At 42.2% G+C, this 122421-nt stretch overlaps 4 protein-coding genes across 10 annotated transcripts; all 4 read right to left on the bottom strand.

The window, feature by feature from the left end:
- Positions 1–2592: 2592 nt before the first annotated feature.
- Positions 2593–21409, bottom strand: LOC106565630 (ETS domain-containing protein Elk-4). 4 transcript variants are annotated; one of them, XR_001319697.2, is made up of 7 exons: positions 16709–17215; positions 6809–7023; positions 5005–5739; positions 4580–4828; positions 4130–4238; positions 3783–3908; positions 2593–3562 (listed from the first exon to the last, which is right to left on the bottom strand). XR_001319697.2 is itself a non-coding variant. In XM_014132947.2 (6 exons), exons 2-6 carry the CDS (start codon positions 7013–7015, stop codon positions 3464–3466), a joined length of 1410 nt encoding a protein of 469 aa, XP_013988422.2. In that variant the 5' UTR covers positions 7016–7023; positions 16709–17215; the 3' UTR covers positions 2597–3463. The 4 variants fall into 4 exon arrangements, 3 of the variants coding, with proteins under 3 accessions (XP_013988422.2, XP_013988421.2, XP_013988420.2); XM_014132947.2 differs by lacking the exon at positions 4130–4238 and having other exon boundaries at positions 2597–3562; positions 4580–4822; XM_014132946.2 differs by lacking the exons at positions 4130–4238; positions 16709–17215 and adding an exon at positions 21247–21409 and having other exon boundaries at positions 2601–3562.
- Positions 21410–29173: 7764 nt separating this feature from the next.
- On the bottom strand, positions 29174–39525 carry LOC106565633 (Krueppel-like factor 15). The gene is made up of 3 exons (XM_014132950.2): positions 39142–39525; positions 34552–35631; positions 29174–32007 (listed from the first exon to the last, which is right to left on the bottom strand). The coding sequence occupies exons 2-3, from the start codon at positions 35574–35576 to the stop codon at positions 31722–31724; spliced, it is 1311 nt and encodes a 436-aa protein (XP_013988425.1). The 5' UTR covers positions 35577–35631; positions 39142–39525; the 3' UTR covers positions 29174–31721.
- A 429-nt stretch (positions 39526–39954) lies between these two features.
- On the bottom strand, positions 39955–60503 carry slc45a3 (solute carrier family 45 member 3). 3 transcript variants are annotated; one of them, XM_014132948.2, is made up of 9 exons: positions 52269–52354; positions 48237–48589; positions 44946–45633; positions 44577–44818; positions 44327–44439; positions 43712–44196; positions 43275–43540; positions 42850–43077; positions 39955–41165 (listed from the first exon to the last, which is right to left on the bottom strand). In XM_014132948.2, the coding sequence occupies exons 3-9, from the start codon at positions 45085–45087 to the stop codon at positions 41013–41015; spliced, it is 1629 nt and encodes a 542-aa protein (XP_013988423.1). In that variant the 5' UTR covers positions 45088–45633; positions 48237–48589; positions 52269–52354; the 3' UTR covers positions 39955–41012. The 3 variants fall into 3 exon arrangements, with proteins under 3 accessions (XP_013988423.1, XP_045547635.1, XP_013988424.1); XM_045691679.1 differs by lacking the exons at positions 48237–48589; positions 52269–52354 and adding an exon at positions 59620–60503; XM_014132949.2 differs by lacking the exon at positions 48237–48589 and having other exon boundaries at positions 52269–52355.
- Positions 60504–62493: 1990 nt separating this feature from the next.
- nucks1a (nuclear casein kinase and cyclin-dependent kinase substrate 1a) lies at positions 62494–89106 on the bottom strand. 2 transcript variants are annotated; one of them, XM_014132953.2, is made up of 8 exons: positions 88809–89106; positions 82038–82087; positions 81846–81942; positions 81606–81652; positions 76587–76736; positions 76354–76500; positions 67287–67445; positions 62494–67127 (listed from the first exon to the last, which is right to left on the bottom strand). In XM_014132953.2, exons 1-8 carry the CDS (start codon positions 88823–88825, stop codon positions 66844–66846), a joined length of 951 nt encoding a protein of 316 aa, XP_013988428.1. In that variant the 5' UTR covers positions 88826–89106; the 3' UTR covers positions 62494–66843. The 2 variants fall into 2 exon arrangements, with proteins under 2 accessions (XP_013988428.1, XP_013988429.1); XM_014132954.2 differs by lacking the exon at positions 67287–67445.
- Between the last annotated feature and the right edge of the window lie 33315 nt (positions 89107–122421).

Genomic DNA, 122421 nt, shown 5'->3' with positions numbered 1-122421 from the left:
TTTAAGGCAACTGTCATTAAAATCAAAATAACTATACAAACCTGTTCTAAAACATGAATCATACAAGGAAAATGTGTTAAGTCACATTACATCATAAGAATAAGTAACAAACCATATTGTGACAGGCTTTGTGTCATCTTTGTGAACACCCTGTGTGGGTTCTCACACAGCCTGGGTACCGGACTGGTTATGCCTTCAACCATGCCACATCATTGCCCTTCCCAAAGTCTTGGCAAGGTGACATGTTGGCAAAGCAGAAACAGACCGACCAGGCTATTCACGGGCCATGTCATGGGAATGGCTGTTTTACCCCCACCTGTTCACTGGGAGAGGAAACATACTGTACATAGGACAGCAGACATTAGACAAGTAAAGGACTGGTAGAAATCTAGAATACTTACACTATGTATTCTAGTACTTCATCAAATTACTTTATAAACCAAATACTGTTGTAGTGCTCTGTTGAAGTTGAGGTTTGTGCCCAGGGAGACCAGGGCAGTAGGGAGGAGGGTAGAGAGTGGACAGGAGGGGATGGCTGTTCCCATACTCCTCAGGTTTGGGTTTAGGGGTTTAAGGCACCACGTTAACATGGCTGATTCTTATGGAGCAACGTTACAGGTTATTGACAAACTCCTCTGCCATCCAACAATTCAATTCTATCAGAGTCCAGATGTGATTTCCCTTCACGCATTTCATGTTTTCCTTATAGCTTCACAACAGAAAAGCACAGCCTTAGGGCTAGTTTATAGTGAGGATCCTTATTTGCTCAATCTCCACAAGGTTAGTAGTTATTTGGCAAAGGAGGTGATATGAATCTGTCCTATCTGAGGCGGCAGGGTTGTTTATAGGTTAGGAATGTGGTTAAGGCTAGGTTTTAGGTTGGGGTTACAGTAAGGGTTATGGCTTCTCATAAATTGACCTACAGGCATAGGGCCTTTTTGCATACATAAATTCAATATCTTCCAAGCATCACACATGCATAAGTCCCATAAATATGCATGTTTCTCTCTGGTAGAGACTGAGGTGGTTTGGTTCTGTTCTGATATGGCTGCCTGTATACTGGTCTGAGAGAATTACAGTAAGGACTTCATTAAATAACACATTTTGTTATGGCAAAAGACCATTACACACCGCAGAGAGCAGAGTCACGACCTCACACTGCTTCACTTATACTGGCAGACCTCACACTACTTCATACAGTTGAAGTCGGAAGTTTACATACACTTAGGTTGGAGTCATTAAAACTCGTTTTTCAACCACTCCACAAATTTCTTGTTAACAAACTATAGTTTTGGCAAGTCGGTTAGGACATCTACTTTGTGCATGACACAAGTAATTTTCCCAGCAATTGTTTACAGACAGATTATTTCACTTATACTTCACTGTATCACAATTCCAGTGGGTCAGAAGTTTACATACACTAAGTTGACTGTGCCTTTAAACAGCTTGGAAATTTCCTGAAAATGATGTCATGGCTTTAGAAGCTTCTGATATGCTAATTGACATCATTTGAGTCAATTGGAGGTGTACCTGTGGATGTATTTCCAGGCCTACTGTCAAACTCAGTGCCTCTTTGCTTGACATCATGGGAAAATCAAAAGAAATCAGCCTAGACCTCAGAAAAAATTATTGTAGACCTCCACAAGTCTGGTTCATCCTTGGGAGCAATTTCCAAACGCCTGAAGGTACTACGTTCATCTGTACAAACAATAGTACGCAAGTATAAACACCATGGGACCACGCGGCCATCATACCGTTCAGGATGGAGACGCGTTCTGTCTCCTAGAGATGAACGTACTTTGGTGCGAAAAGTGCAAATCAATCCCAGAACAGCAGCAAAGGACCTTGTGAAGATGCTGGAGGAAACAGGTACTGTGGATAAAGTATCTATATCCACAGTAAAACGAGTCCAATATCGACATAACCTGAAAGGCCGCTCTGCAAGGAAAAAGCCACTGCTCCAAAACCACCATAAAAAAGCCAGACAACGGTTTGCAACTGCACATGGGGACAAATATCGTATTTTTTGGACAAATGTACTCTGGTCTGATGAAACAAAAATAGACCTGTTGGCCATAATGACCATCATTATGTTTGGAGGAAAAAGAGGGATGCTTGCAAGCCGAAGAACACCATCCCAACCGTGAAGCACGGGGATGGCAACATCATGTTGTGGTGGTGCTTTACTGCAGGAGGGACTGGTGCACTTCAAAATAGATGGCATCATGAGGTAGGAAAATTATGTGGTTATATTGAAGCAACATCTCAAGACATCAGTCAGGAAGTTAAAGCTTGGTTGCAAATGGGTCTTCCAAATGGACAAAGACCCCAAGCATACTTCCAAAGTCGTGGCAAAATGGCTTAAGGACAACAAAGTCAAGGTATTGGAGTGGCCATCAAAGACCTGACCTCAATTCTATAGAAAGATTGTGGGTAGAACTGAAAAAGCATATACGAGCAAGGAGGCCTACAAACCTGACTCAGTTACACCAGCTGTCAGGAGTAATGGGCCAAAATTCACCCAACTTATTGTGGTAAGCTTGTGGAAGGCTACCCGAAACGTTTGCCCCAAGTTAAACAATTTAAAGGCAATGCTACCAAATACTAAGTGAGTGTATGTAAACTTCTGACCCACTGGGAGTGTGATGAAATAAATAAACCTCTACTATTATTCTGACATTTCACATTCTTACAATAAAGTGGTGATCCTAACTGACCTAAGACAGGGAATTTTTACTAGGATTAAATGTCAGAAATTGTGAGACTTAGTTCAAATGTATTTGGCTAAGGTGTATGTAAACTTCTGACTTCAACTGTATATACTGACATGTAGATGAGGGGATTGACAGTTAAGGTAAAAAAGTTGGTGTTGGCAAGCGTTTTCCATCTAAGAGAGCCGGTTAGGAGAAACACTAAGGTTAGCTGGTTAAAACACGTTACAAATACCAGGAAAATGATCCATTAAAAAACATCTAAAAACTGAGTTGGGAATTGACAACACACCATCAAACAGTTTGTTGTGAAAGTGTGAAGTTCCACAAAAAGAATAGAAGGAAACTCTATGAAGGTTCAGATAGAAAGAAAATGGTCTGTAATCCCTTTGGTCTCAGAGTAGAGACACAATTGGCTGTTCAGGTCAAGTGATGCACACTTCTGACTGGTCAGCATCAAATCACTTTGCAGCACCTGTTACCATGGCAATTCCTAAAACGTTTTCTTTAGGAGAGGTGTCAATGGAGACCTGAAGATGGCAAGTTAAAAGAACAGGAAGTGTTCAAGGAATCAAAGATGTGTGCGTGTTGGAAACCTCTAACCGCCTCAGTCCCCTCCTGGCAGTGGGTGGTCCTCATTTATCCAAATCATCAACCCCCCATGTCTCCTGTGTCTGTTTGGGAGTGTGTGGGTAGAGCAGAAGTAGGGCCTCAGCGTCTGGGGGCTCCACAGGTTCCAAGGGTAAGGTCCCTTATGTCTTATGGGAGTCTGGAGTGAGGGGACCGGGGGTGTTGGTCCCATCCAGGCTGTGTGTGGGGATATGGAAATGAGGGGTGAGCACCGAGGGGAACTGGAAGAGAACACAAGAGAACACAGAACAACTTCAATGGGTCATAAAAAGCAGAATTTGGGTCAAAAACAGAAGATACAGTATAGAGCAGACACACAGAGACAGAACAAGCTCGAGCAGGAACCAACGAGGACAGAAAGCGGGATGAGAGAAAGACACTGACGTGTCGAGAGGGATGAGAGAGGATTGCGATGAGAGAGAGGGGGGGATGTGGTCTGACCTGGAACAGGGTGTGTGCTCCCTGCTGGCGGCGGGTGGCAGGGCTGAGGGGAGCCACCGGACTGAGCGTGCTCCAGAAGTGGATGTTAGACAGCAGGGGACTGGGGGTCAGCAACAGAGTGGGCGTCTGTAAACACACACACTAGTAGTTAGGAGAAAGACAGAAACCATGTCAAAGAAGAAAAAAAGACTTAAAACATACTCAAATTGCCATTTGGGAATATCTCAGATATATCACCAATTGGCACAAAAATATTCTCAATGCTGAAATTAGAGCTCTAAGTGCTAGTATTTGAATTGAAAACAACATTCTCTTTTGTATCCATAATGGAGGTTTGGATTGTTTACCAGCAGCCCAAGGCAAAGCCAACCCAGATGAGAAGCTGGCCAGGGGCTGGCTCCAACGGAGCCGTCTCATGACCGCAGTAGCATAGATGTTAACCCACAGAGGGAAAATCTGAGAGAATAATGAGACCATTGTCAGGTCCTGCTGATATAATCTAATATTCTGATCACAACAGGAACATGTGGTCAAACGGTCAACATCCCATTGACAGGCCAAAGGAATGACAACAGTCGTTGTCGTGGTAACTCAGTTTAGACAGAGAGAACGGGTGTTCAATAAAACTACAACACTGCTGCCATCTGCTGGGGAAAAACTATCAATGAAGTTTGTTTACATTTCACCTCATCCCTAATCGTAAATGTATCTTCTCCTAAAAAAGAATACATCTTAAACAATACTGTGAGTGTGGAGTGTAAAGATTGTGTAAAAATGTGTGTGTGTGTGTCTCTCACCTGTAGCAGTGCTGGTGTGAGAGAGGCGGTGGGTAGTGAGGGGCTGTAGAGGTTCATAGGAGAGAGGTCAGAGGCAGTGACCACCAGTGTAGGAGTGGAAAGCTCCAGGACTTTAGGAGGCTTGCGGGCCTTGCCCCCTGTGATATGGCCACTCACACACACCGGAGACAAACTCATCTCCCTATTCACTCCCTTGTCCCCGTTTCCTCCACATACCTCACCACTTGACACATGGCCAGAACTCTGCACCTGACAAAGAAAGGGAGAGAGAAGGAGGAAGCACAGTCAGTTGAATCACAGAAAGAAAAAACATGAATGCTAAATCCATCTTCGTGTTGAGTAATCTGCATCTCAGTGGATTGGACGAAGATGGACTCCATGTCACAGAAGGTGTGTGTTTGCGCGCGTGTGCACATTATCCTTACCGCCTGTATCTGCGTCTCTGTCGGTTGGGAGGAGATGGACTCAATGTCACTGTCAATCACCAGCTCCTGGGTGGAATCCGGCATCGTGCTGGGGGAGGGACTCCGAGAAGACAACTCTGATAAGCTGAAACTATGCATGATTCGAGGGTTCGAGGATTCCAAGGTCTTGGCTTGCTCAAACGCGTACACAGCCTGAGGTTGGAGGGTGGAGTGTGTCCTCACTACATCATCTATGGGAGGCGGGACTTGGAGAGGGTACAATGGCGGATTGGATGTTTCTATAGTAACCTGAGGTGGTGGAGGGCTTCTCTTGGGAGGGGTGGTCCCAAACTTAATGACTGACGGTGATGGCATTGGCTGAGAGGGTGTGTCTTGGGCCCGGGTATTGGACTTCCTGTCGGCCATCTTGTCTCCGGGGTTCTCCATCTTGATGGACTTGAAGAGCTGCCGTCCATTTTGCAGCGAGGTGAGGGTGAACGAGGTGTACAGGCCAGAGTGGATGTAGTCATTACGGTTGGACGGCTTAGTACTGGACCCCCGTGTCGCTGTCACACCTTCACTCCTGTCCCCACCCTCATCATCTCTGGATGTGTTGTCCCCCCTCTCTGAGAGGGGCAGGCCACCCCCTGCACCCCCCTCCCCATCAGGCCGAACAGAGGCATCCCCTTTCAGAATGTCTGGGTATGAGACAAAGCGGTACACAAACTTCTGCCCGTTCACCTTCTTAATGATGTTCTATAGGAGAAAACAAGGAGAGAGGGATGTTACATTGTGGAGAAAAAGTAGACAGCTGTACGAAAGACAGACACTCTACTCCCTTGCCTGTCTTTTCTCCCTCTCTAACAAAAACAGCCCACAAAGTAACTTCTGCGTGGGAATGTTCCATCCTTCCTGTCTGTGCCAAACAAACAGCCAATCAGGCCTGTCGTGCTCAGTCTTCAGCTAAACACAACTCACCACCCCACCCACTGACAGATGCAGGCTGTCTTTAGGCCAAACCACAGAGAGAGTAGGCAAGATACACAGCAACCGAGCAGTACTCTGAAGGACTGGGTGGTGACATGTCACAGGAGTGCTTAACCACAGAGAATTCCTTGCCCACAGCTCTACCCAGCCTAGCACTAAACTAAACCTGGGGCCCTATAAAATCTGCAATGCTGAGAACGAGGACGGAATCACGGAATCCAGACACTAAAATAGAATTCAACAATATTCAAAAATGTATTAACTTACAAGGAAATCAACTAAAATGTATTGAACTTGTAACTTCTTGAAGAGGCAACGCGGGAATGCCCGTCTGTGTGCGTGTTTGTCTAGCACTGTGTAGCCCTTAGCAATGATGCTAATGATAAGTCTTCTGGTAGATGGAAAGGCTTTCCCAAAAACCTTCTCTATTAAATGTTAACTACAAAGTAACCTATGCCTACATAGCAGAATTATTATTTGCATCAATCCAGTTGCGATTTATTTAGCAAACATATGCGCTACAGAAACACTGCCAACCAAACAAGTCTCTTACTGGTGTGTACTTGAATTAAAGGGTATCTACGCCCAAAATGAAAATGTCTTAGTGGTCTCCTGATGTGGTTTAAGCATTGTTGTAGACTTAAAACACCCAACTTTTTTGTTTTTCTATTTAAAAAGTGTGATTGAGAAGTCAGAAACCTGGACAAATCTGAAACTAAATGGAATTAGGCTAAAAAACAAAACAGATTTTATAGGGCTCTATGAACCCTGGACTCATTTTCTCAACTTGTCTCATCGATGGGCCCCTTGTCTATGCTAATGTGAGGTGTGTGTGTACCTTGTCATAGTAGTATCTCAGGGCTCTGCTAAGCTTGTCGTAGTTCATGTTGGGTTTGTTCTTCCTGGCGCCCCACAGCTTGGCCACCTCCTCCGCCTGCAGCAGCTTGAACTCGCCCTCCTCATTGGTCCAGCAGATCAGCTGATCATTGGTGGGGTCCAATAGGAGCTGGAGCAAGAACTGCCACAGGGTCACAGAGCTGTCCATGCTCCCCGCTACAGAGAAAGAGAGGGGATTTAGAAGACAGATCAGACATGCAGTGTCACCAACAGACAGTTATCAAACTGTTGAACTGCGACTACTCATAGCCTGACAGAGACCCCCATTCAGGATCTACAGCCTCAGTCAACAAGCCTAAGCCTTTTTCTGCACTCAACAACGCGAAAGCAAAACATTTGAATTGGCACCAATGCTATCAGACATCAATATAAGTTCCAGCATTTTCTAATCACCTAATAAGTTACTGTTTGGAATTCAAGGTGATTTGAAGATCAGTGATTCTGCACAGACTAGTGCCTTGGTCAGGCCTATCATCTCAAACGTTCTTAAAACAGCGTTTTTTAATTCAATCAGTCCTGACGACGACAAGCTGTTTTCTAAAAAACGTTTGGAGAAATGCTGTCAACAATCACGGTTGACAACTCCACGATGTCCCCCTCCTAGAGTGCAAAGAACCTTGGCGTGACCCTGGACAACACCCTGTCGTTCTCTGCAAACATCAATGCAGTGACTCACTCCTGCAGGTTCATGCCCTACAACGTAGAGTTAGACCCTACCTCATACGAGGAGCAGAGCAGGTCCATTTCCAGGCTCTTTTCATCTCCCTGCAACTCGCTGTTGGCTGGGCTCCCTGCTTGTGCCATTAAATCCCTGCAACTTATCCAGAACACTGCAGCCCGCCTGGTGTTCCACCTTCACAAGTTCTCCCATGTCAACCCGCTCCTCCACTGGCATCCAGTCGAAGCTCGCATCCACTACAAGACCTTGAACACTTGACGCCCCCCTCCCCGAAACATTTCTGACTTGTAGAGGTGCAGAAGACACTTGGAGGACAACAAAGGAGCAGGGAGCTTTGTGCTGTAGTCCTCAGCTGTGAACTTGGCAGTGAGAGAACACAGGCTTTGAGAGGAGAGCTCTGCTGTATAAAAATGTCACATATAGAAAGTAAGGGTGATGCTACTCCAGTCCAGGCCCATTAAATGGCAAGGTGGAGCCCACACCTATCCTGTCCCTTAAGATACCACAGGGATATGGACAGGACTAGCGTTGTTTTCAAACTCAGGAACAACATTAGTTTTTCAAATGAAAAGGTAATTGACAAGGAAAGCTCAAAACTGATTTCAATTGATTGATTGGGCCTATAAATGCTAAACAAGAAAATGATACTACATTAATCATAAATAGCCTTAAAGAGTGACTGCATTTAAAAAACAACGAATCCATTTGTAACCGGCCTATGTGGCATCAATAAGAGTCAGAAACAGTTATTCTTGTCATAATTGACTACAAAAAGTCAGTCTTGCCTAAAACAGAGCTTGGGAACATCCGTGCGTCACAACGGGTAAATGAAGGTTGGGTTTTGATTTGAGGATGTACACTTGCTCACTAACATGGGGTGAGCAGTTGTGGTGATGGTGCTCGATCTAATAGCATAGACAGACAGGTCTACCCAGCAGAACCACTTTGTTTACATAAGACAACACACATTAAATTGTTTTACTTCAGAAATACTGCACAAAACTGCGCAACCAAAACATACTCTGCAAAAATGTTAAAATTACAGACTTCAGTTATCATTCTGGGAATTTTGAGGAAGTGAAATGTGCTTCTGCATAATCAGTCAGGAAACACACCTCCAAGACTGAAATCTTGTTTTTCTAATGAGCAACAAAAAAAAATAAACATGCCAATCAGTGGGTTGATTGGTTTTTTTAACATCAAAATAAGCTACAGTGCATTCGGAAAGTATTCAGACCCCTTAACTTTTCCCACATTTTGTTACGTTACAGCCTTATTCTAAAATTGATTAAAGAATTGTTTTAACTCAATCTACACACAATAATGAAAGTGAACAGGTTTTTTTTTTTTTTTTGCAAATTTATAAAATAAAAAACTGATACCTTATTTATAAGTATTCAGACCCTACGAGACTCGAAATTGAACTTAGGTGCATCCTGTCTCCATTGTTCACCCTTGATGTTTCTAAAACTTGATTGAATTTAACACAGGGGGACATTGATTGGACATGATTTGGAAAGGCACATCTGTCTATATAAAGGTCCCACAGTTGATAGTAGAGGTCGACCGATTATGATTTTTCAACGCAGGATTATTGGAGGCCCCCAAAAAAGCCGATACCGATTAATCGGTCAATTATATATATTTGTAATAATGACATTTACAACAATACTGAATGAACAATGAACACTTATTTTAACTTAATACACTGCTCAAAAAAATAAAGGGAACACTAAAATAACATCCTAGATCTGAACGAATGAAATAATCTTATTAACTACTTTTATCTTTACATAGTTGAATGTGCTGACAACAAAATCACACAAAAATAATCAATGGAAATCCAATTTATCAACCCATGGAGGTCTGGATTTGGAGTCACACTCAAAATTAAAGTGGAAAACCACACTACAGGCTGATCCAACTTTGATGTAATGTCCTTAAAGCAAGTCAAAATGAGGCTCAATACTGTGTGTGGCCTCCACGTGCCTGTATGACCTCCCTACAACGCCTGGGCATGCTCCTGATGAGGTGGCGGATGGTCTCCTGAGGGATCTCCTCCCAGACCTGGACTAAAGCATCCGCCAACTCCTGGACAGTCTGTGGTGCAACGTGGCGTTGGTGGATGGAGCGAGACATGATGTCCCAGATGTGCTCAATTGGATTCAGGTCTGGGGAACGGGCGGGCCAGTCCATAGCATCAATGCCTTCCTCTTGCAGGAACTGCTGACACACTCCAGCCACATGAGGTCTAGCATTGTCTTGCATTAGGAGGAACCCAGGGCCAACCGCACCAGCATATGGTCTCACAAGGGGTCTGAGAATCTCATCTCGGTAGCTAATGGCAGTCAGGCTACCTCTGGTGAGCACATGGAGGGCTGTGCGGCCCCGCAAAGAAATGCCACCCCACACCATGACTGACCCACCGCCAAACCGGTCATGCTGGAGGATGTTGCAGGCAGCAGAATGTTCTCCACGGCGTCTCCAGACTCTGTCACGTCTGTCACGTGCTCAGTGTGAACCTGCTTTCATCTGTGAAGAGCACAGGGCGCCAGTGGCGAATTTGCCAATCTTGATGTTCTCTGGCAAATGCCAAACGTCCTGCACGGTGTTGGGCTGTAAGCACAACCCCCACCTGTGGACGTCGGGCCCTCATACCACCCTCATGGAGTCTGTTTCTGACCGTTTGAGCAGACACATGCTCATTTGTGGCCTGCTGGAGGTCATGTTGCAGGGCTCTGGCAGTGCTCCTCCTGCTCCTCCTTGCACAAAGGCGGAGGTAGCGGTCCTGCTGCTGGGTTGTTGCCCTCCTACGGCCTCCTCCATGTCTGCTGATGTACTGGCCTGTCTCCTGGTAGCGCCTTCATGCTCTGGACACTACGCTGACAGACACAGCAAACCTTCTTGCCACAGCTCACATTGATGTGCCATCCTGGATGAGCTGCACTACCTGAGCCACTTGTGTGGGTTGTAGACTCCGTCTCATGCTACCACTAGAGTGAAAGCACCGCCAGCATTCCAAAGTGACCAAAACATCAGCCAGGAAGCATAGAAACTGAGAAGTGGTCTGTGGTCACCACCTGCAGAACCTCTCCTTTATTGGGGGTGTCTTGCTAATTGCCTATAATTTCCACCTGTTGTCTATTCCATTTGCACAACAGCATGTGAAATTTTTTGTCAATCAGTGTTGCTTCCTAAGTGGACAGTTTGATTTCACAGAAGTGTGATTGACTTGAAGTTACATTGTGTTGTTTAAGTGTTCCCTTTATTTTTTTGAGCAGTGTATAATACATCAATAAAATCCATTTAGTCTCAAATAAATAATGAAACATGTTCAATTTGGTTTAAATAATGCAAAAACAAAGTGTTGGAGAAGAAAGTAAAAGTGCAATATGTGCCATGTAAAAAAAGCTAACGTTTAAGTTCCTTGCTCAGAACATGAGAACATATGAAAGCTGGTGGTTCCTTTTAACATGAGTCTTCAATATTCCCAGGTAAGACGTTTTAGGTTGTAGTTATTATAGGACTACTAATCTCTATATCATCTGTAATTCATATACCTTTGACTATTGGATGTTCTAATAGGTACTTTAGTATTGCCAGCCTAATCTCGGGAGTTGATTGACTTCAAGCCTAACAGTGCAATGCTTCAAGCTGCTGGCAAATGCAGTAAAGTGCTGTTTGAATGAATGCTTACGAGCCTGCTGCTGCCTACCACCGCTCAGTCAGACTGCTCTATCAAATCATAGACTTAATTATAATATAATAACACAGAAATACGAGCCTTAGGTCAAATATGATATGGTCAAATCTGGAAACGATCATTTCGAAAACAAAACATTTATTCTTTCAGTGAAATACAGAACCGTTCTGTATTTTATCTAACGGGTGGCATCCATAAGTCTAAATATTCCTGTTACATTGCACAACCTTCAATGTAATGTCATAATTACATGCAATTCTAGTAAATTAGTTCGCAACGAGCCAGGTGGACCAAACTGTGGCATATACCCTGACTCTGCGTCGCAATGAATGCAAGAGAAGTGACAATTTTCCCTACTTAAAAGAAATTCATGTTAGCAGGCAATATTAACTAAATATGCAGGTTTAAAAATATACACTTGTGTATTGATTTTAAGAAAGGCGTTGATGTTTATGGTTAGGTACTAGAGGTCAACCGATTAATCGGAATGGCCGATTAATTGGGGCCGATTTCAGGTTTTCATAACAATCGGTAATCGGTATTTTTGGCCACCGATTTGTCGATAAAAAAAAAAACATTTACACCTTTATTTAACTAGGCAAGTCAGATTAAAAACCTGTTAGGGCTAGGGGGCAGCATTGACACGGCTGGATAAAAAACATACCCGATTTAATCTGGTTACCACTCCTACTCAGTAACTAGAATATGCATATACTTATTACATATGGATAGAAAACACCCTAAATTTTCTAAAACTGTTTGAATGGTGTCTGTGAGTATAACAGAACTCAAATGGCAGGTCAAAACCTGAGAGATTCCTTTACAGGAAGTGGCCTGTCTGACCATTTGTTGAACTTCTTTTCCATCTCTATCATTTACTAAGGATCTCTGCTCTAACGTGACACTTCCCACGTCGTCCATAGGCGCTCAGAGCCCGGGAAAAAACAGAATGTCGTCATTCCAGCCCCAGGCTGAAACACATTATCGCCTTTCTCAAGTGGCCCATCAAGAGACACTAGCTTATGCGCGTGACCCCGACCGCCCCCGCCTTTGGGATTTTTTCCTCTGTTTGCCGAAAAGGAGATTCCCTGTCGGAATATTATCGCTTTTCTACGAGAAAAATGTCGTAAAAATTGATTTTAAACAGCGGTTGACATGCTTCGAAGTACGGTAATGGAATACTTAGAATTTTATTGTCACGAATTGCGCCAAGCGCGTGACACTTCTTTACTATTTCGGATAGTGTCTGGAACGCATCGAACAAAACGCCGCTATTCGGATATAACGATGGATTATTTTGGACCAAACCAACATTTGTTATTGAAGTAGCTGTCCTGGGTGTGTATTCTGACGAAGACAACAAAAGGTAATGAAATTTTTATAATAGTAAATATGATTATGGTGAGTGCTAAACTTGCCGGGTGTCTAAATAAGCGAGCCCGTGATGCCTGGGCTATGTACTTAGAATATTGCAAAATGTGCTTTCACCAAAAAGCTATTTTAAAATCGGACATATCGAGTGCATAGAGGAGGTCTGTATCTATAATTCTTTAAATAATTGTTATGCTTTTTGTGAACGTTTATCGTCAGTAATTTAGTAAAATGTTAGCGAATTCCCCGGAAGTTTGCGGGGGGTATGCTAGTTCTGAACGTCACATGCTAATGTAAAAAGCTGTTTTTTGATATAAATATGAACTTGATTGAACAAAACATGCATGTATTGTATAACATAATGTCCTAGGGTTGTCATCTGATGAAGATCATCAAAGGTTAGTGCTACATTTAGCTGTTGTTTGGGTTTTGGTGACATTATATGCTAGCTTGAAAAATGGGTGTCTGATTATTTCTGGCTGGGTACTCTGCTGACATAATCTAATGTTTTGCTTTCGTTGTAAAGCCTTTTTGAAATCGGACAGTGTGGTTAGATTAACGAGAGTCTTGTCTTTAAAATGGTGTAAAATAGTCATATGTTTGAAAAATTGAAGTTTTTGCATTTTTGAGGTTTTTGAATAACGAGCCACGGGATTCCACTGGCTGTTACGTAGGTGGGACGATTTCGTCCCACATACCCTAGAGAGGTTAACAATACTTGTTCCACCAGTTTCTCCCTCACCTCAAACTTTCCAAAAATGGCAGTTATTTTTCGGTTACAGCTCATGAAGTACGCTTCATCACCTTCTCACCCCCGTCTCTGTGGTCAGGCTTCTCACATACCTCTTCGTTATCGTTCAAGGGACACGCTGCTGTAAGTTAACTGGCAAACTTCCTTTCCACTCTCCTGCTGTCTTTACAGAGCGTGCGCTGATGCAGTAACTAGCAAATTGGTTGTCTCTCTCTTCAGTCACATGCTGCATTCTGTTGTGTGAACAATTGGCTGAACCGTGGATACAGCCAGTATTGCTCCAAATGCGCATCACTTGTTCGCATACAGCCCCCAACCGCGCCCAAACTTTTCTCATCGAATCTACACGAATCCCGAAGGTCACCTATTTTGGATTCAAAATGGCGAATTTCGTCGAAAGGTGACTAGTTTGTATCCCTGCAAAATGCTATGCCATTAAAGCTCAAATTACGCTAAACAGCACCATCACAATAACCATGCGTACTTGGCGGCATAAAAGTGGACATTATGGGCATAGTCATAGTTTGACTGTTTATTGGCCTAACATGCTGACCACACCGCTCACGTTGCAAAATATAATGTACACATACATGTTATTCAATCATTGCCCCCACACTCCTCGCGAGCATCTGCGTGGCCAGGCCCTAAAACAGAAATTGGTTATATTTGTGACGCTCATCGTGCTGCATATCCGGCCTCTCCCATCTCCTCATTGGTTTTTAGGAGCATATACCCACGTGGGTGATTGAAAGATGAACTTAGGTCCACGCTCTGTTAGGTTGTAGTAATGCTGTAAAGTTGGTTGCCAACCGCCTTATAAAGTCCAAAGAACAAAAAGACTCCTTAAGGAAGGAGGAGAGATGACGAGAAACAAATTTAGATATAACTATGGATTATTTGGAACCAAAACAACATTTGTTGTTGAAGTAGAAGTCCTGGGAGTGCATTCTGACGAAGAACAGCAAAGGTAATCCAATTTTTCTTATAGTAAATCTGAGTTTGGTGAGGGCCAAACTTGGTGGGTGTCAAATTAGCTAGCCGTGATGGCCGGGCTATGTACTCAGAATATTGCAAAATGTGCTTTCGCCGAAAAGCTATTTTAAAATCTGACACCGCGATTGCATAAAAGAGTTCTGTATCTATAATTCTTTAAATAATTATGTATTCTGTCAACGTTTATCGTGAATAATTTAGTAAATTCACCGGAAGTTTTCGGTGGGTATGCTAGTTCTGAACATCACATGCTAATGTAAAAAGCTGTTTTTTGATATAAATATGAACTTGATTGAACAAAAAATGCATGTATTGTATAACATAATGTCCTAGGAGTGTCATCTGATGAAGATCAAAGGTTAGTGCTGCATTTAGCTGTGGTTTGGGTTTATGTGACATATATGCTTGCTTGGAAAATGGCTGTGTGATTATTTGTGTCTATGTACTCCTAACATAATCTAATGTTTTGCTTTCGCTGTAAAGCCTTTTGGAAATCGGACAACATGGTTCGATTCAGGAGAAGTCTATCTATAAAATGGTGTAAAATAGTCCTATGTTTGAGAACTTTGAATTATGACATTTTGTGGTTTTAAATTTGGCGCTCTGATTTGTCACTGGCTGTTGAATAGTCGTCCACCTCCTCTAGAGAGGTTAAGGACCTTGTGCATTTCAGGTAAAATAACAACACAATGTTTACTTGGGCTCCAGAGTGGCGCAGCGATCTAATGCACTGCATCTCAGTGCAAGAGGCATCACTACAGTCCCTGGTTCGAATCCAGGCTGAATCACATCTGGCCGTGATTGGAGGCAGCACACAATTGGCCCAGCATCATCCGGGTTTGGCCGTCATTGTAAATAAGAATTTGTTCTTAAACTGACTTGGCTAGTTAAATAAAAATAAAATAAAAAGATATACCAGGACAAATTAGCTAGCAACAGCAAGCTAGCTAAATTGCCACACATGTGTAATGCTTTTTGACCTGTCCCCAAATTAATATAATTGGTTCTGAGTTTGTTTTGATATTTCTACCTGTGTCATGATTGCTTCTGGTGTGGGTGAACAAAATGAACGTTCACGTGCGTCCAGTTCGGTCAGCATGTGGAACGAACTGCAAAAAACACTGAAGCTGGAGACTCATCACCCCCTCACTAGCTATAAGCACCAGCTGTCAGAGCAGCTCACAGATCCCTGCACCTGTACATAACCCATCTGTAAACACCCCATCTATCTACCTCACCCCCATACTGTGTTTATTTATTCATTTTGCTCCTTTGCACCCCAGTATCTCTACTTGCACATTCATCTTCTGCACATCTACCATTCCAGTATTTAATTGCTATATTGTAATTACTTCACCACCATGGCCTATTTATTGCCTTAACTCCCTTATCTTACCTCATTTGCACTCACTGTATATAGACTTTTTGTTTTCTTTTTTTCAACTGTATGTTTTGTTTATTCCATGTGTAACTCTGTGTTGTATGTGTCGAATTGCTATGCTTTATCTTGGCCAGGTCGCAGTTGCAAATGAGAACTTGTTGTCAACTAACCTACCTGGTTAAATAAAGGTGAAATAAAAAATTTAAAAATGTAAGTGTCATAAATACCAGAAATGCCTCTTACATCAGAACTGACCTGATAAAGGAGTATACATTTGTTGCACTCTGCATATTGTTTTTATATACAAGCAAGCAGGCCAGATCAGGTTGTGTAATGAACACTACCTACAGTGTGTGTGTGTGTGTGTGTAAGAGGATTAGATGAAAAGTAAATCTGCCCTGACTCATCTATCCCTGACACACCCCCACTCACAATCCGTCTCATTCTCATGGTGTAAAACGGTACAGACTGGCTCACAGTGAGGCCACCAAGGGACACAAGATTATAGACATGATTAGAGCGTTTCTGGTTATGTAACGAGGACGAAACAGCACTCAGCTAGGACCCACAGAGCAAAGAGCACAGACAGTGATGTCACTTGTAATACATGTTGCAGTTAAGTTGTTGTTTGGCCACCCAAACAATATCATATAACAAAAATCACTAAGATATGGTGTAAAAATGTGATGCATAGTTAGCAGTTAGAAAAAAGTAATGTCAACAACTAACAGTTAGCTAGCTTGAAATCACAGACTCTGTGAAATGGCCATGTTGTAGCTAACAGTTAACGCTAGCTGCACGAAATCAACCACTTGTTAGCTTGCCAAATGCTGATATTTTGGCTAGCTATGCATTTACCTAGATTGCAGCTAGTGCAATTACTTATATCATAAATTTCCCTACGTTGTCACATATCTTACAGTTTAGAGTAACTAGCTATCTAGGTTAACTACAGTAGCTTACCTTCCTAGTCGAGCTCGTTGAAAATTTGAGCCACCCAGAAGTGTCGATACAACTCCCAAAACATGACAGAAAATGAGCTTGCTAGCTGAGTAGCAAATGGCTATGTAGTTACGCCCTTTAAGTGAAAACTATAAAATTGCCATATACATTTTTGGAAGGAAAAAAATGTGTGCTAATCTTTAAGAACAGGAAATTAAACGCATTCTGAGATCACTTCCCCTTGTTTGCGTTCCATATGCGGGTTGTTTTCTGTCCCCGCCGTGGTTTTGAAGTGTTGTCGCGCCAACCACTTTTACTTTCAGCTACATTTGTCTCGACAAAAATGTTTTCAACGATGCTTCACTTTCGCTGTTGACCGAAAAACACGTTACATGTTACATTATAATCTAATTTCACAAGTTACATTGTAACAGGCAAGTTTGCAAAGACTTGACTGTTGTTGTCATGCCTCTGCTATGCTCGTCGCGAGAAGCATTCGCGCGTGGGAGGCGTGGTGAGAAATATTGCGGCAACAGCTTCTTCTTCTTCTTTGTGTGAATTTCCGGCATACTAGATGCTGTGTCGCTTATTGTTGCCTTCGCAGGTCGGAGTGCCGATTGCACGTTTTGGTCCCCCCCAAAAAGGGAATGGGAAAATCTTTAAATTGCACCTCCATCTAACCCTGCACCATCTAACCCCTACAAGCATTTCCTAGATCCTCAAGGTTCTCACCAAACTGCAGATGTCACAAACAACAGGAATATTATTTTTCATTTGATCTACCTCTACACTACCCCAGTGATCACCCTGTTGAACAGCGCCCTGTTCCAGTGAGCAAGCACGCCACAGTTTGATCCCCGAGCTCAACAAGACAGACAGGGTATTCTCAGTCTCGCAATTGCCACTGGGTCTACGTCTCACCAAACTGCAGTTGTCACAAACACCAGAAATAGTCTTCTTCATTTGATCTACCTCTACACTCAACACTACTGATCACCCCGTTGAACGGCACCCAGTTTCAGTGAGCAAAGCACGCCACAAGTTGAGCCCCGAGCCAAGTGACGTGAAGCGCTCGCTTCCTCTGGGCAGAGGATGCCCAAAATAATCTAAACAATTCCACTTCTTAAAACTCTCACAGATTTAACAATTCCCAGTTTGTCCTTTACCCAGCTTGACACAACATGCGGGTTGGCCAAAAAGCAGGAATCCACTCTTTCCAAAAATCTCACTTCCACTGGTCCAAAATCTTCTCTGGTAGGATTCACAGGGCAAATATTGGAAGTCTCTACCACACTTGTCGCCACAAGTAGGCCCACTTCATCCTGGTCTGGCTCAACCTCAGAGCGCTCACCACTGCCGACCGACTCCATTTCGAGATCCTCAAGAGAGCATGAAGAACTAAAGGTAAGTTTACATGGTTTGTATTCAGGAGACAATAGTCTACATAGTACATACTCAGGAGTCAAAGGTGTGTACTCAGCAGACCAAGGTCTGAACTTAGCCCCATTCTTACGCTTTTGTGTCATCGCACCTCTTCCATAAAAACCGTTACATTTTCTAGCTAGCTAGTTATGGTTCCATCCATTTTATTTCTTCAGATGTTCTACATATCTAGCTAACTATCTGTTTGTCGTCAGAGAAAGCTACGAACGAGACTACAGATCCAAACTCACTTCCCTTGCGGCAACCGGGTGTGCACAAATAAGCGCTGAAGGCTATTCGTTTTTAGTGTTTTTTTTCTAGTTGTAAATTTGTGTTATGTCATTTATTGAATAATTGTGTTCACAACATCTAGTAATTTTGTAAATACCAGCATACGACTGGGTAAAATACAAATTGTTGATACAAAATATATTCCTTTTGATTTAGAAAGTGAAAGCAGCTCTGGATATTCTTTTATGGACAAAAAAAGAGCAAAACAATCACAAGCCTTCCAGTGACCTCCGTTTGATGGTATTTCCCAGTTCAAAACATGAATGCACCCAACAACTTAACAACTGGTAATTACCACTTTCCCACTTGGTTATGAACAAAGCATAAGCTATTTTATTTCCGCCTTTCAGGTGTCCTCGTGATCCTGAAACACGAATCCAGGTAGGTGCCACATATTCTGTTATAAAATAATAGGTTATAATAGGCTCTTTTCTGTTTGATATCCTTCCTTTCAATGCATTTTAAGTGAATCCGACATGTAAAATGTATTTATGCTTTTGACAGTGCAATGTTCAGAGCAGTACTAAAAGGTCAGATGTCAAAATAAACTCAGGACAACCTGCTCAACAAATACCCCATCTGACCATAGTGTGGCAGCCTGGCAACAAATATTGATTTTATTGATCATCAGGTTTTCAAATGGGGAAAGAATGTACCCAATGTACTCAGTGGCTACTGTCCAAAGATGGATTGTATGCTGCCCCGGGAAAATAACAGGCTTTTTCTGTACCGTGGAGGCATCTGGGGTGTGGTATTGGAGTGTCTAACTCATACCTCTATTGATCAGATGCTTCAGTGGCGAACTTAAAATCAGCTACTTCCATGTCGTGGATATGTTTCATTATCACGAACTAGCCCCAAACAAAGTATATGGTCAGCTCATAACAAGCATAATGTATTTAAAGGGAACTTGTATGAGACACAGTAATATAGGCTAGTAGGTATATTATACCAAACCTGTGTAAGTAATGTAATACTTTAGTAATGTTATGTTAGTTTAGCTAAGTCTGCAAGCGTGTTTTACCTGTGCTGTTCACAGTATTGAGGGCACTAGATGAATAATTATTAAATAGAATAATCATGCCAGATTGGAATTGCAGCATGACTGTACATACAGATATTTACCAGATCAAAAAAAAAAAATACTACAGTTTACTATAGAATACTACAGTACTTAATGTAGAATTCTTTAGTAAACTGTAGTATACTGTAGAATCCTGTACTCCACACTGTAGTATTCCTCGATCGTGTAGTGCTTACTGTCGGCTTTTGTAGTATATTGTAGAAAACTTTACTACACACTATACTATCCCTTGATCAAGTGTAATACTTACTTGAGAATTTTCTAGTATACTATACTACACACTGTACTATCCCTCGATCATGTAGTGCTTATTTTAGAGTTTTGTACTACACTGGAGAAAACTATACTACACACTTTAGTATCCCTCAATTGTGTAGTGCTTACTGTATATACTTTTTTTTAATATACTGGAGAATACTATACACTGTAGTATCCCCCTAGATCGTGTAGTGCTTAGGCCTACTATAGAATTGTGTAGTATACTGGATAATTCTATAGTATAGTATCCATCGTTCGTGTAGTGCTTACTATAGAGTTTTGAAGTATACTGTAGAATACTATATTACACACTGTAGTACCCCTTGATCACGTACTGCTTACATTAGAATGTTGTAGTATACTGTGTAGAAAACTATACTGCACACTTGAGTATCCCTCAATCATGTAGTGCTTACTTTAGAACTTTTTAGATCATTGGACTATTAGCAAGCTTTACTGCTATCTGATAGCTTTGTCAATGCAGTTTTGATTTGAGGAGCTCAGCCGGGGGATTTCCTCTGAGGTTCCCCCTCGATTGTGTAGCGCTTACTATTTAATTTTGTAGTATATTGTAGAATACTATACTCCACACTGTATTATCCATTGATTGATTGATTGATTTTATTTTACTATTTAAAAACACAATACAACCACAAATGTGGATACAATGTATTAAGACATTCGTGGAGAATGTTTGTCAATTTATTTCCATTGTGTTCCTAGTTCAAACATCAACCATGTTACACATGTACAGCTAACCCACACGACAAAATACTATAGTATACTAAGGTCTAAATTCTGTAGTATTACTATATTTATGTACTATAGTCAGGGCCATCCCCCCATTACGCAGGATTAGGCTGCTTCCTAGAGCAGCAGATTGACGACGGTGGCATTTTCCAAACTAAACTGACCAACAACACCGCACATAATTCTGCCCCAAAACAATGAAAACGTCTCTCACAAAGTGGAATATGGGCTATCAAGGCGAGCGCTGATGCCGCCCCATGATAAGCAGTGCCCACTTTGCCAAAGGCAGGGGCGCAAAATATGTATTTTGTCCATGCCCAGTGCACCTCTCCATGGTGCTGTTGGAGAGACGCAGAGCTGCAGCAATACTCCGTCAAAGTAATCTAACATAAAACATGTAGCAGATATAGCCTATGGTAGAACAAATATACCTATTGTGGCTTTATTATGTCATGAGACATTTTACATCATGTGTGTTTCCGATCAAATAGCCTAAAATGGCGCCATAACAAATACAAATTGCTTCGATGTAAATATAAATTAAAATGTTAACAAACACACCATATCTCTCAGTTCTATTACATATTAGAGTCATTAGACGAAGGAGTCTTCTGTATGGGGGAGTTTTGTTAAGCCTCTGAAGCTCGGTCTGAACATTAACACGCATTGCTTCCGCCACGGTTTGGAAGCAGAAGCACCTTATCTTTCATATCAGTGAGAAACAATAATAAATACACTTTCAATTGATACTCACCTTTAAAAGATTAGTGTTAGTGTTCCCACACACCCATTTCTCCATGTTACAGAAGGTGTTTAGGGAAGACAGAGTGACTCCCTGTGCTAATTAGTTATCTAGCATGCTCTTGTAACCGGTGTGAAATGGCTAGCTAGTTAGCCGGGTGAGTGCTAATAGCGTTTTCATACGGTGACGTCACTCGCTCTGAGACTTGAAGTAGTTGCTTTTGGGGAGCGACAGGTAGCGATGCTTCGTGGGGGGCAGATGTTGATGTGTGCGGATGATCTCTGGTTCGAGCCCAGGTAGGGGCGAGGAGATGAACGGAAGCAACACTGTTACACTCTGAACGCCTGTGTGTAACGGAATAAGACCACCAGAAACGCGTTGTCACTGAAAAATACTATCAGCTGTAACTGTGATAAAGCTTGTTAAAACAGTAAGTTTGCATTTTGGAAATTATTTTTGATGTAATATGAAACTAAAGGGCTATTTGTGTTGTTAAACCATATCGCCATTGAGAATCAATTCACATTTAGATGAAGTATTTGGGTGTCTGGTTAGACTGTAAGCTCTCCTTCCAGACTCGCATCAAACATCTCCAATCCAAAGTTAAATCAATAATTGGCATCCTATTTCGCAACAAAGCATCCTTCACTCATGCTGCCAATCATACCCTCTCTGGTCACCCCCAAAGCCAATTCCTCCTTTGGCCGTCTCTCCTTCCAGTTCTCTGCTGCCAATGACTGGAACGAACTACAAAAATCTCTGAAACTGGAAACACTTATCTCCCTCACTAGCTTTAAGCACCAGCTGTCAGAGCAGCTCACAGATCACTGCACCTGTACATAGCCCATCTATAATTTAGCCCATACAACTACCTCTTCCCCTACTGTATTTATATATTTATTTATTTAGCTCCTTTGCACCCCATTATTTCTATTTCTACATTGCACTTTCTTCCACTACAAATCTACCATTCCAGTGTTTTACTTGCTATATTGTATTTACTTTGCCACCATGGCCTTTTTTGCCTTTACCTCCCTTATCTCACCTCATTTGCTCACATTGTATATAGACTTATTTTTCTACTGTATTATTGACTGTATGTTTGTTTTACTCCATGTGTAACTCTGTGTTGTTGTATGTGTCGAACTGCTTTGCTTTATCTTGGCCAGGTCGCAATTGTAAATGAGAACTTGTTCTCAACTTGCCTACCTGGTTAAATAAAGGTGAAATAAAAAAATACAAAATGTGGCTGTTTTTGCTGCCAGAGCCAGTCTACCCCTGAAAATAACATACACTACATAACCAAAAGTATGTGGACACCTGCTTCTCATTCCAAAATCATGTACACAAATTTGGAGTTGGTCTGCCCATTGCTGCTATAACTGCCTCCAGTCAAGTTCTTCCACACCGATCTCGACAAACCATCGCTGTATGGACCTCGCCTTGTGCACAGGGTCATTGTCATGCTGAAACAGGAAAGGGCCTTCCCCAAACTGTTGCCACAAAGTTGGAAGGACAGAATCGTCTAGAATGTAATTTTATGCTGTAGTGTTAAGATTTCTCTTCACTGGAACGAAGGGGCCTGAATCATGAAAAACAGCCCCAGACCATTATTCCTCCTCCACCAAACTTTACAGTTGGCACTATGCATTTGGACAGGTAGCGTTCTCCTGGCATCCGCCAAACCCAGATTCGTTTGTCAGACTGCCAGATGGCAAAGTGTGATTCATCACTCCAGGGAACTCGTTTCCACTGAGTCCAATGGCAGCGAGCTTTACACCACTCCAGCCAAACGCTTGGCATTGCGCATGGTGATCTTAGGCTTGTGTGCGGCTGCTAGGTCATGGAAACCCATTTCAAGAAGCTCCCAACAAACAGTTCTTGTGCTGACATTGCTTCCAGAGACAGTTTGGAACTCGGTAGTGAGTGTTGCAACCATGGACAGACAATTTTTACACGCTACGCACTTCTGCACTTTGCGGTCCCTTTCTGTGAGCTTGTGTGGCCTACCACTTTGCGGCTGGGCTGTTGTTGCTCCTAGATGTTTCCACTTCACCGAAACATGACCCGCCAAACCGCACTTCTTAACACCCGCCTGCACCAATGTGTCAAAGGAAACACCATTCAACTGACGACAGCCTGACTTTGGCCTGCCACAATTACTTTTTTTATTTAACCGTTATTTTACCAGGTAAATTGACTGAGAACACATTCTCATTTACAGCAACAACCTGGGGAATAGTTACAGGGGAAAGGAGGGGGGATGAAAGAGCCAATTGTAAGCTAATCACAAGAAGTCGCTAGAGCCCGATGAGCCAAGTAAAGACTCCCCGGCCAAACCCTCCACTAACCCGGACGACGCTGGGCCAATTGTGCACTGCCCTACGGGACTCCCGATCACGGATGGTTGTGATACAGTCTGGGATCAAACCCAGGTCTGTACTGACGCCTCTAGCACTGCGATGCAGTGCATTAGACGGCTGCGCCACTCGGGAGGCCCCACAGCATAATTATTAACTTGACCATGCTTAAAGAGATATTCAATGTCTGATTTGATATTGTTACAGATCTACTAATCACTGGGCTTTTTTTTGAAGCTTTCAAAAGGCTCCCTGGTCTTTGTAATTTAATATGTGCTTGAAATTCAATACTTAACTGAGGGACCTGACACAGAGGAAGTGTTAGTCATAAAAAAATCCTGTCAACCCCTATTATTTCACACAGAGTCCATGCAACATATTCTGTGAATTGTTAAGCCAAATTTTACTCCTGAACTAATTTAAGCTTGCCTAAACAGAGGCTAAATACTTATGCAGTGACTATATTTTAATTATCACATTTTTTTTCTTCCTACTTTGACATTACAGAGTATTTTGACTTCAGTGTTGACCACAAATGACAATTAAATACATTTTAATACCACTTTTTAACACAATAAAATGTGAAGAAATCCAAGGGGTATGAAGAATTTTGCAAGGTGCTGTATACTTATAGTGTGGCATAATGAAAAACTGAAAAACGATGAATTTAAAGTACACTTTTAATGAGTGTTTTGAAGGTTGATGATAGTATATTTCTGGTATACTAAAATACTGAAAAAACGACTAATTTTAAGTACACTTTTAATAAGTGTATGGAAGTGTAATGATAGCATATTTATAGTATACTTAAACACTGAAAAAATTATGTGCATTCGGAAAGTATTCAGACCCATTAACATTTTCCGAATTTTGTTAAATTACAGCCTTGTTCTAAAATGTATTAAATTGTTATTTTCCCTCATCAATCTACACACAATACCCCATAATGACAAATCAAAAACAGTTTGACATTTTTGCATAATATGTATAATAAATAAAAAACGAAAATATCACATTTACATAAGTATTCAGACCCTTTACTCAGTACTTTGTTGAGGCACCTTTGGCAGCAATTACAGCCTTGAGTCTTCTTGGGTATGATGCTAAAAGCTTGGCACACCTGTATTTGGGGAGTTTCTCCCATTCTCCTCTGCAGATCCTCTCAAGCTCTGTCAGGTTGGATGGGGAGCGTCGCTGCACAGCTATTATCAGGTCTCTCCAGAGATGTTCAATCGGGTTCAAGTCCGGGCTCTGGCTGGGCCACTCAAGGACATTCAGAGACTTGTCCCGAAGCCACTCCTGCATTGCAATGGTGGAAAAAGTACCCAATTATCATACCTGGGTAAAAGTAAAGATATCTTAATAGAAAATGACTCAAGTGAAAGTCACCCAGCAAAATTTTACTTGAGTAAAAGTCTAAAAGTATTTGGTTTTAAATATACTAAAGTAACAAAAGTAAATGTAATTGCTAAAATATAGTAAATTATCAAAAGTATAAATCATTTCAAATTCCTTATAATAAGCAATCCAGATGGCACCATTTTTATCATTTTATTTACTGATAGCCAGTGGCATGCTCCAACACTTAGACATAATTTACAAACTAAGCATGTGTTTAGTGAGTCCGCTAGATCAGAGGCAGTAGGGATGACCGGGGATGTTCTCTTGATTAAGTGTGTGAATTAGACAATTTTCCTGTCCTGCTAAGCATTCAAAATGTAAAGAGTACTTTTGCGTATCAGGGAAAATGTATGGAGTAAAAGTACATAATTTTGTTTAGGAATGTAGTGAAGTAAAAGTAAAAGTTGTCAAAAATATAAAAAGTAAAGTACAGATACCCCCAAAAACTAAGTAAGTAGTTGTCACATCCTGACCAGTAAAAGGGGTTATTTGTCATTGTAGTTTGGTCAGGGCGTGGCAGGGGGTGTTTGTTTTGTGTGTTTCGGTGTTTTTGGTTTAGGTTCTATGTTTTCTATTTCTATGTTGGGGTTTTTGGCAATGACCTCCAATTAGAGGCAGCTGGTTGTCGTTATCTCTAATTGGAGGCCATATTTAGTTGTGTTTGTTTCACTTGTGTTTTGTGGGTGGTTGTTTTCCTGTATAGCCTGTGTTGCCTTACGGAACTGTTTAGTCGTTTTTGTTTATTTTTGTTTAAGTGTTATCTTTAAATAAATTAAGAAGAATAGCACTATACCCGCTGCGCCTTGGTCCAATCCTTACGACGCCAATGACAGTAGTACTTTCAAATATTTTTACTCAAGTACTTTATACCACTGCTACATTGTCTTGCAGGTTTTCATCAAGGATCTCTCTGTACTTTGGTCCGTTCATCTTTCTCTCGATCCTGACTAGTCTCCCAGTCCCTGCTGCTGAAAAACATCCCCACAGCATGATGCTGCCACCCCAATGCTTCACTATAGGGATGGTATTGGCCAGGTGATGAGCTGGTTTCTTCCAGATGTGATGCTTGGCATTCAAGCCAAAGAGTTCAATCTTGGTTTCATCAGACAAGAGACTCTTGTTTCTCATGGTCTGAGAGTCCATTAGGTGCCTTTTGGCAAACTCCAAGTGGACTGTCATGTGCCTTTTACTGAGATGTGGCTTCCGTCTAGCCACTCTACCATAAAGGCCTGATTGCTGCAGAGATGGTTCTCCTTCTGGAATGTTCTCCCATCTCCACAGAGGAACTCTGGAGCTCAGTCAGAGTGGCCATCGGGTTCTTGGTCACCTCCCTGACCAAAGCACTTTCCCCATTACAAGGAGGAGTTAGCCCCCAGGGGGCTAATGACACATGTTCATAATTGTTGCACTTTTATTTTGCAGATGCTCTTATCCAGAGCATCTTACAATAGTGAGTGCATACATTTTCATATTTGTTCATACTGGTCCCCCATGGGAATCATTGGAGTCAACATGGGCAAACATCCCTGTGAAACGCTTGACACCTTCTAGAGTCCATGCCCCGACGAATTGAGGCTGTTCTGGGGGCAATATTAGGAGGTGTTTTTAATGTTTTGTACACTCAGTGTATAGTATTCACTGTAGTGTTTTTGCAGACAGGACTGTAGTATTTACTGTAGTGTTTTTGCAGATATGACTGTAGTAACACCTGCCAACTAGGGTTAGCTAAAATGGCACAACTACCAGACTACACTGTTAATGTTTTAGTATACTAGTCATGTTTGCAAAAACTCAACAGTAAATACTACAGAATACTATAGTCATGTCTACAAAAACACTACAGTGAATACCAAGGGTTGGAACCGGTTCAGGGAACAGAACCTAAAACCATAAAATAACACAATTATTTGAGGAATAGAACCCGAACCGAAAGCAAAAGTTATCTATACTGTTCCGGAACAGAACCGTTATTTTAAAAGCATGGGAACCGGTTAGTAACGTTATTTTACTTTCCGGGGATTTTTTTCCATTGCCACAAAAACCCTAACAAAGCTCCTATGCAAAGCCCTGACTCTGTCGCTCAGAAACCAGCATCTGCCTGCTAGCTGGAAATCTTTGCCAGTGGGTGTGCTTGTGTGTAGGCTACCTGCCCCACTCCTCTGAAGCATAGGTTACTATTGTCTACTGACAACTTTACAAGCATGATTCAGAAATTAGGGATAAATGTTTAAAATAATGGATTAACTTTTTCAATGCTAGTTAAAGATACTATAGTTATCACGTTTCACATTGGATTTATTAACTACAAAAAGGTAAGACATGTTTTTAATTCTACTTCTGCTTTGCACACACAAGCTTGTTAGCTAGCTAGCCAGCTAACTAACTAACGTTTTCTCTGGTCCAATGTTAAACCAACTTGGATGTTCAAAGATATTCAAAGTTCCTCCATAGAAGCCACTCCTCCGTAGGTATAATTCTGTGAGCCTAATTCAGATAATTCATGTCATGACAAGATGCCCAGCGCTTCAAGGCAAGCTTCCTCCATCCTCTCTTGCTCTCTCCTCACCCACAAAATGTCAGTTGCATTGCACACCCTACACTGTGACTGGCAGCACAGTGTGTGTTTGTCTTTCATTTTGATTAAACCATGCTGTTACCGCAAAATGCAATTTACTCTTAACGACTTTACTATACAGATTAAATCGCTTACCCGCTGCATAGCAAGCTGCTCTATCCACACTGATTGGTGAAGTAATTTAACGTTGAGCTAAATGTAAAAAAATATATATATCTATTTCAGAGGTTTAAATAGGAACAGAAACAATCTATATAAACCTGTCATTTATTTTGGTTTCCAATGGAACAATGGAACGGAACAAAAAAGATATATATTCTGTTCATAATGAAACGATAGGAAAATAATTACAACCCCTGATAAATACTATAGTAATCTACAGTCATGTCTGCAAAAACACTACAGTGAATACTATAGTATACAGTATAAATATAGTAATACTACAGTATTTATACCATAGTAGACTAGTGTATTTTTTAATGTGGGTCTGCAAAGTACACTGAGGTTTTCAATTAAAGAGAAAATGTATGCTATTAACATCACACTGGTTCAAGCGCTGGACAGAAAACACAGTAAACTAATGTTAAAGATTTGTCAAACCATTTAATCACTGTTGGAGTATATAAAAATTGTGGACAAATTATTCACCTTTTCAAATTCTGTGAGGGTTTAAGGAGATGGACTGTAATGTATTTTTTACTGAGATGGGCCTAGTACCTGCACATAGTAGAAGTAGCCCCTCGGCACAGATCTAGGATCAGTTGGGATACCCTCCCTCCCCAATCTAAACCTCAACCACTAACCTGTGAAGCGTGGTCACCTGTGGCTCTCATTGGAATGCATCCACAGCTATAGGGCCAAGAATGAGGTATGTTTATTCTAGAACGGCAGTAACCCCTGGGCCTGGGCAGTATGGATGGAGCTTATTTGCAGCCTCACAGTTCTTCTAGCGATCTCAAGACTGCACTTCATTCCAAAAAGATGTCTCCTTCCCTCTGCTCTCGTTCACTTCCTTTCACAGATCTGGATAGGTGAGAACAACACACCGGGAACTAGGGTGAGTGATGGAGGCTTACACCTACCCAGTCGTCTCAGGTTTGTGAACGGGAGAGTCAAGTGAACAAGGGCAGAGGGGAGGAGATGCTATTTTTTTGAAAGAAATGCAGCCCAACCTTCTTCCAGACACACCTTCAGTCCCAGAGCGACTCAGCTCCACACAGTGCCAGACATTCCAGTCTTACAGGCAGGTTGGCTTCTGAAGCACACTGGGAGAATTTCTCTCTCTCTCTCTCCAGCATTGTAAACCCACATTTCTTCACTCTGTAACAGCGGAATCAATGTTAGAAATATGCCAGGGTTCAGAGTACTGAAGCCTACGGCATTCTCTTCCGAGGTAGAAACTTGTAGGAACAGCCTCCCACTGTGCCACAATCAACACCGTTATTTGGTGCAGAGACAAAGCAATAGTTTTACAATCTTTGAATGTCACTCCAATGAAAGAATAGATGGACTTAATGACTTCCTAATGAAAGCATGGATAATTTTGTTTCTTGAAATACACACACAAAAAAAAGCCATGACTCAAATAATGACGAGGATCGTGTTTACATTTTCTTATCCTTTATTCTCATACATAGGAAAATAGCATTTCTGGTATTCAATTTTTTTTTTACGTGTAATTAAGCAGAACTTAATTATTACAGTAGTTAGATAGAGTTACTGGGAGAGAGCGACCTATGGTTGAAAGTAAGGCAGAAAGGGGAATATTTACAATAGGACTGAATCAGAGGGACCAGACCAGCCATGGACACACAGCTGGGTCAGACGTCTGTCTAGGTGGGTTGATGTGGTTGTCATCTAATCAAACGAGTCATGTCCAAAGAAAGAAATACACAAACAATCTTAAAAAACAACAAACTGTTTCTGTAATGGCAAGATACCATTTAATGATGATGATTGCCAGTGATACTGATGATATGGTGGTCCATTCTGAGTTACCCATCCAAATTTAACACGCCAGAAAATGTGTTTAAAAAAAAGTTTGGCTCATCATAAGTTCTGAATCACTGTGATGGATGGCAAATGTGAGTGATGGATTGCAAATTTTAGTACAATATAAGTGGGTTTAAAGTGCATGTACCCACTGGTTTCTCTCAAGGAATATGGGCCAAAACTGCTACCCTGAAAAGTCCATTGTTTTCTCTATATGGTTTCCTAAGTGCAGTAGCCTGTTGAAAAAGCACCTTTTACACTCAAATCCAGAGATACAGCTTACATACTCGTAGCAGAGCCCTCCAGTCCTTGGCATAGAATTTAGAAAACAACTTTATTGTCCATGTCTTACAGCACACATCACACACAGTTGAGACAAGCACAGGGTCAAGCTGAGTGCAGGGCCCCTGGATGGAGAGCATGCTGTGGGGTTAAGGGCCTTGCTTAAGGGCCCAACAGTAGAAGAACATCTTTAGGATGTGAATCCAGCAGCCCTTCAGTTACCAGATCAATTCACACCTATTTTTCCAGTGCCCGCCCCAGGATTTGAACCAGAAACCTTTCAGCAACAGGTCCAATTCCTTAGCCGTTGGGCTACCTATAACTTTTCTCCATGCTTAACCCTCTCCTGCTAGACCTGCTAACATAAGTGCACTTGAGAACAGAGGGCTCATCTTGATGAGGTGTGATGGGTTAACTCATTAATGGAAGAGTAGGTCTCATAATTAACTCCCGTCTGGCTGATCTGATGACCCCTCAATAACATTCCACAGTTTCACCAAGCACAGACACCACTGGATAGCTTAATGCACTGACTACGGGTTTCTCTGGATAGGAGCTTCTACATGTTCTGTACATGTAAATGTTATATTTCACAGATACAGATTGGACAACGATCAGCTGCCCTTTTCAGGTACAGTACTGTACACTATAAATGACTAGCTTTGCTAACTAACCTTTACTACTGTAAATGACTAAGCAGTTCTTCATATTGGATTGCTTTACATTGAAAAGCCAATGTATAAAACATACAGTATACACATAAGTAGCTTTCGCCGAGTCTCTTTTGTCAGTTTAACATTGATTTCAAAGACATATAAAGAAAGTAAAAGAGCTTATAGGTTCAAGAGCATGGACCAGGTGGGCCGCGGTGTCTGCTGGTTTTCACTCAGTTACTTGCCTTCAATCAGCATCTGATGCAAACCTGGGAAACCAGGTGGGTGTGATTGGACTCTTAACTAACCAGTTATTACATAATGGACCAGTAAAGCACCACGGTGAAAACCAGCAGCCACTAGTCTGCAGCCCTGAGGTCTTTTAGGGAGTGGGAAGAGGCACGAGGTCAGGGAAGTGGAGATAACAGTACTGGATTGGCCGTTAGGGTCAAGGATGGATGTGATTGGGCCAGAGGTTTGGCACTATGGGGAGCAGGAGGGGATATGTAAGAGAAATAGACTCGAACCTGTTCTCTGAGAGAATCTGGCAGCTCACATATCAACACAGTACTTTCACATTTCAACTGGGCTAATAGCACAGATTATGGGCTAGAATGAGCTGGGTCAGTGCATTTACCTCTAAAACTGTCTTGAGGATCTAACTCCTGAAGCAGATTCACAGAGCAATATAATATGTAGAATAGAATGTGTGACAGTGTAGTCTTTTAAACACAATCTAATGACATATACAACATTATCTTCTGAGAGTTAGACCTTGCGCAGCTGCCTGTCACACTTGTCATCTGCTAAGGGTAACAAGGTGTGTGTGTGGCAGGGGGATGTGATTTAACCTAAAGGCCTGAAATCCGCTTTAAGCTGAACAATCACATCCCTGAGATGGCCGTTACCTGTTAGTTCACTGTCTAGCACCAGGACAAGCCCTCATCTGCTTTGCTGCAGTAGGGAGGAGAGGAGGGGGTAAAGAGGGCAGAGGCCAGCAGGGTCTGAATCAGATTCAGAACCCTACTCTGTTCTGGCCCAGGTCTGCTCCTGTAGCACCAGTGTCCCGATGAGGACTCAGACTCCCTAACGGGGCCTTCCCGGAGAAGGGCTGGGTGGATGAGTCTGATTAGTCTGTCAGCCTGTGGTCGGGTTGAGGTTGGACTGGGCTGGGTTGGGCAGGCACAGCCAGGGTATAGGTGTGGGACCAAGCTGCTCTGAATTCTAGAGGCAGGTACTAATAATTCTGCCGTCCAGGTCAAGTGCTGCAACGGGGTTAAGGGTGGCATCAGGGTCACGATTGGGCTGAGCTGGGTTTGCTGTGTCGAGATGCTGGCTGGGTCTGATGGTAGTTCTGACGATTCTGCCAGGCCGGGGGCTGCGGTGCACCTTGGTGTGTTTGGAGAGGTGGTCACTGCGGGCAAACTTCTTCTCACACAGAGAGCACTCGTAGGGCTTGACCCCAGAGTGGGAGCGCCGATGACGAGACAGCTCATCAGAACGAGAGAACCTACAGAGACAGAGGTGCTTTAATAATTTCTCTGAATTCTAATTGTTTCTATGCTAAACACTTAGCTCAGTTGGTTCCAGCTAAGTGTGTCAGGAGGCCTGTTATTCCCACTGTTTGATTGCCCCCAAATTAGAGCTCAGACCCAGCTCTGAGGGAAATAGGAACACTAAATGGTGGGTCAAACAGTATTTACAATATACAGTGCCTTCAGAGAGTATTCATACCCCTTGACTTATTCCACATTTGGTTGTGTTACAGCCTGAATTCAAAATGGATTAAATATGTTTTATTCTCACACATCTACACACAATACCCCATAATGACAAAGTAGAAATGTGAACACATTTATTGAAGATGAAATACAGAAATCTAATTTGCATAAGTATTCACACCCTTGAGTCACTAATTTGTAGAAGCACCTTTGGCAGCGATTACAGCTATGAATCTTTCTGGGTAAGTCTCTACGAGCTTTCCACACCAGGATTGTGTAACTTTTGCCCATTATTCTTTTCAAAATTCTTCAAGCTGTCAAATTGGTTGTTGATCATTGCTAGATACCTATTTTCAGTTCTTGCCTTAGATTTTCAAGTAGATTTAAGTCAAAACTGTAACTCGGCCACTCAGGAACATTCACTGTACTCTTCTTTGCGAGGCATTGGTAAAACTCCCTGGACTTTGTGATTGAATCTGTGTTTGAAATTCACTGGGCGACTGAGGAACCTTACAGATAATTGTATGTGTGGGGTACAGAGATGAGGTAGTCATTCAGAAATCATATTAAACACTATTATTCCACACAGAGTGAATCCATGCAACTTATTATGCACATGTTAGGCTTATTTAGGCTTGCCATAACAAAGGGGTTGAATATTTATTGACTCAAGACATTTCAGCTTTTCATTTTTAAATAATTTGCAAAACATTCTAAAAACATCATTCCACTTTGATATTATGGGGCAATATGTGTAGGCCAGAAAAAAAAGGAATCTCAATTTTATCAATTTTAAATTTGTGCTGTAATACAACACAACGTGGAAAAAAGTCAAGGGTGGTGATACTTATGAAGGCACTGTACAAACATTATAAACATATCCTTTCACATCTTCTAACTACCTTAATAACCCTAAGCCCAATCCTTTTCTTACAGAGCTCACTGCAGTTGCATATTGGGAAACTGTAACTGTTAGCAACAGTGAGTGTGTTGTAATATCTAATATTTGCTGAGCTTCTATATTGTTACCGTTTCATACCAGCTCTACTCCCTACCTCTGCAGAGACAGAACAATATTTTCTTTATGCTCAGCTTTACAAAATAATTACAGTGAAATACTGTATTTCAATATTCCAACAAAAATAACAACTGTGATAGAGCATCTGTTTGTCACTGTCATCCTCATACCCACTTCATTTAAACCATCATCCTCATACCCACTTCATTTAAACCATCATCCTCATACCCACTTCATTTAAACCATCATCCTCATACCCACTTCATTTAAACCATCATCCTCATACCCACTTCATTTAAACCATCATCCTCATACCCACTTCATTTAAACCATCATCCTCATACCCACTTCATTTAAACCATCATCCTCATACCCACTTCATTTAAACCATCATCCTCATACCCACTTCATTTAAACCATCATCCTCATACCCACTTCATTTAAACCATCATCCTCATACCCACTTCATTTAAACCATCATCCTCATACCCACTTCATTTAAACCATCATCCTCATACCCTCTTCATTTAAACCATCATCCTCATACCCACTTCATTTAAACCATCATCCTCATACCCACTTCATTTAAACCATCATCCTCATACCCACTTCATTTAAACCATCATCCTCATACCCACTTCATTTAAACCATCATCCTCATACCCACTTCATTTAAACCATCATCCTCATACCCACTTCATTTAAACCATCATCCTCATACCCTCTTCATTTAAACCATCATCCTCATACCCACTTCATTTAAACCATCATCCTCATACCCACTTCATTTAAACCATCATCCTCATACCCACTTCATTTAAACCATCATCCTCATACCCACTTCATTTAAACCATCATCCTCATACCCACTTCATTTAAACCATCATCCTCATACCCACTTCATTTAAACCATCATCCTCATACCCACTTCATTTAAACCATCATCCTCATACCCACTTCATTTAAACCATCATCCTCATACCCACTTCATTTAAACCATCATCCTCATACCCACTTCATTTAAACCATCATCCTCATACCCACTTCATTTAAACCATCATCCTTATACCCACTTCATTTAAACCATCATCCTCATACCCACTTCATTTAAACCATCATCCTCATACCCACTTCATTTAAACCATCATCCTCATACCCACTTCATTTAAACCATCATTACAGGCTCTTCTCCCTCCATTTTATTATCCTATCACATGTTAATGACTAGCCTACATGGTAATAAACTACATTTAACAAACCCAAGGTTGCTGTTTTTTCTCTGCATGTTGACTAGCATTGTTAGGATTTAACCCACCTCCAGACACAGTCAGGCCAGCTGCAGGTGTAGGGCTTCTCTCCGGTGTGTCTGCGGAAGTGAGCCTTCAGATGGCTGCTCTTGGTGTACATCTTCTCACAGCCCGGGTGAGAACATTTGTGTACCCTCAGCATCTCTTTAGGAGAGGGTCTGTTCCCCATAGGGGGGGGCACAGCTTTGACCACAACCCCTCCACTGTGACCCCCAACGACTGTTGCCCCAACAAGCCCCCCGGCAACCCTCACAGTGATCGGTAGAGGGGCAATCTTCACGTACTTCTGGTCTGGAGCGTCCGTGCTGGCTATGCTGAGAAGAGTGGCTGAGGTGGAGGGCACCTGTGAGGCCAGCAGGGTAACGTTCTGCCCTCCATGGAGTCCTAGAACCAGGTGGGCCAATCTCAGCCCACTGGATGCACCAGGAGGAGAGCCTGTCTGGGGGTGAGGCTGGGCCAGAGGCAAGGACTGGACCTGGAAAATCAGGGGTGCTCCCAGGAGCACTGAGGGGGTGAGGGGGGATGGGCTTGGGGTGTGAGGGGTGTTGGGGGTTTGTGGGGTGGGGGGTGACAGGGCATTGCTGGTCCCTGGCTCACTGTGTCCCCCTGAGGAGGAGAGGAGTTGTTCCATGGAGCTGGAAGGGGAGGGAGCTGGCTCCTCTATGGGTTCACTAGAGAAGAGAACCCCCTCTCTCACCAGCTCCATCTTCTCCCTGAGGAACTCATCGATGTCCTCCATGGTGGGAGAGAAGGGTGAGGGCAGGCGGGGGCTGAAGTCAGGCAGACCCTCTGTGGGGGTCAGATAGAGTCGGAGCAGGCCCCCTTCCTCTTCGTCATCCTCCTCCTTTCCAGGGCTGAAGCTGAGTCGAGCCCCCATGTCCCCGGCCTCGGGGCTGTAACAGGAAGTAAAGCTACCCCCCTCGCTCCCCCCCTCGCTGCCCTCTCCCTCTACAAGCCCCAGGGAGACCAGGCTAACACTGTCCCTATAGAGGTCATTATCAGAGACCAGCGCTCTGCTGCTTAACGACACCATTGATACAGTCCAGATACAGTCCAGATACACAGGAGAACCACGCTTCTCACTACACCTGCATAGAAAACGTTGGGGATACCGCAGTTAAAAACGTAAATGCTGAATCATGAATGAGAATATAATATTTAACACCGATTTAATTAAGTACCTAATTATAGGGCAAAATAAATATCATGGGGAATGTATAGAAAGGGTAGTTGAAAGCATTCATTCTCGTAAGAAAGTCAAAATCATTCAATTGAATGCGTTTCATTTGCAAGATCTCTTGAGTTATTACCATTTCACAACCTGGTAATAATAACTGAAACCTGACAATCTACAAATGACTAGGCCAAACATCCAATCCAAATGGGATCAAGGCCTACACGCATGTACTGAAACACAGCAAATCTATCACCAAATGAAAAATAATGAACACATTAGTGCTTTTTAATGTCGTTCATACCAATGTAGCAAAACTCGGGACAATTAAATGGGTACATTGTGCATAATGATGTGCCCAGTGTAAACAGTAGCAGGGTTGCCATGTCGGCGGTTTTCCTTTGAAAACCATATCGTGGGTGAAAATGGCATTTTTCTTTTATTTATTTTTATTACATTTCACTGTGGCCTACTACTACTGATTATCAGGGAGTGATGCAGGCTGTTGCTGAGTGAGTAAGTCAGTGGCCGTGTTCGAGGGGATCATAACCACAATATCAAGGGTAAATTGTGACTGACCGATCTACAAATAATAATGAGTTGTTATTCATGATGCAATGTTATCAGTCAGTCGGCAGTCACCTGCAGTCGTTTTGATGTTCTCGAACACTGCCAATGAGTGGTGGGGAGGGAGCGCCGGAGGGGTGTGTGTGTGTGTGTCACGTCCTGACCAGTAAAGGGGTCATTTTGTTATTGTAGTTGGTCAGGACGTGGCAGGGGTGTGTTTGTTTTGTGTTGTTGGGTTTTTTGGGTTAGTTCTATGTTATGTATTTCTATGTTTGATTTTCTAGCATTTCTATTTCTATGTGGTATTGTTTAGGATTGTACTCTAATTGGAGGCAGCTGTTTCTCGTTGCCTCTGATTAGAGGCCATATTTAAGTAGGGGTTTTTGTCTTGTGTTTTGTGGGTGGTTGTTCCATGTATAGTCAGAGTACCTTACAGGACTGTTTTTCGTCGTTCAGTGTTCATTTCTTTAATAAATCAAGAAGATGTTTCACATACCCGCTGCAGTTTGGTCCGATCATTACGACGCTTATGACAGTGTGTGTGTGTTGAGCACAGTCATTGGTGTTGACAGAGCACTGCAGAAGCCAGTCATGACACGCGATGTGAGAACAACAAACTAATAAACTACAACTAGCTAGCTACATACTTCTCCCTCATAATTCTTTTTTGCCTCGTTCGCTGTATCCTGACCACCCCCAGTCCTACCAACACTGCAAGGGAGAGAAACGGAAAAATAATCATCCAACAGTTTCAGCAAGAGGATTGAACTATGTGCTTTCTCTCTGGGTAAACTACGTAGCCAGGGCTCGAAATTAAGGGCCCCCCGTCGTCCCGGGACGATAAATAAAAATGTATGGGACGGTTTAAACAGACTGAGACAGTTCTAGGGCGATAGATTCTAAATCATACAACTACTGTACATCAACAACAAAAAAGTAAGGCAATGAGGCTAATGGAACAGATCAGAACATTTAGCTTAAAATGTTGATAAACTATTTCTTTACATTAGTACAGCAATGTGCACACAGCAGTACCCTACACGCAAATGTTCCAAAATGCAATTAGTGGGAACACACCTTTCTAAAAAGGCACCACACATGTGAGCGGTTTCATGTGACAGAAATGAAAAGAGGGGAGATCTAAAGATGCAACAACTAGCATGGGTTGCTAATATGACTAAGTTTGAGTCTTTGCCTGCTGGACAATAAAAAAGTTGATTTGAAAATCAATAGAAAAATAGAAAATGTTGGTTTCAATGGCATAAGGAATTGTTTAAAAAAATCATTCCCTCAATATATGGTCTGATTTTGGCTAAGCTACCTTGAAACAAGGTAAGACATGCCTCATGAATAAAATGTTAAATGTTATGGCTAAATAGTTTCAAAATGCTGACTGCCTCCACTCAGATTTCAAAGTGGGTGATGTGTGCGGTGCGCAACAGGAACTGGCCTTTCCCCCCTGCTGTTGTGACCATTTCATCTGAACGAACTGTGCTTGGAGTATGTCAACAGAATCAAACCTTTAGATGTTAATGTTAATTATAAACTGTCTGGTTCCGGCCCTGAATGTTGATTGGCTGACAGCCGTGGTATATCAGACCGTATACCACGGGTATGATATTTTATTTTTACTGCTCTAATTACGTTGGTAACCAGTTTATAATAATAGCATTAAGGCACCTGGGGGGGTTGTGGTGTATGGACAATATACCACAGCTAAGGGCTGTGTCCAGGCACTCCATGATGCGTCGTACATAAGAATAGCACTTAGCTGTGGTATATTGGCCTTATTCCACACCCCCCGTGCCTTATTGCTTAATTATTTTTATTTTATTGAACCTTTTATTTAACTAGGTAAATTATAGTACATTAACTAGGAAAATTATACTACATTATAATTGTCAAACATGACTGGCGTTTAGCCTATATTTAAGTAATTAAAAGTATCTTTAAAATGTGGCTTTGGTATCGGTGTGGATGAGAGGCTGTAACCAATATGCATACTACCTAGTCTACATTTCCATGTAGCCTAATTATTTATGTTGGTCAGAAAGTTGAAGTCAGAGGAGAGAGAGCGGCACGCTGCGGCAAAGCGCGGAACCGATTAACTCCATTACTATCAAATTATAAAAGCAGTGATTGATTAATAGTACAATAAACTCTGTTGATGTACTGGACTCATGATGGATGGCTTCTCTCCGTTTCCCTTTCCATCTTGCTCCAGAGGGATGGATGACTAGGACATCAGACTGCAGCCACACATTAATTTACTTTTTTCATTAAATAAAAGCCAAAAAGCAAACTGTTTGAGCTTTTCGATTTATAGTTACAATTTAATCATTTGGTGTGATAAACCAATAACAAAGGGAGAAATGTAGAGAACAAGGTAAAGCAATTTTACCAGCTGTATTTAGATTGTCATTATGGAGACACCTATTGAATAAATGTGGCAACTCCTTACTTGCTGCGAAAAACATTTGTTGGCCTAGTTCAGGCCTTGTGGGTGGGTTTTGAGCAATTATTGGCTCAACATTTAAGCTAGACCTGGCAACCCTGAACATTGGCCACATGACGCGCATATATGTATCGGGCGCAAAACAACATGGAGCAGGACTGTAATAAGTGCGTATTACACCAAAGTGAAAACTGTAATAGGCCTACAATCGATGAACTATCTTCGAAATCAGCAAACAGTATTATTTACAACTTCAACTGCTTTTAAATGCAGCGTATGGGCAGGCGAGATGCATGGCAAAAGGGACCTGACTACAACAGCCAGACAGGAATTCACAAGTCTCAAGTTCGGAGTGTAGGGTCAACCGAAAACAGCAAATACCACCAGTGAGGGTGAACTTACCGTCGATAATCATTAACTATATTAAAACCTTTCGAAATGCACCGTCCTCGAAGTTTTTCACCGTCGTCTTATTTTGCAGAAAGGGATCCCGTCCTTGCCACAGTTCCATGTTGGCATTCTTTCTGTGGCCATCACATGACTGCATTGCTGTACACTAGGAGGCACGGATCCAATTCCGCCGTTCTGATTGGCTAAGCGTACGGAGGCTCGCCCTAAAACAAGGGATTTATTGGTTTCCGCTCGATGGGCGCGGTTTGCCATAATTTTGGGAAATGTCACTGATGTCGGTACCTGTCCAAGTAGCCTACTGTCCAGAGCGCCGCATTCAAGTGCTAATCGGAACTAGGAAACTGACATTTCCGACTTGCTAACTGGTCTGCTTGTAGTTATACACGTGTCGCATTCAAAACAGTTAAGTCGAACATTTCCAAGTTTACTAGTTCCGTGAACGTGTAAAATGTATCCAGTGTTTTCAAAATGATGTCATATACAACGTGGCTCATTCAGAAACTATGTCAGTCATGAACTGAACAAGATGGTAGAGCTTTGAACTGCAGGTACGGTACAATGGACCTTTTGTTCAACTGTAGCCTACTCATTGCTTAATTCGTATTAACAATGACAGCCTTCTTCATGCTTAACCAAATGTTGGTGTCACTCAGCCCCGTGGAGAGCACATGTATGAACATGAAACTAGAGACCTCCATTCTGATGTTTGGGAGAGAGTGCAGCAATACAACTTTTGTATTGAACACGAAGGACTGTTAAGGTCATATCATTTAGATTAAATATGGAAAATGTTTTGTTTAAAAAAATTTATTCATAAAACCAAAGGAGAAAGAATGCTTGCATATAACTGCTTAACGTGTGTAACTAACCCTTCCATTACCCTGTGTAATAACTTAACCTTCAATTATTTTTAAAACACTGGATACATGCAGTGAAATGTGTTGTTTTACAGGGTCAGCCATAGTAGTACAGCACCCCTGGAGCAAATGCGCTATTACCCTGTGTAATAACTAATCCTTTCCCTTGATACAATTACAAACAGTTAAAACCATGAAAAACAAACCAATATATTATGTTTAAAAAAAAACCACATTTTTGCATTAGGCGAAACATGTCCGAGGACACCATGCCAGGAAAACATGGAATAACTGTACATTTCCCACCTGATGACAATGTATGACATTCAAGTACATGGTTTAAAGATAATGCATTTAGCTAGCAGCCTACAACACATTTACCTCCACTGAGTTCCCTGAGGAATAAAATGCCACACTTCATTTCCAATACATACACAATCATATGTTATCAATACATACCATTTCACTCTTTAAGTAATTATCATAGCATATCGAAAACAGAAGATTTACATGTTGGGTTAAGGGATAGACTCTTGATGTATTATCCAAAACACAATTGGCACTGTTCATATGACTACCTAGTTCTTTATGTCAACATAAGAAACTAAGGTTTGTAAGTTCATTACAATTCCAGATAAAGAAATGCCATAGAAGAATGAGACACAACCAACAGATAAATACATCTACAAAACTAAATGAAATGTGCCCAGAAGTAACCACACACAATGAGATTCTGTGGCTGGAAGAAAAAAGTATGTGCAGAAAGAATGATCTGTCTCTTAAATTGTGTTGTTAATCTCTACCTGTGTCAACACAGCACCTGTCTGTCTCAGAGGTGCTGATGTCAGAGCTGCAATCCCCAACCCTTGGAGTCATAGGGCATATTTCTCATGCTACATGATTCTATAACAAACTGCCAAAATCCAGTACAAATCTGCAGTAGAACACAGATACCAACTAGAATCCACAATGGATTAATCATTTAGCCCCCTCAGCGTTGGAGTGTCACCCTTTGACCCTGTGGAGGTCGCTGCGTGTGAAGACAACCCCGGTGGAGCAGAGCAGGGACAGGAGGCTGAGGAAGCAAGCTGAGGCCATATAGGCACTGACGCTGTGGGATTGCTGCACTATGGAGCCCAGACACAGAGCAGGCAGCACCTGCAGGGGAGAGAAGAGAACACAATAGAACAGTACAGTGAGGGAAAAAAAGTATTTGATCCCCTGCTGATTTTGTATGTTTGCCCACTGACAAAGAAATGATGGGTCTATAATTTTAATGGTAGGTTTATATGAACAGTGAGAGACAGAACAAAAAAAATCCAGAAAAACGCATGTCAAAAATTGATTTCCATTTTAATGAGGGAAATAAGTATTTGACCCCTCTGCAAAACATGACTTAGTACTTGGTGGCAAAACCCTTGTTGGAAATTAGAGCGGTCAGACGTTTCTTGTAGTTGGCCACCAGGTTTGCACACATCTCAGGAGGGATTTTCAGGCTGACGTTTGGCAACTCGAACCTTCAGCTCCCTCCACAGATTTTCTATGGGATTAAGGTCTGGAGACTGGCTAGGCCACTCCAGGACCTTAATGTGCTTCTTCTTGAGCCACTCCTTTGTTGACTTGGCCGTGTGTTTTGGGTCATTGTCATGCTGGAATACACATCCACAACCCATTTTCAATGCCCTGGCTGAGAGGTTGGTCTCACCCAAGATTTGACGTTACATGGCCCCGTCCATCATCCCTTTGATGCGGTGAAGTTGTCCTGTCCCCTTAGCAGAAAAACACCCCCAAAGCATAATGTTTCCAGCTCCATGTTTGACGGTGGGGATGGTGTTCTTGGGGTCATAAGCAGCATTCCTCCTCCAAACACAGCGAGTTGAGTTGATGCCAAAGAGTTCCATTTTGGTCTCATCTGACCACAACACCTTCACCAGTTGTCCTCTGAGTCATTCAGATGTTCATTGTCAAACTTCAGACGGCATGTATGTGCTTTCTTGAGCAGGGGAACCTTGCGGGCGCTGCAGGATTTCAGTCCTTCATGGCGTAGTGTGTTACCAATTGTTTTCTTGGTGACTATGGTCCCAGCTGCCTTGAGATCATTGACAAGATCCTCACGTGTAGTTCTGGGCTGATTCCTCACCGTTCTCATGATCATTGCAACTCCACGAGGTGAGATCTTGCATGGAGCCCCAGGCCGAGGGATATTGACAGTTGTTTTGTGTTTCTTCCATTTGAGAATAATCGCACCAACTGTTGTCACCTTCTCACCAAGCTGCTTGGCGATGGTCTTGTAGCCCATTCCAGCCTTGTGTAGGTCTACAATCTTGTCCCTGACATCCTTGGAGAGCTCTTTGGTCTTGGCCATGGTGGAGAGTTTGGAATCTGATTGATTGATTGCTTCTGTGGACAGGTGTCTTTTATACAGGTAACAAACTGAGATTAGGAGCACACTCTTAAAGGGAGTGCTACTAATCTCAGCTTGTTACCTGTATAAAAGACACCTGGGAGCCAGAAATCTTTCTGATTGAGAGGGGGTCAAATACTTATTTCCCTCATTAAAATGCAAATCAATTGATAACATTTTTGACATGCGTTTTTCTGGATATTTTTGTTGTTATTCTGTCTCTCACTGTTCAAATAAACCTACCATTAAAATTATAGACTGATCATTTCTTTGTCAGTGGGCAAACGTACAAAATCAGCAGGGGATCAAGTACTTTTTTCCCCCTCACTGTACATTATTAGCCATAATTGTTGAGACAAATATTTGTCCCTAGCAACACATACAAGCATGCACAGGTCAACCGGTCTAACTTGTAGAGAGACTAGAAGCTGTCCTTACCTGGGAGAGCAGGTAGGCACTGTCCAGGATAGCCATGTCCAGACACATCCCTCTTTGAGGCAGGGGTACGGCCTCTCCCTCTCTCTCCAGGGGCAGAGACACATGGGGGGAGGCAGAGGTGAGAAGCGGGGTCTTGCCATGGTCGGGGGGAAGGAGGGGCTTTGAGTGGGTGTGGTCATCACTTTCTCCTTGGTGAGAAGGTCTGGATTTGGAGCTGGAGAAAAAGACCTGAGAGAGAAACAGATGGGTTTATCTACTGTGATTACTTCTCTGTCAGAACGTGACAGACGTTTCGGTCGGCGCCAGCCATTCATCTGGCTCCCGTGTGTGGGGGTTCTGCAGGTCTTGTCCCAGGCCTCTCACCCATCTGCCCTGCCCTACCCACAGCGCCCCTGCTGGCTGGAGTGGTATTATGTGTGTCTTACCCGTTTGTCAGAGTGGTACAGACACAGCAGGGTGTAGGGCAGGACCTGCAGCACACAGAAGGTATATCCAGTAGCTGCGGCCATGACGGTGACCATCACTACACTCTTTGAGAAGCTCATCACAGCTGTAGCTAACGCTAGCAGGATCACACTGCTAACGTAAACAGCCCGGGCGCCTAGCAACACCATCCAGCGCTCCATCAGGATGGAGCAGACCACTGAGATCAGGCACTGCAGAAACAGACCCACACTCGCCATGCGTACACCTGGTAGATACGAGGGGAGAGGAGATCTATGGCTGCATTGAAATGGGTGAAATGAAAATCTTTTATAAAAATGATACAGAGTAAGGAGGAGTGGAAAAGAAAGTCAAATTCGCTGCAAAAAGTTGCTGTAAATGAAAAGATAAGGATCAAGTAAATGTCTGCCCATCCTACCTTCATCGTATCGTAGTCTCTCCTGTGTTCCAGGTGTAGCGTTGGGTACACCACGGTACAGCCCCACTCCCATAAAGTCTGTGTAGAACAGCATGAAGCTCATCAGAGCCATCCAGCTGAACAGCTCAGCTACAAACAGTCGCCGTATCACTGCCGGCAAGCTCATACACACACCATACGCACGTGGCAGTGCCGACACGCACAGCGACACACACCACCCCACAGCCATCCGTACACACTGGGTCCGCGACAGCAAGGGGTGTGCACAGTATCGGCTCCTCCAATGGGAAGGGCTCAGGGTGGAACTAACGCTAACGCCCTTCCTGGTTCTCTCTCCTCCAGTCCATCTGTCCTCTGAGATGAAGACTGTGCTGAGGAGGCAGGTGAGGAAGATGAGGGTGATCAACGCGTAGATAAAGGCCTCCTGGCCACCTAGGTAGGCTGCTGTGGGGGCATGGCTCCAGTCCAGGGCTGGGAGCAGGTACCTAGGATGAGAGAGGGATCACAGAGGTGTCTTTTCTGACTTGATCTCTGTCCTATCCACTTTATCTCAGCTTGAGATGTAACCTGCCCCAGGCAGCTCCTGAGGCTGATCTTGAGAGAGAGGTCCCTTACCCAAGGCATCCTCCCAGGCTGATCATCAGTGAGTAGACAGAAAAGGCTCTTCTGCTCTCCTCCTCTCCAGGGAACTGGTCTGAGATCAGCGCTTCCAACGGTGTGAAACAGGCCTGTCGAGAACAGTCATTTAGGTGCTATAAACTCCATAAACACAGTAAGGAGCACTCGAATAAAGATTTCAAATAAAGTCATAAACATCTACATCACAATGTTATTGATTTAACAATATTGAGATTTTCTGCTCCACCTGTCCTGAGAACTCCAGCAGACAGGCTGCCACCGCCAGCAGTACCCCCTCCATCCATCGGGGGTGCTGTGGATAGAGCAGGGCAGCTAGGTGAGAAGCCTGGGGCAAGACCTGCAGGCCCAGCAGAACCCCCACACATAGGAGCCAGATGAATGGCCGGCGCCGACCAAAACGACCACGCCACGAGTCACTATACGAACCGATCATGGGCACGAAGATCAAACCCAGAACCGGCCCGACTCCTGAGAGCGAGGAAGAGAGGGACGATCTACTTCCAAGCTCAAAAACAAATCACTTATTTCAACTATGGTCATAGTGTTTACACCCAGGTCACTCATCCAGAACTACGGTCATAGAGTGTTGACTCACCCAGCACCATGGTCATGTAGCGTTCCTCCATGCCAGCCTGCAGTAGTAGAGGGGGGATGTAGAAGGTGCCTGCAGCCATACACACCTCCAAACCACAGGTTAAAGCATTCACCAGAAACAGCTGACACACACGGCCCTGCATGACTCAAATGCTTCCTCTGTCTATACCTCTATAGCTATACTTATAACATCCACGCTATATCTCAAGCTCTGGTCTCTCCCACACAGTTTGAGACACAGGAGTTTATAGTGACTGTGTGGACAGGACAGAATGCTCTTCTCTATGCATGTGTTCTAAGGGTTACTCTTCCAGAGGGAAGTCCTTGGGATACCTGCACATGTAAACGAGTGGGTGGTGCGGAGGAAAAGGTGGCAGGGTTCTGGCTGGTGTTTGTGTCCCATGCTTCTGTGAGGAGGTTCCAGTGTCTCTTTACTCAAGATAGTGGAAAACAGACAATATAGCTGACCGGGCAGCTTCCACATGTATACAGTTGTCTGAGCTCACATTGTACTTCTGGCAGACAGAGGTAGAGTTGTCTTTCTTGCTCCATCCATTTCTGTATTACGCAGGTAGAGCAGCAGGGTCGATGGAGGTAAAAGAGTCCAGTCCTGTGGTCATGTTGAGGCCTGATGTAGTTTACTCAAGTCTGCCAATCGCCAGAGAAATCCACACACGGAAACATGGGCCCTGAGAGAAGTGAGGGAGAACAGGCTGACATGAAGAGGCACAACGTGATAAAGGATACTATATCATATCTTCAGTCATTACAGGACACAAGCTTCCTAATTCTTCTATAGTAATTTTGTCAAAATTGAGTTGACATATCATTGAACAGAACAAAGCTCTCTACCTATATAGTACTCTAAATATCCCAATTCATGTCGTTAGGATCAAAAGAACACTAGGTTCATACAGAACGCCGCAGCCCGTCTGGTGTTCAACCTTCCCAAGTTCTCTCACGTCACCCCGCTCCTCCGCCCTCTCCACTGGCTTCCAGTCGAAGCTCGCATCCGCTACAAGACCATGGTGATTGCCTACGGAGCTGTGAGGGGAACGGCACCTCCGTACCTTCAGGCTCTGATCAGGCCCTACACCCAAACAAGGGCACTGCGTTCATCCACCTCTGGCCTGCTCGCCTCCCTACCTCTGAGGAAGCACAGTTCCCGCTCAGCCCAGTCAAAACTGTTCGCTGCTCTGGCACCCCAAAGGTGGAACAAGCTCCCTCACGACGCCATGACAGCGGAGTCAATCACCGCCTTCCGGAGACACCTGAAACCCCACCTCTAAGGAATACCTGGGATAGGATAAAGTAATCCTTCTAACCCCCCCTTAAAAGATTTAGATGCACTATTGTAAAGTGGTTGTTCCACTGGATATTATAAGGTGAATGCACCAATTTGTAACTCGCTCTGGATAAGAGCGTCTGCTAAATGACTTAAATGTAAATGTAGGTAAAAATTGCTGACACTATTCAAACCAATGAGGGGTCAGAACTTAAGCCAGTTCTCAGAATCATATTTTTTGCAGATACAGTAGAACCTTAGTTAAGCTTTCAATATATAATTGCCCTAATATTGGGTCTGGACTCAGGACTCATTGGTGGGCTTTAGAGATGGGTCACAACGCTTAAATAGCAACTACCTTTAAAAAGCAATGAATCCATTTGAAAAAGGTCTGTGGCATCGATATGAGTCAGTTATTTAGTGTGAAAATTGACTACAAAGTGTAAAATAGGAACATTTGTCATAAAGTCAGTCTCATCTAAAAAATAAAAATAAACTGTTCGTCATAACGGGTAAATGAAGGTTGGGTTTTGATTTGACAATGTCCATTTGCCCACTAACATGGGCTGAAGAGCTGCAGTGATTGCTCTCTATCCAACAGCATAGACAGTGCGACAGACCTGCCCAGCAGTTCCGAATGTGTTTATAAGACAACTTGACTTGAGAAATACCTCACTAAACACCCGTTGGATGTTTTAGTTCTGGAATTTTACATCTTTGGCAAAAAAAACGACAAAATCAATTACAGATTGAGTTCTGATTCATTCTGGGGATTTTGAGGAGGCGAAAAAGGCTTCTGCATCTACAGTGTCTCATGGGGGACAAACATCATTAACCAAATGCAGAATCAGTCAGGAAACACCTCAAAGACTAGCCAATTTGTTTTCATAGACAGGTGAACTTTAAAGCTTAACACAGGGGAAAGAGGGGGGGGGGGGCGCGCAAGGTTCTATTGTTAGCTTCCTCATCCTGTAACTTGCAGGGAAAACAGGATGGAAAACCAGTTGATTAAGATTAAGATGTGATGAACTCTGAGTCACTGTGTACATACACCATGTCGTGGTGTATGTAGTGGTTGATTCTCTGGAAGGGAAAAAGTCCAGCCCCCCCCCACCAAGTTGAGTTCAGCCCAGCCTGACTTGCAGTGTGTACACTGAGGTGTGTCCTATTCTTTCAGTCAAGCACACAATCAAACCCTGACAATACTTTAATACCTAGAATCAAAACATGTGTACCGTGCCTAGATAAAGGTGTGACTTGCATCAGGAAGAAACTGACTGCTAAAGACTTGGCTTCACAGTTGAGGCAACTTGACAGATGAGAGGAATTTGCACATGACTAGTTTGTTCTTTTTTAATGTTAGTTTGTTAGTGACAGTTCGATTGAGGACGAGTCAGGAACAGTAGATCTCAGAAAGCAGCTCTGAGCTTGAAATTAGGATTTCACAGTGAGCTCTGTTGATCATTTCACTATTATGTACAATACATCAATTATTAATTACAAAACATCTTATTCTCTCACCTCAATGAATAAGGACATTTTAAAGCCTACACTTCTTGAATTATGTTGAACATTAACCTTATACTGCAGTGGGCTAAGTCAGGGTCACAGTGTGTTTCGTCATAGTATTGCACAAATCTGCTTTAAATCAAAAGTATACACTTCATATGGTTATGGAATTAGAAAAAACAAGACACCTGTACCATGTCAGAGAGCTGAAATGTATTCCATTGAGTTTGCATCCCAATATTACACATCACAGAAGACTGAAATGTAACAAAGCCATTTGACATAGAAACACCAGAATTTTGGCATAAAAAAAGAAAAGTTTAATTATGAAAAATATTAATAACATTCCACTCATGAGGCCACTAGAGGGTGATTGTCATTTGACTGCAAGAAAGTATATACTACGTAGGGCCTAACATACTGTTACACCACTTTGAATAATTACACTCTTCCTTGCATCAAAGAAAGGTTGTAAAGTCAATAAAATTAAAAACTCACAGTCCAACCATAAAATAATCCTCTGTGTCTCTCGTAGAGCTGTGTCTGTGTCCACTCATGTGCCCATGTCCGTCAACTGTCAGGAGGAAGTCAGTTGTGTGTGTGTGTGTCCTTTTCCATCAGCCAGGCAATGCTAGGATAAACCATATTCCTAGGTAACACACCTGTTGTGATGCGTGTTGCACCTGTCGTGAGGTAACACACCTATTGTCAGCTGAGATGGGAGCTGTCGGGAGTGCCAGGCTCAGGTTGGGAAATGGAATATCAATATTCCCATCACGTCCTGGAGAAATGAGTCGCATCAGCGGGGCAAACAGTGTCCCTGCCAGCCAATAGCATCAGAAGGGTGTGGCCTAAGAACAATGGTCACAACTGATTATAGAAAACCATCTCCTCAGGACACTCCTGACAACAAACCCCTTAGAACAATGGTTTCTAACCCTAGTCCTGAGAGCTTTAGGGTGTGGCGACTTCTGTTCCAGCCCAATAGAACTGACTCAACAAATCAAGGTTGTAATGATTGGTTGACTAGTGCTGTAACAAAAGCCTACACATCGTGTAACTCTCCAGGACCAGGGTTGGTGACCACTGCTGAAAAATAGAGACACTCTCTGACTCTAAAGATCTAATGATATCCCAGCAGAGGTAAAGAAGCTATCAGTCAGTCACTACCCAGCATGGATGTTTACTGAGGCCGCAATAAAGCTGAGAATCACATCCTGGTCCAACAGACCCACACCTGCCAGGGGAGCGTATCCGTGACAACAGGTAGGTAACCTAAACCACCAGGACAGTGAAAGAACACTGCTTCAATAAATCCAAATGAGAGGGCATTGAATGGTCATCATGTTACCAAAGAAACCCAGCTCTGAGCAGTAGCTACCTTTTCACTGGCACAGAAATTCCAGATGGGCATGAATAATGTTCTAGTCAGGAGAATCAAGTGTTGCTTAACATGAGCAGAGAAATGAGTCATGTAGTAGAGCAAATCCGCTCAATGCCGAAACAAGCACTTTGAAGGCGAACAACACCAAAGTGTTCATGCGGCAGTTATTAAAAGTGCTGAATTAAGGGAAAACGGCACCCGCGGTCACACAGTCAGTTAACAGGAACTATCAGCGTAGCAACAAAGGATCCTTCGTGTGTTTATGTTTATCCTCCAAAAAAAGGAACGCGAGAGCACCCTGAGATCATATCTGAACAATCCCCCACACACTGGCCACACTACGTCATTTCAATGTGGATAATATTTGTCAGTTCAAAAGACAGTTTACTTTCCAATGTGTTATCATTATGCTTCAACCATACGGAAAAACAACGTCTGATTTTTGGTTTAGTTGTCACCCAAATGTCTATCACTGTGCTTTCAACCATTTAAAAGCACAGCAAGTTTCAAATGGGAATACAATGTCAGATACTTTATTTATACAATAGATTGTGTTATCACTGTTAGCAGAACCAATGGACCTGGAATGCACCAAGGCACTCTTCATTTAATTAATAAAAAAAATATATATATTTTTTTTTAACTCTGATGCATTTTGGCTGCTTGGCCTTTGTCATGGAGTACAAAGATTTTTTGGAACAAAGCATTTTCCAATCAACCCTGATTTGAAGAGGGAGTAGTTACAGAATAGTCAATATTAACAACATCTAGTAAACAACACTATCAAATCAAAGCACCGAATACAACAGGTCTAGACCTTACCGTGAAATGTTTACTTAAAAGCCCTTAACCAATAATGCAGTTCAAGAAATAGAGTTAAGAATATTTACTAAATAAACTAAAGTATAAAATGTAATAAAAAGTAACGAGGCTATATTCAGGGGTACCGGTACCAAGTCAATGTGCGGGGGTACAGGTTAGTTGACGTAATTTGTTCATGTAGGTAGGGGTAAAGTGACTATGCATAGATACTAAACAATGAGTAGCAGCAGTGTAAATGTAAATAGTCCAAGTGTCCATTTGATTAATTGTTCAGCAGTCTTACGGCTTGGGGTTAGAAGCTGTTAAGGAGCCTTTTGGACCTAGTCTTGGCACTCCGGTACCGCTTACCGTGCAGTAGAAGAGAGAACAGTCTATGACTTGGGTGACTGGAGTTTTTGACATTTACATTCAAAAGTTAGAGATGATATCAAAATGCATGTTAGGTTAAAAGTATTAAAACATACTAGCAAAGCCAAAGTAGTTCTAGCCTTGAATAGGAGTGGGCAAATGGAGAGAGTAGGAGAGCCATACATTTTATAGTACACTAAATCACAGCAAACATGGACCACAGCAGTCCAAACATAGCAGAGGGCAATAGGACAATGTGTCCACTAGATGACAGCTAAGAGACCACTAAGACCCTACAGGAATAGTGAGCAATCCATATCACTTTTACCAGAGAGCACCTTCGTTCAACAAAAACCTAGTATTGTATCCTAGCAGTGCGCCATTCTTTTTTGACCTGGATTGCAGTTGAGTTTACATTAAAAGTATATAGTGCAAGTGACCAATGCTATTTGAGATTCTGTGCAGCTCCCGAGTGGCGCAGCGGTCTAAGGCACTGCATCTCAGTGCAAGCAGCGTCACTACAGTCCTTGGTTCGAATCCAGGCTGTATCACATTCGGCCGTGTTTGGGAGTCACAATTGGCCCAGTGTCTCCAGGGTAGGCTGTCATTGTAAATAACAATTTGTTTTTAACTGACTTTCCTAGTTAAATAAAGGTAAAATATTACAGCAATCGTGAAAGATCTTTATACGGCCTATGCATGCCATCTTGAACATGTACGCTTTATATGACTACATAATGTAATGAATTGAAAGAGCAAGGAGCATGTCTCGAACCCTCTAGTCCAAAGTCCAGCGCGCTATCGACTGTGCCCCAAAAGCATGCTCAAGCAGCGGTGTCGATATCCGCGCTAAAAACCCACTACTCCCTCCTTTCAAATAGTGCTAGCCTGCGACTCAACGGCTTATAGGAACGCGCTCACCGGCCAAGCACACGCAATGTCGTGGATGCAAGGTCCGATCACTTCTGACACCAATGTAATGAAACAGCAAGGAGCATGTCTCGAATCCTCAACCATCTAATCCGAAGTCCAGCGAGCTATCGACGGTTCCCCAAAAGCATGCTCAAGCTGCAGAGTCGATATCCGCGCTTATAAACCCAGGGTCGTTACAATAATAAATGTACAGTTACAGTAACTTCAAATTTAAAGGAGATGTATCTACTGCTTGGATAGTTCCATCTGAGCCACTGGCTTAATCACATTCTTTAACTGCATTTTTGGAGACATGAACCCAACATATCATTTGTTAACTTGTCGACATGTTAAAAGGGTGTTTATTGTACTTCAAAAGTGATATTGAATTGTGTTTGGTTGTCAAAGCAACCAAATATCAAAAAGTTCACTTGGATAGGTCCATCTGTGCACTTATTAATATGGCTTTAATTCAAGTTTGTCTACAAATTAATAATTTGTTGGATTCACGTCTCCATCTCAACCAAAAATCTTAATTTAGAACAAATCAAACTCTAAATGCACTTGAAATAAAGTTGGAATTGATTTAGTCCTTTTAACTTTGGTTGAGATGGAGACGTTACTCCAACATATCAATTATTAATTTGCAGACAAACTGAAATTAAAGCCAGACTAATTAGTGGCACAGACAGAACTATCCAAGCAGAAGAAATCTCCTTCAAATGTTGATATTTGGTTGCATTGACAACCAAACAATTCAAAAACATCATTACATTTTAAAATCAACCAGAGCTTAAAACCCCAGGCCTATTTTGTCTATTTTTAGTTGAACTCTAGGTTAAATTGAAACAATAGCTGTTGATGACTTTGCAAATGCTATAGGCTGAAATAGCTTAATTGATGATATGAATGATAAAAGTATGGTCACATTAAATGTACTCTGTTAAACCTACCCTTTGGAATGACTTTGATAGCAACATTAAATCAATTTTGTTTAAGTGGAGATCTCTCAAGAACCTGTCTCACTATAGCACATTGGTAATAGTCAGTGACAAATATCATACCTGGGCTGGGCTTGGTTAAAACCTTGGTTGGAAGACCAAAGGGTAGATTCTCCAGGAGGAGATCTGCCCAGCCTATTGTTTTATTGCTGATAGTGGATATAATGCTGAAAATCTGCCGTTGCTTTAAAGCAGGGGTGGGCAATTCCAGTCTTGATTCGTGTCAAAGTTTTGCCCCAGCTAACACACCTGACTCCAATAATCACCTAATCATGATCTTCAGTTTACAATTCCAATTTGATTAATCAGCTGTGTTTGACTAGGGATGGAGAAAAAGTGTGACACCAATCAGGCCCTGGAGGACTGGAGTTCCCCACCCCTACTTTAAAAGTTACAAATTAAACATATTTTATACAAGGTTTGTCCATGTTAAAATGTGGTTACTATGATGACCTAATCCTGTTGTTGAAATGTTACCCTCAACAACAGTTAATTACTTTTTGAAATCCAATGTTTTTTCCACGTAGATTAGATGTCACAATACGTTGACAAATGACATTGAAACAATGTTGATTCAATCAGTTTGTACCCAGTGGGCAGTGAAGTGTTTAGATACCCCCAAAGTCGTGACTTTCTGGCCATACTAGAAAGGACAGAGGTCTGGCACTTCCTATCTACAAATCCCATTAAATTAGTCTGTTCTCATAGGCTCATAGTACATTTAAATCTGGGACACAAATTAGTATGACATTAGGTTTGGTATGGTTACATAAGAAACAAGGTTACATAAGGCAAAAAAGCATTTACTTACTACTTTTTAGCTACTTTGCAACTACTTAGCAACTACTTAGCATGTTAGCTAACCCTTCCCCTGACCCTACCCATAACCCTTTAACCTAACTCCTGACCCTAACCTTAAACCTAACCCCTAGCCTAGCTAATATTATCCACCTATCTAAATTGGAATTTGTAACATATCATACATTTTCTTAATATTAACACATTGTACGAATTGCAATTTAACATATCATACGGATTATAATTCGTAGCATATGATCCAAAATTGATGATGGACATCCACAAATGAATACATACCATACGAAATGTAACATCATATCGGCATGTACTGGATTTACATTTACTATGTTACGTCTACCCAAGTCCAGGAGGATTAAATTAAGACAGATTGATAAAGCAGAGAGAGTTTGCTAAAGCATAGATTAGTTTTACTCAGGGAAGATGGCGGGAAATGGATGTTCTGTTTGAAACTGATGACGGGTTGGGTGAAGATGAGAGTGAGAACAAGTGGGTTACAGTCGTGATGGAAACTAAGAAATCCCTAGATTTGTTTATAGTCAGAGTGAAGGTTTTGGATCAATGTTACCTGGGGGATCTGTTTGAAGTCACGAGGAGTATCATGCTGTGTTGGGTGAGGTGGCATTGGTGAGAGTCACAACAGCTGGTATTCTGATTCTGTCCGCGGAACAGAAGAAGCGTGCTTTGCGCCTCAAAAATATTTTTTCATATAATGTTGTGTATGGATTTCCAAAGCAGGGCGCCTGTCAAGGGGGTTATCTCTGGGGTTGTGAATTAAGTGAATGCAGATGATATACCTGAGGAAGTAGGTGAAGTGATTGGTGCATGTCGACTGACCTGTATGGTGGATGGAGTAAGTAAACCCACGTTGTCCATATTATTGTTTTTTGACGAGTCTCTCCCTTCTTATGTAAAGCTAGGCTTTATGAGATACCCTGTAAGAGCTTTTGTGCACAAGCCCCTCCAGTGTCATGAAGGCAAAAGATTTGGGCATGTATCAAGTGTATGCTGACGGAAAGAATATTGTATGCCAGCTGAGGTTATATGTTGCAACTGTGGTGGCGAACATGAGCCCGAATCCCCAGATTGCCCTGTTAGGTTGAAGGAGACTAAGGGATTTCCAGCATGTCTCCTATCTGGAGTCGGTGAAAAGAGTGGAAGGAGCAAGTGGCGTTGAAGACGCAATGGTAAATGAGACTGCACCAGTGAATGTTTCTTGGCAATCAAGGGATCCTGATATATTACATGTGAAAAAGGTGGACTTTGTAGCATTTATTGCAATGGTCATAAACGGTACAGCACAAACAAATAAGAAATCTGAGAAAATTAGAATTATTGTGAGTGCAGCAGAACCCTTTTTTGGACTCAGTGAGTTTACAGCTGAGGCATTGCAAGAAATCGTGTCAAAGGATGTTCCGCCCTCACAGGCCCCTGAGCCTTTGTAGGAATGTGACTTGAATTGGAATGTGACTGAAAGAGTGGGATGTTTTTCTTATGTGTCGATCTTTGTATGAAGCCGTTTTTTCCCCCTTTTTTTCTACAATGGATATTTTTTCTATAGTTTACCACCCATACAGTAGGTGGCGGCATGAACCTCTAACGCTTGTTTGCGGACCGCTATAATACCATAGAAGAAGAAGAAGAAGAAGAAGAAGAAGAAGAAGAAGAAGAAGAAGAAGAAAGCGGAGATGATGGATGGCCCAGCCCGTCTGAGCAAGTAAGTTTAACCCATCTCAGTATTTTTGCCAATACTATGGAACATTTTAACAGCCAACAATAGTGGACTGGACTGCAGTATATTATCACAGAGTTTCCAAACCTATAAGCACAACATCGCAAGACTTCCGAGAACCACAGGAGGTTGGTGGCACCTTGATAGGGGAGGAAGGGCTCGTGTTAATGGCTGGAGCAGAATAGGTGGAATGGTATCAAATACATTAAACACATGGTTACCATGTGTTTGATGCCATTCTATTCCACGTTCGAGCGGCTCACTTTTGTCAAGACGTTGATCAACGTTGGTCACCACCTTTCAAAGTGTGTTGCATTATGGGTATAAAAATGGTCAGACTTGCAACTACATGCCGACTGCATGACCTTTACAACAACCATGTGATCAAACGCCATGAACTTTCGACTGCAGCCAACTGGAAATTTCTGTAGTTTCTCCTCACCAACTGTAACTTGAAGTCGGAACCAAAGCATTGTGGGAGACAACCTTCTTTCTTGGAAGCAGAAGGCACTACATGCTCATAAATGGTTGATGCCTCCACCTATCATTGGTTATTAACAATGCATGTTTACTGTTTTGGGTGGATAACTATTTAGAGCTTAAATACATCTTCATCCTTACATCCTTACAATAGGCCCTCATGTGATCCACATTTCTAACATAAATAAATGAAATATCCTACTTGCGACAATATAGCTAATGTATTTATCTCAATGTTACTGTAATGTTGTAATGTTGTGTCCCATGTTATAGCCTACAATTTGTCTCGTCTGTATTATTGTTGTCACCAAACAAATTCAAATTTGTTGATTGTCTATTAAGTGTGAATAAAATGTAATACATATTTTAGAGGGTTAATCTGTTTCTGGGAAACCGGCCTTTAATGAGCAAGTACCCCAGACACCAGTCGTGGGGTCAATACCAAGTGTATCTGCTTCGCATATTGTTTATTCAGTATGTGAACTGATGTACATGTAGTCTAATCATTTTCATAGTGTTTACCCAGTGTTTACCCAGTAATTTATGTGAACTGATGTACATGTAGTCTAATCCTTTTCATAGTGTTTACCCAGTAATTTATGTGAACTGATGTACATGTAGTCTAATCCTTTTCATAGTGTTTACCCAGTAATTTATGTGAACTGATGTACATGTAGTCTAATCATTTTCATATTGTTTAACCAGTAATTTATGTGAACTGATGTACACGTAGTCTAATCATTTTCATATTGTTTAACCAGTAATTTATGTGAACTGATGTACATGTAGTCTAATCCTTTTCATATTGTTTACCCAGTAATTTATGTGAACTGATGTACATGTAGTCTAATCATTTTCATATTGTTTAACCAGTAATTTATGTGAACTGATGTACATGTAGTCTAATCCTTTTCATAGTGTTTACCCAGTAATTTATGTGAACTGATGTACATGTAGTCTAATCCTTTTCATAGTGTTTACCCAGTGTTTACCCAGTAATTTATGTGAACTGATGTACATGTAGTCTAATCCTTTTCATAGTGTTTACCCAGTAATTTATGTGAACTGATGTACATGTAGTCTAATCCTTTTCATAGTGTTTACCCAGTATGTGAACTGATGTACATGTAGTCTAATCCTTTTCATAGTGTTTACCCAGTAATTTATGTGAACTGATGTACATGTAGTCTAATCCTTTTCATAGTGTTTACCCAGTGTTTACCCAGTAATTTATGTGAACTGATGTACATGTAGTCTAATCCTTTTCATAGTGTTTACCCAGTAATTTTTGTGAACTGATGTACATGTAGTCTAATCCTTTTCATAGTGTTTACCCAGTGTTTACCCAGTAATTTATGTGAACTGATGTACATGTAGTCTAATCCTTTTCATAGTGTTTACCCAGTGTTTACCCAGTAATTTATGTGAACTGATGTACATGTAGTCTAATCCTTTTCATAGTGTTTACCCAGTAATTTATGTGAACTGATGTACATGTAGTCTAATCATTTTCATATTGTTTAACCAGTAATTTATGTGAACTGATGTACATGTAGTCTAATCCTTTTCATAGTGTTTACCCAGTCCAATTTATGTGAACTGATGTACATGTAGTCTATTCATTTTCATAGTGTTTACCCAGTGTTTCGTAATTTATGTGAACTGATGTACATGTAGTCTAATCCTTTTCATAGTGTTTACCCAGTGTTTACCCAGTAATTTATGTGAACTGATGTACATGTAGTCTAATCCTTTTCATAGTGTTTACCCAGTGTTTACCCAGTAATTTATGTGAACTGATGTACATGTAGTCTAATCCTTTTCATAGTGTTTACCCAGTAATTTATGTGAACTGATGTACATGTAGTCTAATCATTTTCATATTGTTTAACCAGTAATTTATGTGAACTGATGTACATGTAGTCTAATCCTTTTCATAGTGTTTACCCAGTAATTTCTGTGAACTGATGTACATGTAGTCTAATCATTTTCATAGTGTTTACCCAGTGTTTACCCAGTAATTTATGTGAACTGATGTACATGTAGTCTAATCCTTTTCATAGTGTTTACCCAGTAATTTATGTGAACTGATGTACATGTAGTCTAATCCTTTTCATAGTGTTTACCCAGTAATTTATGTGAACTGATGTACATGTAGTCTAATCATTTTCTGTACAGTGAGTGTTTTGTCCTTAATGTGACTGAATCAAATTATATTCTTTACATGCTGACTGACAAAAGCAACATAAAGGTTGAGAAATTAAGAAATACACTCCAGACTGTAGTGATGCTGACATGCAAACAATTACCATACAGTAAGAATCTGTGTGGACTCATTTAATCACATCTGTTACAATTCCATGTTGCACAATCACAAACAATAATGAGGAAGGTACAAGGGCATGAAGTAATGGGAAACAACAGAGCATATCCCATATGCTGCAAAAAAATTATATATATATATATGCAGCCTACATGATGAGATTATTATGGACAAAAGAGCGAGATTATTTTTATTTGTCAAATGGCAGCCAAGCATCGATGATCACGTCACCAGAATAAGACCCTGGATATTTATTGGAAAGCAGCATCAAGCTCATCACCTTGCATTTTCACCACCCTGTGAAGTTCATCATCATTGATTTAATCTGTAGGCTAATAAACTGCGTGCTTTCCCTACCAGACATAATGGAAGGACCATACATGTCATCACGTGACTCCCAACTGTACTTCCATATAATGGTTACTATATCAGTATTTGCGCATAATAGCGTTTCTACCGATATTTCTAGCATACTTCGACACAAAAGATCCCACCTTGTCTAGCATATTTAGTTTTGTTGACATTTGGAAAGTTTACCGAAAAATATTCTCTTTCCATCAGGCCTGTAATTACATGTTTTATCCAACATGTACTTTACTAGCATAAAAAGGTTGGATGGAAACCTGGTTAGAGTTGGGTTTCCTAGAAACAGCAGAAGTTGTCCGATTTGCTGTTGGTGCATGTACTTCGACCCTGACTTTACTTGCCCACTTCTGTCTACAGTCGAATTACCACTCAAACATGCCAAATGAGAGAAATATTGCTCCAAAATCTAAAGGCACAACCTAGATTCGAACCAATGTCTTAAGTAGTTGAACATGTTATTACCATAACCTTGTTAAAGTGACACATTTCCACTTTTGTCAAAAACAACTTTATATGAAACGAGTGCCTCTGATTTGAAGGCCAGTGGTGTAATGTATTTAGTAAAAGCACTTTAAAGTACTACTTAAGTTGTTTTTTGGGGTATCTTTACTTTACTATTTATATTTCACTACTTTTACTTCACTACATTCCTAAAGAAAATAATGTACTTTTTACTCCATACATTTCCCCTGACACCCAAAAGTACTCGTTACATTTTAAATGCTTAACAGGACAGGAAAATTGTCAAATTCATGCAGTTATCAAGAGAACAACCCTGCTCATACCTACTGCTTCTGATTTGGCAGTCACTAAACACATGCTTCATGTGTAAATTATGTCTGAGTGTTGGAGTGTGCCTCTTGACTATCCGTAAATTAAAAAAACAAGAAAATTGTGCCTTCTGGTTTGCCTAATATAAGGATTTTGAAATGATTTATACTTTTACTTTTGATACTTAAGTATAGTTTTGAAATGACATTTACTTTTGATACTTAAAATCAAATACCTTTAGACATTTGCTCAAGTTGTATTTTACAGGGTGACTTTCAATGTGGCACCCAGTTCAATGCGGCCTCTGCATGCCTTCGGATCCCCCGAAATTGCGTCACACCCTCCATATCAAGCATTTTAGGATCAAGCATAAATTGGCTTTTAGACCCGATTACGTGTTTCTACGCATGAGTTTGGGTAGCCAACGTCGCCATAACATCGCCTATAAGTGTGCTCGGGTATTTCTATTGGAGAAGCAGTTTTACCCTATCTTCATACTGTACTGTCTTTAATATTAGTGTAGTCAAAGCCTACTTTCTGTAGATTACATGTAAAATGAGCACAATTCTCACATAGATTTTTGAAAAGTAGCCTACTTTTTGTGCTTACGTAGTTGTTTTAAAACACGTGTTTGTGGTTCCTCGTTCACAGACAAGTTGAGAGCTCATTCCGGAAATGGTAGGCCAAATCGTGATGTCAAGACTTTAAAAAGGCTAATGCATTAAACGCACATAGCCTAATTAAACCAAGCTCGCAAACAGTACATCAAAACTAATTCAAGGACCAAGTAAAATGGCAATAGACTGTTATATATATATATATATATATATATATATATATATATATATATATATATAAATTTACCACATCAAACTCTTCTCGATCACTTCTGTACAAAATGAGGGGTGCGTTTAAAGTTACTGTACCTGTCGAACCCCAGTTGTGGAAACAGTGGCTTCATTCTGCGGAGCCTGTGCGCGCGCTTGGAGATGTTTCCCTGTTTAGTAGCGGAGCCAGATTAGAATGTAACTGCCTGACTCTCTACTGCAGTGGGATTGGACAAAGTAATTAGGTAGCTAAACCCCGTTCTATATCAATATGAGGAAAACGTTCGATGTTAATCATGGGCCATGATAGGATAATTATTGATTATAAAAATAATTCAACAAATTGTCCACCTATCTAGACTACTAAACATCGTTTTTTAAAGCAGACTCACTGCAGAGCTATGGGAACATTATACGAATGTTCTGTAGACCTATAGTGGACTGACTGAGACTTTAGTACCTATACCTTTTTATGACTAGGCCTAGGCTATTGATGATCTGATGTTAATGTGTTTACTGTTTAATGATTTTTGCATTATGTGTAATGATTAAGATCATGTTTTCACCTATTCTTTCCTGTGACTAAGGTAAATGAAGGATGAGGCCAGTAGACCAGACTGTAGTGATACACCCCTGGACTGCATGAAAACAGTGCCACTGTGTGGCTAACAGTGAGTAGTGCACATATTGGGCCCTTGGAGAAAAAGGCTCTTGGAATGAGCCTCACATAGGGTTTTAAAGGGAGGGTATATTACTGGTCACTTTCAAAGTTTACCAGTACACTACCAGAATTGTAACTTTCAAGGATTTTATGTAATTTATCACAAGTGACCCTTTTGGATACTTCAGATTATCGCAGTTATCTGTAATTATCTCTGGCCCTCAATGTGGCTGGCCGCCGCACATGTAAAATATTGTTGAAGTCGGAAGTTTACATACACCTTAGCCAAATACATTTAAACTTGGTTTTTCACAATTCCTGACATTTAATACTAGTAAAAATTCCCTGTTTTAGGTCATTTAGGATCACCACTTTATTTTAAGAATGTGAAATGTCAGAATAATAGTAGAGCATGATTTATTTCAGCTTTAATTTCTTTCATCACATTCCCAGTGGGTCAGAAGTTTACATACACTCAATTAGTATTTGGTAGTATTGCCTTTAAATTGTTTAACTTGGGTCAAATGTTTCGGGTAGCCTTCCACAAGCTTCCCACAATAAGTTGGGTGAATTTTGGCCCATTCCTCCTGACAGAGCTGATGTAACTGAATCAGGTTTGTAGGCCTCCTTGCTCGCACACGCTTTTTCAGTTCTGCCCACAAATTTTCTATGGGATTGAGGTCAGGGCTTTGTGATGGCCACTAAAATACCTTGACTTTGTTGTCCTTAAGCCATTTTGCCACAACTTTGGAAGTATGCTTGGGGTCATTATCCATTTGGAACACCCATTTGCGTCCAAGCTTTAACTTCCTGACTGATGTCTTGAGATGTTGCTTCAATATATCCACATAATTTTCCTTTCTCATGATGCCATCTATTTTGTGAAGTACACCAATCCCCTCCTGCAGCAGAGCACCCCTACAACATGATACTGCCACCCCTGTGCTTCACAGTTCAGATGGTGTTCTTTGGCTTGCAAGCATCCCCCTTTTTCCTCCAAACGTAACAATGGTCATTATGGCCAAACAGTTTTATTTTTGTGTCATCAGACCAGAGGATATTTCTCCAAAAAGTACGATCTTTGTACCCATGTGCAGTTGAAAACCGTAGTCTGGCTTTTTTATGGCGGTTTTGGAGCAGTGGCTTCTTCCTTGCTGAGCAGCCTTTCAGGTTATGTCGATATAGGACTCGTTTTACTGTGGATATACTTTTGTACCTGTTTTCTCCAGCATCTTCACAAGGTCCTTTGCTGTTGTTCTGGGATTGATTTGCACTTTTCACACCAAAGTACATTAATCTCTAGGAGACAGAACGCGTCTCCATCCTGAACGGTATGATGGCCGCGTGGTCCCATGGTGTTTATACTTGCGTACTATTGTTTGTGTAGATGAACGTGGTACCTTCAGGCGTTTGGAAATTGCTCCCAAGGATGAACCAGACTTGTGGAGGTCTACAATTCTTTTTTCTGAGGTCTAGGCTGATTTCTTTTGATTTTCCCATGATGTCAAGCAACGAGGCACTGAGTTTGACAGTAGGCCTGGAAATACATCCACAGGTACACCTCCAATTGACTCAAATGATGTCAATTAGCCTATCAGAAGCTTCTAAAGCCATGACATCATTTTCTGGAATTTTCCAAGCTGTTTAAAGGCACAGTCAACTTAGTGTATGTAAACTTCTGACCCACTGGAATTGTGATACAGTGAATAATAAGTGAAATACTCTGTCTGTAAACAATTGTTGGAAAAAATATGTGTCATGCACAAAGTAGATATCCTAACTGACTTGCCAAAACTATAGTTTGTTAACAAGAAATTTGTGGAGTGGTTGAAAAATGAGTTTTAATGACTCCAACCTAAGTGTATGTAAACTTCCGACTTCAACTGTATATCAAATAAGATTATGTAAAATAAAATGTATGACAGCTTTTTTTACAAACTTTTATTTATTTTACTATGTCAATATGTCTTTGTTAATGTGTTGGCACCAAAACGGAGTTAATTGAAAATGCCATTGTTGATTAATGCTTTTTTAATTAATTAGGCTATTTTCTCTTTAACCATATGGTCTATCCACTAGAAACTCATGAACAATATGGACACAGATAGAAAACATTTATACTATATATGAATACATTTAAAAGTTATTGAAGTATAAATTACCAAAGTTACCCAAGATTGCCATAGATGACATGTTAATTACCAAAATTACTAAATGTTCTGGTAACTTTGTTAAAATACTGGTAGCTGTGCAATCCTACTCACACATGAAACATAGAGCTCGACATCACAAAACAACTAGTTAAATCCGTATAAAAAGTAGGTTGCCTTTATTAGAAGCCGGGAAACCAAAATGTCATCAACATCATTGTTGTCGTTAATACTTTAAGACCACAATATTGCCTTCATCATCATCATCATCATTACCATCATCGTCGCTACTCACTTTTCCACAACATGCAAAATATTCAACAGTTCAGCGTTCCCATTCCACAACACTGACAAAAGCTTCTCGGCGCAATCACCTGTAAGAATCACAATTTTGCTTACATTTACATTGCCAGTACAATTTAAGATACATAGAAATAAACAAATGAAAAGCAATATAAATGCAGGGATACTGAAGAAAGGATGGGAAAGAAATAGTAAATCCATTGTTTGTCATGGTCATGTGTTCATGTTAAACAGGGGGATTCAAATCTGGGCCTGGAGGTACACAGCACTACTGGTTTCAATCCTTCCCCTGATTCAAACCTCTTACCATGTAAGAGAGTTCTCTGGCCAACCAGTGACATGAATCATTCGATTAACTAGCAGAAAAGAAGCCTAGAAGTATGGACCTTATAGCCCTGTGTGGGAGCCCCTACTGCCTGGACACAGAAACCCCACACAGTGCAAGCATTCAGTGTCATTCAGGAACATGATACAAGTCCTATACAAAGATGACCAATCCAAATTAACTCCTAACCCTAAGGCCCATGTGTAGCCAAGGTTTGAATAGGCAATTTGGTAATCAATAACGTTTGATTTTTGTCATCAAAATGTGCTAATACCCATCTTTGATCTACAGAAGTGCTTGGACCTGTAGGGGCCAGTTTGGAGTTAGGCATATAAACACTTGTCCACTGCCATCAGGAGGGTACCAGGGAAAGTACACCAGAACCAAGGTTTCGGTTTTGGTCTGCTGAAACATCTTCTAGGGCACATATTTGCAGTCTTGAGCGATTTGGTATTGGTCAGAACATCATTGGGTCTGACGGATAGGCCAAAAAATATATACATACAGTGGTCCCTTGGTATAATAACAGCTTTGATCTCGGTCAGCTAGGTCTTCTATTTCATTATTTTCCTTTGATGACAGACACCCCCTCCACGTCGTCCTCTAATACTATGTTAGATCTATGGCTTCAGTTGGTCAACATCCAAGGCAGAGCACTCATTTGCTGAATTCCAAAGTGACCACTAGCCCCAACGCCCTAGGCACTCCTGTAGGCCGGGTGGAATCATTTAAGATCTACAGGTTTAGTATTCACCATAACATCCCTCCAATCCCCATGTATCACACCATACCAAGTGCTCCTCTAGTTTAGTAGTACCAAGGGAATATAAGGCAATAAGAAAGCGCCCAAACTTGTTTTAATTACTAGTAGCTTTAATTCTCAGCGAAAACAATAATGAACCCACATAGACCAAGAATGCTTTACAATACCATAGGTTTGGCTCAAAAATATTTTTCAACCCAGGGAGGAGTAACAAACATTCTCTTGCACTCATTTCATGGCTTCTCTCTCACTTCTGCCCTTGTACACTCCTATTTGCAGATCTGAAACAACCGGGAAGGCATAAGCAGTGGTTTGACCAAGATTCCTTCATATAGAGTACCACTGTATGAGTCATAATACCTAGCGGTCAAAAAAGGAATTGGTTCCAATCGTTTTTCCACCATTCATTTTTCCCCATAGTGGATTTTAGAAACACTTCAAATAAAATAAGGACTTGTTTCGTGTAGGCTGACCTCGGCGTGACGTTTTGATAACGGTGTGAATCTCTCTAGGACAATGTGACTTAATATATTGGCCTGTATTTACCCACCTAAAATGAAATGCTAATTAGCTGCTAATGTGGCTATCATAAAGAACTACAAACGCCATGATCATCTGGATAAGACCCCTGAATCGAGGCAAAAGGTAAGAATCTCTGGGTTAACTAATAAATTGGCTAAATTTCTTTAAATTGACAATTCTGTGAACTGTTTTGTGCAAGTTTTACATTGACAATTTACCTGTTAGAAAAGATGCCAGCTTGAGATGACATGCAGGGATTTGTAGTCTTGCTAATGTCTACTTTGATGCTAATTAGCATTTTTGAATCAGAGTAAATAGAGCCAAATATATTTAATAAGTCACCTTGTCTGAGAGATATTTACATGGTTATCAAAACATCGCCAGTTTAAGCCTAAACAAAACACAGCCCTTATTTTAAGTGTTTCTAAAATGTATGGTGGAAAAACGATTGGAACCATTTACGTTTGACTGCCAGGTTTTATGGGTATTATGGCACCACTGTGGGGATCTATTGCTGTCACTTATCCAGTCCTATCAGATCTGTGAAGGGCAGAATAGGGGAAATGCAGCTAGTGTTTATTGGTTGTAGAGGAGAGCAGAGGAGAGGTATAGAGCAAAACATAAGCCGGCATCACTGTTGACTACATCAACACCCTGACTTCTTCTCTGTCTGTCTGAGGTGAATGAGCCGTGTGTGTGTGAGAGAGGGGAGTGAGTATGAGCTGAGTGCAGGAGAGAGAGAGCGCGTGAGATGAGCGATAGAATAAGAGAAAAGGAGAAGAGTGGAACAGAAGAGTGGAACAAAGGAGTTGCTGGGTCTGCTGTCCCAGTCTGCCTAAACCCAGCAGAAAAACAGATGGATAGGGTCGACTTTTCTTTTTAAAATCAAGATACATTTTATTTATTTTCTTAAAAAACAAACATTACAAAAAATCTGAATAGAGAATTGAAACAAAACAAAAAAAACAAAAAAACATTCATTTTAGGGGCTCTCAAAAAACAACTCTCGATTCAATTAAAAAAGGCTTGTGGATGCCTGGCACAAAGGGTTGAACAATGAAAGGATGCTCTGGCCATGCCAGGGTAGTGTGTGTGTGTGTGTGTGTGTGTGTGTGTGTGTGTGCTGGCATGGGTGTATGGTTTATGCATGTGTCATGCCCAGCACAGGGGCAGCCAAAATCTCAGAACCACAAACCAATGGTAGAGGGTCTAGGGTGAGGAAACACCAAACCCCCTGAGTGTGTGCTCCATCACAACCACACACTGGTAGTACCAGCACACAGCAAACAAACAGGCTCTCTTAGGGCTGATCTAGGACCTGCTTCCATGAGCATCTCTCTTACAACATAATTACCGTTTACAGCTCAGAGCAATCTCTCTGTCTAAAGCACAATAACACACTGCTACTCCAAAGTGATCTTCAACTCTGTTCCTTGTACTATGAATGTACTGTTATAATAAAATAAACAATTCATCTCAAAGCACGACTGAACAGTTTCATATTCAATAACAAAACAAGCTTTGTGTATGTGTTATACTGAAGGTCCTTGACACAGGGCCAGAGCTTAACTTCAGAGTAGGTGGAAATACAACAGCATTAATTCAACCAAGTTAACATTTAAAATAACAACCGTAAAACCTTCCTTAAAACGTATTGTGTTTGAGAGTTTAAAAAGCACTTTGTCAGTGTCGGCACAGCGCTATGGGGTTAGTGGGCACAGGACCTAAGGGAGAACAATCTCACACGCTTACATATCCTCCCTCTGAGTCTCCAGTGTGGCCTTCTCTGATTAGTCAGCGTTGGGCTGTAACTAAACCAATGGATATTGTGGAACAGTGAATAAAAAAAACAGTGCTTTGATTGGACAACAGCAGTCCACTGAGAAACCAGGATAGAGATGGAAACCCTAACCCAGACAGACTGAACAAACCCAGGGCTCAGTAATCACTGATCTAACACTACTGGATAGGTCAAGCAAGGGTTATACTACATAGCTTTCACCTATCCAGTCATGTCAGACCAAAGATTACTTGGGGAGGAGAGGGGAATGGAGAACTCAGCAGATAAAGAAGATGGCTAGAATATATATATATATTTTTTTATTGAAGGCTCACTTGCACACACATCAGCCTGCAGAAAGAAAACCAGTGACTCCACACTTCAAGCGACTGTTGAGGACAGATGTCCACTAGCACGGAGCTCTCAGAAAGGCAAACTAACAAAGCCTAAAGAACCATTTTCTGAGCTTCACACAGACTTGTGTAGGAAAGACTAATGCAGTCACTGCGAAGAGGGAGATGAAAAAGAGAAGAGAGGTGTGCCAATAGAGGTGTAGCTGAGCAGAGGGGACAGGGATGGAGGAATGGGACATGTTCAGAGAGATGGAGTAAAATCTCAATGTCCTCAGTCAGTCAGTCATTACGGGAAGCCAGACACTAAACAACAAACACTAAACAACAAATCCACATGAGGTTGAAACCATTGAGCCAGGCCACCAATGAAACCAAAATAAACTCTAAACCAAGAGAAACAAAAACTTGAGAAGGTAAAGAGAGAGAGGGAAGGGGAGGGGGAGAGAGAGGTGGGAGTTCTGTGGGTCTAGTCTTCCCCAGAGGGTACGTCCTCTTCCGATCCGTCCTCCTCTTCCTCCTCCTCCTCCTCCTCATCTTCCTTTTCCTTCTTCTCCTTCTCCTTCCCGGGTGCCTCCTTTGTTTTCTTGGGAGTGGGGGAGGAGTCCTTCTTCACCACCACCTCCTCCTCCTCCTCCTCCTCCAGAGGGCTCTCTGGCTCCTCCTCTTCCTCCTCTTTGGGCGAGCTCTTCTCCAGGGCCTTGGCAGCACTGGGGCGACCTTTACCCTTTCCTTTCATTGGGCTGGGGGTCACTGGGGGAGGAGAGGCACACAAAGTTATGGACACATTCATTCAATGAAGTTATGAGGCTGGGAAGATACTTACACATTATCTGGGAAAAAAAGCATTTAACAACCGATGCCTGCAGTTCTGAAGAATATGGGTGATTGATTCATGGTGAGCGGTCCTACCAGTGGCCTTTAGTCGTGGTTTGGGGGATTTCTTTTCCTTCCTTTCTGGCCGGCTCCGTTTGATCACCTTCTTGCTGCTCCTCTTGCTCTTGGAGCGGCCATAGTCACTATCATCATCATCCTCAACCATGAAGTCTTCATCACTGCCCGACTCATCAGCTAGAGAGAGGAGGACGAGGTGGTGATTATTGGTAATTTCACCTGACAAATACACTACATGGCCAAAAGTATGTGGTCACCTGCTCGTCAAACATCTCATTCCAGAATCATGGGCATTAATATGTAGTTGGTCCCCCTTTGCTGCTATAACAGCCACCAGTCTTCTGGGAGGCTTTGCACTAGATGTTTGAACATTGCTGCGGGGACTTGCTTCCATTCAGTCAAAAGAGCATTAGTGAGGTCGGGCACTGACGTTGGGCGATTAGGCCTGGCTCGCTGTCGACATTACAATTCATCCCAAAGGTGTTCACTGGGGTTGAAGTCAGGGCTCTATGCAGGCCAGTCAAGTTCTTCCACACCGATCTTGACAAACCATTTCTGTATGGACCTTCCTTTGCGCACAGGGTGCATTGTCATGCTGAAGCAGGAAAGGGCCTTTCCCAAACTGTTGCCACAATGTTGGAAGCACTGAATCATCTAGAATGTCATTGTATGCCGTAGCGTTAAGATTTCCCTTCACGGGTACAAAGGGGCCTGAACCATGGAAAACAGCCGCAGACTATTATTCCTCCTCCAAACGTTCCCGTTGGCACTATGCATTCAGCCAGGTAGCATTTGCCTGGCATCCGCCAAACCCAGATTTGTCCGTCAGACTGCCAGATGGTGAAGCATGATTCATCAGTCCAGAGAATGTGTTTCCACTGCTCCAGAGTCCAATGGCGGTGAGCTTTACACCACTCCAGCTGATGCTTGGCATTGCGCATGGTGAGCTTAGACTTGTGTGCGGTTGCTCGGCCATGGAAACCAATTTCTTGAAGCTCCCGAGGAACAGTTCTTTGTTACTCGGTAGTGAGTGTTGAAACCGAGAACAGACAATTTTAACGTGCCACAGCACTCGGCAATCCCGTTCTGTGGGTTTGTGTGGTCTATCAATTTGCGGCTGAGCAGTTGATGCTCCCAGACGTTTCCACTTCCCAATAACTGCACTTACAGTTGCTCTGCTAGAGCAGAAATTTTACAAAACTTACTTGTTGGAAAGGTGGCATCCTATGACGGTGCAGCGTTGAAAGTCACTGAGCTCTTCAGTAAGGCCAGTCTACTGCAAATGGTTTCATGGTTTTGATAATATTGCAATAATATTTTTGCTCTAGTTTGCAGTTTATATGCACACACACACTACCATTCAAAAGTTTGGGGTCACTTGGAAATGTCCTTGTTTTTGAAAAGCACATTTTTTGTCCATTAACATCAAATTGATCAGAAATACAGTGTAGACATTGTTAATGTTGTAAATGACCAATGTAGCTGGAAACGGACGATTTGTTATGGAATATCTACATAGGCGTACAGAGGCCCATTACCAGCAACGATCACTCCTGTGTTCCAATGGCACATTGTGTTAGCTAATCAAAGTATATAATTTTAAAAGGCTAATTGATCATTAGATAACCCTTTCGCACGGAATAGCCTCCATTACTCAGAACAAGAATAGACTGACAAGATTCAGAAGAAAGTCCTTTTTTTCTGGCCATTTTGATCCTGTAATCGAACCCACAAATGCTGATGCTCCAGATACTCAACTAGTCTAAACAAGGCCAGTTGTATTGCTTCTTTAATGAGGACAACAGTTTTCAGCTGTGCTAACAATTGTAAAAGGGTTTTCTAATGATCAATTAGCCTTTTAAAATGATAAACTTGGATTAGCTAACACAATGTACCATTAGAACACAGGAGTGATGGTTACTGATAATGGGCCTCTGTATGCCTATGTAGATATTCCATTAAAAAAAAAAATCTGCCGTTTCCAGCTACAATAGTCATTTACAACATTAACAATGTTTACACTGTATTTCTGATCAATTTGACATTATTCTAAAATTAAAAAAAATAAAGTGATTTTCTTCCAAAAACAAGGATATTTCTAAGTGACCATATGTGTATATATAAAATCGTGAGAATCACAATACATTTTGTGATAATATCGTGATAATACCGTATCTTGAGGTCCCTGGCAATTCCAAGCCCTAGTGTAGTGGTTAGTTTATGGTCTGGGTTAGCCCAAGATGTACTCTTATGGAGCCTAATGTTACCTTTACTCCTAAAGGTTCAAGGACCTTGTTATTTTCAGCGGTAGACTGGCTCTGGCAGGAAAAACAGACAAATACATCTAAACGCGACTCGATTCTCAATTGCGATACAGTTCTAGAACCATAAATCCCGTTCATATCAAAATAATTTCACAAATGCAAAATACACACTTAAGACCAGCCTTATCACATTTGCAGCCAACAGTATTTTTCTGTTACACACAGGTATTCGGTATGGAACGCCGTTTGGGTCTTTGCGTGTCAAAAAAAGTTACCAGTCAATTAACACAATTCGATTATAGAATGCTGTGTGTGCTGAATTTTCACGTGCAAGCCAAGCGCCAACACTATCAGTAGCACTGTCAATGCTGTACAAACAAAGTCTGCAAACAAGCACACACCGGCCACGAACGATGTGTTTACAATACCGCGTTGGTAATAATGACTTATTTATTCAACTGCAACTTCTGGGGTAGCTAGCTAGCAATGACCAGTAGAAACTGCACTCATTTTCATTATTCTTAACAATGATTTAGGAATCCTTGTGAGTACGTATTAGCTAGGTAACCACTTGTTGTTCGCCTATTGAAATTGTACTTAACCCTGTTGCCCAAAGCTAACGTTATAAGCAGCCAGCTAGCTTCATCTGGCTAGTGAGGCTCAACCGGACCAGGATGTGTTGTGAAGCTAGCCACAATAAAGATTAGGCACAATAGTGGAATTTGCGGTTTGCCTTCAAAATAAAAGTACCTCTTTGAAAATGATGGTTACAATTGGTGGAATCATGCCATATTTAGACTAGATCATGTTAAACAAGGTTGGGATGTGAAACAATGAAATGGGGGTATCAGTCTACTCGGTGACACCCACAGAACACAACTGAAGGGCTTATGCAAATATTAGCGTTGTAGCGCTTATCGCGGGACTGACTGTGTGGAATCACCTACCCAGTCAGCCTATTGTGTGCATTGACATTCATATTGCACTGTACATCTTTACCTAAGGATTGGGGATCAATGAAATGGGGAATCAGTCTACTCAATACCAAAGAGATTTTTCCCCAACGTACTCCTCAGAGTTATCAGACTCCAAAACATCCATGCAGTATTGTTTTTTCCTCCGGAATAGTGTTCAATACACATAGGTTGACAATAAATGTGGCTCAATTCACAGTTGTTTCAGAGACCCGCAATAACATGCTGACCAAACCGGACACGTCGCGTGTGCGAGCGTTGCAAAATAAATTTAGAAATTCATGTTATTCAATTATTGCACCCACACTGCTCGCGCGACAACAAGCGTCTGCGACGCCTATGGCTAAAATAGAAGCCATTCCTTTTTCTGACGCAGATTGCGCTGCAAGTCCTGCCTCTACCATCTCCTCATTGGTTTATAGAAGCAGGTACCCACGTGCCATCTCCTCATTGGTTATACCCACATGGGTGATTGAAAGATGAAATGTTTTGCCGGTCGTCGTGGTAATACTATGAAAGTGTAGATACCAATCACCATATAAATTCAAAGATGGAAAAGCCTGGAAGGAGGAGAGATGACTAGAAACGAGTCAGTTGGCCGTTTTATGTGTGGATTAATTGTCGGAGTAGAGGACCTTGTGCATTTCAGGTAAAATAACAACTCAATGTTTACATCCCAGGACAAATTAGCTAGCAACAGCAAGATAGCCAAATAGGACAAATTAGCTAGCAAGTGCAAACTAACTAGCTAAATTGTCATACATGTTTAATGCTTTTCGACCTGTCCCCAAATTAATGCCATTGGTTCAGAGTTTGTTTTGATATTTTAACCTGCGTGTCGTGATCGCGTTTGGTGTAGGGGGACAAAATACATTTATGCACGATAGCGCACGCGTGCAGCCGGATTGGGTTCCGTGTAAGAGCTACGACGCTAATCTTCTCTGGGTGTCACTGAGTAGACTGATACCCCATGTCATTGATCCACAATCCATAGGTAAGGCTGTACAGTGAAATAAGTATGCCCCTAATGCAATTCTAAAGTCTAATACATCAGTGTGATTTCAACAAATCAAATTTTATTTGTCACATACACATGGTTAGCAGGTGTTAATGCGAGTGTAGCGAAATGCTTGTGCTTCTAGTTCCGACCATGCAGTAATATCTAACAAGTAATCTAACCTAATAATTTCACAACAACTACCTTATACACACACAAGTGTAAAGGAATGAATAAGAATATGTACATAAAAATATATGAATGAGTGATGGCCGAACGGCATAGACAAGATGCAGTAGATGCTATAGAGTACAGTATATACATATGAGATGAGTAATGTAGGGTATGTAAACATTATATAAAGTGGCATTGTTTAAAGTGGCTAGTGATACATTTATTACATCAATATTTCCATTATTAAAGTGGCTGGAGTTGAGTCAGTATGTTGGCAGCAGCCACTCAATGTTAGTGATGGCTGTTTAACAGTCTGATGGCCTTGAGGTAGAAGCGGTTTTTCAGTCTCTCGGTCCCCGCTTTGATGCACCTGTACTGACCTCGACTTCAGGACGATAGTGGGGTGAACAGGCAGTGGCTCGGGTGGTTCTTGTCCTTGATGATCTTTTTGTCCTTCCTGTGACATTGGGTGGTGTAGGTGTCCTGGAGGGCAGGTAGTTTTCCCCCGGTGATGCGTTGTGCAGACCTCACTACCCTCTGGAGAGCCTTGCGGTTGTGGGCGGAGCAGTTGCCGTACCAGGCGGTCATACAGCCCGACAGCATGCTCTCGATTGTGCATCTGTAAAAGTTTGAGAGTGTTTTTGGTGACAAGCAGAATTTCTTCCGCCTCCTGAGGTTGAAGAGGCGATGCTGCGCCTTCTTCACCACACTGTCTGTGTGGGTGGACCATTTCAGTTTGTCTGTGATGTGTACGCCAAGGAAAAATCCTTCTCAACTACTGTCCTGTCGATGTGTATAGGGGGCTGCTCCCTCTGCTGTTTCCTGAAGTCCACGATCATCTCCTTTGTTTTGTTGACGTTGAGTGTGAGGTTATTTTCCGAAGGCCCTCACCTCCTCCCTGTAGGCCGTCTCGTCGTTGTTGGTAATCAGGCCTACCACTGTAGTGTCGTCTGCAAACTTGATGATTGAGTTGGAGGCGTGCATGGCCACGCAGTCATGGGTGAACAGGGAGTACAGGAGAGGGCTGAGAACGCACCCTTGTGGGGCCCCAGTGTTGAGGATCAGCGGGGTGGAGATGTTACCTACCCTCACCACCTGGGGGCGGCCCATCAGGAAGTCCAGGACCCAGTTGCACAGGGCGGGGTCGAGACCCAGGGTCTCGAGCTTAATGACGAGTTTGGAGGGTAATATGGTGTTAAATGCTGAGCTGTAGTCGATGAACAGCATTCTTACATAGGTATTCCTCTGGTCCAGATGGGTTAGGGCAGTGTGATTGCGTCGTCTGTGGACCTATTGGGGCGGTAAGCAAATTGGAGTGGGTCTAGGTGGAGGTGATATGATCCTTGACTAGTCTCTCAAAGCACTTCATGATGACGGAAGTGCATGCTACGGGGCGGTAGTCATTTAGCTCAGTTACCTTAGCTTTCTTGGGAACAGGAACAATGGTTGCCCTCTTGAAGCATGTGGGAACAGCAGACTGGGTTAAGGATTGATTGAATATGTCCGTAAACACACCAGCCAGCTGGTCTGCGCATGCTCTGAGGACGTGGCCAGGGATAACACGTTTAAATGTTTTACTCCCGTTGGCTGCAGTGAAGGAGAGCCCGCAGGTTTTGGTAGCGGGCCATGTCAGTGGCACTGTATTGTCCTCAAAGCGAGCAAAGAAGTTGTTTAGTTTGTCTAGGAGCAAGACATCGTGGTCCGCGACTGGGCTGGTTTTTCTTTTGTAGTCCGTGATTGACTGTAGACCCTGCCACATACCTCTCATGTCTGAGCCGTTGAATTGCGACTCTACTTTGTCTCTATACTGACACTTAGCTTGTTTGATTGCCTTGCGGAGGGAATAGCTACACTGTTTGTATTCGGTCATGTTTCCGGTCACCTTGCCCTGATTAAAAGCAGTGGTTTGCGCTTTCAGTTTTACGCGAATGCTGCCATCAATCCACGGTTTCTTGTTGTGGAATGTTTTAATAGACGCTGTGGGTACAACATCACCGATGCACTTCCTAATAAACTCGCTCACCGAATCAGCGTATTCATCAATGTTGTTGTTCGACGCTATGCGGAACATATCACAGTCCACGTGATCGAAGCAATCTTGAAGCGTGGAATCCAATTGGTCGGAACAGCATTGAACAGACCTGAGCACAGGTGCTTCCTGTTTTAGTTTCTGTCTATAGGCTGGGAGCAACAAAATGGAGTCGTGGTCAGCTTTTCCGAAAGGAGGGCGGGGGGGGGCTTTATATGCGTCGCGGAAGTTAGAATAACAATGATCCAGGGTTTTGCCAGCCTGGGTCGCGCAAAAGATATGCTGGTAAAATTTAGGGAACCTTGTTTTCAAATTAGCCTTGTTAAAATCACCAGCTACAATAAATGCAGCCTCAGGATATGTGGTTCCAGTTTACATAGAGTCAAATGAAGTTCTTTCAGGGTCGCCGATGTGTCTGCTTAGGGGGGAATATATACACGACTGTGATTATGATCGAAGAGAATTCTCTTGGTAGATAATGTGGTCGGCATTTGATTGTAAGGAATTCTAAGTCAGGTGAACAAAAGGACTTGAGTTCCTGTATGTTGTTATGACCACGCCATGTCTCGTTAATCATAAGGCATACACCCCCGCCCTTCTTAACAGAGAGATGCTTGTTTCTGTCAGCGCGATGCGTGAAGAAACCAGGTGGCTGTACTCAGATAGCGTGTCTCAAGTGAGCCATGTTTCTGTGAAACAAAGAACGTTACAGTCTCGGATGTCTATCTGGAATGCTACCCTTGCTCGAATTTCATCTACCTTGTTGTCAAGAGACTGGACATTGGCGAGTAGTATGCTCGGGAGCGGTGCGCGATGTGCCCGTCTACGGAGCCTGACCGGAAGACCGCTCCGTCTGCGGCGCCGTTGTTTTGGGTCGCCGGCTGGGATCTGATCCATTGTCCTGGGTGATGAACCAAACAGAGGATCCGCTTCGGGAAAGTCATATTCCTGGTCGTAATGTTGGTGAGTTGACGTTGCTCTTATATCCAGTAGTTCATCCCAACTGTATGTAATAAAACCTAAGATTTCCTGGGGTAACAATGTAAGAAATAACACAAAAAAAACTAAATATTGCATAGTTTCCTAGGAACACGAAGCGAGGTGGCCATCTCTGTCGGTGCCGACAATTTAACAAATTGTCTTTTGTTGATTTTATATAACATTCCAACCTCATGGCATAATTGTACTATTTATTTGCATCACTGTCAATGGCATAATTTCATTTTGAAGGCTAACCGCAAAGTCCACTATTATGGCTAGCTTCACATAGATGGGTCCCGACCACCATTAATCAAATAAGAACCATCTTATAAATTAAGGTCATTTTAGATGACGACACCTAGTTATATAGTTATCTAGCTAACTATAGCTACTGAAACAGATTGTTGTTTTGCTATGTTTTTGGGGAAGAACATTGTTTGCATCCATCAACTAGCTAGCTTTTTTTTATGACCAGCACTGTAGGTGCGCGACACAACTACCAGCATCATAGCGTACGTATCAATGAATCATTGTGACATATGAAATAAAATACGAGTGATAGTGTAATCAATGTGTAATAACTACGTAAAAAAAATGTATGAACACGTTAAATTATTATGTGACGTGCAGTCATATTCAGGTTCTGATTGGCCCCAAAACTTATTTGACACATCATATAGTGTTATTTGATGTGTATCCTTTTTGACATGCAAAGACCCAAACGGCGTTCCATAATTCGGATCATGCTAGATAGCTAATTAGCACAGGTGGTCCCTCTGACTTCCGTAAACAGGCGCTGTGACATGGAGATATGGCCTGTGGGAACACTAACCCTATCAAAGGTGTCTCCATTAACATTTTTTATGATTTACGCTATATGAAAGATAAAGGTCCTTATGCTTCCAGAACCGTGCGTCAAGCGATGCGTGTTAATGTTCAGACCGAACATCGCGGCTCTTAACAAAACTCCCCCCATACAGAAGACGCCTTCGTAGGGCTGGACGGTACACTGTATTTTACATTATAACGGTAATGATGCACGAACCTGTTTGGGTTTTTAGTTTACCTTCTCCAATGGGATTTGAATGTTTGGTTTGTTAAATGGAATAAGCTGTGTGTGCCTCCACTTTTACAGTTTACTTCGCTAATTGAGTCATCTCTCCAAATGCCGCTTTCCACACAGACTTAGCCCCGCCCCGTCACTCAAGGAACGCCTTTGTTATTCCTCGACCCCAAGACGCTTGCATTCAGTCTGCATGGTCATTGCAGCACATACAACAATGTTGATGACAATGACATTTTCACTTTGCTTCTTAATATAAATCCACTAACTTACTACAATTACCTTATTTGTTTGTGTTTCTTACATCTGCAAACAGCTAGTTTGTCTTTTCTTGAAGTTGAATTGAACAGTATAAAACAATCAGAAACTAGAAAGACCCATTTAAATCACTTAGAATGTATGCATTGCCATCCTAGGGTCACGCACTAAGCTAATTTTATACAGTCAATTATTAGATTTTTTTAATACCGTGCTATTATATTTTGGCCATATTGCCCAGGCCTATGCCTTCAATTCAAAGACTTATTTGTAATGTAATGGAACAGAGTCATGATCAAGGGCTAGGTCCAGGTAGGCCTGTTTTCTTTTGAGTGGTTGACTTACGGTCTGCGAAGGCCTCCTCCTTGTCTTCGCGTTCCTCGTCCTCACTGCCTCCGTCTCCCAGCAGGATCTCTCTCTGTTTAGACACGGCCTTGGTGGCAGCCTGGCGCACCGTACGCACCTTACGACTCACCTCCTCATCACTGTCATCTAACACACAGAAATGGGTAGCCAGGTTATAACACAGTCATATTAGAACTGCCGTACACACAGACACCTCAGTGTATGAGTCTTACCTGCGGGTCGTTTTCTCTTGGGTGTCCTCTTAGTGGGCTTTGCCACCTTGGCCGTCTTTCCCTTTTTGCCTCGTTTAGCCTCGTAGTCGCTCCCTCCATCCTCATCATCTTCCTCTCCAAAGTCGTTGTCTTCATCACTGCCAAAGTCATCTGCAACCAAACAGAAAAACATTACCTGTAGCCCGGTCACATAACTCCTGGCCACTAGCCTGGGCCCCTTCCCATAGCCCTAGTCCCCTTCCGTCCTTGATAGTGTTTTCCATTAGCACCAGGTCGGCTAAATCAGCCAGTCACAGACTCATTTCTACTTTGACTTCATATTAACTAGGCTACTTTCCATTTAAATGCACTAGTCTGTCGAGCACTCTCCCGCTAGAATGAACGATATGCATCTTCTAGTGATCTATTGATTAGGCGCCTGTCAGTCACAAAGCGAGCGATATCAGGGAAACTCAGTCTGCCGTCTGTCCCTTCTCCGGTACAATTTGAGTGCGCTGTGGTTGGTTGCAGTCAAATGTCTTTACACGGAGGGAGAGCATGATGCTTGTAAATTTGCGCATCCCATGTAATGGAAGTGGTAATGATGAGTCAAAATTTACGTAACCCAATTAGTAATCAAATATTTGCAGCATTTTGCCAAAAATGGACTACATCAAGATCCAGATATTTGTATTTTATCTGAAAACAATGTGGATTCTGAGGTTACTACTGATGGTCTTACAGTACCCGTGCTGATAGAACGGGCGGTGGTGGTGGTGTTGCTGCTATCTGTACAAAAAGTCACCTTCCTGTGTCTCTTAAAGGCTATCTAGCTAAGTCTTCAACTAGGTTCTAATTCCAACGCAACTGTTCTGGGAGTCTACCGCCCTAAGAAATGTTTGGTAACTAGTCCCGCTGACTTTGTCGCAGGTGACTTTAACGTGTCCTGAGGAACCCAAGACTTAGACCGTTTAAAGGATTTTTTTGTAATAACCTAAACCTCACCCAGTTGATTACCAAGTCCACATGACCAAATCTGGCCTGATGTTTACAAATACTCCAGAGAAATGTGTGGCTAGTGGTGTTGTTTTCTCCCTGGATATTAGTGACCACTGTCCTATTGTTTGTATTAGAGATGTTAGGACTCATTAGGACAAAACCATGCATTATTACAAAGAGACATTAACATCTCTACCATTGTGATCTTGATGGTATCGTCGCTATACCGGATTCTGAATTGGCTCTTAATCACTGTATTACTGTTTTTAACACCACTGCAGATAATAATATAAACTGACTCCGGCCAGGACTGGCAATCCTTCAGAGAATTGCGAATTGTGTTTTTAAAAGCTAAATCTGATTATTATATTAAAAAACACTCGCTGACTGTACTGGAAATCCCTATAAAATCTGGAAAACTGAAATCATTAAAAGGTTGTACTTCCTCTACTCTTCCCTTACAAATGAATGTAGAGTCTGGCCCTATAACTGATAACATTAATATAATTAATTAAATCAACATTTGATTTCTGCAGATAGAATTCAAAAGCCTACTCAATGCGAGAATGTACTGGATGTTGATGGGGGAACTTTATTGAATAATTTAGAAAATGTCAGTCAGGGTTTTTCCTTTCGGCAATTCACAAACAATGGGTTGTTGACATTAAGAAATCTACAGGGCCGACCATTTGGATCCAGGTCATTGTTGGCTCAATAACCCACATCTTTACATTTAAACACTTATCAGGAAATATTCCTAAGTGTGGAAATGTGCTGCCACTACATAAGGGAGGTGATAGTTGTCAAGATCACAACAATCATCCCATATCAAGGCTTCCTTGTCTAGCTAAGATTATTGAATCCTTGGTTAATGTGCAACTTCGTTCTTTTTTTATCAGTGAACTGTATTTTGAAAGTACATCAAATCAGGGTTTAGACCAGGGAAAAGTACTATTACTGTAACCACATCTGTTGTAAATTATATTGTCAATTCGTTGGATGCTAAGATGAATTGTGCTGCCCTATTTATAGATTTGTCAAAGGTTTTTGATACAGTTGATCATTCCATCTTACTGAGTAAGTTGTCTGTGTTAGCACCGATGCCCGTTTGTGGTTTCAGAATTTTCTTAGTGACAGAACCCAGGCTATTATGATAGGCAGGGTTAAATCCACATTTCTTCAAGTGCTTAATGGTGGTTCAATTTTGGGGCCATTGTTGTTCACGTTGTAAAAATTGACATTGGAAATACTGTTAAACACCTGTAACATTCATCGGGGCGGCAGGTAGCCTAGTGGTTAGAGCGTTGGACTAGTAACCGAAAGGTTGCAAGATCAAATCCCCGAGCTGACATGGTACAAATCTTCCATTCTGCCCCTGAACAAGGCAGTTAAACCACTGTTCCCCGGTAGGCCGTCATTGAAAATAAGAATTTGTTCTGACTTGCCTAGTTAAATAAAGGTAAAATTAAAATAAATTCATCTCTACGTAGATAAGTTATTTATTCCTGTGCCTCTTCAGTGTAGCAGGCCATTCGTGACCTTCAGCATGATTGACTCAAATAACTTACGGATCTTAACTTGGTGTTAAATGCTTATAAAACCAACTTTATGCTGTTCTCTAGGTCCCATAATGTTGACTGGGGACCTGCATATTTGCACTCCAAATGGAGCAAGTTTCTCACTATGAGAACTTGGGTATCTGGATTGATGACAAGTTGTCTTTGGAAACACAAATTGAAAATGTGACAAAGCTGAGATTATATATATTTTTATAGAAAGAAATCCTGCCTCAGTTCTGAAAACAGAAGGAAGATTGTTTAAACAACGCTTCTCCCTGTAATAGACTATGCTGACATTTACATGCATGCGGCATTCTCTGCTTTTAAACCATTGGACTCAGTATTCCAGTCACCAATATGTTTAACCACTGGGGACGGTTATAGGACCCCATTGTGTTCTGTACAAAAATGTGGGATGGACCTCTGTAAGAAGAGAGGTGCATTATTTATTCACAAAGCAGTCGTGCAGAAACTTCCTCTGGACATAACTTAATTGATTAAATTCAGACGTACAAATTACCAAACCCGTTCTCAGGGATCAATAACGCCTTTTGTCTCCACATGATAAAAAACATTTTTGGCCCCTGATGTGTGGCACAATATGCAGAAATCCTTGCAGTTAGATATTCTGGTGCCTTTCAGGCATTTAAAATGATTGATTGGAGACTTATATTACAGAATGTGATTGCTTTTCTTAAATATGTTTAATGTGTATTTTATTTGTAATGTCTTTGTAGGGCTGGTGTATTTTATATAATGTGTATTAATTTATATACATTTAAAATACTATAAAAACAACCATTTCAAAGATATGAAGTTCATATAAGGAAATCAGTCAATTGAAATGAATTCATTATGCACGAATATATGGATTTCACATGACTGAGAATACAGTGATGCATCGGTTTGTCACAGATAACTTTTTAAAGGTATGGGTGTGGATCAGAAAACCAGTCATTATCTGGTGTGACCATTTGCCTCATGCAGCACAACACATCTCCTTCGCATAGAGTTTGATCAGGCTGTTGATTGTGTCCTGTGGAATGTTGTCCCACTCCTCTTCAAATGGCTGTGCGAAGTTGCTAGATATTGGAGGGTACTCGAACACACTGTCGTACACGTAGATCCAGAGCTTCCCAAACACGGCCAACGGGTGACATGCTGGTGAGTATGCAGGCCATGGAAGAACTAGGCCATTTTCAGCTTCCAGGAATTGTGGACAGATCCTTCAGACATGGGGTCGTGCATTATCACGCTGAAACATTAGGTGATGGTGGCGAATGAATTGCACCACAATGGGCCTCAGGATTTTGTCAAAGTATCTATGTTCATTCAAATTTCCACCAATAAAATGCAATTATGTTCGTTGTCCATAGCGCATGCCTGCCCATACCATAACCACACCGCCACCGTGGGGCCGTCTGTTCCCCAACGTTGACATCAGCAAACCGCTAGCCCACACAACACCATACACGCTGTCTGCCATCTGCCCGGTACAGTTGAAAAAGTGACACCTCCCTGAATAGCACACTTATCCAGCAGGCCAGTGGCCATCGAAAGTGAGCATTTGTCTGCTGAAGTCGGTTATGGTGCCGAACTGCAATCAGGTTAAGACCCTGGTGAGGACGACGAGCACGCAGATGAGCTTCTGTGAGATGGTTTCGGAGTTTGTGCAGAAATGATTTGGTTGTGGAAAACCAGTTTCCTCAGCTGTCTGGGTGACTGGTCTCAGATGATCCCGCAGGTGAAGAAGCCAGATGTCGAGGTCCTGGGCTGGTGTGGATATTCCTGCAGTCAGCATGCCAATTGCATGCTCCCTCAACCTCTGTGGCATTGTGTTCTGCGACAAAACTGCACATTTTAGAGTGGCCTTTTATTGTCCCCAGCACAAGGTGCACCTGTGTAACAATCATACTATTTAATCAGCTTCTTGACATGCCACACCTGTCAGGTGGATGGACTATTTTGGCAAAGGAGAATGCTCACTAAAAGGGATGTAAACAAATTTGTGCAAAATATGAGCGAAATAAGTATTTCAGCTCAAGAAACAATGGACCAATACTTCACATGTTGCGTTTATATTTTTTTCAGTATAATTTGTTTTTTAAATGTATTGGGCATCATTTGTTAATGTATACAGGGCTCTCTTGTAAATAGTTGTATCTCGATGTGACTACCTGTTTAAATAAAGGTTAATAAACTAGCACAACATTTATTTAGCGATATTGTCAATATGATAGTCAAAAATAATATATTTAACTATCGATTTCTCTCCCCCCATATCACTAATTGGATCCTAACCCCAAGCTTGAACCATAGCCTCCTCTTCAGGACATTTTCCCTAACCCCAAGCTTCCACAACATCTCCACTACTGAAAGGGATCATAGACTTAACATAATTCATAGCTTTATCACAAATTTAGACTTAAACATAATATTGTTAATCAACCAGTTGACGAATGAAAATGTCAGAATGGCTTACCTGCTGAATCATTTTTGGATTTGGAGAGTTTTTCATCAGAATCCTCACTGAAACAAAAAACAACAATTGAGCATCAAGACACCACCTCTCTACACACCAAGTCTGTTTTTTAATAGAACCACCAAATCTTGAGTTGAATGCCCTCAACTCGTATTTCTAAATCATGCACGATGCCTATGGAAGATGTTCACTGACGTTTGAGTCAGGATTCAGCCGATTGCTGCGGTTCTCCGGGCTCACCTGTCCTCCTGCGAGTTCTTTGACCGCTTGCGCTTCACCTCGCGAGGAGCCGCACGAGGCTTCTTAGGCTTGTCTGAGTTCTTCCCATACTCCTCATCTACAAGGGAATTAAAAAGGGTTTACACACACAGCTTATCTACAGGGGAGAGCTGTTGCAGTTGCACACACGTACACAAACTCTTGCTCTCTCACCTGCGTCATCAGATTCCTGGAATTGTGAGTAATTCACCACCTTCTTGTTCCTGTGAAGTAAACACAAACAGAGATTTCCTATCCTGTTTCTAGTCGGTAGGATGAGGACTGTTGTCGTAAGACAAAACATGCAGAAATAATCATCATGACAGCCTTCACTAGCAGTTACATGCTGTCAGGGGGACCCAGTTAACACTTTACCCCCCCCCATCCCTAACAAACATTGCTGATTAAACTAATTGCATTTTAAACTGAAGTTCATGATTAGGTGATTATTGGAGTCAGGCGTGTTAGCTGAGGCGAAAGTGTGACACCAATCAGGCCCTCGAGGACTGGAATTGCCCATCCCGAGTACAAGTCAAAAGTCTTAATGTGGCTTCCTCTCCTTTATCTGCAACGATTTCAACACACACAGGGTGGATGAAAGCTATTTGGAGGACAGGGCTCTAAGTGCAACCATTTCGGTCACATATGCTCCTTAATATTTTTGCTGTGCAAACTGTCATTTTAAGTTGCAGGCACCAGTTATCAGCCAGATTATAATTGTTGTAATGATCAGGCGTCGCTGTACCGCTTTTTCCTATTCATGAAAAATGACTACAGAGAAAACTGCTGGTCTCGAGCCTAAAAACGATTCAAGGGTTGTGACCATATTATCAGCGCTACATTTTGCTGGATGCATCGCCGCTGGGGGCCGCATTTTACACTCAGAAACCATTTTCTTACTTTTGTCATTTACCAGACGCTCTTAACCGTAATTGGTCATGTAAGTCTCTCTGGATAAGTGCCTTGCTCAAGGGCACAGACCTTTTTTCCCTTCACCTAGTTGTCTCGGGGATTCGAACCACAACCTTTCGGTTACTTGGCCAACCCTCTTAACCGCTAGGCTACCTGCCACCCAGGTAACCATGTAGCGGGCCGTGAACACCTTGTTCAGTCATGACATTACCTCATTAGTTAGTTAACAACCTGGTAACTTCACCAGTATCCAAACATGTGGGGGCACAGAAAGAATGTTGCTTCAGGAGGACAGCTGCTTCAGGAGGTCAATGAATGAATTTCATGTTATAATACAGACGTGACATTCTTAACCTGTTAGGGCAAGGGGGCAGTATTGACACGGCTGGATAAAAAACGTACCCGATTTAATCTGGTTACTACTCCTGCCCAGTAACTAGAATATGCATATAATTAGTGGCTTTGGATAGAAAACACTCCAAAGTTTCTAAAACTGTTTGAATGGTGTCTGTGAGTAAAACAGAACTCAAATGGCAGGTCAAAACCTGAGAAGATTCTGTACAGGAAGTACCCTGTCTGACCATTTCTTGGCCTTCTTTGCCATCTCTATCCAAAACAAAGGACCTCTGCTGTTACGTGACACTTCCTACGGCTCACATGGGCTCTCAGGTGGCAAAAAGCTGAATCGTGGCTTTGCAGACTGGTTGAAAAAAAGTAGCGCGTTTGGGTAGTGGCTCACAGTACTGTGAGACTCAGGCGCGTGCCCGCGTGGACCGAATGCTTTGTTTTCTTTCCTCTGTTTACCTAAACGGAGATTCCCGGTCGGAATATTATCGCTTTTTTACGAGAAAAATGGCATAAAAATGGATTTTAAACAGCGGTTGACATGCTTCGAAGTACGGTAATGGAATATTTAGAATTTTTTTGTCACGAATTGCGCCATGCTCGTCACCCTGATTTACCATTTCGGATAGTGTCTGGAACGCACGAACAAAACGCCGCTATTTGGATATAACAATGGATTATTTTGGACCAAACCAACATTTGTTATTGAAGTAGCAGTCCTGGGAGTGCATTCTGACGAAGACAACAAAGGTAATCAAACTTTTGTAATAGGAAATCTGACTTTGGTCAGGGCTAAACTTGGTGGGTGTCTAAATGTTTTGTTCGTCACCAAACTGTTCCTGGATGGTTGGGAGAAGTCTTCGCCTCACTGTGCGTGCAGATGCACTCACACCTGCCTGCTGCCATTCCTGAGCAAGCTCTGTACTGGTGGTGCCCCGATCTCGCAGCTGAATCAACTTTAGGAGACTCTTGGGCGCCCCGAAGCCTTCTTCACAACAACTGAACTGCTCTCCTTGAAGTTCTTGATGATCCGATAAATGGTTGATTTAGGTGCAATCTTACTGGCAGCAATATCCTTGCCTGTGAAGCCCTTTTTGTGCAAAACAATGATGATGGCACGTGTTTCCTTGCAGGTAACCATGGTTGACAGAGGAAGAACAATGATTCCAAGCACCACCCTCCTTTTGAAGCTTCCAGTCTGTTATTCGAACTCAATCAGCATGACAGAGTGATCAAAGCTCATCACTAAGTTAAGGACACTGGGACTAAACACCTCCCTCTGCAACTGGATCCTAAAGTTCCTGACGGGCCACCCCCAGGTGGTAAGGGTGAGCAACAACACATCTGCTATGCTGATCCTCAACATGGGGCCCCCTCAGGGGTGTGTGCTTAGTTCCCTCCTGTACTCCCTGTTCGCCCACAACTGTGGCCAAGCACGACTCAAACACTATCATTAAGTTTGCTGACAATACAATAGTGGTAGGCCTGATCACCGACAATGATGAGACAACCTATAGGGAGGAGGTCTGAGACCTGGCAGTGTGGTGCCAGGACAACAACCCCTCCCTCAACGTGAGCAAGATAAGGGAGCTGATCGTAGACTACAGGAAAAGAGGGCCGAACACGCCCCCATTCACATCAACAGGGCTGTAGCGGACCGGGCCGAAAGCTTCAAGTTCCTTGGTGTCCACATCACCAACAAACTATCATAGTCCAAACACTCCAAGACAGTCGTGATGAGGGCACGACAATGCCTATTCCCTCTCAGGAGACTGAAAAGATTTATCACAGGTCCCCAGTTTCTCAACAAGTTCTACAGCTGCACCATCGACAGCATCCTGACCGGTTGCATCACCGCCTGGTATAGCAACTGCTCGGCATCAGACCATAAGGCGCCAAGAGAGGGTAGTGCGTACGGTCCAATACTTCACTGGGTCCAAGCTACCTCCCACCCAGGACCTCTGTACCAGGCGGTGTCAGAGGAAGGCTCAAAAAATTGTCAAAGTCTCCAGTCACCCAGTTCATAGTGTTCTCTCTACTACCACACAGCAAGCGGTACCGGAGCACCAAGTCTCGGTCAAAAAAGCTCCTTAACAGCTTCTACCCCCAAGCCATAAGACTGCTGAACAATTAATCAAATGGACACCTGGACTATTTGCATTGACCCCCCACCCTTTGTTTTGACAATGCTGTTACTCACTGTTTACTATCTATGCATAGTCACTCTAACCCTACCTACATGTACAAATTACCTCAACTAACCAGTACCCCTGTATATTAACTCAGTACCAATACACCTGTTGTATTCAGCGCATGTGACAAATACAATTTGATTTGTAACTTTTGTATTAGTAACCTGTTATGGCTAGGGGGCAGTATTTTCACGGCTGGATAAAAAAACGTACCCGATTTAATCTGGTTACCACTCCTACCCATTAACTAGAATATGCATATACTTATTACATATGGATAGAAAACACCCTAAAGTTTCTAAAACTGTTTGAATGGTGTCTGAGTATAACAGAACTCATTTGGCAGGCAAAGAACTGAGAAGGTTTCATGCAGGAAGTGGCCTGTCTGACAAGGTGTCGTTCTTCTTGTCTCTGTTTATTGAAGAGTGAGGATCTTAGCTGTCCAGTGACACTTCCTATGGCTGCCATAGGGTCTCAGAAGGCGGTAAAAAGCTGAATCGTGGCTTTGCAGGCTCTGGCTGAAAAAAAGTACCGCGTTTGGGTAGTGGCTGGTTACAGTACTGTGAGACTCAGGCTCATGCCCGCGTCGACCGAAAGCTTTGTTTACTTTCCTCTGTTTAGCTAAATGGACATTCCCGGTCGGAATATTATCGCTTTTTTAACGAGAAAAATGGATTTTAAACAGCGGTTGACATGCTTCGAAGTACGGTAATGGAATATTTAGATTTTTTTTGTCACGAATTGCGCCATGCGCACGACCCTTATTTACCCTTTCAGATAGTGTCTGGAACGCACGAACAAAACGCCGCAATTTGGATATAACGATGGAATATTTTGGACCAAACCAACATTTGTTATTGAAGTAGCAGTCCTGGGAGTGCATTCTGACGAAGACAACAAAAGGTAATCAAACTTTTATAATAGTAAATCTGATATTGGTGAGTGCTAAACTTGCCGGGTGTCTAAATAGCTAGCCCTGTGATGCCGGGCTATGTACTTAGAATATTGCAAAATGTGCTTTCACCAAAAAGCTATTTTAAAATCGGACATATCGAGTGCATAGAGGAGTTCTGTATCTATTATTCTTAAAATAATTGTTATGCTTTTTGTGAACGTTTATCGTGTGAGTAATTTAGTAAATTGTTAGCAAATTCCTCTGGAAGTTCTGAACGTCACATGCTAATGTAAAAAGCTGTTTTTTGATATAAATATGAACTTGATTGAACAAAACATGCATGTATTGTATAACATAATGTCCTAGGTGTGTCATCTGATTAAGATCATCAAAGGTTAGTGCTGCATTTAGCCGTCTTCTGGGTTTTTGTGACATTATATGCTAGCTTGAAAAATGGGTGTCTGATTATTTCTGGCTGGGTACTCTGCTGACATAATCTAATGTTTTGCTTTCGCTGTAAAGCCTTTTTGAAATCGGACAGTGTGGTTAGATAAAGCAGAGTCTTGTCTTTAAAATGCTGTGAAATAGTAATATGTTTGAAAAATTGAAGTTTTTGTATTTTTGAGGAATTTGTCATTCGCGCCACGCCTATCATTGGATATTGGAGCAGGTGTTCCGCTAGCGGAACGTCTAGATGTAAGAGGTTAAAGTTGTTTTTAGATTATACATTTTTTGGATACTGAGCACAACTTATCACAAATTGAGATTTAGATCGTTCATTTCACATTGAAATTCCCCTCAGGGAATCAAAAGGAAGATTCAATGACTTCAATGTAATGTAGAGTCAGAAGGGCAAAGATGGACGCAGATTAGACAAACATAATTCTAGGAACCACACCTGGTTCAGATAAGATGCACGACTCAGTATGGTTCTTCTCATCTCCAGTAAGTAGAAAACGTATGCATCAAAATGCAGCCAGCACAATGTATTTCCAATTATTCCAAATCAAGGCGCAACATGATTTCATCCACCTCAGTTCCCTCTATTCCACCACACCCCCAAATACACTCAGCCATCAATCATGCATCAGCAGTACGCGTTTTGATGTTAAAAATTTCCCTCACACAGATGGGGATAGTTTCTCTAGTAAACTGGATGCTTGTGTCTCACTTCTCCAGTTTCAAGGGCTCATTTGGGAAAGTGGATGAGTGGAATGGGTTAACACACACACACTACAGAAGACCAGTGCTGTAGGTGACACAGCTGACCACAGGCAGGTGCTCACCTTCAGAGCTGTGCCATAATATACACACAGGCATTAGGCATACATAACCTACATACAGTGGTCTTGCTCTCGAATACACACACCCTTCTATTTTCCCATCGCCCTGACCTAACACACACCAAAGTGATTGGAAACATTGTCTGTAATAGTAATTATAGGCTACCAAGGTACCTCATATGGTTAAATGTGCCAGCGGGAGCAAGGGGGTCAGGGCAATAAACGCTTTTACAAGCGCAGGCCCTGTCGCCACCGTGAAGACCTCAGACACACAGGCCGAAAGACAAAGTCCTGACCACCACCAGAAAAGCAATCGCCATGAGTTCAAACGACCCCCCCCCAAAAAAGAAAATTTAAAAGAGGGACCCACGCATTACCTGGGGAAAAAACCGGAGCAAGGGGAGGGGCAACCATCGACGCCACATTGCTACTTTGTTGCATATTCCTTTTGCAATATCGGTTACATTGTTGCAACAGTTGCTTGATTTGCATCCGCTACATTTTATTAACAAGCAACGTCCATGTGTGTTTAGCTTGCGAAATAGGTTTTTTTTTTCTCGCTCAAATGCGACCCTCTCGGTCTTTTCAGGCAGCGAAGAGCTAGGCGTGGGGGGGGTGACTTCTAAAGCCACTCCGCCCCCTGCTATCAGTGGAAATGTAGCTCCTCAGCTCTCCCTTTCTCGTACCGCGTTTTCACTCAAAACCAACAGGCTGCCGTCGCCCCTTTCACATTTCATTGTTCCCTAATAAGACCATAGAATAAAACAATTGCGTTTCAATGGTGGATAGTCTACTTGGAACTAGTGTAGACGTCGCTAGGCTGCGTGTTAATAAGATCACATCCCATGAGCCGATGTCCACCTCCAGTCCTGTTTTTTTATTAACGTTTCAGATGAATGGGTAGCCATATTCCCCAGTCTGGTCTACCTCCCCTCTCACACAAAATACCATGACATACCACATTCCAGGAACACATAAAATCAAGGTAAATACAACTGAAACAGAAGGGTATCGCACTAAATGATATTCGAGTAGGAGCGGTTTTTGTAGACATGATTCACACCAGATGCACGCACTCTCGCCAAGGCGCGCGCAATACAGGCATTTTCACCCCGCCATGGCGAACGAACAGTCCACATTGCAAGGATTCATGCTAGTAAGTGCGTGCACAAGGAGAAAAAAATACATTTACATAAATGTTTCATCAAATAAACGGAAATGTGGCCAAAAACACAACATGGTAGAGACGTACGTGTCTCCTGTAAAGGCAGCGTGCACGCCACACTGCCTCAGCGATGGACATATTAGAAAAACGTACCTCACTGGTCTTGACATTTTGCAGAAATACTGTAGAGGTTAAGAATGTAAGAAAGGAGAATTAAATTAAATCCAGGAAAATAAAAATGAAATCGTCCCGCTCTGCAACTCCAATGGGCGCAACGAAACGTTCCAAAGCCCGAGCTACTGCGTAAAACGAAATATACGGGAACGAATTTCTTTTCCAAACGCGATTTTAGTTTAAATTTTACCTTGAGCTACTCAAAATGGTGAATAAAACAAACTGAAACTGCAGCATGTGCGCAACCTAACTGATTGGCACTAGGGCGGGCTCTTGGCACAGAGGACCGCCCATCGTTGCCACTGAAAGGAGAGCATCAACACTCCAAAGCTTCTATTGGGTAGTTTGAATGATGATTTCCTTTTTGGTTGGATCTTCAAGTTGATCATCAAACTCAGTTGTTCAACACATTTACCCTCCCCCCTTTCAACGATAGGTTGAGACAGCACTGCTAAGAAAACAAAAAGAGGCCCTCAGTGTGGATGTAAGTTGCCGGAGTTTGTGTCCGAAATGACCGCAATGTAACTTTTTTATTGGGAAAGATGCGCGGCCAGCCAGCATAGTAGTTACATGAATGGCTGTAGTGGGCAATGCATATTAATTTGTAATATATTTTCCACTGAAGGGGGCTTGTGATCCAGACACTGTATGTATCGTATCCTCAGGCACCACAATGCAGCCATTCCCAGGCACCAGAATAGGCCTAACTGGTAGATCTAAGTTGCAACCTGAATTGCACAGAAGACAGAGTCATGTATAAATGTTGTTCTACTGTCTGAACAATTGAACATTCATAACCTCCACCAATATCATAATGTCCAAACAACAATCTAATGTTAAATTCAAAGAATATTTAAACAGAAAAATGTGTCAGGTTTTACATTATAGTTTCTCCCTGTCAATACACTGAGTAGCCCTTTCATAGACGGTAATGCTAAACATATACCATATACTGCAAATGCATAGACGCTGCCAACAAGCCCTGTCTAAACATAAATACATTTAGGCAGACAGTTTTGGAAACATTTGTAACTTAACTTTCATATCGACGAGAAATAATAATACAAAATAATGTTGAACTACTACACATCATTAAAGGGCTAGGGTTCCCACAAGGCCATGTACTGTACATAGATTTTACTATGTTTCTTTTCTATTGTGTTATTGACTGTACATTTGTTTATGTGTAATTCTGTGTTGTTGTTTTTGTCGCACTGCTTTGCTTTATCTTGGCCAGGTCGCAGTTGTTAATGAGAACTTGTTCTCAACTGGCCTACCTGGTTAAATCAAGGTGAAATAAAATAAATAAATAAAAAATGTTTGCGTACGGAAGACGAATGCGACCACCTGATTTAATTAGCTACAGTGCCTTCAGAACGTATTCACTCCCCTTGACGTTTTCAAAATGTTGTTGTGTTACAGTGTAAATTTGAAATTGATTAAATTGACATTTTGTGTCACTGGCCTACACACAATACCCAATAATGTCAAAGTGGAATTATGTTTTTAGAAATGTTTACAAATTAATAAAAAATGGAAAGCTGAAATGTCTTGAGTCAATAACTATTCAAACCCTTTGTTATGGCAAGCCTGAATAAGTTCAGGAGTAAACATGTGCTTAAAAAGTCACATAATACATTGAACGGACACTCTGTGTGCAATAATAGTGTTTAACATGATTTTTGAATGACTACATCATCTCTGTACCCCACACATACAATTATCTGTAAGGTCCCTCAGTCGAGCAGTGAATTTCGAACACAGATTCAACCACAAAGACAGGAGAGGTTTTCCAAGGCCTCGCTTTGGACACCTAGTTGTAGATGGGTAAAAAAATAAAATAAAATGCAGACATTGAATATCCCTTTAAACATGGTGAAGTTATTCATTACACTTTGGATGGTGTATCAACATACCCAGTCACTACAAAGATACAGATGTCCTTCCTAACTCAGTTGCCAGAGAGGAAGAAAACCGCTCAGGGATTTCACCATGAGGCCAATGGTGACTTTAAAACAGTTACAGAGTTTAATGGCTGTGATAGGAGAAAACAGGATGGATCAACAACATTGTAGTTACTTTACAACACTCGTGGTGAAAAGAAGGAAGACTGCACAGAATAAAAATATTCCAAAACATGTATCCTGTTTGCAATAAGGCACTAAAGTAAAACTGCAAAATATTTGGCAAAGAAATAAACTTTATGTCCTGAATACAAAGCGTTATGTTTGGGGCAAATCCAACAAAACACCTCACTGAGTACCACTCTAAATATTTTCAAACATGGTGGTGGCTGCATCCAGTTATGGATATGCTTGTCATCAGCAAGGACTATGGAATTTTGTAGGATAAAAAGAAACGAAATAGAGCTAAGCACGGGCTAAATCCTAGAGGAAAACCTGGTTCAGTCTGCTTTCCAACAGACACTGGGATACAAATTCACCTTCAGCAGGACATAACCTAACACACAAGGCCAAATATACACTGGAGATGCTTACCAAGACGACATTGAATGTTCCTGAGTGGCCTAGTTACAGTTTTGACTTAAATTGGCTTGAAAATCTACGGCAAGACTTGAAAAGGACTGTCTAGCAATGATCAACAACCAACTTGACAGAGCTTGAAGAATTCTAAAAAGAATGATGTGCAATTATTGTAAAATCCAGGTGTGCAAAGCTCTTAGAGACTTACGCAGAAAGACTCACAGCTGTAATCGCTGCCAAAGGTGCTTCTACAAAGCATTGACTGAGGAGTGTGAATACTTATGTAAATTGAATATTTATTTGCAAAAATGTCAAAAAACATGTTTTCACTTTCTCATTATGGGGTATTGCGTGTAGATGGGTGAGAAAAATAAATACATTTAATCAATTTTTTATTCAGGCTGTAACACAACAAAATGTGAAATAAGTCAAGGGGTATGAATACTTTCTGAAGGCACTGTATCTATAGCTTCTCCGAATACCTGTGTGTAACAGAAGGACGCCAGAAATGTGTTGTAACTTAAAAATATTGTCGGCTGCAACTGTGTTAAAATGAAAACACTGAAACAATTAAAACGGTTAAAACATTGTGCAGTAAATGTATATTTTATATGTATGAAATTATTTTTATGTGATATGAAATTACAGGGCTTTAAGTTTCTAGAACTGTATCATAATTGAGAATCGATTTACGTATTTGGCTGTTTTGTCTGCCAGAGCCAATTTACCTCTGAACATAACACATAAGGTCCTCAGCACATTCTTGGCCTATATACTGAGCTGATGAACATGGGCTATTCTTACACTAAATACCTTCATGCTATATTGATGACAAGACAATACTGCTATGAAGAGTGTACTATTCTGGAACAATCTTTATTTAAAAAATGTCCTGCTGTTTAGTCATATGCTTTCCTTTGTTTACAAAAATCCTTGAAATTTGTGCTGAGACTGTTTGATTAACCTATTAGAATATGTATGTTGTACTTCTTCCTCCACAGTTCTTCCTTCTTCCTCCACAGTCAAGTGATAAGCTGGAACCATTGTGGACCTCCAAGGACATGAATAGATTCATCTATTCAAGGCCTCTATTACCTACAACGCCCCAAGAGAGCAATGGTAATCATAATGTAATTCATTTCAATAGAGAACATTAGAAACCGCTCTCCCAGAGGCTGCGCTCCTAGTGGCCGAAGACTTTAATGCAGGGAAACTTAAATCAGTTCTACCTAATTTCTATCAACATGTTAAATGTGCAACCAGAGGGAAAAAAATCTAGATCACCTGTACTCCACACACAGAGATGCGTACAAAGCTCTCCCTCACCCTCCATTTGGTAAATCTGACCACAATTCTATCCTCCGGATTCCTGCTTACAAGCAACAATTAAAGGAAGAAGCACCAGTGACTCGGTCCATAAAAAGTGGTCAGATGAAGCAGATGCTAAACCACAGGACTGTTTTGCTATCACAGACTGGAACATGTTACGGGATTCTTCTGATGGCATTGAGGAGTACACCACATCAGTCACTGGCTTTATCAATAAGTCCATCGAGGACGTCCCCCCCACAGTGACTGTACGTACATACCCCATCCAGAAGCCATGGATTACAGGCAACATTCGCACTGAGCTAAATGGTAGAGCTGCCGCTTTCAAGGTGCATGACTCTAACGCGGAAGCCTATAAGAAATCCTGTTATGCCCTCCGACGAACCATCAAACAGGCAAAGCATCAATACAGGACTAAGATTGAATCATACTACACCGCCTCCGACGCTTGTCTTATGTGGCAGGGCTTGCAAACTGTTACAGACTACAAAGGGAAGCACAGCCGCGAGCTGCCCAGTGACACGAGCCTACCACACGAGCTAAACCACTTCTATGCTCACTTCGAGGCAAGCAACACTGAGGCATGCATGAGAGCATCGGCTGTTCCGGACGACTGTGTGATCACACTCTCCGTAGCCGAAGTGAGTAAGACCTTTAAACAAGTCAACATTCACAATGCTGCGGCGCCAGACGGATTACCAGGACGTGTGCTCCGGGCATGTGCTGACCAACTTGCAGGTGTCTTCAATGACATTTTAAAAATGTCCTTGATTGAGGCTGTAATACCAACATGTTTCAAGCAGACCACCATAGTCCCTGTGCCCAAGAACACTAAGGCAACCTGCCTAAATGACTACAGACCCATAGCATTCACGTCGATAGCCATGAAGTGCTTTTAAAGGCTGGTAATGGCTTACATCAACACCATTATCCCAGAAACCCTAGACCCCCTCCAATTTGCATACCACCCAAACAGATCCACAGATGATGCAATCTCTATTGCACTCCACACTGCCCTTTCCCACCTGGACAAAAGGAACACCTATGTAAGAATGCTATTCATTGACTACAACTCAGCGTTCAACACCATAGTACCCTCAAAGCTCATCACTAAGCTAAGGATCCTGGGACTAAACACCCCCCTTTGCAACTGGATCCTGGACTTCCTGACGGGCCACCCCAGGTGGTGAGGGTAGGTAGCAACACATCAGCCACGCTGATCCTCAACACTGGAGCCCCTCAGGGGTGCGTGCTCAGTCCCCTCCTGTACTCCCTGTTCACCCACGACTGTGTGGCCAGGCACGACTCCAACACCATCATTAAGTTTGCAGACGACACAACAGTGGTAGGCTTGATCACCGACAACAACGAGACAGCCTACAGGGAGGAGGTCAGAGAACTCGCCGAGTGGTGCCAGAATAACTACCTATCCCTCAACGTAACCAAGACTAAGGAGATGATTGTGGACTACAGGAAAAGGAGAACCGAGCATGCCCACATTCTCATCGACGGGGCTGTAGTGGAGCAGGTTGAGAGCTTCAAGTTCCTTGGTGTCCACATCATCAACAAACTAGAATGGTCCAAACACACCAAGACAGTCGTGAAGAAGGCACGACAAAGCCTATTCCCCCTCAGGAAACTAAAAAGATTTGGCATGGGTCCTCAGATCCTCAAAAAGTTCTACAGCTGCAACATCGAGAGCATCCTGACTGGTTGCATCACTGCCTGGTACGGAAACTGCTCGACCTCCGACCGCAAGGCACTACTGATGGTAGTGCGTGCAGCCCAGTACATCACTGGCGCTAAGCTGCCTGCCATCCAGGACCTCTATACCAGGTGGTGTCAGAGGAAGGCCCTAAAAATGGTCAAAGACCCCAGTCGTAGACTGTTCTCTTTACTACTGCATGGCAAGCTGTACCGGAGCGCCAAGTCCAGGACCAAAAGGCTTCTCAACAGTTTTTACCCCCAAGCCAGAAGACTCCTGAACAGGTAATCAAATGGATTCCCAGACTATTTTCACTATGTGCCCCCCCCAATCCCTCTCTTACGCTGCTGCTACTCTCTGTTTATCATATACAGTATGCATAGTCACTTTAACTATACATTCATTTACATACTACCTCAATTAGCCCAACTAACCTGTGCCCTCGCAGATTGGCTATCCGGACTATCTGCATTGTGTCCCGCCACCCACCACCCACCACCCACCACCCACCACCCGCCAACCCCTCTTATATGTTACTGCTACTCTCTGTTTGTCATATATGCATAGTCACTTTAACCATACCTACATGTACATACTACCTCAATCAGCCCGACTAACCGGTGCCTGTATATAGCCTCACTACTGTTATAGCCTCGCTACTGTACATAGCCTCATTACTGTAATTTTTTTTACTGTTGTTTTTATTTCTTTACTTATCTATTGTTCACCTAATACCTTTTTTTTTTTACTTAAAAATTGCACTGTTGGTTAGAGCCTGTAAGTAAGCATTTCACTGTAAGGTTGTATTCGGCACACGTGACAAATAAACTTTGATTTGATTAGAATATGAATAAAGAGTAGGCCTACTCCACGTAGGCTGCACGAGTAGAATGGACAGAGTTTTTTTCAGGGGAAAAGGGATTATAAATAACTGATGTCCATCACTAACGATCCAAAAGGTTGTGTAGTAGAGGTTTCCATAACTCAGGGTCAAGTGGCCTGTTCAGGATGCAACGTTACACTATGTTTAGATATACAGTACCAGTCAAAAGTTAGGACACACCTACTCATTCCAGGGTTTTTCTTTATTTTTACAATTTCCTACATTGTAGATTGATAGTGAAGACATCCAAACTATGAAATAACATATATGGAATCATGTAATAACCAAAAAAGTGTTAAACAAATCTAAATATATTTTATATTTGAGATTCTTCAAAGTAGCCTTCTCTCAACCAGCTTCATGAGGTAGTCACCTGGAATGCATTTCATATAACAGGTGTGCCTTGTTAAATGTTAATTTGTGGAATTTCTTTCCTTCTTAATGCGTTAATGAGCCAATCAGTTGTGTTTTGACAAGGTAGGGGTGGTATACAGAAGATAGCCCAATTTGGTAAAAGACCAAGTCCATATTATTGCAAGAACACCTCAAATAAGCAAAGATAAATGACAGTCCATCGTTACTTTAAGACATGAAGGTCAGTCAATCTGGAAAATTTCAAGAACTTTGAAAGTTTCTTCAATTGGAGTCGCAAAAACCATCAAGCGCTATGATTAAACTGGTTCTCATGAGGAAAGGAAGACACTGAGTTACCTCTGCTGCAGAGGATAAGTTCATTATAGTTACCAGCCTCAGAAATTGCAGCCCAAATAAATGCTTCACAGAGTTCAAGTAACAGACACATCTCAACATCAACTGTTCAGAGGAGACTGCGTGAATCATGGTCGAATTGGTCGAATTGCTTCAAAGAAACCACTTCTAAAGGACACCATTGAGAAGAAGAGACTTGCTTGGGCCAAGAAACACGAGCAATAGACATTAGACCGGTGGAAATCTGTCCTTTGGTCTGATGAGTCTGAATTTGAGATTTTTGGTTCCAACCACCATGTCTTTGTGAGATGCAGAGTAGGTTAACGGATTATCTCTGCATGTGTGGTTCCCAGCGTGAAGCATGAAGGAGGAGGTGTGATGGTGTGGGGGTGCTTTTCTGGTGACACTGTCTGTGATTTATTTGGAATTCAAGGCACACTTAACCATCATGGCTACCACAGCATTCTGCAGCGATACGCCATCCCATCTGGTTTGCGCTTGTGGGACTATCATTTGTTTTTCAACAGGACAATGACCCAACACACCTCCAGGCTGTGTAAGGGCTATTTGACCAAGAAGGAGAATGATGGAGTGGTGCATCAGATGACCTGGCCTCCACAATCACCTGACCTCAACCCAATCGAGATGGTTTGGGATGTTTTGGACCGCAGAGGGAAGGAAAAGCAGCCTAAAAGGGATCAGCATATGTTGGAACTCCTTCAAGACTGTTGTAAAAGCATTCCAGGTGAAGCTGGTTGAGAGAATGCCAAGAGTGTGCAAAGCTGTCATCAAGGCAAAAGGTGGCTACTTTGAAGAATATAAAATATGTTTTGATTTGTTTAAAACTTTATTGGTTACTACATGATTCCATATGTGTTATTTCATAGTTTCGATGTCTTCAATAGTATTCTACAATGTAGAAAATATTTAAAATAAAGAAAAACCTTTGAATGAGTAGGTGGGTCTAAACTTTTGACTGGTACTGCAAATGTATCGTGTAGAACAGATAGGGGTACTTGTCATAGAGTATGGAATCATGTCAGATTTATTCATTCTGTTTCTATCTGCACCATTCACGTTTCACATCACTGACCTCAGAACCAGTTTTTCTGTTAGATTTGTCCCTTGCCAGATTTTGTTAAATTTGGTTTGTGTGCTCAAATGAATAAGCCCAATTGTTGAGCACAAAACATCCCAATAGAGTAACATCCCCTGGATCCAGTGGAAATATAGAAGGCTGTTGTAAAGTCATACCATTATCAGACAGTCTGAGTGGACCCCTGCTCTTTCTCCTTTCGTTCCTCTAACCTCTAGTGTCAATCATTTATGTGCACCAGTCATGGACGAATCTGAAATAGGCAATTAATTATGTCAAATAGAGATTAATTACACACAGCTAGATGTAACACTGGATCTTAACAAAAACCTTTGTTTTTTAGGCTGGTGTAATTTAAAGTCTGCCCCCGCACATGTGCGGTAACTAAGAGTAGGCTTTTCTCAAATTGTAGGCTGTGTTCAATGCTGGCTTGGAGAGGGAAGTGTTGTCAAAGAGCTGTGTGTGTGTGGGCGTGCGCGCGTGTGTGCATGTGAAATATTTTCAGTTTGGGTTTGAAGTCGTGTTGAGCTGAGAATTGGACTAAACTGCTGCAGTGTTGATAGATGTTATTAGAACCATGTAGTGAGCATAACTGCGTAGAGATCCATGATTATGATACTGTGTACATGTATAAAATAACGTTGTGAGCAATACAGGTGAGCAATGCAACATTGACATTTTAAGTGTAGTATTGAATAAAAAATGAATTCACTGATATATGACAAACATTGTGAGGTGTGTTACAGTCAGTGGCATTGTGTGGTGTGTATGGAAGGTGTGTACATGAGACCTGTGGAATTGTAAATGTATGAGGTGAGGCAGCTTTAAAAATGCATGCTGTCTGTCTTCTCGAGTGTTCTGTGTGAGATCAGACTGTGCTCTGGCTGTCTGTGCTCAGGGCTGATATTAGAGTAAGGAGAAGACACGTTTCTATGGTAACCAGGTGAGAGAGTTTCTCCCCTCTACATCCCCTTCTTCTGCTTTCTTTCTCAATATTTTGCGATTGTAAGGCCTGCAGATTTCTCGGCGCAAAAACACAGACAAAAAAGATTGGAGGAATTGGATTCGATGTTCAATGTAGCCAAGGTTGTTTAGAGCAGGGGCTTCCAAACTTTTTATAGTCCTGTACCCCTTCAAACATTCAACCTCTAGCTGCGTACCCTCTCTAGCACCAGGGTCAGCACACTCTCAATTGTTGTTTTTTGCAATCATTGTAAGCCTGCCACACACACGCTATACGATACATTTATTAAACTTAAGAATGAGTGTGAGTTTTTGTCACAACCCGGCTCGTGGGAAGTGACAAAGAGCTGTTATAGGACCAGGGCACAAATAAAATGAATCAATAATATTGCTCTTTATTTAGCCATCTTACATTTGAAACTGTCACACCATGACCATAGAGAGCCCTTGGTTCTCTATGGTATAGTAGGTCAGGGCGTGACTGGGGGTGTTCTATGTTGCTTATTTCTATGTTGGTGTGCTTGGTATGGTTCCCAATCAGAGGCAGCTGTTTAGCGTTTTCTCTGATTGGGGATCATATTTAGGCAGCCATTTCTCCACTGTGTTTTGTGGGATCTTGTTTTTGTGTAGGTGCTTGTTTGTAATTCACTGTCTTCATGGTTCGTTTGATCATTTATTGTTTCTGTATTTTGCTGAAGTTTCACGTTATAATAAATATGTGGAACGCTACTCACGCTGCGCCTTGGTCCGATCAATACGAAAATCTTGACAGAAACCTTATTTGTTCGTCTAAAATTGTGAATAACTCACCACAGGTTAATGAGAAGCTGTGCTTGAAAGGATGCACAAAACTCTGCAATGTTGGGTTGGGTTGTATTGGAGAGAGTCGCAGTCTTAAATCATTTTCCACACACAGTCTGTGCCTGTATTTAGTTTTCATGCTAGTGAGGGCTGAGAATCCACTTTCACATACAGTTGAAGTCGGAAGTTTACATACATCTTAGCCAAATACATTTAAACTCAGTTTTTCCACAATTCCTGGCATTTAATCCTGGTAAAAATTCCCTGTCTTAGGTCAGTTAGGATCACCACTTTATTTTAAGAATGTGAAATGTCAGAATAATAGTAGAGAGAATTATTTATTTCAGCTTTAATTTCTTTCATCACATTCCCAGTGGGTCAGGAGTTTACATACACTCAATTAGTATTTGGTATCAATGCCTTTAAATTGTTTAACTTGGGTCAAACGTTTCGGGTAGCCTTCAACAAGCTTCTCACAATAAGTTGGGTACATTTTGGGCCATTCCTCATGACAGAGCTGGTGTAGTTGAGTCAGGTTTGTAGGCCTCCTTGCTCGCACACACTTTTTCAGTTCTGCCCACAAATTTTCTATAGGTTTGAGGTTAGGGCTTTGTGATGGCCACTTCAATACCTTGACTTTGTTGTCCTTAAGCCATTTTGCCACATCTCTGGAAGTATGCTTGGGGCCATTGCCCATTTGGAAGACCCATTTGCGACCAAGCTTTAACTTCCTGACTGATGTCTTGAGATGTTGCTTCAATATATCCACATCATTTTCCTACCTCATGATGCCATCTATTTTGTGAAGTGCACCAGTCCCTCTTGCAGCAAAGCACCCCCACAACATGATGCTGCCAACCCCGTGCTTCACGGTTGGGATGGTGTTCTTCAGCTTGCAAGCATCCCCCTTTTTACTCCAAACATAACGATGGTCATTATGGCCAAACAGTTCTATTTTTGTTTCATCAGACCAGAGGACATTTCTCCAAAAAGTCTGGCTTTTTTTATGGCGGTTTTGGAGCAGTGGCTTCTTCCTTGCTGAGCGGCCTTTCAAGGTATGTCGATATAGGACTCTCTTTACTGTGGATATAGATACTTTTGTACTTGTTTCCTCCAGCATCTTCACAAGGTCCTTTGCTGTTGTTCTGGGATTGATTTGCACTTTTCGCACCAAAGTACGATAATCTCTAGGAGACAGAATGCGTCTCCTTCCTGAGCAGTATGACAGCTGCGTGGTCCCATGTTGTTTATACTTGCATACTATTGTTTGTACAGATGAATGGGGTACCTTCAGGCATTTGGAAATTGCTCCCAAGCATGAACCAGACTTGTGGAGGTCTACAATTTATTTTCTGAGGTCTAGGCTGATTTCGTTTGATTTTCCCATGATGTCAAGCAAAGACGCACTGAGTTTGAAGGTAGGCCTTGAAATACATCCACAGGTACACCTCCAATTGACTCAAATTATGTCAATTAGCCTATCAGAAGCTTCTAAAGCCATGACATCATTTTCCGGAATTTTCCAAGCTGTTTAAAGGCACAGTCAATTTAGTGTATGTAAACTTCTGACCCACTGGAATTGTGATACAGTGAATCATAAGTGAAATAATCTGTCTGTAAACAATTGTTGGAAAATTACTTTGTCCTAACCAACTTGCCAAAACTATAGTTTGTTAACAAGGAATTTGTGGAGCTGTTGAAAAACAAGTTTTTATGTTAACTTCCGACTTCAACTCTAGGTACGTGGTTGCAAAGGGCATCAGTGTCTTAACAGCGCGATATTCCAAGGCAGGATACTCTGAGTGCATCCCAATCCAAGAATCTGGCAGTGGCTTCTGATTAAATTATATTTTCACAGAACCGCTTATTGCAATTTCGGAGTGAGGCTCTCTTGTTCAGATATCGATAAGTGGACTGGAGCCAGGGCATGAAAGGGATAACGAATCCAGTTGTTTTTGTCATCCATTTCGGGAAAGTACCTGCCTAATTGCGCACCCAACTCAGTCAGGTGCTTCGTTATATCACATTTGACATTGTCCGTAATCTTGAATTCATTTTCACACTAAATATCATACAATGATGGAAAGACCTATGTGTTGTGCATGTTAATGCAGACAGAGAAGAGCTCCAACTTCTTAATCATAGCCTTCATTTTATCCTGCACATTGAATATATTTGCGGAGAGTCCCTGTAAATCCTAGATTCAGATCATTCAGGAAAGAAAAAACATCACCCAGATAGTCCAGCCGTGTGAGAAACTCGTCATCATGCAAGCGGTCAGACAAGTGAAAATCATGGTCAGTAAAGAAAACTTTAAGCTCATCTGTCAATTACAAAAAAAACATGTCAATACTTTGCCCCTTGATAACCAGGGGCCGGATTCACAAAACCTTCTTAAGAAGAAATTTCTTCTTAACTGCCATTTTTTCCTTAACTATAGACTTAAGAAGAAAGTTAAGCAAAGTTGCTATTCCTCAATAAAGTTATTGGAAATGTTCTTAAGGTTTTTCCTACGTTTCTTCCTAAGAAAAAAGTTAAGAAGAAATGGAATTGAAAATAATGCTTTAGGATTTCTTGTAAATGTACTTTAGAACAGCTAAACCTTTGTCTTAAGACGAATAGATACTTTTGTAACCATGAACGTTTTCTTGTGCCACAGACACAGTTGGCTACCGGATATTTAAATACAGCAAGAATACAAATTAAACACGCATTATCTAGCTAGCTAGTAATTAACAATATATAATACAATATTCTGGAAGTGTTAAATAGCTAGCAATATCTCGTCAATTTGCAAAGAAGAACTTGGCTAACTTAGCTAACGTTAACGTCATTAGCTATTTTGGCTATAATGTCTTTACACGTTAGCTAGCTAACGTAGCTAACTAACTTTCCAGTCGCACAGTCCCTCTACCACCATCTCTATGATGGACGACACCTTCTCCTCCAGCTGGTCCACATGGTCTCTCAGCTCCCTTCTTCTTAGTAGCCGACTTGATGTCGGATCACTTTGTTATATCTAGCCTAGCTGTAGAAGAACGCACGTCTGCACGGTTTCACATTGTACATCACTCTGTCGTTTAATGACATGTGCCACTCATCCTGACAACCCATTCATCCATAAAGCAGCACACTGTCGTAAACCATAACAACGTACAGTATGACGTACAGCACGACGTACCATACATAACATTTCCCCCCCCTTTCCAAAACCAGGGACTGGTACCATATATAAAATGTCCATAGGGCAAGAACCTAGAGTGATACCTGTAAGAAATAAAACATTAACCTTTAAACAGAAGGACTCTCCAAACTAACCAGTTCAGTCCATTAACCTGGAGGTTGACTAAGACACCTACCGGAGCCTAAGAATGAAAAGAGGTTAAGTAGTCCCCCAGATGAGCAGGGCGAGTTCGTGCCCGCATAGGCCTTTCTTCAACCGCCACCGCTTGTGGCTCTGGCCCTTGGGGAGCCCGTAGAGGCTGGGGCTCGGGTGGTAGTGGTGGGGGAGGTCCATCCGGTGGCGTCTCTGGCCTGCATGTCTGTTCTGTGTGCATTCGTATTCCTTGAGGAGCAGGGACTTTCCTGAGGCGGCTGGCGTGCCAGCGTGATCCATTGCTCAACATGAATGTGTCGGGCCCCAGTTGTCGACTGACCTGCAGGGGTTCCGACCAGAATGAGGCCATTTTGTTGCACCACTGAGGCCGTCGGGCTCGGACCCAGTCAGACACTTGGATGATCGACTTCTTCACCCTGTGTGCCTTGTCAAAACGCTGTTTCATTGCTCTTTGGTGCCTGGTCACTGCCTGCTGTTCTTGGGTGCACCTAGTCGCCGGTTCTGCAACTCTCTGTGTTCTGAGTCTGTCCAGTGGCAGTTCCATCTCACGACCTAGCATGAGGGATGCCGGGGAGGCCTGTGTTGTTGTGTGTTTGCTTGCTCTGTAGTGCATTAGCGTTTGATTCAAAGCAGTTTGGAACGAGCACCCCTGGACCAGGTGCGCTCTGATGCCGTTCTTCAGCGTTTGGTTGAAGCGTTCCACCCCTCCGTTAGCTTGTGGGTTGTAGTAGGCCGTGCGGATGTGTTTGATTCCCTTGTTGCTGAGATATGAGGAGAACTCGGCAGAGATTAGCTGGGGCCCATTGTCCGTGGTAAGGGTGAGGGGCAGGCCCCACCTTGTGAACAGGCTGTCTAGGATGTCCACGATGGCCTGTGCTGTGACAGTTCCGACAGGAACCACTTCTGGCCACTTAGAGTGGAGGTCATACACCACCACCAGGAAGCGCTGATGGTGAGGGACTGCGTGACCATGGATCTCGGCACAGATGTCCAGTTGGATGTGCTCCCAGGGGCGGGACGGCCATGCGAGAGGCTGCAGGGGGATGGGGGGGACTGTCCTGTTTTCCCACTGAGGAGGCATGCAGCACAATCCCTGACCAGGGCTTCAATGTCGTGGTCGATGCCTGGCCACCACACAAGGTCTCGACATCGCTGTTTGACCTTCACTATGCCCAAGTGCCCCTCGTGCGCCATGGATAGAACACGCGCACGCAGACCACTTGGGACCACAGTGCAAAACCCTCGAGAGACACAGACTTCTTCCCAGCAAGACAGTTCATGCTTCACCCTGGCGAAAGTCGCCAGCTCTTCCGGCACGTGTGCTGGCCATCCAGTGCGTATGTAGGTGCGCAGGGTAGACAGTGTGGGATCCTGTTCCGATGCTTGCTTCAGCTCCTCCAGTGAGACAACTGACTGAAGAGGAGCGTAAAGCATTTGTACGAGCTCTGTTTCGTTGTCGTCTGGCAAGACGGTCGGAGTAGGAGCGTCAAAGGAGCGTGAGAGGAGGTCTGCCACCACGTTATCCCTCCCTGGAGTGAACTTCAGCTGATAGTCGTACTGTCTGAGGCGGTCGGCCCATCTGTGCAGCCGAAGTGGCTTGTGGCCAGTTCCTGATGCCGACAGTAGCGTTGTGAGGGACTGGTGGTCGGTTCGGAGCGTGAACAGACGGCCATAGAGGTAGAGGTGCCACCTTTCGCACGCCCAGACACAGGCCAGTGCTTCTCGTTCGCCCACAGAATACCGTTGTTCTGTGGGGCTCAGGGCCCCTTGAGGCGAAGGCGACGGGCCTCTCAATGCCATTCTGCAGCTGTGAGAGGACAGCTCCTAGTGCTCCAGCTGAGGCGTCACATGTGACAATGGTGGGGCAGACGGGGTCAAAGTGAGCCAAGACTGGGGCTGTGGTGAGCTGGCTCTTCAGTGAGCGGACCGCGTCTGAGCAGGCTGCCGTCCAGGCCCATGGCTCATCCTTCTTGAGGAGCTGGCGAAGGGGCGCTGTGGTCTGGGAGTAGTGGGGCAGAAACCGGAGGTAGTAGGCTGTCATGCCCAAGAATGATGCCACCTGAGAGGCTGAGGTCGGTTCCGGGATCCTGTGGACGGCTTCAATGTTCGACATGAGTGGGGCAATGCCTTTGGCCGACAGGCGGAACCCCACAAACTCGACGGCTGGAGCTGCAAAGGTGCACTTTCCACCGTTAAGGGTCAGGTTGTTCTGCAGTAGAGCGCTGAATACTCTGTGGAGTCGATAATCATGGATGTGGAGGTCAGGACCGTGGACCACGATGTCATCCAGATAGACCGCCACCCCAGGTATTCCAGCGAGGATGGTGCTCATCACCTTCTGGAAGCAGCTGGGGGCGGAGTTAAGTCCAAAAGGCATGCGTGTATATCTGAACACGCCAGCATGTGTGACAAAGGTACCGAGATCTCTGCTAGCTGCATGGAGGGGTACCTGAAGATAACCCTGACGAAGGTCAAGCTTCGTGAAGATCTTGGAGCCATGGAATTGTGCGGTCAGCTCCTCAGCTGTAGGCAACGGGTACTTATCCGGGACAACGGCCTTGTTCACAGCACGAAGATCCACGCAGGTCCGGATTCCACCTGACTTTTTGGTTGCAATGACTAAGTTTGAAATCCAGGGGGCAGCGTTGACTGGCTCAATGATGCCTGCATCCAACTGTGCCTGGAGATCTTTTGTGACGTCATCACGCAGTGCAAAGGGAATGCGCCGCAGGGGCTGCATGACTGGGGTGACTTCCGGATTCACTAGGGGCCTGTGAGTAAAGGCTGTGAGGCAGCCCAGTCCATCAAAAAGAGTTGGCCAGTTCTGTTGCCATGTGCAGGTAACCTGGTGGATAGCTGACCCACTGTCATCTCTCAGCGTGAATCCCAAGCCTGTGAAGAGGTCGAGGCCCAAGAGGTTGGCACCCCGCTTTGCAACATGAAATGTGAATGATGGCAGATGCTTGGTGCCGTAGTGTACTGGGACCTGGAGGGTGCCTACAATGTCTATCTTGGATCTACCGTACCCACACAGGGCAGTGGAGGGCTGTTGGAGTGGTAGGTGACTGAAAAACTTGTAGTAAGTGGCAAGGTTGAGCAACGACACTGCAGCGCCAGTATCCAGCAGCAAAGGCAAACCCACCTCACCCAGCTGCACAGTGCATGTCCTGAATGACACATGGTTGGTGGAGACAGTTCGGATTTCCGTGCGTTCATGTTGAGAGTGAGATGAAACTAAGGGCCTGTGCTGGGCGGAGCTAGTAGCTGGGGCAGAACGACACACTTTTGCAAAGTGATTGTATTTTGAACAGTTCTTGCATATTTTCGCACGGGCTGGGCAGTTTGAAGCCCTTGAATTGTGAGAGCTAGCCCCGCAGTTGCCACAGCTACTTCTGTTCGTTTGTCTGTGTGCCTGCTGCACGGGCATGCCGGTGTCTGTGTCCATGCAGCTATCAACGTGGGAGGCCATGCACAGCGCGTGATCGTTGTAGTGCGCCTGCTCGGGCTGAAGCTGCTGTGTGAGAATGGCTGGGGGCCGAGTGTATGCTGCAGATCTGTCTGTTAGCATAGTAGAGCATTCCAACGCCGCTTCAACCTGGAGTGCTATTTTAATAGCTCCATCTAGTTGTAAATTATCCGATTCCAAAAGCAGTTTCTCCCTTGTCTTTTCACATAACGTCCCCTCTATCAACTGATCCCTGATGATCTCGTCCTGAAGTGTCCCATAGTTACAAGAGTTAGCCAAATCCCTCAGATTAGCCACGTAGTTTTGAATGGACTCACCCGGCCGTTGGTGTCTCTTCCGTAGCCGGTAGCGTCGGAGGAGCACTCGCTCTTTCCCGGCGAAATGGTTCCGTAGGAGGCTGACTGCAGCAGTGAATGTAGGAGCCGATCCAAGCGCTCTGAAAATCCTTTGTCCCTCTGTACCGAGGCAGTGACGGAGCAGTGCTGTCCTCCGCTTGTCGGAGATTGTAGAAAAGTCCATAGCTTCGATATAAGTGTTAAAGCTATCAAGCCAGTTATTCCACGGGACTGGAGGTCAGGCACGGCGAGGAATGGTGCCGGCGGTGGTAAACTGAATTCAGCCATCTTCGTCGCCAATGTTATATCTAGCCTAGCTGTAGAAGAACGCACGTCTGCACGGTTTCACATTGTACATCACTCTGTCGTTTAATGACATGTGCCACTCATCCTGACAACCCATTCATCCATAAAGCAGCACACTGTCGTAAACCATAACAACGTACAGTATGACGTACAGCACGTCGTACCATACATAACACACTTCTTTTTTACTGCGTCACTGTCCCTTGCCATACCCCCGACGGCAGAGACAGACTTGGCCACTCGCCTATCCTTTCTTTTTGGTCTCTGCAGTAACCCCGCAGTTATCAAGTCTCCCCAACAGCAACCTTTTCCTGGCTGCTATTTACTTCACCATCACTTCAATCTCTTTTCTTGGTTATCCATTTTTGATTTTGATATAGCTAGTCTGATGGCTATAATGTATGAAAAATAGCGAAATAACCAAATCCTATCATCCCTGTGACATAGGTTTATTTATTGATTTCAAGCACGTCACTAATGTCAATGCCACATAAGAAGATACTTTCGAAGTTTAAAAAAAATATATTTACAAAGTTCCTAAGAAAACTACGAATTCCTAAGAACATTTTGACGAACTGCATTTACAAACTATCTTATGAACTTCCTATTTTTTTTCCTTAAGAAATTTCTTATGTTTTTTCGTAAGTAATGTTTTGTGAATCCAGCCCCAGCTCACTTCTGTATGTTGTAAAAGCGTTACATGGTTGCTGCCCATATCATTGCATAGTGCAGAAAATACATGAGAGTTCAGGGGCCTTGCTTTAACAAAGTTAACCAGTTTCACTGTAGTGTCCAAAACATCTTTCAAGCTGTCAGGCATTCCCTTGGCAGCAAGAGCCTCTCAGTGATGCTGCAGTGTGCCCAAGTAGCGTTGGGAGCAACTGCTTGCACGTGTGTTACCAGTCCACTATGTCTCCCTGTCTCCCTGTCATGGCTTTTGCGCCATCAGTACAGATACCAACATGAGCAGCAGCTATGTTTGGCTACATACGGACCGTTAGTAGAATTCCCGCGAGAGAGTAATGGTTAATGTGATTGGATGTTAATTATTTGACGAGGCTACCTATATTTGACATTGTGTTGTTATTTTGCTGAACACTAGATGGTTTAATTTTATTTTTGGCAGTGAAGGCTACTCAGGCTACTCACCCAAATGTATGGCCCTGTCAGAAAATATAAATGGACTAGTTGAAAATGTGAAGAGAAACAAATGTAAAAAAAACAACAACAAAAAACATTTTCATTTGGCTTACCACCAACAGCATTGCAGTATGGGAATTCCTGGTTTAGAAGAAACAGTTTGACACTCACCTTAGCAAAATGCCAAAGCAGACATGTTTCAGCTTTTCAGTGAACGCCAGGTACATGGAAAAAAGGAATTGATACTCTCTGCTACCTTGCCTTGCATCCATAGACAATTTATATATATTTTTGTTTTGTATTTACCCCCTTTTTTGACCTTCTCTCATCGCTGCAACTCCCCAATAGGCTCGGGAGGCGAAAGTCAAGTCATGCGTCCTCTGAAACATGGCCCGCCAAACCGCACTTCTTAACAACCGCCCGCTTAAAGTGGATGCCAGCCGCACCAATGTGTCAGAGGAAACACCTTTCAACTGATGACCGATGTCAGCCTGCAGGTGCCTGGCCCGCCACAAGGAGTTGCTAGCACACAATGAGTCAAGTAAAGCCCCCACGGCCAAACCCTCCCCTAACCCGGACGACGCTGGGCCAAATGTGTGCCACCCAACGGGACTTCCGATCACAGCCGGTTGTGACACAGCCTGGGATCAAACCCGGGTCTGTAGTGACGCCTCAAGCACTGCGATGCAGTGCCTTAGACCGCTGCGCCACTCAGGAGGCCCCTAGACATTTTACATATCTTATCAGCCTCTATGTGTTCTTGAGCTGCCAGGAACAGGTACTCCATTTCATGAATACTCTCAATTCCCTTGAACCTAAAATCAGTAACAGATTTAGGTCTGGGAAATCAGAGCAATCTCTGACATGAATGGATGAAAGCCAGTTTCCAAGGATTTTCCTACGCCTGGACTAGGAGCTAAGTAAAGTGGCTAAGGACTGGAATAGAACCAGGCCAAAGTCACAGTAGAGCTGCTGGATCAGTAATACATCTTTCCCTGTGTTGTTCTGTCACTTAGTGGTTGAAAAAGTCTACTACACTCCATCCATATAACTGTCTGATCTTGTTTGTTAATATTATCTTTTTCAAGTTGAATTCACTTCACTATTAAACCACTCAGGGGCAGTGCAAGACTGCCATTGGCAAAACAGCATAATCAAGTTCTCCCATCCCGTAGCCTACTATGATCTATCCTCAAGTCAGCAAATCTGAGGATGCCCATGGCCAAATTCAAACTTTGATTTGGGAAGTCTGATTCAATTGTTTGCTGACCTGAGAGGATTCTGGGTTCTCTGTTGATGAGCTTCAACTTGTCCTTCAACAACTTATGTGTTTGTCCTTTTGGTGCTCTTAAGACTGAGAGAAAGAGAGAGAGATAAAAAAAGAAAATACTCAGGGCTAAATTAATTTCCATGAATGAATTTCCTATTTAAAGACTTACCACATGCCTTCTGGCAGAGAAGTTTTTTTTTATCTCTTGCTTTCTCTGTACTCCCTCTAAATGAGTTGCTCTGGGCGGTTCAGTGGAGGAGTGGATCCTACTTTAGGAGAGAGAGAAAGAGAGCAATCGAGTTCTGTGTGTTTGTATTTGTCCCACAGAGAACTCTGCAGTTTGCTGCGTTCCGCTAGCTAGCGTTATGACAGGGATTGCTATTCTCGTCATGTCACCAGCTCTCCATTTAACCCTTCAATTCTAATTCTCGTACCAATAACAGCATGTGATTTTCTTTGTTGAATATTTAAATAAATTATATTCTAATGAATGACTGTGTGAGTTAGACCCCATACGAGAATGAGGCCTATTCCAATTCTGTATAGAATGAAGTAAAGAGTTTGAATGGTTATCTCTATTGAAGATAAGCATTTATTCAGAGATTCATCCTCCTCCTCATCTTACCAACAACATGATAATATATCTATGAAAGGTTTCATTTTGGTGGTTTAGGTACTCTGTTGCTCTGTGCATATTTAATCAACTACTGACCTTGCTCAGCCAAATCCCTTTTTAACTGCAGTAGTTTTATCTCTATGTGATCTTCATTAATACTTGATGTATGAGTTAGTGCCGTAACTGCAATCTTAAAAGGAATCTAACTAAATGTCATTGATTAGTCAAAATCAATTTGAGGTACGTTTGAGATGGAAGTAATCATAACAGTCCATTATGCACACACACAAACGTAACAGTCTCAAGTGGACACAGATCTGGCAGGTGTCATGGCTCTCTAGGTTTTGATAAGTGAGTGAGCTGGAACTGGAGTGGCCTAATCAGACCACTGATGACTTCAGATGTCTCATTAAGACATGGGAAACACCAGCCTGGCACCTGCAAGCATACGCACGCACGCACGCACACACACACAACCCAGCTCACCTTGTAGCTCTACAGGCCAATTTTTTGGACTTCATTTGATGACCACATCCTCCCTCCTGACTGATCAATACTCTGCCCATGATTTGATGAGTCATTTGTCATCCCATTAGCTGATCGGATAAGAGCTCCCTGTAATTGATTGGCTGTTTTGGGAGATGTGGTAATGATGCTGAGCTTATTTCTGTCCAATAAGCAGCTGCCTCTGATGGCTGATGGATGCCTATCTAGAAGCTAGATTGATAACTCCGGGTGAATGTTTACTCGCTCGCTGCTGTTTTGAGTTCATTTGCTCATTGGTTGATTAAAATTCAGTTCCCATTATTTGCTTTGTTTTGCGCTTTCATAGATGTTCCATAGATGTTCCATCTTGTTCCATAGATGTTCCATCTTGCTTCATTTGCAAAGTTTCAGAGGAACAACAACTATAGGCTTAAAGAGAGTGAGTTTGTAAAAGCCAGCGGAAGTTACTGTACCTGCCATGCACCGTCTCTGAAAAGGAAGTCAATTTTGACAAGCAAAACTGTGTTTCTAGTGAATTCTGACTGTTTTTACGATGTTAAACTCTAACACAAACATCTGAACACAGCATTTCTACAAACAAGGATGCAACCTAAGCCAAGATGAATTCTGTTAATTTAAGTACTATTGTTTTCATTGATATAACAATATTCTAACACAATACCTTCAGTGAAGAGGTTGAATTGACTCTAGGGGCTGCACGTGTTTTCCCCACAAATCCCCACTCTCTCAGAGAACAGATTTGCTTACAGTCCTTCGGCTTGAATTGCAAATAAGTCCACTATTAATATTCAAGCCTACCCCCCATATGCTACTGTGTATGTGTACGTGTTTGTGTACAGAGAGAGGGAGCAGTAGGGAATTGGAGTGTATTTGATCAGACTCCCCATGGTACATTGTGAAGTACAGAATCAGGGGTTCAGATGTGGGACAGTCGATAGAACTGAGTGCACTGCCATTGTTTCAATTCATATTTGTCTTACTTTTATCAGTATTTCACTAGGTGTATGAGGAAGTGTGAGCTGTTTGTTTGCTAGGTTAGGTGCAGTGGCTGAGACACGGCATATTGGACTCATAATGCATAATGCTCGGCATCTTTTATTTGTATGTCCATTTGTGTTTGTGTGTGTGTGTGTGGGGGGGGGGTTGTTCTTTGGCCACATTCACCAGTAAATGAACCCTTGTTGTTGAAAAGCTGACTGACACAGAAATCCCTGTCGCTGCCAACCTCTTGCTAAACCCAGGCATTTATCCCGTTTACTCAAACACAAGCACGCACACACACACACACACACACACACACACACACACACACACACACACACACACACACACACACACACACACACACACACACACACACACAGTGCATTCACCAGCCAGTCACACTGTATTTCTGCCACTGTGTCTGCAATAATCCAACACCTCCTATGCCCAATCCATGGATGGGCGAGATTTAGCAGAAAATTATCATGGTTCTGTTGCTGATGGTTAGAGTAAGTGTGTGTTGGTAGCATTTGTTTGGGTATGTGTGTTAGAGTGTGTGTCTGGTTTGTACACCTCTCCAGTCTCTAACCCATATGCTGCGTGGATCAATTGCTAGTCAACATGGTCCCAGAGACACACTCACGGCTGGTCTAATCCCTCTCCTGATTACATGGGGGATTGTAGGCTGCTGGACGGTTTGTTTGGAACATCTGACCATCTGAACGAGGAGCGGAGGAGAAAAATTCTCTCCATCTGTTCCTGAGCTTGTAGAGACATGGTTTGTCCTGTCTGTCTGTCTGTCTGTCTGTATACGTGGGTGCGTATGTGTATTTTGCAGGATGTGTTGCATTTAATCCAGCTCCAGGGCTGTTTGAGTCCATGTCTCACCTCATGATGAGCACCTCAGCATCTCTCTTTCCCCCTCTCCACATCTCCCACTCTCCTCTCTTCTCCCTCATTCCACGCTTGTTGAGGAGCTGTCATCTTCCCTGTGTGTCTGCAGGCACGGATCAAAGAGGGGCGGGGGTGGAAGGAGAGAAAAATAATGAAAGAGAGAGACGGGGGAAAGAGAGGGAGTGTGTCTGTTTTTGGGGTGAAGGAGAGGACATGGTGGCTCTCTGACACAGATACAAACCCAGCAGCAAATGTGTACTGAAGTGGAGCTGCAGCTTCTATAAACCTGTTCCTTTAACCCCTGCAGGAGAACCAACCACATGAAGCTGTCTGTTGTTGAACGTTCTGACTGATCCTGATTCATGACAGTGGGAAGCTAACCCAGGTCCTTATGGAAGTGTAGAGATTTGGGAAAAAACACTGAACTCCATTTCAACTGCTCTTTATTGGGAAACTTTAACAGAATGACATGAAACAACCACACAAGTATGATCTTAGTTAAAAACAGAACACTGAGGAAGAAGGGGGAGGAGGATCCCTCAACTATATAGCTTTGATACATGAAGGATTCAGATGAACATTAATTATGTTAAGTAAACAAACAGTGCTACAGCAGTCTGATGTTCCTCAGTGGGGGGGGGACGACATGTTTGAGATGTTCCTCTAAATGTCTGTTATTCACCCCTCCATAAAGGCTTGTTTTTTATTTAACCCTTATTTTACTAGGTAAGTTGACTGAGAACACATTCTCATTTACAGCAACAACCTGGGGAATAGGTACAGGGATGAATAAGCCGATTGTAAACTGGGGATGATTAGGTGGCATTAAGGCCAGATTGGGAATTTAGCCAGGACACCAGGGTTAAAACCCCTACTCTTACAATAAGTGCCATGGGATCTTTAGTGACCACTGAGAGTCAGGACACCCATTTAACATCCCCCTACACAGGGCAATGTCCCCAGTCACTGCCCTGGGATATTTGATCTAACCAGAGCAAACGGTGGCATCTGGTCTCCCATCCAGGGACTGACCAGGATCAACCCTGCTAGCAGTGGGATGCTGTTGAATCCCCTGCTGTTGAATGCTGTTGAATGCTGTTGAATCAACTGTTGAATTTAATTGAATAGAGCAAAGGCAGGCATGTATTTGGGTAGAATGTGAGAAAGAGAATGAAATGTTGTGTTTGTGTAGTGGTCTTTGTTGCCACTGGGTGTCATCCTTGGATGTATCCACTGGAACTAAAGGATGATTTCCCATATCTGACTGACCTGGAACAGTGATAAAATCACAGCTGCAAGGATGCTAAATACTCTAGGAACATGCAGTGGATTAAGTTGTTATGAAGAGAAAGGGTAAGAGCACTTTGGATATTGGAAGGAGTGTAGTTGTATTGTGTAGCTACCAAATGTCACGTTTCAATAGAGAAAGTACAATCCAATTCCTCTTGAAATTAGAACAAAGGATCAATATAGTGAATGATTGCTGTACCTTGAACAAGGACTGATTATTCAATATGTACTAAAAAGGAGGATAGAGGGAGAAGTTTTAGTTTTCCTGTATTAGCAAAACATGGAATAGAAGAAAATAGATGCAGAGAGAGGAAAGAAAAAACGTTCCTTAATCTGGTGTTCAGGGTTAGCCCCAAGCTCTCTCCAGGCTATCGTAGGGTGGCTTTCTCACTGTGCAAAGCCTGAGTTAGCAAAGATGTCACATTTAGCCTTACACAAACTAGCACACAAGAGCTAGGGCAAAAATATTGTAAAAATTACAGTATTACTGTAGAAATCAGTGTGTGTCCTATATAAGACTACTGTGTCTTCTATCCCTATACAGATATGTATGCCATAGTAAACGATGGATATGTATAGGTTGAGTGCATCCGGGCTGATAACCGTGTACCACACAGCTGCTCTCTCCTGGGAGATATGAGTATGGATCCCAGACACGTCCTGTATACACTGTAGGTGTGTGTATGTGTGTGTGTGTGTGTGTGTGTGTGTGTGTGTGTGTGTGTGTGTGTGTGTGTGTGTGTGTGTGTGTGTGTGTGTGTGTGTGTGTGTGTGTGTGTGTGTGTGTGTGTGTGTGTGTGTGTGTGGAGTCACAATCCATCTCCACTGTCCTGCAGTGTGTGTAATTACAAATGGCCTCTTCCACAGATTTCATCATCCCAGTGTGTGTTCATGTCCATGTGTGTGTGTCTGTGTGTGTGTGTGTGTTTCATGACTGTGTGAGCAGCTGCCACAGGAGCAGACAGGACAGGTAGGTAGGTCAAGGTTAAAGGGGGTGAGACGACGAGAGAAACAGAAGGGACGAGGACTCCTCTTTGAACTATTATACCCTGTTCTCTCTCTCTTTATATTTGTCTTCCCTCTGTTTTTCCATTTACCTCTCCTTGCTTCTCTAGTCTTTCTTTCACTCTCCCCCCCCCACACACACAAACACATTAAACCAGCATTAACACAATTTTCAAATAAATAAACAATTCCAGAGCAGATTTTGGCCCCGCTCTCTCCGTCTCCAAAGTTTATTGTTTTTTTGACTCAAACAGGCAGCATCAGTCTGTAAAGTATCTCTCTCTCTGTGTGTGTGTGTGTGTGTGTGTGTGTGTGTGTGTGTGTGTGTGTGTGTGTGTGTGTGTGTGTGTGTGTGTGTGTGTGTGTGTGTGTGTGTGTGTGTGTGTGTGTGTGTGTGTGTGTGTGTGTGTGTGTGTGTGTAGAGAGCACAGAGTGCCCTGTATGAAGCTGCTCTGCATGTTTACCAAGGCAATTACACTGTGATTATGTGTCCCAGCATCCCTAGAATGTGTGTGTGTGTATGTATGCAGACAGGCATGCACAGAGACAGGAATTTGATCTCTCTTAGCTCACATAGACTGAATGGGGAGGGTTTGACAGTTACTCAATTGGGGAGGAACATGAGGAGTGGGGAAATTGAAAAGATAATTCTCATTTGCTCAATACACAAATAAGGCCTGTCAGAACAACTGTCATACCTTCACTATACTCAAAAAAGTCACATCATAGGAACCAGAAGTTGAAGTGATACTTCTGCTTCTAAACAAGGAAACTTTCATGAAGACCATGTACTGTCAACGAGCTTTGAAAAACCAAATACATCCATCAATTTAGCTATGACATTCAGTTATCACATTTAGTTCAGTGTGCTGCAACTCGGACTAGGAGGAGCAACCCTTATTTTATCTGCCAATCTATTACGGGCAAATAGGACTCTACCATGTACAGTGCCTTCAGAAAGTATTCACACCCCTTGACTTTCCCCGCATTTTGTTGTGTTACAGCCTGAATTTAAAATTGATAAAATTTAGATTTTGTGTCACTGGCCTACACAAAATACCGCATAATATCAAAGTGGAATTATGTTTTTAGATAAAATTTTTTTATTAATAAATAAAATGTCTTGTGTCAATAAGCATTCAACAACTTTTTATGGCAAGTGTCGTGTCTTTGCTATGCCAGATTAAGAGATATGACATGCTATTCTACAAAATCATTTCTCTGTAATTAATATTACCTGATTGAACTAATCATGTCAATGTAATTAACTAGAAAGTCGGGGCACCACTAAATAATGTTTATAGAGCTGTTATCTTCCGAATAAACTCTTAAAGACCTGGTAGTCTTTTACATCAATAGCTTCTGGAGAACATTGGTCTACGTTTTGATCATCGTTCAACCCTTTGAAACCCTTGTGCTTTGTGTGGGTTGGGTGCAGGAATGTAGCGAACAGGTAGTTTTGATGGCGACGTACTTTACAGTTACTTCGACCGCGGAGGTTATTGGAATCGTGGTTTCGTGGTAGAAACTGTTGTTGTGCGTCATCTGTCAACGCTCCAATACCTAATAATGCACCCTCTAACTGGAGTGAGTGCTCCTGGTCAAACTTCAAAACCGAGTGGTCAGGGCTCTTAGCGTTGCGAGCTTTTGATGCCTCCAAAGCTGTGCTTGCAAGATCTCTGAGTTGTAAGATAGGCAAGCCAACATGGGCTGCAGGGCCCAAGTAGGTAATGAAGGTGGGATACATGTTCGACAGAAACGTTTGTTTGAATGGTAACAGCTCTTCCATTCCTGTTTCAGTGAGTAGGCCAAAGTAAGCTGAACGAAGCCTATGATAGTAAGCTTGTGGGTGTTCGTTCCGAGCTTGTTTGACAGTGTTAGCCAGTGAGCTATCATGTTTGTGAGTCGCAGAACCACTGAATTCTAATTTCAAAGCTGTGGCAAGTTTAGCATAGTCATTTAGCACGTGTTGCTGTTGTAGACGAATGAACCTCATCACGTGTCTATTCGAAGTTCGCTTCAACAGGTAAACTCTGTCAGAACCCGTAGCGTTTGGGTAGCCATCCAATGCGTCCTCTATGTCAGCAAGGAACATCTCAGTATTGTTTGGCTGACCTGGAACGGGGTCAAAGGTGGGGAAATTCTTGACGAGTTTGTCAAGGTATTCCGCGTCAAGCAAGCGGAGAGGGTTGGCTTCATCCTGTGGGGAAATTGGGGCCGAAAGACCAAGAGGAGAAGCCAAGCTTTGGATTTGTTGGCCAAGAGGCATCATAGTACTCAGTGCTTAATGGCCACGAGGTGAAGACTGAGGGACACTTGAGGGAGGCGATGTCTGAAACCTATCGTCTTCACTCCTTTGAGTACCGGACTCCGGGTTGCTTGGATGGATAGATATGCTGTAGAGCGTGACCATTCTGGACTTCCTCCAGATGGTACCTAAGGGTGGTATTCTGCTGCATTGCAGAGTCCACTTGAGCGCTTAGAGTACTGATTTCAGACACGTGAGTGTCGCACTTGCTCCTTTCGGTCTCAAACTTATCTGTCATGGTTTGCAGATAGAGGTTTTGAGTACGGAGCGAGAGATTCAGTGATGAGATTTCTTCCGCTTGCTTAGAAACCAATATTTCCATCTTCATCACCCGAGTTCTCTCATCATTCATTTGGTCAGTGACTTCAATGAGTTCTGCTTATTTGTCATCCAACTTAGTCATTGTGTTCATTAACTGATCGTCTTTGGTCTGCAGAATTTGGAGAAGAACATTGTTACCTTGAGTAACGTTCAACAAAACTGCCTGCATGTTATCAAATTGCGCGCTCCTGTTTGTAGATAACTCGACAGATCTATCTAGTTTGGAGTGGACTACATCGTATTCACTTTTGGCTAAATCGAGATGTTCCTGGAGACAACGATTTGTTGGAGAGTTTGTGCTCATTCATCGTCATAACTATTTGCAATTACTTTTAATTGTTCAGATTTCAAACGCAGTTCCTGGGCTAGCAGAATGTTTTTTATTTCCTGCTTTTGTCAATAGTTGCTCAGTTCTCTCCACCTGTCCCCTCATGTTAGCCATGTCTTGCACGTGCTTCAGCTGTGCACTGTGGTATTGGACCGATGCCAATCTTTGATGGCGATACATAAGTGCTAAAGTGGAGAGAACCGTCACAATTCCTGTGTTCAATGGATGATTTTGGAGAGCGTTCGCAATTTTGGCGGTTTTTCCGCTAATGGCATAATTAGGGTTGGTATCGCTGCTGAGGTCAGAGATCAATCCTTTTATGGGTGGAGGTTCACTAATTAGCGGAGGAGTGGTGACCACCTCTGATAGCTTGCACATTATTCGAAAAATTTAGAGGAAAAATGTTCCCATTTTTCTCAAAGTTTCAGTTTGGAATTGGTTGGAAGCTGCAAAGACAAGTTTAATCTATTTATAGATGTTAACGAACCATCAGTACTGTACCAGTAATGTGGAAGTTGGACGTGAATGAATTTGCAAAAGCAAATTGAATTAATTAATCAATGATAATGATTAATCATACCTGGATAGGCTATCTGGGAATTAAACTTTAATTAACCTGAGAAGTTGGTTCATCCAGGTTAATATGGGAAGTTTAAAAGTGTCTCATTTGATTGGAAGCACAATAAGGTATGTTCAACAATTTAACTTGTTAAATTGAATGAGACGATGATAATTCTTACAATCTCCATTGATTGGATATCTTAAGTGTAAACAGTTGATCAAATGTTAGGGTACATTCACCACTAGGTTCACTTTCCCTAAGGCCGAAGCCACATGGGATTCCTGCTGGAGGCGGGACTTCGTCAGTACTGGGTACTGAATGTGTTTTGCAAAAACCAAATTTTACTGATTGATCAATTTTAATGATAAATCAAACCTGTATCGCCTATTTGGGAATTAAACTTTAATTAACCTGAGGTTGTTTCATCTAGGTTAATTTGGAAAAAGTTTACGTCTCATTTAGAAAACTATTACATTTGGATATTATTTAAAAGATCCACTTGAGAATGTATGTCTATCAATTTTATTTATTAGTTAAATTGAACGAGACGTTTCGGTTTGGAAATAGCCCTCCGTTTGGCCAAATACTATATTTCTCAAATTTCTGTAATTAGCTTTATCAGCCTGGTTCTAGAAATGTATAGTTTATGCTACCCACTGACTACGTCAGAGAACAACACGGAGACAGTCTCCAGAACACACACACGTACCACCAATAATTCTCATCTACAACTCCAATAATGTGTATAATAAACTGGGTGTAGTATGTAATCTGCTTTTCAATTTTATATAGCTGAATCAGAATGAAAGCGTCATCCTATTTTAGATTCCTCGCACGGGGCGTCATATATGTCGTGTCTTTGCTATGCTGGATTAAGTGATATGACATGCTATTCTATAAAATCATTTCTCAGTAATTCGTATTACCTGATTGAACTAATCATGTAAATGTAATTAACTAGAAAGTCGGGGCACCATGAAAGAATGTTTATAGAGCTGTTATCTTCCGAATAAACTCTTAAAGACCTGGTAATCTTTTACATCAATAGCGGTCAATTCTTAATCGTCACCTTATTAAGTCTCATCTGAAGTCGTAGAATTCTTGGTTATCTTCACGAACCCTGGCTAACAAGTTGAATCAGCAATACAAGATTTGGTTTAGTTATTTATTTACTAAATACCTAAACAATCACACAGAATTACACATACACAGGATGGGTCATACATTGATTACTAATTATGACATAAAAGAAAACGTCACAAGCGGACGGAACAGATATGACGGCTAGTTACTCAAAGAAAGGGGGTTGGGTTTTGAATGAAAGTGCGGGAAGACTGAGGAACAAAGGAATTTGGTCTCTGATCGGACCTTGTAAAGCTATGCTATCGTAAATACAGAATCTTATGCATTCTAAATAACCGCCCATTTGGAAAAGGAAAATCCAAGAAATATTTACTCTGAGCGATACATTTTTGACACGCATTTTTCTGGATTTTTTTGTTGTTATTCTGTCTCTCACTGTTCAAATAAACCTACTATTAAAATGATAGACTGATCATTTCTTTGTAAGTGGGGAAACGTACAAAATCAGCAGGGGATCAAATCATTTTTTCCCCCACTGTAAGCACAGGCAAAATCCCAGAGGAAAACCTGGTTCAGTCTCCTTTCCACCAGACACTGGGAGATGAATTCACCTTCAGCAGGACAATAACAAACCCAAATTTACACTGGTACTGCTTACCAAGAAGACCGAGTTACAGTTTTGACTTCTATGGCAAGACTTGAAAATGACTGTCTAGCAATGCTCAACAACCAACAGAGGTTGAAGACACACACAAACATCTCATCTGCCCAGACCGGTATGCTCACACCCCCATCCATAGTGCCTGTATTATTGTTTGCCACATGGCCTGAAACTGCACCGTTTTGTTTCTCTCCCTAGCCACGCACTTTCAATATTTAAATAATAAATAATTTGATTTGTCTATTGTGTTAATGATGGCGGTGAGTGACGAGAAGAGAATCGTCCAACCCATCGGGTATCTCACTACACCCCAATATGCCATGTCTTGACATATGCAGCCAGATGGATTAAAAGTACATTTACATTGTAATACTTCTGACAGCCAAGTTTCTAGCTCCGCCAACAACTTCCTGACTTTATAACGTTCCCAAAGTGTACATTTTAGTTAACTGTAATTTTCTTAGTTATTTTGTTAGTTATGCTCCAACTTTATTTTTAAGTCTTGGTTTCAATAGTTTATATTATTTTCTAAGAGATTGTCAGTTGGATGTGCTCTCTGCAAGGTTTTGTATATCTTCCCTATCATATGAACATCCTTTCTGACTCAAATAAGATTCCCTCAAGGTTGCTTCAAATCAAATTTTGTGGTACATAACTTTTAAGATGCATGCATTTGGTCAGTCCAAAATTACTTTGAATTCTGTCATGGAAATAAATGATTTTCCTCTTACCAAATCATTTACGCTTTCTATGCCTTTAGTTTTCCCAGGGGCGAAAATCTGATATCAACTTTGGAGGGGACAATTACATTAAATTTTCTCAAGATCAATTCCTGAGGGGGACACCAAAAGTAGTTCTGTAACACATAGCCTACATTGTAATATGGTAAATGTATATTGAGGAACCAAAGAAATAAGGTGTTTGCCGTACTCCTAACTACCGGTACCCAAAACTACACAACTAATCACAACAGCAATACCATTGCCTTTAACAAATCTTAGTTCAGTCGCCAGTTTAAGTTGAGAGTGGGGATATCCATGGCATTTTCCAATTATGTTCCTATTTTACAAGTAAAAAAAATTGAGAACCTTTCATAATGTTGCCAAACAAAGACTCAACAAACTTACCTGAGACTCCCTGTCTCTGCCAGTCTGTCCCTGCATATCTGTCCCCAACTCTGCTGTCTGTGTGCCATCTGTTGCCTGCTCTGCCTAATGACATCATTGTGAAACATTTCCATTAGAATTTCATTTCTTTCTTATGAACATTTTATCAACTTGTCTTTGAGATATTAGGCTACTAGGGTTCTTACTTTGCGTTTTGGTGTACTGAAAAATACTCTGATGTCCGTCTTTTATTTTTCTGCCATTTTTCTACCTGGCTGGCTGGCTACACACACACACACAGTGTGTAGGTTATTTACAGTAGGAGATGGGCTTCTATCATCTTATCTTTTATCATTCTATTTGGGCTTCGATCTAAAAGGTAGCTAGCAAATGTGAAACGGATTAAAATGACAAGAGTTGACAGCTGTATGAGTTCACCATTTACACAACATATGCTGCAACCTTTTGTAATTTTAATAGTTTGTTTCATATTGGCTGGCTTCCAACAATAGCTGAATTTGCAAAGCTAGCGAGCACCAATTCAGTTTCAGTGGTGTTTGCTATAATCTTTGCTACCCGGGTTAAATAAAGGTGAAATAAAATAAATAAATAAAAGTTCCCTTGCGCCAATTTAGCTTTTGCAACGAGACCATTAAATATATTTAAGACAATGGTAGAAGAGAGTGTAGTTCTGTTCAGTTTGGACTCCAGTTTATCGCTAACCTTATCACAGGGACTTTGAAGCACTAATTTACATAATCTGCATGCTGATCTTGGAATAAATTGACGATAGCAAAGATTCCATCTTTGACGAGGCCACATAAATGGAATAGGTACTAGCTAGCTTAATAGTTAATATTTGCGCGCTAGCTCTGCATATTCAGCTAGTGTGTGTGCGCGATTGACTGGATTAACCTCACGTCAGTTACGTTCATTGAGTGCCTTTCAGACAGTGGATACGACCCCTCTGTTACCTTGCCAACTAAGGAACTGGCAGTGGATCAAACCATTGTGAGGCAAAGGGTGGGGGGGTCGCAATCTTTTGAAACTTAAAAACGCGCTATTAAGTGTCTATAATCAGCACAATTGCTTTCATTGCGTATTATTAATATTATTTAAATTACATAGTTATGTTTCAGTGATATATTGGGGGGGACAAATCATATTTTTCCCAGGATGGGGGGGTCGTGTCCCCCCCGTCACACCCGGGATTTCCGCCCCTGAGTTTTCCATGTGAATTCTGAAAAGCTATCCAAGGTTGTGTTTTTAGGAAGTGATATTGGTTCTTGTAGAACACGTTTCATTTTCTTCCAGATTGTTACAGTGTTCTTAAATATAAAGTTGTTCATGTTCTTAGCTTTAGAAAAATAGACACGTAAAAAGATTCTGGGGATGAGCATGTATTTATTTTTGGTAATACCAATTACCCCACCAAAGACATTCTTTAAAAAAATTATACCCGGTCATAATAGACTTCAGTATGTACCCGTTGTTCCACTTTAGTGAATTTAACTACATGTCACAAGTAAAACCCTGGGTGGTGAGTTGATACTATTCCATGTCTGGAAGTTTAAAACCACCTCAGATTTAGGACGATATAAAACTTTCATTTTCATTCTATGAGTTTTATTTGCCGATATAACGTCTGTTATGACCGAGTATACTTTTTTTAAAGAATGTCTTTGGTGGAGTAAATTGTATTACTTAAAATAAATACAACATTTTGGCAGCCATGCCATTCTAAAGAGGTTTATTCTACCTCTCTGGGGAGATTATTCAATTTCATTAGATCTGCTTTCATATTGTTGACTAATGGAATAAAGTTATCTTTATATATTTGTTGTTTGTTGTCACTTATTAAGTATAAAATATTTTTTTGTGGTCCACTTAAAGGATTATTTAATATTGCCATTATTTCGTTTTTTTCCACGTACATTTTATATCCTGAGATTTCTGAGTATTCTGAAAATATTTTTAGCAAAGGGGGCAAAAAGGTTTCAATATTGGTCAGTTATATCAGGAGATCATCTGCAGATGCACTATATATACAAAAGTATGAGGACACCCCTTCAAATTAGTGGATTTAGCAATTTCAGCCACACCCG

The sequence above is a fragment of the Salmo salar genome, chromosome ssa12 (genome assembly GCF_905237065.1).
Source record: "Salmo salar chromosome ssa12, Ssal_v3.1, whole genome shotgun sequence".
Lineage (NCBI taxonomy): Eukaryota > Metazoa > Chordata > Actinopteri > Salmoniformes > Salmonidae > Salmo > Salmo salar.
Note: the sequence above shows the minus strand (reverse complement) of the source record. Positions and strands in the feature narration are given on the sequence as shown.

What these genes read in the sequence shown, in the direction of transcription:
- LOC106565630 (XM_014132946.2), bottom strand. Translation starts at nt 7,015, where the DNA reads ATGGACAGCTCTGTGACCCTGTGGCAGTTCTTGCTCCAGCTCCTATTG. An exon ending in TCACACCAGCACTGCTACAG is followed by an intron (nt 3,909 to 4,579) that starts GTGAGAGACACA and finishes GTGTGTTTACAG; the next exon opens with ACGCCCACTCTGTTGCTGAC. An exon ending in GAGCACACACCCTGTTCCAG is followed by an intron (nt 3,563 to 3,782) that starts GTCAGACCACAT and finishes GTTCTCTTCCAG; the next exon opens with TTCCCCTCGGTGCTCACCCC.
- LOC106565633 (XM_014132950.2), bottom strand. Translation starts at nt 35,576, where the DNA reads ATGGTGTCGTTAAGCAGCAGAGCGCTGGTCTCTGATAATGACCTCTAT. An exon ending in TGGCCTGACTGTGTCTGGAG is followed by an intron (nt 32,008 to 34,551) that starts GTGGGTTAAATC and finishes CTGTCTCTGTAG; the next exon opens with GTTCTCTCGTTCTGATGAGC.
- slc45a3 (XM_045691679.1), bottom strand. Translation starts at nt 45,087, where the DNA reads ATGCAGGGCCGTGTGTGTCAGCTGTTTCTGGTGAATGCTTTAACCTGT. An exon ending in TGCTGGAGTTCTCAGGACAG is followed by an intron (nt 44,440 to 44,576) that starts GTGGAGCAGAAA and finishes TGTTCTCGACAG; the next exon opens with GCCTGTTTCACACCGTTGGA. An exon ending in GAGACTACGATACGATGAAG is followed by an intron (nt 43,541 to 43,711) that starts GTAGGATGGGCA and finishes CGTATCTACCAG; the next exon opens with GTGTACGCATGGCGAGTGTG.
- nucks1a (XM_014132953.2), bottom strand. An exon ending in CAAGAGAAAACGACCCGCAG is followed by an intron (nt 76,501 to 76,586) that starts GTAAGACTCATA and finishes TCTGTGTGTTAG; the next exon opens with ATGACAGTGATGAGGAGGTG. An exon ending in GGAGGAGGCCTTCGCAGACC is followed by an intron (nt 67,446 to 76,353) that starts GTAAGTCAACCA and finishes TCCTCTCTCTAG; the next exon opens with CTGATGAGTCGGGCAGTGAT.